The following is a 121,641-nucleotide window of genomic DNA, read 5'->3' as shown; positions in this document are numbered from 1 at the left end:
AAAAGTAAAAAGTACCCACATTTAAATCTACTCTTAAAAGTACAATTTTTCCCAAAAAATACTCAAGTAAATGTAACGAAGTAAATGTACTTCGTTACTACCCACCTCTGGTTATGAGAAATGGGACAAAAATACAAACATGCTGATACCTCTCTAAGGAAAATGATACCTTGAGCTAAACACATTGGCTTCAGAGAATGTAAGTGTAAACGAAACGCCCTGTGTGTGTATGTGTTTGTGTGTGTGTGTGTGTGAATGCCCAGGGAGGGGTGCATATGGAACTGATTGGATTGGTTGAGGGAGTGAATTCGACAATAGGAGGAGTCACATACGACGCTCGGGCGCTATTCTGTTCTTTGCTTTGCCGCTGAGATTCTAATGCAACGGAGCCCAATTACGCTCAGATTATGCCATCTCAACTCTTCCTTCCAGAGCACGCGGACCTGAGGACCACATAAACGGCATGGGCACAGACACAACGCCGCATCGTTCATACCCAAACCTCTTGTTGTAGGTAGGAATTGTATTTTCTTCAGTCACTTCAGATGGCAGATCTTGAGCAAGGAGGAGCAGCCTCTCCCCGAGCCCAGCAGCAGCTCATCTGAACGCGAGGGATCGGATCTGAGAAAGCGCAGGTGTGCCCGGGGTGCTTTCAGCTGCTTCTGTCTGAAGGGGAAAGTATCAGGATTTACCAGCCGATGTAACATTGAAGGACACTTCTGAGAGTAACTGGTGAGGAAGAAGGGGAAAAGCTGCAAACTGTGACAGTCGGGGGCTCGCGCGCAAGCTCAATATATCACTGGATTCTACATTTATACCTCAAGAAAAATGTCATCTCAGACGAGGATTAAGAAAGACAAGGAGATCATTGCGGAGTATGAAACGCAAGTGAAAGGTATGTAGGCTTGTCTTTTATGCATCGATCTGAGGAGTTCAGATGAACATTATTTTACATGGCCTGCAGAGATGTTTACTGATCTGATTCATAACCTGCTTCTCTAAATAAACAAAGATTAGGCTACTTTGTTTTGGCCGATTGTGTAAAAATCAAGCTGTTTTTTTTACATTGATCCATTAAAATTAGCAGCTATTTTTGTTACTAGTTACTAGTAGCCTAATCATCCATGTTTTCAATTTAGCCTATCTATTATAAACTATACTTAGATGCTGGTATTTATTCCAGTCCTCAATCTATTCTGTAAGTTATTAGTATTTTTTCCCCATTACATAAGCTAGGCTACTACTAATCATTTTTATTCTAGGCGTCACTAGTCAGATGTAACTAGTCCATTTGTTATTGGTAACACATTTGGATCTGTGGTTCTGATATCAACTATTCTCTTTCAACTAGTAGGCTACTGTTTTCAATAGTTGTGGTGCCTATTGCATTCGTGCTAGTAATTATTCTATAATTTAATGATTAATGTAGGCCTATTAGATATTTCCTGTTTATAACTTTCCCAATAGTTAGTAGTATCGACTTTACTAGTAGCCTACTTATTTAGTAGTTAATAGCACTTGTTAGACACCAAAATAAATTTGGGTTGTTGCTAGCAACAGTTATGATTTTCCTAGTAACTAAAGTAGCCATTCTGGCCAGACTGGTAAGGAGATAACTATTTAGATGAGAAATATTGCTAGTAGCAATTGTGATAAACACTCTTTTGTCTCGTAAATAGGACAGCAATGAAGTCCATGCAGTGGTTTGGCATTTTTTTTCATAAAGACTTGATTGTCATATTCTGGCTTTTTACTGCCAGATTTTACCCAAATGTTTGACTTGGTGTTTGTCTGGCTGAAGTTGGTGCTTTGTAGCCTTCTGTCCTTTCCTCATGTGAAAAATGTGTCCAATTATAACAGCATTAGTAACTTTGATTCTGTTGACATGGGGTTTTGTGCAACCACAGGAATGGTTTAATATATTCAAATGTGTTTTATTGCAGTGACACGTGCACTGTTGCACATAAATTCCTGCTATTAATGGTCTGCACATAAGTGTTTGTACATTGTTTTGGTGAAAACTTGAAGGTTGGGTGAGGGTTTTTGTTGCTCGCTGGGTAGAATGGTGTATTGTATTGTCACGCTCTCTGCACAGATGGGTGGAACTTCAAGGCGATCAGAGAGCTCAGTTAATTCTTCTCCTTTGTTTACAATTTACAGATCTAGTATTAAAGGAAAAGCAACAAAGACAATTAATACATAAATGTATAATCAATGTGAATGCAAAGCCTGTGTAGAGACAAGTATTGTAGGATGTTTAGATGGTGATCTGTTTTCGTGAACAAGATGCACAGATGTTATATTGTTCCCTCCTATTTACAAGAATCTTTCCGCCTCAATAGAGTCCAATGCCAGTTTGTGTTTGACTAAATGCATCCATTCACAAAGTATTTTATCAGCTCTAGTGTGTGTAGTGTGTATTTGTTGTTCGTCCGACTGAGCTTTTTTAGAAACTAACTAGGTTAGGTTTGAAAGGGCGTTCCAGAAGCAGTTCATTGATTGGCTACTCAACAATGACGGTGAAGGTTCAAAGGAACCTATCCATTAAAATGAAAAGGATGGATAATTTTTAAACTTCAGAAGAAAGGGTGGATAATCACGGAGATTAGTCATTAATTATTAATGGTTAATAGTATTTAAATAACACTTTACCAGTTAGCATCCATTTAAAATGAGTTTCCTAATGCAGCAGAGCAGGGTTTGGTCATTTTACTCAGATTGTTTTTTCAATATTCAACATTTAAAACTTGGTAAATTCCTGGGATTAAGTGTAATGTGATGCACACTGAATCTGCGGTGGGATTTACAAAAGTCTGTTTCTCTACTCAAGGATCCCTTCACACTAAACGCCTGCGATTCTCGCCTGAGTAGCTTTTGTTAAAAGAGAGTCTTGCCCCTCAGTGTTTGAGAAGGCCACATGGCTCTCAAGCATAGAGAGGCCCGTCCCATACTTTGGATTTACATAACTTGTGATCTATAATACTGGCACTCTCTTCCTGAACAAATGCCATTAACATTAAAATGTGGATCACCAGATCACCCCCCCTCGTCTGAAATGAAATGTTACCCAAGAATTTTGAAAATGACAGAATATTATATATGTATATATATGAATCCAGCTGGACTTGCTTACATTTTGTTGTAGTGATATATTTTTATTAATAGTAATGATAGTAAAAAATAATACAAACACAAATAGTTTTTATTATTATGAAATATATTTTTGATACTGTATTTGCTTTTGTAGCACATTTGGCGTGGTGATCTTCAAATTCAGAAGGTCACAGACCATAGTCAGTCTTTGTCAAAAGCAGATCTGGTGGTTACACAAGGGAGATGTAGTCTGGAATAGTAATGAGCTTTATCTTCAATCATTGGGAGTTTGAGCAGCAAGCTACGAATGACACAGATTGGCTTGTTAATGATAGATGGACCCCCATGACACAAGCCTATGTTGGGGCTATGTTAGCTGATGGAGACACTTTGATTTTCTGTAATTACAGCAAATTAACTATAGAAAAAGGATTGGATAAAAACACCAACAACAATATAATCTTGATGTGGTCAAAATCATGTAGCTCATTTGACACGTTTCTTTGTAACAATCAGTAAAGCGTTTGGTGAATGAGAGCCAAATGTACATTAACACAAACTGCCCTACTGTCTGGCACCTCTCTGTTGATGTAAACCCAAGAGAACGGTAGTGAAGTAAAACATGTGAAGTGAAGATCCAGAGACATGAGCTGGTGAAGGGCCGCATACATAATCATAATAGAACATTTCACCTACATTATGTACAAAAGGAGGTTGGGAACAGATAAGAAACTTAAAAAAAATATTATGAATAATTTAAGTCTCTATGAATTATGTAAGAATGAAGATTGAAAATATGAAGGGTAAAGAAAAGAAAGAAAGAGGTAGGGTGGAGAGATGAGAATGAGGGGTCATGATATGAGAAATCAAATTTGATCTTTTGACATATAAGAGGTCTTTGTACCATCAGAAAATCTTGCAAGTTTCATAGCTTAAAACATCCTCCCTATTATAAACAAAGCATCTATTTAATCAAGCTCCAAAAACGTCTCGTTTTGATATTGCAGGATCTGTCATAAGCATTTGCGTATGACTGCCTCCAGAGCAAGAAGAAATCATTTACTTACAGTTTGTGCTGTCAGATCCAATGCAGTTGGCTGCTTCATCTGTCAACAAAAGTTTATCTGCAAACTCTCCATTACATCGACGAATAGTTATACATCATTACACCATAGGCACCGCCCACTAGCAATCAGGTCCCTTATTGGCTTAAAGGATTCAAATGTTTGTTTTTACTTTTGGAATACTTAAAGGAATAGTTCACCACAAACATATAATTTTGTCATTATTTACTCACTCTCATTGTTTCAACACTGCAACATTTGAATTTGATCAATTTTAATAACAACTTCATTTTAGTCCTCCAACACAGATATCACTTGAGGGTGATTAAATGACGACAGAAACATATATTTTTGTTACTGTGCGTGTGCAACTTGTATAAACCCCGGGGCTAACGACTATACTAACTATACTAAATACTAACGACACGCTTCAGTGTTCTATCATGATGTCATGTAATGATATTTAGTCCAATTTTAGTCTTCATTAATGCATACAGTCAAATCACCATGTGAATAACAGAGCAGCATCACCTCATTGTCCTGATAAGTTCCATCTCTAGCGTATGAATCCAGCCAGGTAGCAATAACTCACACCATGACACAAGTGATTTAAATCTGCATTTCATTACGAGCTTCCTGAAACGGCCCTAAAGAGACCTAACCATCGCAAACCAATCACTGTGCAAAAAACTAGCATAATATGCATGCTGGTAAAATCCCCTGTTAGGGTGATAAACAATCCTTACGAGCAGCTGTGAGTAAATTAGCATAAACCCTCCCACTCCCTGCTCGTGCATGTTTTTCATGTGGAACCTTGCTTAATTAAACAGAAGCACCGTGCCCCTGACACATGCACATGCAAATTGCATAATTAATGTTTTGAAATTCACAGGAGCCTTTCAAGCTGTCAAGATGACTACAGAAGAGGGTCAAATGCAAATTCAATAAATGTACTATTTACTTGTATTCAACAATCAGATTATCACGCAGACAAAATGAGATTACACTATTGTGTGTCATCATTTCTTAATTTTTTCCCCATTATGCTATTTTAAAGGATTTTTTGGCGTATAGGTTTACATGCATCCAAGGTCAATTCCTGAGATCGCTAGTGCACAGACTCAAGTCCCAAGATGTCAGCGCCAAATCGGGACAGTGGCGACTTCAGTTCTCACTAATGGAAGAGAGCGAAGGGGCGTCGTCGTCCATCTTTTTTTTACAGTCGGGTTGCAACATGTCAGCGGGAAATTTACGGCTCATATATTATGCTCTCATTCAGTTACAGATGTAGCATTTTGACTGTACCACTTCTTCTTATAAGAGAGCACTGTCATAAATGTATTGGGCCAAGAAAAGGTGTGAGTTTGCGATATAATTCCTCCTCCCTTGCTGCAAAACGCTCTGCCTGGAATGCGCTTAAATCCACAGTAAGGACACGTTTCTGTCACATATCACATGCGCACTTCAATAAGCTGACAGAAAGCAGGTTAATGCGTTTACATGTGTTTAAATTGGCCTGAGGGACAAAAATCTATTCGGTTTATGCTTAAGCCGTTTATGACCTTACCCCGATGAAGGAAAACGGGTTAACGCGTTTACATGATCGCATGCATTGTCGGCTTATTAAGCATAGTCAGGTTAAGAACATGCATGTAAATGCACTCAGTGATACGAACAATGGTATCGGTTTATCAATTCCAGTGCGAGTCCTTATTCTTTTGAAATGCATGCTACAACTTCAGCTACAACCACAGTGCTTGGTAGCCTGGGAAAACCCAGACCACTCTCAGTTGTAACTGAGTTAGGGTCTGGCAAAGCTCCATAGACAATTCATTTCCACAGGGGCGTCACCAACGGATGTCGGATAGATCTAAAACCAATCAGAGCGATGAATGACATGACGTATGCAGAGCGACGGAGAAACATCTCGAGACTCTCAGCAATTCTCTGTTTGTGTTAACGAAAATTACCATTTTAAATCACTTGAAACAGACGCGATAGCTGATTCGAACGAATGATGTTGTGATGTTCCACGGCGGCATCCATCTTTGTAATGTACAAAATCTGCGTCACCGTCTCTGCTCTGTCGTCATCGTGTAAAGCCCGCCCCAACGTTTCTGATTGGTGCCGCGATTTCGACGGATTGGAAATGGGTTTCAATGGGCTCTTTGCCAGACCCACTTGCAGAGCAAATCTAAATTTGCCGGAAGTGGTCTGGGTTTTCCCAGGCTAAGTGCTTGGCATTATGCAAATTGGAATCGCCTACGACTAATTTCAGCAGTTCAAAATTGATTCTTTCTTTTAGGAGACAATACGCTTGTCATGCACTTTTATCTTTAAAACTTTGCAGACATTTTACATTCACAAACAGTTATAATAGTGCATTATCTACTGCATGAAAGTATAATATTCTAAAAAGCATAATAGGGGAACTTTAAAAGGTTTAAACTGCTAAAATTAGTATAAATTAAATGTATGTTTTTCCAACTTTTTTTTTCTTTTTTCTTTTTTCTGTGAAACACACAAGGAGATGATTGGCCAGAATGTCAGAGGTTCAAGCTGCTCTTGGAAAGTGGATGGTGATTTGCACTTCTAAGCCCCCCAAATAAGACAAAAAGCAGCATGAAAGCATCAGGAAGGTTGTCAACAGGAGACACACACTATAATTCTTCTGTAGCCATAAGAGAGCTTTCTCTTTGTTTAAAATCTTTCATCCTAAAATCACATTCGTGATCGCAGACATTGGTGCTTTGAGATGCTTCACTGCAGATTCAACATTTATGACAAATGCTGTTGGTTCTCATGTGTCTAGTGTCCACAAAGTCTCATTTTGCACAAGCTCCTTTTGGAGTTTAACAGCCTCTGGTCTGTATTGTTGTATGAAAAAAGAGCAGCTTGGACATCCTTCTAAACATTTACTTTTGTGATACACAGAAAATAAAATCATATACAGATTTGGAATGACTATTTTGTTCCTTTAAAATCAGTTAAAATATTTACTTTGGGTGATTCATGAACCAGAGATTTTATTGAAAGATTTTATTGAAAAATGTTCGAAAAATTGGAAATATTCAGTGTTTCAGTTTACAAATGCTGGTGCCAATCATTTTTTTTTTTTTTACCTTGTTGGATAGTATTGCAAGACACAAAACCATAATTTAATCAGGGAATTTAATGATGTAAGACAAAAGTATATTCCGAAATGTGATATAGCTAGTTTCATGTGAAGGCAGAAATACTTTACTACAAGTTCTACCAGTTTTTTGTTTAATGTTTAGTTCTTTGTCTGAGGTTTTCTCAGAATTCCTACCATAGAAATTCAAAACGTTTAAAGTTGAAAGCATGTACTAAAAAAACCAAACAGGTTTAGCTTGATAAAACGGGTTTAGTTTGACCCCAGTTACTTGTTACCCTCAATGTTAAGAGACAAATTGAACGATTTGTCTGTCAACTTTCCCATGTTATATTTCCTCAGGTCAGGTGTCAGATTCTTTCTAGATTGAAAAAATGCATGAGTGCATCATGGCGATGGATTGCTAGTTGACAGTTTGGTCTTAATGAGGCTAAGTATAATTGGCCCTGATCAAATGTTTTCAGGGGGCGTTTGCACTACATGAGATGCGTTATTGCTTTCAAAAATTGCTAGAGCAAGTGCAAGGGAATGGAACAGACAAACGAAACCGTTATGACAGGAGGCTCAAACATTGTGATATAACACAATGGCCAAAGATGTTTGAATGAATTCATATCAATGATGCTTTAAAAGGGATAATTGAAAGCTTTGTAAATACAAGAAAACTAGTAGACTAGTTTTGTATTGTAACACAACTGTTTAAACATATGTGCCTGAGTGTCTGTTTTTCTTTTCCTTTTGTTTGAACAACTTTTCATCATATGTGGCTTGTGAATTGGTCTACCTGCTCTAAATCTGGGTTGTAGACCCCGCTTGACCATACATCACACAGCAGGAATGTAAATGACAGGTTAATGTGATACAGGCCGAGTGGCCAGCAGTGATTCATGGTCCTACCACACACAAACACACTCACAGGCGAACACACCGCTCAATTTGTGCAGGGCTGCTTAGTGCCGCACAGTTATGTGATTCATAGAATGCCCTTCCCATTCACTCTCAATGGAAGCAGACAGTGACTATTGCCATAGCAACTAATATTCAATCAAAGCCTTGTGCAAGGATGTCCATTGGACCAAACCAACACTGACCAATATTTTTAAAAATGACTTTTTTGTAACCTAATCTTGGTAGTCTGATTCATATTCCTATTCAATTATTTTTAAATAATTATTTTGAGTATATTATATGTTGTTTTTATAGTTCTCTAAAATATGTTTTATTTATATTTTTATATTTAATAATAATAAATAATACAATAATAAAGTAATGAAAAATAATAATATAATGAATAAGAAATTTAAACAAATGAAAAAAAAAATGTTATGGTTACCTGACAAAAGTATATTCTTTTAAACTTTAATTGTATTTTTATTGTATTCAATTTATTCGTCACACTGCAGGACCAATTAAAACGAACTAGCCAAAAAGGCAATTAAAATGTTGAAATGTGAAATGGCGACCTTTTAGAGGACATAGTGTATGTTTTGCAAATTATAACCCAAACTCTTGATATTAGTTCAAGTAAAAGGGACACGTTATGCATCAGCTACTCACAATCTTGAATCCTGAGACCCTTGATTTCCTATCAGCTGGTTGCTTATTAATAAACATTTTTAAGACCCAGTGGATGAGCGCCAGGCCAAGGGCCCCAGAAGGACCAGGGGGCTGTGCACCTCACCTCCGTCCAAGCTGTTCAGCTGCCACACAGCTTTATTTGCATTTAAATAGAGAGGCTCTGAGTGGAGAAGTAGCTGGAGCTGTAGAATTGGACTATTTAGTCTTTCCCTTCACGCAGAGGAGCGAGGGATGGGGAGGGTGGATGAGGCTGTTTCCTGCTTGTCCTCTCTCCTTTTCAGGCTTGTCATAATCAGAGTGTCAGTACAGGGAGTGTGTTATGTAATGGGTCAGGATTTGGCAGCGAGGGTCTGCCAGCTTCCCATCGCCTCTTTCAGTAGCAAGGCAGGACGGTCCAAATGCCTCCTGTGTTACACCCCAAGATAGGACGTTATTAGTAGTGGTTTTATTTTGCATGTGAAATGTCTCATTGATTTTGAATTTGAATAGCAAGAACTATACTTTGTTTTCCTGGCGGTTTAGAACTATATACATGCGTGTTTACATTATATTGATATTCTCTGTCACAGTTTTGAGTACCGGTAGTCAGAGTTTTGGACTTGACTGAAAATAAACGGAACTAAACATTATTATTACTTTATTATTAATATCATCATTATTATTATATTATTAAGTGTCCCACTATCAGGAAGACCCCTGACAGTTACCTGGAGGTTTAGGCTACGTTTACACGTGGCCGGCTATTTTCATAAACTTTTCACCCCTCTCTGTTTTAAAAAATAACATTGTGCATACCTGTCAGTTTTCAGAAAAGTGTCGGTTTACACGAACCCGTGTATATGCCGTCAAGAGCATGCCAAACCTGTAGGTGGCAGTGTAACGTGAAGCTCAAGCCCACGTTAACTAATCAGAATCCTGAAAACAGTCACGTACTGTGACGTCGGCTGTGTAAAACTCAGTTTTTCTCAGTTTACATGCAAACGTGCAAACAAAGTTTTCCAAAATCTCCACTTTGGCCGGAGGCCCGGTGTTTTTGGAAAGAATCGTTTTCAGAGGCGAATTCTCCGTTTGCGTGTAAACGAATGGCATAAACGAAGGGAAATGTCTCAGTTTTTCAAAATAACCATGTACATGTAAACAGGGCCTGTACTGCATAATTTAGCTTCAATTAAACACACATGAAGCAGCTAATCAAGGACTTCAGGATTACTAGGCTGTTCGTAATCGCCCCCTATACCCTCATTCTCTATTCCCTACATTAGTAATATAGTATAATATAATATAATACTAATATAATCTACTTGAAGGAGTGAATAAAAACGAGTGAGTGAATTCAGACACTGAGCTTTTGCGTGGTTTTTGCTTGCTGTCTAAAAATGATTTGACCCTTACCAAACTGGCAGCTCCATTAGTTATGAAAATATTTATCTTGAACTTGTCTTGAAGACTATGTATAAACCTCTAACAATTTAATAATCAATTAAGGAAGGAATTTATACCTGTATGATATTACGCTGTACCCACATTGGACCAGCGGTTTGGAAAATAGATAGATGGTTCTCATCTTCTGGTGGGACGCGGGAATTCGTTCGGCGTGACCCTCACCGTGCATTGTGGGTATTTTCTACCCGTTGAGCGTACATCGGTTGTACACTCATTATTGCAGTGCATAATGGGATTGAATGAGTGCACGTGCACTCGATAACATCCACTATGGTTTCGGACACCACTGCAAATGGCTGTTCCCTCAAATGGTGCCCTGGGCCGATTTCGAACACAGCCCTAGAAACTTTCAGACAAATGTGTTTACTATAGGACTTTGGCATTCCAAAAGCTGGATTAGACACCCCATGGGCTATGGTTTATCTGAAATAGTTGATACTTCAATAATGGGGGTTATGCTCAACAAGCTTCCTTGTTGTGTAAAACAGGTTGCATCACTCTCAGTGTTTTGTATGTGCTCCGTTAAATATAGATATGTTTTACTCAAGAAAGATGCCTTCAAAGGGGTCCATTGCAAATGCACTAAAAGTTAACAGTTTAAAATAAAAAAAAATACTTTGATGTAGACTTTATCTTTAAAGATGTAGCTAACTTAGAAAACACAGTGTTCAATGTGAAAGTATGCATGTCTGGTTGTGGAAATTTGGTTTGCTTGCGAGTACCAACATAACATCTTATTTCAAAGATTTGCACATTGTGTTAACCTTGTAAACAACCCAACTCAAAAAAATGGCATAAAGCCAAAAACTGCAAGTTTTCAGACAGTTTTTGCCTTTTTTTGTGTCGGTATCACATCAGATGGTTGTGAACAGACTGTGGGTGGTCCGTGGGTGTGCTCTGCTGTCTGAGTCCGAGTCTGGCATGACCATATTCAGGCCTTCTCTTCATAATTGCATTGATAAAGCCCAAGACGCATGAGTCATGACAAGAAACTAATGCAAGTGTACATACTTCAGTACTTCTTTAAAGGGATAGTTCACTTTAAAATTTAAATTCTGTCATCATTTACTCACCCTCAAGTTGTTTCAAACCTGTATTCATTTATTTCTTTTGCTGAACACAAAGAAAGATATTTTGAAGAATGTCAGTAACCAAACAGTAGTCTGGGTACCATTGACTTCCATAGTAGGAAAAAAGAATACTATGGAAGTCAATGGGTACTGGCAAGTGTTTTGATCTGCACGGGTCCCACACTTGAAAAGGGATTCCTTACTCCTGAATTGAACACTGGGTTCTACTCATAAAAATGAGACTTAAGTTGCCTTTCTTTAATTTATTGCAGAATCTCAGTAGTCAGTAGGTGAAAAACCTTTAAAATCACACAGAAACCAGTGTAAATATTTACAGAAATGCACAATAAATAAACCACCACAATCTCACACTGTACATACATCAATTTACACAAGTTTAAGTTGGTAAGCATCAACTCAATACTATTTCTTTTTACTAATACCATTTTACACCAAATCAAATAAGTTTAAAAGAAGTAGCTTTTAATCACCAGACTTGCATTTTCAATAGAAGGAGATTTAACGAGGTTTACCATAAATACTCTAATTAATTAATTACACATTAAGACAGTGAATTTGACAGAATCAAAAATGAGCAAATTGACTATGAATCACTTCATAATAGACTCTTAAAATGACTGTTAACAATACTACACGCTTAGCTCAGCAATTTAAATACAAATCCAAATTCACAAATATCTATAACAACTATAAATAACTTAAGTGCATAACATGCATATTTACATAAAGCCACCAAACGCAGTTGTTAGTGCTTAGCGCACCGCAGACATTTCCTCTTACCGGCAGTCTCTTCAGAAATCAACATGATCCCGTGCAGTTTAAATAAAAGTCTTTGACCCAACGTTCCACTGCGTCCACGCTGCTCACAGTACACAATGAAATGAACGGTGCAAGCACCATTTCAAAGCCCAAGGTGCATGCCACGCTGATTGAGACCAGCTTCACCTGGCATTCATTCCCGCGTAACGAGGGGCGTGACAGCGGGCGTTTGCCGCAACACCTCCCACTCGAGCATTCCGTTTAACCACGGAAAGGTCGCCGAACTTCAAGGCAAACCTGATCAGATGGTCTGCTCCTCAACAGAAAGGAGAACAACGAGGCGTCTGATGTCTCTCCGCAGCACAGTGCTATTGGAGCTCCCCTTCTTGTCACGGGAAGGCATTAAGCTCAGGTCCACAGCCTTTGGACATCGGACTGGAACACAGTGGCCCGGAGTGACTAGGACGTCTACATCCCTTACAACACCCTTGGAGTCTGGAGCAACAGCGACAACTCTGCCGAGCCTGAACTGACCCCGCAGCGCATTCTGATCACAAAGCCAGACAACGTCTCCTACAGCCACGTTCCTCTCTGTAGTATGCCACTTGTTTCTGATGAAGAGATTTGGTCCGGCAAGCTGGCACCAGGCTCTCCAGAAGCTGTTGACTTGGACCTGGATTTCTCGAAGACGCTTGTATGGGTAGTTGGTAAAACTGAAGGTCTTAAAGTCTCCATCTTGAGACGCACGCCCAAGAAGAAGTGCATTTGGCGTCACATACTGGATGCGGTCCTCCCGACTCTGGATCCTTGCGTCGATCGGGCGCTCATTTGCCAAGTTTGCCGCCAACTGAAGCACTGTGAGGAACTCACTGAATGTAAGGCCAACTGACTTTCCCAGACTTTGAAGGGCTCTCTTCACAATCCGCACTGCAGCTTCAGCAGCTCCATTACGGTGCGGCGAATCGGCAGGGAGCACCTTCCAAACCCAGCATGTACCACTTTTTACTGCATACTCTTCCAGGCTTTCTGTCTCTTGGTCTTGCAGGAAGGCATACAGCTCATCCAACACGGGCCTTGCGCCAATAAAGTTGGTCCCAGGATCTGACCAAACTTTAAGGGGATGCCCCCTGATAGCGGCAAATCTCTGGTAGGCCATCAAGAAGCTTTCTGTAGATATACTGTTGGCCAGCTCCACATGTATGGCCCTGCTTGCCATACAGCAGAAAAGGACCCCCCAGACCTTCATGGACACCCTCCTTTTAACATCGTCTCTCACAAGGTATGGTCCAAACAGATCAACGGCAGTGAACTGGAACGGTGCAGCAGGCCTTGATCTTTCCACAGGTAGGTCACCCATCACTTGCCCACATACTCGAGCCCTTGCTTTCCTGCAGATAATGCACTGGTTGACAACTTTCTGAGCAAGTCGTCTCCCTCGCACAATCCAAACCTTGCGCCGCATCCTCAACAGGGTTCCAGCAACCCCTTCATGCCCCTCCTGATGACTCTTACGCGCCACCAAAGTGCCAAGCCAGGTATCAAAAGGCATCAATGGCACAGCCGTGTGATCCTTTCTGAAGTACTGAACTCTTCCCCCACACACCAGCAGCCCACTAGCTCCATCTCTGTATACAACAAGACGGTTCAATGTGGTGCTGTTAAAGGTTACCCCCTCTTGAGCCGCAAGGCAGAGATCTCGGAAAGCATCCTCTCTCTCTATCACTGTGATGACCCCGTTTGACTGGACTGCCTCCCACTTTGGTCTTCCGTCGGCCTTGACCCGAAGAAGCTTCTTTGCCGCTCTCCAGACTAGTGCTACCACCTTTGTAAGCTGTCTTAGGTTGCTGAACCGCTCGACATCGACAAGTATAGTAACCGCAGTGCCTGCGGGTGGTCTATGCAGGTCTGTTGGAGTTTGACTCTGGTCCTGCTTCGGCTCCTGCTTTGTGCCGGCCCGGGTAAGTGTAGCAACAAATGCTTTCTTCTGGATTCTTAGTATGTTCTCTCTGGCTGCAACAGCAACATCCTTAGCAGACTTCACCGGCCACTCACTCTCTGGGAGGCTTAAAAACTTGGGGCCCATCTGCCACTCAGAGCCTTCTTCCAAAGCCTTGGGGCTAGCCCCTCTTGAGATGATGTCTGCTATATTAAGTGGCCCGGGGATCCACCACCAGTCCTGGACATTTGTGCTCCCTTGAATCTCCCCAATTCTGTTGGCAAAGAACGTCTGATAGCCATAACTCTCCCGTTGAACTGCTCCCAGGACCGTTTGGCTGTCGACCAGGTGATACCACTTCTCCACACGGATCCGGCTGTGCCTCTGGAAATACTTTTTCAGCCGGGCCGCATAGACAGCTCCACAGACCTCTGCTTTAACAGCATCTCCCTTCTGGTCCAGTGGTGTCAGCTTGGCCTTGGATTCAACTAGCCTTATGGTAATGTCTTGTCTACAACGCCAACGCAGATATAATACAGCTCCATAAGAATGCTCACTGCCGTCAGAGAATGTGACGCCACAAGGTTCGCCACTTGGGTCTGGAGGTGTCAGGGACCTAGTAAACCTTAACTGGCTCAGGTTAGCATAATCTTCCAAGAGGCAGATAGCATCTTGCCGAAGTCCCTCGGACAAAGCGGTGTCCCAGGTATTTTCAGTTGGACTGTACTTTACTCTCGCTTCCTGAAATGCCCTCCTCACAAGAATGGCTCCCCTCTGCTTAACAGGAGTCACTAAACCGAGGGAATCATATAACCCAGAGACTTGACTTAATAGCTCTCTTCGGGTGAGCGGGTTGGGTGCCTGCTCTCTTACTTCCTCCCTCGGCAGATCTTTACCCAGCCTCATCTTCTTTTTCTTCTTAGAAAAGTTCACGGCCACCATCAAGTGGAGCTTGTCCTCCTCAGGGATATAGCCAAGGCCAAGTGCTTTATTTTCTTCCTCAGTAAGTTGATTTGGGAGAATCATAGTCGTAGGTACTCTCTTTTCTTGGCCCTTGGGTTCTTTCCTCCCACTTTGGCCAGAATAGACCCACGGCTTCATATGAAACCCACCGGCCTCAAGGATTTGCTCAACGTTAGATGTCATTTGTCTAAGTAGGCCCTGATCATTATGGGAGGTGAGAACATCATCCACGTATGTGTCTTCCTCCAGTATCCTACGCTCTTCCTTGAGGTGGCTAAACTTATGCAGATTTGCAGTCTCTCGCATAGCAACCTGAGCAATGCAACCAGCTGGTTTATCCCCGATATTTACTCTTGTGATTGCATATTCATCAATGTCGTCACCCTCAAAGTCTCTCCAGAGAAAGCGATGAAGATGCACCTCCCGGTCTTCGAGCCAAACTGAATTATACATCTTCTTGATGTCACCGAGTGCAGCGAAAACACCTTCTCTGAAGCGCAGGAGGACCGCCCGGATGTTGTTGAGGACATCTGGACCCTTGATGAGGAGGTCATTTAAACTCTGGCCCCTGAACTTTTGGCTACTATTCCAAACAAGGCGGACTGGAGTAGTAACAGAGTGGGGATTTGGTGCAATCAAATGGCTAATATACCACACTGGCCCAGTCCAGCCCTCCAATGCATCTATTGACAGCTTGATTGCGGCTTTCCTTTGAACCATCTCATGGACTTGCGTTCCATAGGCCACCTTCCATTCCGGTTCCTTGGCTAATTGTCTCTCAGTTCTTAGAAACGTCGCCTCAACAGCCCTCCTATTATTTGGTAAAGAGGCTGGATCCTCTGTCCAAGGGTACTTAGTGTGCCAGTGAGGCCCTTCACAGTGATGATCTCCAGCTACATAAGTCAGCCCACTTTTCACCTGCTCCAGTTCCCGCTCCTCTGAGAGAGTCATCTCCTTTCCCCCAGGCTGGCACTTTCCGCAACGGCAGCCACCACACTGAGGCTCACAGGCAGCACCGATGCTGTCCCATCTCCACCATTCCAGGAAGTCCCGACAGACAGCTGATGTGGAAGCCCGGATGGCTTGGGGCATATCAGTTTGGGTTTTGCAGGTGAGCTCTGTGTACCTCGTTGCTGCCGCCCGCATAGAGCGTGCGAAATGCGTCCTGGATGCATGGGCTGTGACAGTAACTTTTTCCAGAAGGTCCGGGTGCGAACCTGCCACCGTCTTGCCTAGAGGACCATCCCACAGGACAAGGTCCCCAATGGAGCGTACTTTCTGAGGTACAAGTTGGCCTTCCTTGTGACTGATGAGGAGCTGGATTTGTGAAGGTCTAACCAACTCTTGGAGGTGGACTTCAGGAAAGATTTTCTGCAGTTTCTTAGGTGACACATGACGATGGACCTCCGCAATACTATCAAGCCCATAGCACACAAGTTGATGAGATCTCAAGGTGCCTTTTGGTGTATTGACCCGGATCTTCAGGAGGTATCTCTTCGTTTTCACCGTAACTTGCATCCCTCCGACTCCATGAACAATCAACGTCACGTCTTCACTCCTCAGGTTTAACTCATCCGCTGCATCATGAGTGATGTAGTTAGTGTCCGATGCCAGATCTATCAATGTCCCGATTTTCTGCCCGGCATTTGCAGTGACCTCAAGGATCATCATTATGACAGGGAACTCTTGAAGACCACTCTCTGCCAACAAACCACACTCTGTTCCTGCCGAGTTGAGTGTCCTTGATACTGAATTGCAGAAGACATCTCGGCATTGTTGGGCTAACTCTGGGGGAAGCTTAATCAGGAAATCTTCCTGGGCATCGGTACCCTTTCTGCTTACTCGTCTTTCTGGACTAGACTTTGGCCTCCTCTGGGATGGGCCCTTATTTCCAGACCTGGGGCACAGGTAGTAATGATGACCTGGCCCTTTGTCTTTACAGCCCTCACCCCTGCACAGGTAAGTGGTCTTACACTCCTCCCCATTAGTGTGGACCTCAAGACATCTTCCACAGGCCCCAATCCTACTCGCTGCATCTTTCCTTTCTGTAGGGTTCAAAGTTTTAAACTTCTTGCAATAGTACAACTTCCTTCTATGGCCGCTCTCTCCACAGACAACGCAGCCCATTTGGGGACCCATGGACTTGGTGGCCTTCGTCCGGGCATGTTTTGGTGGGATCTTTAGCTCCCTCCTGTTGGGCTCATCATCCCTTAATTGCTCCAGTTGCTCATAAATCTCCTCCTGGCTTCTCAAAAATGTGAGGAGCTTGTCAAACCGATTTTTAGGTCCAGCCTCGTCCTTTCTTTCTGCTGCGTAAACCAGCCACTCCTTTTTCAAGACCTCTGGCAGCTTACTCTCCAGCGACTTCGTGACAAGGGGATTTTTTAGAGCGTCCGTATCTCCCAGCTCGCTCAGATCGTGTAAAGCCTTCTCGACCATCTGTATTAAATCCACAATTTTTCTGGGCTGATGGCTTTTTACCGGAAGTAACGACTGTAACTCCTCAATGATCTCCAGAGCTATTCTTGTTTTATTTCCGAAGCGGTTTTCTAGAATCTGGAAGATCTCTTCTGCTGTCCCATAGTTTGAGAGGCGAAGATCTGCAACCACTTTCTCCTCAAGACTGTCCAGCAGCTGAAACTTCCTGACCTCTTTGGAACCGGTAGGCTCTCCTTGCCTCTGGAGTGCCTCCCAATCCTTTCTCCAGCGGTGGAAGTTCCGCTTGTTTCCATCAAATTTTGGGAGCGCCGTCGGTCTCAATTTGATGCTAGCCACTTGGGGACAGTGGGTTGTGACAGGTTGCCTCTCTTGTTCGATCTTTGCCTGCATTAGGGCAGCCTTCCCTGATATTAATCTAGGCACACTGATCTCCAGCTCCCTCAGCCGACACTGCAAATCCTTCTGCTCTTCGGGTGGGGCCCACCGGATCCACTGGCAGCTAGCTTCTTTTGCAGCTTTAACTTGTCCTTCCAGGTGTCCAAGCATAAAGTCGTACACGTCTAGCTTTACTCCAGGCTGGACAGCTGAAATTCGCTCACATTCCTCTTCAGCCACTTCTAACGCCAGGGAAAGTTGAGGGTTACCAAACTTTTCCCAAAGGGCCTTGTAAATAATACCCTCCATCTCCTCCAGCTTCTGTTCACACTCTTTTGTTGTCTTTCTGATGTCTGCCCTTTGCTCCTCTGCTACAGTGGACTCTTCCTCTCCAACTCCCGCTTCAATGTAGGCAGCTTCCAACTCATCGTTTACTTCAATTACTTTGACTGACTCTAGTGTCAACTTACTCAGAGCCTCCCTGAGTTCATCCGCCGACATACTCTTACATGATCTAACAGTAGAGTTAGCCAGCCGAGAAAACAGTCTTTTAGCGGTCGTTCTCTCCGTTTTCAATTCCTGCAGAGTTCTTGACTCCGCCATGATTTCGTTGGGGCCTGGAGCGTGCGTTGCGTTGGGGCCTGGAGCGTGCGTTGCGTTGGGGCCTGGAGCGTGCGTTGCGTTGGGGCCTGGAGCGTGCGTTGCGTTGGGGCCTGGAGCGTGCGTTGCGTTGGGGCCTGGAGCGTGCGTTGCGTTGGGGCCTGGAGCGTGCGTTGCGTTGGGGCCTGGAGCGTGCGTTGCGTTGGGGCCTGGAGCGTGCGTTGCGTTGGGGCCTGGAGCGTGCGTTGCGTTGGGGCCTGGAGCGTGCGTTGCGTTGGGGCCTGGAGCGTGCGTTGCGTTGGGGCCTGGAGCGTGCGTTGCGTTGGGGCCTGGAGCGTGCGTTGCGTTGGGGCCTGGAGCGTGCGCTGCGTTGGGGCCTGGAGCGTGCGCTGCGTTGGGGCCTGGAGCGTGCGCTGCGTTGGGGCCTGGAGCGTGCGTTGCGTTGGGGCCTGGAGCGTGCGTTGCGTTGGGGCCTGGAGCGTGCGTTGCGTTGGGCCTGGAGCGTTCGTTGCGTTTGGGGCCTCGACGCGGTTTTTCACTGGCAAGTGTTTTGATCTGCACGGGTCCCACACTTGAAAAGGGATTCCTTACTCCTGAATTGAACACTGGGTTCCACTCATAAAAATGAGACTTAAGTTGCCTTTCTTTAATTTATTGCAGAATCTCAGTAGTCAGTAGGTGAAAAACCTTTAAAATCACACAGAAACCAGTGTAAATATTTACAGAAATGCACAATAAATAAACCACCACAATCTCACACTGTACATACATCAATTTACACAAGTTTAAGTTGGTAAGCATCAACTCAATACTATTTCTTTTTACTAATACCATTTTACACCAAATCAAATAAGTTTAAAAGAAGTAGCTTTTAATCACCAGACTTGCATTTTCAATAGAAGGAGATTTAACGAGGTTTACCATAAATACTCTAATTAATTAATTACACATTAAGACAGTGAATTTGACAGAATCAAAAATGAGCAAATTGACTATGAATCACTTCATAATAGACTCTTAAAATGACTGTTAACAATACTACACGCTTAGCTCAGCAATTTAAATACAAATCCAAATTCACAAATATCTATAACAACTATAAATAACTTAAGTGCATAACATGCATATTTACATAAAGCCACCAAACGCAGTTGTTAGTGCTTAGCGCACCGCAGACATTTCCTCTTACCGGCAGTCTCTTCAGAAATCAACATGATCCCGTGCAGTTTAAATAAAAGTCTTTGACCCAACGTTCCACTGCGTCCACGCTGCTCACAGTACACAATGAAATGAACGGTGCAAGCACCATTTCAAAGCCCAAGGTGCATGCCACGCTGATTGAGACCAGCTTCACCTGGCATTCATTCCCGCGTAACGAGGGGCGTGACAGCGGGCGTTTGCCGCAACAGGTACAGACTACTGTTTGGTTACTGACATTCTTCAAAATATCTTTCTTTGTGTTCAGCAGAAGAAATTCATTAATACAGGTTTGAAACAACTTGAGGGTGAGTAAATGATGACAGAATTTTAATTTTAAAGTGAACTATCCCTTTAAATCAAGTTTTGTGGTAATGTTTGTCGGTCATGTGATCTGAGCTTTGTTTTTAGGGCTTGAAGTTGATTTCTTTTTCTGTCATTTTCCATGAGTTTCCTCCTCTGTGATCTGAGTTAAGGGGAGAGCAGGTGGTTTGTGTTTTTGGCAGGAGTCCTTGACGCCAGGCAGGGTTTTAAAACCTCTGCAATGGCTGGGGTTCAGGATCCCCTTAATTCATATCGAGCGCTCACTAGAAAGATACATCCCCAAATGATGACTGATAAGCTCCACACAGCCTGAAGGTAGACGTAATGGTACTCAAATACTAATTGTGTATAATTGTTTATTGCTGACTAGCCTAGATAAGTTGGGGTTGCAAATAAACATACATGCATAGGCTAGCTTGTTAAGGTTTTTCTGTTGAGTTTTCTGTCATGGTTTGCTGGCTGCTAAGGAATGTATTTTCACACCTGTAAGCTTTAGTTTATGCTTTGTCGGTTTTCCATGTGTCAAAAAGGTCTTTAGCAAAATGGTCTTTTTCATCCACACATGATACGTTGGTTGATAACAACTGCAATAAAGCAATAGCCTAGTCAACAATTACTAACATAAGTGTAACATAACTAAATTTACTCATCTTCATTCATCTTAGATTAAGGAAAATAAAATCATCATATGTAACTCAAACAAAATGTGGATATTTAGTAGAATGCCCAGCCTGTGTTTTCAGACTGTGAATTCAGACTGTCAATGCAAAAAAATTCCTAAAGAAGTTCTTAATAACTTCAACGTATTGAGGAGTTTACAAGGCCAATACAAAAAAAGAAAGAAAATCTGATTTATGAAGAGCGGCACATATGCCTCATTAAATGGAGCTCAATAATGACAACTGAAGCAGAGTTGCATGTCATGGCACTTGACAAAAAAATAGCTGATGCCCAGCATGAGTGTTGGGGATACTCATTTTAATTACAGCTTGCCTCTTTCTCCTCAGTTACATTATTGACTGGACAGCTTTAGTTTTTAAATGTGAGTATCGACAATCATGGCAGCACATTTTAGTTTAAGTTAAAGTTCAATGCAGAATTTTCTGTCAAACCATTTTGTAAGGCAATTTGTGAATCGACTTCTTTGTTCCTCTTTGCAGAACTGTTGATAAGCCAGACTGATGCAGAAAGGAAGCTATTTTTACATGGCAGCTTTCTGGAATGAGGTAGTCAGTGTTCTGAAGAACATTAATCGTATCCTGAATTATTCCATTGTGGTGAATTGCCCCTCTGAGCTTGACTGCCTGTTAGCAGCATATGTCGTGCTACATATGAATTCTGTCCAAGTCCAAACCTTGCTGTAATGCAGTGTTCCTCATATCCAGTCCTGGAGGGCCACTGCCCTGCAGAGTTTAGCTCAAACCCTGATCAAACTCTCCTACCTGTGATTTTCTAGTGATCCTGAAGACCTCGATTAGCTTGCTCAGGTGTATTTGATCAGGGTTGGAGCTAAACTCTGCAGGGTATTGGCCCTCCGGGACCGGTTTTGAGGAACCCTGCTGTAGTGATTGTTTTAAACCAGAGCGTCTCAGCTGGGTTTGCTTAAAGGTGCTGTATGTATCTTTTTCACTCTACTAAAGCATCTGTCAATTACTACTAAAACAGACCTTGCTACTCTCCAGTTAAAAACCACTGTTTAAACCATTCAGTTACACTGGTACTGAAAGGAAAGAGGCATTTCAGGTCACTAGGGCCATAGTAAAATTCATATTTTCCTCATGCTATCTTTTCTCATCGTCCAGGCGTTGTTATTTGGCATCTACAAAAACAAATAAGAATGTGAATTTGATTGACGTGAGTGATAAATACCAGTATTTATAATGTGTCTTGGTTCCCCTCGAGAACGTTCACTTCATATTGCGTAGCTATACGCAGTGGGGAAACTCATTTCCTCTCATTTTTTTAAGCTTAAAATGTAAAACGCATTGCAGCTGCACAGAGAGTACAGAGAGACTGGCTCACTCATTGGCTGTGCCGCAGCAACTGCATCAATGGCGAAGGCGCCTCTAACGTATGCGCCAATCAGCTAACAGCGCGCCGACATACGTCAGAGACCGCCAAATAGGGCGAGGCAGAGCCTATAAATAAGCCCGAAATTCACCATTATAGCAGATTTTCTCAACTTCAGTGACAAACTCCGTCTCTGTGTCTTCTGGAAAAATTTTAAGCTATCGCCGTCGAAACAAGCCTTCTCTGCTAGAACGAGCCTTTGTACAGTAGACTCACTGCGCAGTGTTCTTTTTGAAGAACAGGGATGCGCTGGCCCATTCTTGGCCCAGTTGCCCCCTGTATGCATTTCCCCCCGTTTCCATGATCCCCCAGGTCATCAAACGGATGAGGGAGAGCGGATGCCCAGTCCTCCTAGTGGCCCATTCTCTGGAAAACCAGACCATGGTTCCCAGATCTGGTTCAGATGGTGGACAAAGTCCCATGGCCTGTCCCACTGAGGAAAGATCTCCTCACAAAGGCGAACGGGACGATCTGGCACCCCCGTCCCGACTTATGGGCCCTACACGTGTGGCTCCTCAACGGATACCCCGGGACCTCCATGAGAAGGTCCTGAACGAAACTTCTGAGGCTAGAGCCCCGTCAACCAGGCGCCTATATGCCTTAAAGTGGTCAGTTTTTTTTTTCTGTCTGGTGCTCGGATAGACACTTTGAACCCCAGTCATGCGAGGTATCAGTGATACTCTCCTTCCTACAGGAGCTGTTGGACGCGGGTAGTTCCCCGTCCACACTCAAAGTATATGTGGCAGCCATAGCAGCTCATCATGCTCCGGTGGCTGGCCAATCACTGGGAAGGAACATTTCATTTGTACAGAGAGTCTGGCCGCTTTCCATTGCATTGACAAGCGTTAAATTCCTTGAAGGTGGGTACTCTGTTGAAGTTTAAAACTATTGGATCTGCTCAGAGCCACTCTGGATCTGCTATAACCAATCACTAACGTTTGGTCGTGACGTATGACCACTCAAACTAGCGCACAACCTCAACGTTATCGTTCTCAGCCACTCCCTCTGTTCGCTGATTGGACCGGTAAAAAAAATTTACTGGAGAAAACCCAAGAATATACCACAATACCAAAATCCCAGAGGAGAAGGTCCTTTCTGTATGATTAAGACTCGACTAGTCTGGTCTTATCTGTATGATTAAGTCACTGTTCATAAGCACACTATCCCTTACTATGAACCAGCCTCTGGCTGTTTTCGGTCCCCGTATATATATCAGACCCGATGGTTCTGGTCTATTGGTATGTTATTGGGGGTATGAGCTTAGTGACATCACTCTATACCTGATTCAGACCCGACGGTGTCAGGTCTTATCAGTATATTTATGCATATACATATATTTGTATTTCGTGAACTCAGGGGTCCTGAGTTTCATGTTTGGCCAGTTACTTATGGTGCTGCGTTTTACATGGTGTCCCCACTGCGTATAGCTACGCAATACGACGTGACCGGTCTCGAAAGGGGAACTACTCGGTTACTATCGTAATCTCAGTTCCCTGAGAGTAGGGAACGAGTATTGCGTAGCCTGCCGCACTATAGTAACATGGCAAGTTTTGTCGCTTCAGTCGATTTAAACCTGCTATAATAGCGAATTTCGGGCTCATTTATAGGCTCTGCCTCACCCTATTTGGCAGTCTCTGACGTATGTCGGCGCGCTGTTAGCTGATTGGCGCATACGTTAGAGGCACCTTCGCCATTGGATGTGTAGTTGCTGCGGCACAGCCAATGAGTGAGCCAGTCTCTCACTGTGCTCGCTGTGCGGCTGCAATGCGCTTTACATTTTAAACTTCAATAAATCTGAGGAAATTAGTTTCCCCACTGTGTATAGCTACGCAATACTCGTTCCCTTCTCTCAGGGAACTGAGGTTACGATAGTAACCGAGTGCGGGTAGTTTACTGTTATCATTCTTTAAAATAATTTATTAGAGGAAGCACCTTATACCTGTTTATTAAAGTTTAACTGAATAATACATTTTCAGATTGTGTTGCTGCTTTATAGCTTAATCTTACATAAAAAGATCTGGATTTGTGTGGACCGCCAATGGTGTTAAAGATATTTGTCTTTACACAGATGCTCTTAACCAGCAACTGACATAATTGCAAATGAGCACTGCAATTTTGACATTTTGTACAGCCACACAAAAATGGTGCCACACAGGAGGTAGCCAGCAACAAAAGAGGTCAGATGATTGTCTTGTCATGTTGCCTTGTGTAAATGTGCACGTGTCAACATCTCGGCGCCCTCCATCTCTCCTCAGACCTTTTCCCGGGAGAATACCCGTGCGTTGCCGTAGAGACAGTGTACAGTCATTTTTCTCTGTGAGTGGGACTGGCATGGAGACAGCTGTGATTGAAGGCACGGCTCTAAAAGGGACATGTCTCGAATTCTCTAAAGACGCCAGATCATATAACATAGACACAGGATGCTGATGGTAATACTTCAGCTAGGGAGGAGAAATCAATGCGTTAAATAGATGGGAAGCTGGATGGTGGTGTTTCTGTGTGCGTACATGTATTTAGTGTGTGTGTTTTGGATTTGTCTGCTTGGAGAAAAGGACAGAATTGCATTATCTTCTTCCGGACAGTGATTGTATTGTCTTATGTACCCAATTTCAGTTAATTGAGGTCTCAGGCGTTCAGCCATGTAGTGCAGATGTTAAATAGACTTTCCATGTGGAGTTAGAAAGACATTTGCACAAGTTCATGTTGTGAATAGGCTAGGCAATCTAAAGATCGGCTATGATCAGGAATTATGTTGTTGGGTGAATGACTAAGTGTGTATGTGTGTTTATTTTGCTGAAGATGAAGATGAGGATGTTGCAATTTTTAAATAACCTGCAACACTGTTTTTACATTTAAATTGTTTTTGTCATCATCTATTGCTCACTTAAAGTTAATCTTTATAATGGCGTGATGCCTAATTTTACCTGTAGCAATATATATTTTTAAATATTGTTTTATTTATTTAAACAAAATAGTATAGAATTTTAACATCAGCCATTTATCGGTCATGAAAATTATTATTGGTAATATTAAAAATATTGATTTGATTTGATAATAAGAAGAAATGGTTTGTGAGCAACAAATCAGCTTAATGATTGATTTCTGAAGTAATGGATGCTTAAAATTCAGCTTTGCTATTACAATTTACTATTATTAAAATAGAAACACTTAATTTAAATTGTAATACCATTTCATAATATTAGAATTTTTACTGTGTTGATCTCATACATGCAGCCTTGTTGAGCATGGGACTTCTTTAAAAAAAAAAGAAAGTCTTACTGATCTTAGATTTTTTTGACCGGTAATGAATAAAAAGCAAATCGTAATAGGTTTTTGAATTGTAGTTGTGTTTCTGATTCTGTACTCCATGATAGCCGGATAGTTATGATCTAGCTGTCTGCCCTTATATAACCACACATCAAAGGTTGTTCGCTCTGAAGAATGATGCCACTTAATGATTTGAGGCATTATGGGGAAATGGCATCATATAAATGCCATCATGGCAGCTGAATAAAATGTATATCAGTCCATTATAAACATAAGCATAAATCTGTGGCCATTTAAAGTGACTCTAAGAGTTTTGTTGGGCTGATGATGGACTGCAAAGTCTGTTACATTTAGGAAGATATTTTAAAACTCAAATGTCACCTAGTTCTGTTCTCTGGAGTGCTGGACCTTTTACGCTAGAAAGGTCCATATCTCGCACCCTATGTCTGTTCTCACCTTTTCTTATATTGGGTAACTAATGGGCTCATAAGGTCAGATTTGCTGTCATTATGAATGGTCGTTAATAGAACCGATGGGGGGCTTTATCAGATTCAGTTTGAAGTTAATTGCCTGCGGCGTGTGTTATGTAACCTTCGGTGTGAACTCTGCAGAACTGCTGCAGTGGACTTGCTTTACAGATGGCTGAAGAAAAGCGATGCTGAAAGGTGGAGCGAGAGGGGAAAAACACTGTCAAAGATTTAAATATTGTCCAGCAATGACCCCTGCTTAACTCATGCCCACTCATTCATCTTGTGGTTGGACTCCTATTGCTAAGCAGGGAGCAGTGATTGGAAAAGATGCTGATTGAGCTACTATTTGCTAAAAGTTGTATGCATGCTGTGTGATGCATTGGTGTAGAATTGCTGAATAATATGGATTACACAGTTTTTCCAAGGTGTCTGGTTAAATTAATTATTTAAATAGACTGCCCCCTGTAAAGTGGTCAAAGGTTCTTGACGATATTATACTCAGTGAACACTTTTTAAGGACAAATGATGATGTGTGCTGGTACTGTGGATTTTTTGGTCATTCGGTATTGCTGTAGCCGTAATGCTATGCTATCCATGGTAATACTATGGCATTTAAGCGGTTATTCCAGATTGAGAGGCAGGCCCGGTTCTTGGTAGATGTAGAATGGTGGGCTGGCAGAGAGTGGGCATTTATCTCTTAATTTCACTTTAAATAAAATGTTACCCTTTTCACTTTTCTACTGTCCAGTGAAAATTCGGAAAGAAATTGCAAAGGAAGCCTAATTGTTGCTTGCTATAATAACGAGCAACTTTAACGTATAAGTGCCATTTCCCACAGAACACAGTTTTCCCATTCCACTATACAGTTCTTTTGTTTTTCAATGTAAACACGTCCTGTATTGGTTAGCATTAAAGGGTTAGTTCACCCCCCCCCCCCCCCCCAAAAAAAAATAATTCTGTAATTACCGTAATTACTCTCCATCATGTTGTTCCAAACCCGTAAAACTTTCGTTCATCTTCGGAACACAAATGAAGATATTTTTTATTAAATCTGAGCGATTTCTGTCCCTCCATTGATATCTACGCAACTACCTCTTTGACGCTTCAAAATGTTCACCGAGATCTTAAAACTAATCCATATGAATTGAGTGGTTTAGTCCAAATTTTCTGAAAAGAAGAAATTGCTTTACGCTGAACAGATTTAATTTAGGCTTTTATTCACATATAAACATGCATCAACACACATCAGTTGTGGTAAACGAAAGCACAAGCATGTTCGCTTGACATGCAAGAAAAAAATTTGGTTCATTCTTGCATGTTACGCAGCAGGTTTGAGCTTCAACAAAAACCAATGAGGTTCATTCTCATGTGTTATATGTAACACGTTTGAGCTTCAGATAGAATCAATGAGGTTAATTATCGTGTGTTATGCAATGAGTTAGAGCTTCAGCAAGAACCAATGAGGTTAATTCTTGTGTGTTATGCAACACGTTTGCGCTTCCGCAAGATCCAATGTGGTTTGTTCTCGCGCTGCACGCATCAAGCTGGTTCGGTTGAGCTTTTGTTCATGTTTTCTGATCAATGTTTATATATGAATGAATAAAAGCCTAAACTCAATCTATTCATCATAAAAAAGTGTTTGTGTCTCTTCAGAAACCACTCAATTCATATTGATTAGTTTTACGATCTCTTTATGAACTTTGTGTAGCTTCAAAGTGGTAAGTGTTTGTGTCTAATCCATATGAATTGAGTGGTTTCTGCAGAGTTTTATGATATTTTTATTAACTTTTTGAAGCTTCAACGTGTAGTTGCGTAGCTGTCAATGGAGGGAACAGAACTGGCTCAGATTTTAATAAAATTACTTAATTTGTATTCTGAAGGTGAACATGTATTAATGTAACATAATGCTGTAAAAGTGTACAAATGAATCATGCCTTCACATGGTATTTAGAATACGGTGACGAACAGACAATCACTAATAAACCTTTCTTATCTGCTACTGATATATTTCCTCTGATTATATTTCACTCCTCTCTTTGTCCAAGGCAAGTGTTTGCCCTTTTCCAGCACAGAGAGTGTCTCATTGACACAAAAGCATCAGAGTCACTGTGTATCTAAAGAGGATAATCACTGTGTTTAATGAGCGAGAGACTGAGAGATATATGGATGAGTAGCACCCACGATAAAAAGATAGACACTCTTTAATCGAATCTAATAATACACAAATCCACTAGTGGAATGATTTGGAGGCAGTGAGGGTTAGAAGGCGGAGAAGACTCAAAGACGGGCTTGTCTGAGAAAATAAATGCATTGTATGCAAAGACCACAGAACGGAGAGCTTTCAGCGTCATATAAAGACCACGTCACTGGTATTGTGTTGCAGTAAAACTCTAAGTGCTTATTACGTGGTGGAACCATTTGGTATTGATTTATTTTTCATGAAAAGGGCCTGAGTCTCCAATTCACCATTGTAAAAAGGTGAATTGAATGAACTCTTGTGCAAATGTCGCATGGAAGTATTTCCAACAAGAAGTACTTGTTGAGACTGCGAGGGTTTTGTGAGATGATGGTATAATTGAGAACGTTTCTTATTGTGTCACAAGCACAACAGGACTTGGCCTTTCTTGACTGTTTTGAGATTGTGCTGCTGCTGGACAAACATCATAGACTTACATTCTAGAAGGAATCTGAGCCATATTTAGGCACCAGAGTATCATAAGATGGTGGATGGACTCTTTTGATTTTAAGTGGTTTCTAGGGTCTTCTGGATGCTAGCGACCACCCATAATACCCTAGAAACTGCATAGCAATGTGCTAAAACCCTTCAGAATACTTAGCAACTGCATTGCAATGTCCTGGCAGCCATCCATAGCAGGGCTGTGTGATTAATCGAAAATCGTAATAAAATTGCGATGTGAGAGCATGATTTTTCCAGCAGCCCCCTAGTGTGCCATCTGAATGCAGGGTGCAAATCTAGAGCAAAACAGAGCGGTTTTACAATTACCACATGGAAGAAAGCACAGAAACAGGCAAGGTGAATTCAGGGCAGGATAAGGACTTGGCCAAAAAAAATCAACATCTGTGGTTTGGGATTATTGTGGATACAGGAGAGGTTATGCATCATAGAGACAGGTAATTTGCAAGATCTGTCAAATTATCGTTGGAGCAAAACAGAGTAGGGGCCATTCACACAGAATGCGTTTCTCCGGTTAAAAACAGGAGACGCAAGTCTAGAGACGAATCTTTAAAAAGTTGAACTTTTAGCTTGAGCGGCGCGTACAACGCCATGTCATGCACAAGATGCTGCAAAAGACACGAGACGTGAGTGCAACGGAAGACATCCATCTAGCGCGCTTACATAGAAAAACAATGGCTCATTCCAAATCAGGTGAACAAAAATCCAGAATGCAGGCATTTTCAAACTGCACAACATACGAAAAGTGTTCAAAAAGGCATAAAGAAATAACCGACGTCGTCATGTCACATTTATGCAAAGATATGGTGCCTGCAAAGCTGGCTTGTAAATAATTGTACAGACAAGAATGTGTGTAAGGAAGTATTATTTCAAAATTGTGATTAAAATCAAATTTGCAATATTTATGAAAAAAAATTTGATAGTATTTTGTTTTCCATATCGCACAGCCTTAATCCAGAGTTGGGACCCTTGTATTTGCATGAGAAAACACTTTCGCGTCACATTTTCTTCAGAAACTGTTAAAATATTGTTGTGCTATTTAGACAACTGAGGAACAAACTATTTTATTGTTCCCAGATGGAATCTGTAGACCTTTTTTAACATTTTCTGTGCCAATGTTTGGAGAAAAACTGCTGACTGGGTGGCAACACCGTAGGGTGTTTACCAATTTTAAGCATGGTAAATTGAGTTAAACAAAGCTGAGAATACTGAAAGCTGAAAGCATGATCAAATTAGACATGATATTTAATAAACGAACACACTGAACAAACTGTAAATGGTGGGTGTTTTATGAAAGATTGTGGATCACATAACTCCTCAAATCTGGGAGAAAATACAAACTACTTCTTCTAAACAATTATCTGCTATTTTAAGTGGTGTACTTAATTTTTCTAGACTGCTGTTTTTTGTTTTGTTTTTTATTTAACTAGATTGCTGACTGCTCTTCAGCTGAAACGTCAGACCAAATACTTATGTACAAATGAGACAATTAAAAAATGTTACCAGAAATTGTTAATCAGTTAATTAATTGAGTTGATTAATTAGCCAAGTTTGGTGCTTTTTTTCTCAACACTACCGTGTACTAAAGAAAACTTTTATTCAGCAATGATCCATTAAATGTATCAAAAGTGACAGTAAAGACATTTATAATATTACAAAACAATCCTGAAAAATGATCATGGTTTCCACAAAAATATTAAGCAGCACAACTGTTTTAAACATTGATAATAGTAAGAAATGGTTCTTGAGCACCAAATCACCATATTAGAACGATTTGAAGACTGAAGGAATGGCTGCTGAAAATTCAGCAATAAAAGAAAAGTAATTTTTTATTAGTTTTATAATTTTTTATATCAAATAAATACACCATTTCTGAGCATAATAGACTTGTACAGACCACCAGTGCTCCGCAGAACCACAGCTCCAGACCAACACCTACTGAGAGCACGTCTAGTGAGTTTTAATTACAAAGAACATTTCTTGAATCTCTAGAACCCCCCCCCCCCCCCCCCCATTTACAGGGAAGTAAATGACGCACAGTATATAGAATAATAGATAGTATCTTGATAGATAGTTACTGTTAGAAAACCTTTAAATTAAAGGTTAAGCTTGTTGCCTCTATACTTAGATGATCTTTTGTGTATTTTTGGCTCTTTACCCTACTTTTCATATACTCTATAATAGTGATCCATCATCTCTATTTATTCAGATGGCTTAGTCATCATGTTTTGCTAATATGAGAGACAGGCTATTTGTTTTCATTGAAATCAGATGGTCTCAACTCGTGTGTTTGTTTTGAAAGTGTAATTCAGGGGTACGTCGACCATTGTGTGACACAATCGTTCAGCTATTTGCAGGCAGAGGTTGTGACAAAGATCGGACTCCTTCTGTTAAGTAATTCCTTGCTTCTAATGTAACCAGTTCACAGTGTTATACAGGGGCCGAAGGGACGTCAGGCCAAAATTCACAGCATTCCTCTTATGAGAGCAGCTATGAGTTCCAGACATCAAGTGAAGCCACAGACTGATCGCAGTGCACTTAGAATCCTCTTTCTTGTGAATAATTCTGTGATGGCTTAGGGTCTCCGTGAGAAGCTCACTTACTATGTGACCTATTTTTCGTCTCTCGCACTGCTGCAGGTTTTTAAACCTGCTCCTTTTACAAGAGTATTTTTTCAAAAAAGTCCTGCCTGCCATTCATGCGAAACGGTGTCAGATGTTTCTGGGGCGTTCCTCTAGGCTCTCTTGTTTTGTTACATGAATACATGCTGAGAAAAGAGTTTGTGAAAAAGCAGAGAGAAAAGAATGAAAAACAGAAAAAGCTGAAGTTTTCAGGGAGTCTTGGTGAACGGTGTCAACCAATAGGGGTTCGTTAGCTTTCTTCTTCTTCAATAAGCGACCTCTAAATAGGGCCCACATGGGTTTTAACTGCAAATAGTGCCAGCAGGCAGTAGCCCTCATTTCTAAAGGAAAAGCCAGGTTCAGTGGTTAACCAAAAATTGTAATGCTACACTGCAGTTCGGTCAACCCAGCACAATATCACAGGAAATAAAGAACGCTCTCCCATTTCAACAAGTTTTTGCAGTTGAACGTAATTGTAAATTCTTCTCTTGTAGCTAGGGCTCCGTGATATAACAAAATACAATCAATATTGCGTACTATGACTTGTGAAAATCACAGTCTACGTGATTTAATGTAATTGTAAAGCATGTAAAGTGCCATGTTTCACTCTGAAACCGTCCGTATGTCGATTTGCCCGCAAACCGCCAAACTAAAAGCTCAATGGTTTAACGTTTGAAAATGAAGAAATTAAGACAGAAATATTAGTATTGTACAGTTGTACTATGAAATTAAAATTATTTTTGCTAAATAATGAATTTCTTATTTTACAATAGGGCCCAGGGCAAAAGGCGCACCGGGGTAAAAGGAGAATTTGATTTTTTTATCCTCTAAACAACTTAATGAAAAAAACTTTCCTAAACATCCGTTTCACGACGCATGCGGAAATGTGGCTGATCCTTGACACGAGCAGCAGCGCAAAGTTGATTCTTTGTTAATTTGATCTAAGTTTTTTCCAATAACTTAAGAATATGTAAAATAATGGTATTTGAGGTAAAAAAGCACCCATGCTGTTGGGGCTGAAGTCACAATAATGAACATGATGATAAATATCTGGCTATCATGCAACCATAATATTTGTAGCTCAGAAGTTTTGTTGTATATGCGAAAAAGCCCACAGAATGCAGTTATTTGACACTCTCGACAGCTTGACTGGGTTAGCTCTGAGATGTTGCTTCGTGTTAGCAGCAAATCAGAATTTTCGACCCGAGCAGCTTTACTCTAGTCGATCAATATCGCAGTGGATTTATTTTATTTCCAGTAAAGCTTATCTACCTTAAGTTGTGTTTGATTGCAAGCTTTCTTTTGTGTCAGGCTTGATTTACTTCATCAAGCTACTTTTTCTGTTGTCTAATTGTTCTGTTAACCTTAGTGCGGGGAACCGAAATAATGACATTTTCCTTCAAAGGAAGTCTTTGAAGGAATAGAGGCCTTTTTGAAATGGCACATGAAAGAAGCTTTGCTTTAACACTGTAGAAACTGGCTGCCTGAGGGACACGACTTGCTGTACAGCCTACATGTACTTCGCTGTTGTGTTAGTATAATTCTCTCGCTTTTCTCTCTCTCCGGACTGAGGGAACAGCTTGTCAGTTCAGTAACACACTGTTTGTGGCAGGAAACCTTTATTTTTTGCAATTAACTACAAGTTAGTGATTTTTCTGTGAAAACAGGCTCTTTTCTTAAATATTAGTTTCTCTAAATAGCAGCAAGTGCTACAACACAGAGAAGGCAAATTGCCATCCATCCACCCACCAACCCATCCACCCATCCACCCATCCACCCATCCACCCATCCACCCATCCATCCACCCATCCATCCATCCATCCATCCATCCATCCATACATCCATCCATCCACCCATCCATCCACCCATCCATCCATACATCCATCCACCCATCCACACATACATCCATCCATCCATCCACCCATCCACCCGTCCATCCGTCCACCCATCCACCCATCCATCCATACATCCATCCACCCATCCACACATACATCCATCCATCCATCCACCCATCCATCCGTCCATCCGTCCACCCATCCACCCATCCACCCATCCATCCACCCATCCACCCATCCATCCATCCATCCACCCATCCACCCATCCATCCACCCATCCACCCATCCATCCATCCATCCATCCATCCATCCATCCATCCATCCATCCATCCATCCATCCATCCATCCATCCATCCATCCATCCATCCATCCATCCATCCATCCATCCATCCATCCATCCATACATACATAACTCAAGTTAATCCAGTAAACCTCACTAATCAACAAGTGGATTGTGGTATTACTACTTCAAAATTTGTATCCTCACATGTGGATGTTTGATAAGGAACAGCTGTGGCCTAAAGCTTAGATCATGACTAAATAAGTGTGGATTTCAGTCTCATAAATTTTTTATTAAAGGACAAAGCACAGGTCTGACTTGGTGTACTGAATATATTTGAAATTTCCCTTTACCAATTCAATTTGCATACAAAATTCCTATTAAGTGGTAGGTTATTTTCCTTCATATCTATATTGGATGTGTATACATACCCTGGGATGATGTTATGTATTCGTATCCATATAATTCTTTGGTCAGTAGCTGAATGGAATAAATGGGTTCAGCCAGTTTGAGAAGAGAACATCTGAACCTAACTACTTTTGTATATGTACAGAAAGCGATTTGTGCTGATTCAAACTAATGTGTTTATGTGTACTCTGTTGCTCAGAGATCCGTAATCAGTTGGTGGAGCAGTTCAAGTGCCTGGAGCAGCAATCAGAGGCTCGGATCCAGCTGTTGCAGGACCTGCAGGAGTTTTTCCGGCGCAAGGCCGAGATTCAACTGGAGTATTCTCGCAGTCTAGAAAGACTGGCCGAAAGGTTCTCCTCAAAGATTCGTGGCCCGAGGTGAGGCTTATTTGATATGTGCAAGTGTGAATGGTTCAACCAAAAATGAAATTTATGCCATTATGTATTATTTTCCTTGGAACACAAATTACAAATGTCTGATACATCTTTTAGCTGCTCTTGCCAAAAAACACTACAAAAGTTATCAGTGAAAATTTACATATTTCATTTTATTACAAAAATACTTTAATTTGAAGACTTGATATAAAACAAACCAGTTTTACCAACATTTCAGTAGTCTGTACTAGGGCTGGGCAATATCACCACAATAAAATCTTCAGTAAGTATCATGAAACATGTCAAATCTGTATTTCTTTCCAGTTTAAAGGCAAATGTTTGCCCCTAAGTGAAAGTTGTAGAAACCAGACCGTTAATTGTGCTTTTAAACTAATCATTATTGTCAGAACATGACAAACACTTCACATTTTTTAATTCTTTACACTTCACGGTCATTTTCCAAAATAACAAAATAAATATCTTAATAGAAAAATGTTTTTTTTTTTTTTAGTTTCTGCATGTGCTAACGGCTGATTTCAAATTATGAAACACGTTTGTGTTGCCTGACTTTGATAGCACGTATCTTCACCACAGTTTGCAGTGCAGGCTGCATATTAATAATATTACAAGTTTTGTCTCTTAGAAATGCACATTTGACAGTAGCTTGAGTTGACATGGGTAGTAGCTTGAGTTAGGATGCAGATGTAAATTTATGTTCATTAACAAAAACCGTTATGTGTAACATTTTAACAACCTAATTTTTATATGGTAAAATTGAAATATTCACTGATTTTATGATGCATTTTTGGTCCTTGTTTGAGCTTGTAAGCCATGGTCTCTAACATAAACTGTTCTTGTATGAAAAAGAGCTGCATTAAAGTTTCTCTTAAAAAATCCTATTTAGTGCTTGATGGAAAACAAATGACACCATAAAAGTTTCAAACATCATGATTTTAGGTATGTGATGACATAACTTTAATTTTTTGGTGAACTGTTTCTTTAATTGTGCATGCCAGATTACGTCTCCTCTTCATTTCTCAGTCTGTTTCACCATTTGTCTCAGTGCTCCTTCAATCAGAGCAGAAATAGCTGCTGGGTTTTTTTAATCTCTCTCCTGCCGCTGGACATCATCGTCCTTCAGACAAGGGTTGCTACTCGTTCTCTACTTTCTGCAAAGTTTAAAGAAGTTGTTAAATGCCTGTAGCATTTTACGCATTAGGATGTTATCTTTGGTTGTTAATTTAAATTAAATACCCTTTTGAATTAAGTGTTTCCTCAAAAGAAAACATACTTTTGCTTCATGCTAATCCAAGATAGCCAGTTCTGTCCTCCAATTTCTAGACGAATTGACCCTTTTCTAACCCAACTTTAAAAATGTTGCTCCTGTTCTTATCAGACAAGTTTTTCTTCTTTCAACCAAACGCTTATTCCAAACCTGTATGACTGACATTCTTCTGTGCAACACAAAAGGTGATTGCAAAATATTGTTCAGAATATTTTCTTTTGTGATTCATAATGACAGAATTTCAATTATGGGGGAACTATCCCTTTAAGACTATGGGAAATTTAGTTTGAATATTTTTAAACAGCATTTTAAAGAATATAAATGTTATAATATGTTGATTCCGGTGACTATAATTGGCAAAAGTAACTTATTTAGAATATCATACTACATGTGTTATAGAAACGTTTCAGCAATGCAGTAAACAGCTACAGTTTTCATTAGGGTTGATTATTGGCTCATGTGGCATCAAGCCAACAATGGATTCTGAGTCTGCAGTAAAACTTCTGCTAACAAAACCTCAATTGGTCACTGTGGGATGTGAAAAATAAAGGATTCTGCCAATGCTAGCTCTGATATGGCTGTAGAAACACATTGTTACAGCTTGAGATAAATTTCATATTTTTCTGGGAATGATAGGTAAATGAACATATTGAGACAACAATTCTTTTATATGTTTAGTGTCGGAATTTGTACATATACTGGTTGTATAATGAATGTAGGTAGGAGTGTTTTGCAGCAGGATTGGCGGGTTTAATTAATAGCAGCTGGTGGAGGAGGGCCGTCTGCTGCTGGCTCCCGGGGCCAGTCTCACTGCACCATTGACTACATTACTGCAGACAACAATGAGGAACGGCAGCGCCAATGGCTGCTGCTCTCTTGGCCCTGCGTCTGGCCTTGTCATTCTCTAGTTATTTCTGTTTTTGTACTTCCTCTCCCCCCCCCCCCTTCCCCTTTTCTTTGATATTTTGTCAGCTTTTGGGTTCTAGTTTTGCTGATGCAAGCCTCAACACAAGCTGAGCTGACTCATGCTAAGAAACAAGCACTCGCAAATGGAGACACAAACAGATGCTTACATTGACAACAAACTTTTGTCTTTTTCAGTGGATAGATGGACTCGGAATCAGAATCAGTTTTATGGTCTCTTCACGAACAAAATGCAACAGTATGCAGGATCAAGGAACATGTCTTATTTCTCTTAATAACTTTTTTATACACTATACACATTCATGCATGTTTCTTTATCACTCTAAAGTGTCAATAACTTTAAGTAGTACTGTGCTACGTGTATATATTTACATATCGTCATATAAACAATATAGCAAAATCAATGCATTTTATACTGTCGCCACGATATATATCGTCATAGCTTCCAGCCATAGTATAATAATATACTAATATATATATATTATATATATATATATATATATATATATATATATATATACTAATATACACTAACATTCATAGGATATGCTGCATTTATTTGAACAAAAATACAGTAAAAACAGAAATATTGTGAAATGTTATTACAAATAATTTTTCCCATGATTGCAAAGCTGGATTTTCAGCAACTATTTCTCCAGTCTTCAGTGTCACAATAAATCATTATAATATGCTGATTTGGTATACAATTAACATTTCTTATTATCATCGCTGTTAAAACGTTTTTTTTTTTTTTTTTTTTTGAAAACTGTGACTGACGTATTTTCATGATTCTTTGATGAATAAAAATGTCAAAAGAACAACATTTATTTAAAATATAAATATTTTGTAACAATATCTCTTTACTGTCACTTTTGATAAATTTATTGCATCCTTACTGAATAAAAGTATTAATTTCTTTTTAAAAAATCCCAGCCTTTTGAATGGTAGTGTATGTTGTTTTATTTTATGAAAATAAATAGGAAAAGCAGAATCACTGGAAAGTCAACCATACTGTTTAGTGGTCATTATAATTTATTTTTATTTTTAAACTGAATTACAGTATTCCGTTCAGGAGCACTGTATAATAAAAAATAAACTTTATGCACAATTACTGTATATCTTCATCTTCTCTGCTTTGACTGCCCACAGCAGCCTACAGTATTTCCTTAAGTAATTTTCTACATTAACTTTCTGCACTGACAAGTAATATTTAACAGGTTTTGCAAGATTAAACACAACATTTTCATCTACAAATATGTAATACCAATTTGCTCATCTTTTTATTATGAGGGGTAAAATCCTTACATAAAAAAACTATGTATTTCTACACAGACCATGACATGTCTAGAGGAGATAAGAAGGTGTCTACAATAGTGTCAATAATGGCCGTTAGTGTGCGTGTGTGTGTGTCCGTGTGTGAGTCTCCCTATCACCACAAAGCAGACTTGTCATCCACGCTGGGCTTTACCAGTCAGAACACAAACTCTGCATGCTTGTGTGTGTTTATTTGCACACGTTTAGCTTTATTATTACCATATTTCCTGTTCTTATCTTGCCTCGTTCCCTGGCCTGCATGTGTTGTTATTGCAGTCTCTTTTGATGCGTATTGGTGATGAGACTTGCAACACACAGTACCTGAATACTAATCCAACCTCTGCAGTTCAGCTCTTTCTCTATGCATTAAACCAGGCATATATTACTTCCATCTAAAGTATACATGAATGAGGGTCGAGGCTTCTGCATTTATTTTGCAGGGTAGCTTGGCTGATGGAAATGAATGTAAACTAAATGACCTCTAGGTTGTTTTGCATGGCGGAAATGACAAAAAAGGCCATTGCCCACGCAGGTTTTTTAATGCAAAGATGAGAACGCATTGAGAGAATGCATTGAGGGCACTGATTATAAGGTGTGATGTTTGCATGCATTCACAAAGCTACTATTCATTTTTCCCCCATGTTTTTAATGACAAAACACATAGTGCTACTTGAAAATGCATTCTTCTGATTTAAAATATTCTCTTCCATTAGTCAGAAGGTCTATTTCTGCCAGATGTTTCAATGACTGAACACTTTTGTGCTGTTGCAGTGAGTTGATTTAAATATAATTTTAGTAATTCAGAATATTAATGTAATTAATGACCAGAGGACACATCTTAAGTACTTCCTGTAGACGAACATGAATCTATATTCCAGCATTCCAGCATGTAAACCAGAGTATAGGAACATTAAGTGCATGGTTAAGTATGTTCCCTTGATTATGTGACAGGCTTATTAAATCAGTGCTAATTTACATAGATCTCATTAAATGTTACTCACTATGGCAATTTTATTAATATATGCAACATATTAACCCAAGTCATTTACATTAAATATTTTATACATGCTGACTATAGCGATGTGGTGTTCATTAAGAATTAATTCATAATTTCATTAAAATATGAATTCATACATATGTGTTATAAGTTATGCTTATGCGGCAAAGTAGAGCCCACAGTTTGTCAATACTAATCATCACACATTGAATCCAGACCTTCAATGATGATGTCATTGTACTGTTTGAATATGTGTGTTTGGTCATTCTTACGTTTATTTAAAGCTGCCTTTACATAGCAAAAATGCATTATGTGAACTGAAGCAATCAATGTGAAAATTTGAAACCAGATTATGATTTTAGATGATTAGATATGTAGCCATCACCCTGACACTTGGGATTGTAAACAAAGTGCTGATGTTTTGGGCTAAGCTGCGGTTCTGGTGTAGATGTGGCAGCATGCAGACTGGTTTTGCTGCAGCCTATTGGATAAAAGCCTGAAATCAAACTGCCCTGCAGTACGTTCCTGCTGCATTCCACTCCTCGCACGGCAGCACCTGCCTTCCACCTCCGGCCTTCATTCACTCACTGCCAAGCCTCTCGGAGAGCATGCCAAGACCCTTGGGATCGTATGTGCTTGGAAAGTCAATCTCTCAGACTTAGACATTAAAGGGATTAGTTCATCCAAAAATGAAAAATCATTAACTCATTCTCATGGCATTCCAAACTCGTATGACTTTTCAAAATGATATATTTTAAATAATTTAATGGTCTTTTCCATGCAATTACTGGTGCTTTCAGGTTTCAAAAAGGATGCAAAAGCCCCATGAAGCACATTAAAAGTTGCTTATATTTCAGCCCTTCTCAAGTCATACAGTAGCTCTGGCCAACAGAGTGAAACTTAAGTTCTTATTCACGATATTTTCCCTCTCCTTTGGACCGTTTAAGTTGTGATGAATCTGAAGTAGTGACTTTTTCTTCTTCTTTATTGTGAAGTACATCCGATTGCAAAGGGTTATCGAAAAAGGAAAAAAATGTAGGTTGGGACTTGGTTGAATCTATCGGATATTAATTGTATTTTGAGGAATGGGTGTTCGGTGTTGCACTTTAAAATGAATGTGAACTTTTGGTTGATTGTGGAGGAGGGGTGGGCTTTAAGATGACTAAATGATTGGAGAAGTCCAGCATACATCACCAGAGAGAAGACATTATGAGGTAAAAAATTGGTTGAATCCCTCACAATAAGATCTACAGTATAACTTGTATTTACAAAACGTTGAATGAGCCATCACTACTTCTCTCATGAAAATGAGAAACAGAATGATATTTTTTTTCCATTAATAATTACTTAAATCTTGGTCTGTTTCTCACACAAAAAAGCTTTAATTTGACATTCGAAAGGAAATAAGTATATTTGTTGTTTTGGAGTTTGACAGACCCAGTTCTCATTCACTTAATTATTTAGAAAAGAAAAAAGTTTGAAAAGTGGCCAGAATATTCTTCCAAAAAAAAAAAAATCATATTTAGTGTTCTTGACAGAAGAGAGTCATACGGGTTTGGAATGACTTGAAGGTGAGTACATCATAACAGAATTCACTATTCCTTTAAAGCTCAGTGCAAATTAAACGTTCAGATCTTTTGGTTTTGGTTCCATGAATATGGCTAATAATGTAAGATTAATGAGGTCAGAATCGTCAGCAGTGAGCTTTTGAGCTAATCCTTGTCCTACCATTCACTGCTCTGAGGAAATTCTCTCGCTCTCTTTTCCAGCCCTCTCATGGGGCTACAGCTGGGAGCAATCATACATTGGTGGCCTCATTTTGCGTGTTTGTGGATTGGGGGGTGTTATTGGGGGTTGGTGGGCAGGCAAAAATCGTGCAATGTATTGAAGCTTACTTAAAAAGGCGGAAATACATTTGAACTGAGAAGCGTATGCCCCCCTTTCTCTTTCCACTACGGTTCCTGATTTGGCACTTGATTCCTTCCCCTGCTTTTCCGTCAGGAGATAAGCTTGAGCAAGCCACCCCAGACTGGATTAAAAGCTCTTTGATAAAGCAGTATCGAGCTTGGCTCATATAAAAAAAAAACAACACTTTCTTGAATGAATATTGTGGCAGGGTGCGATTGTATGATTATGTTTCATGGCTTGTGCAGCTATAATGAAGCTAAGTGTGAAGTGATTTTGAACCCCACTCATACTCTGTGTGGGTGTTTTTAAATACAAAACGGATAACCGCTTATCACTTCTTAGCATAGGATTAGAGATCTTTAGATCTCTTGCATAGCCTTAAAGGTTAGAAAAGACACAATAATTCAAAATCAAAAATGTATCACTCTTTTGTCTATGTACATATTACATATGCATATACTTGGATGCTTCTGCACATTTTAATTTGTAGTACTACACATATAAGCTTGCACTTCATACCCATGAATTATACACGCATATCCCTTACGAAAAGATACTGCAGGTACCATGATACACTGGTACTGCCACAGAAACCCTACTTACTCATTCACAATAATTTCTCTTTTTTTAATTCTTTCTGACTCAGCTTTGAAATACTGAGAGGGTTCGAGAGGGTTGTTTACAAGGATCCAATATGTGGAGATTAAGAACAACACTGCTCAGTTCTGACTGGAAACCTCTGAGGATCAGTCCGTTTTGTGGATCAATAGCACTCGATTGAAGCTGCTTATCATGTGTGTTTGTATTTATGTATGAGTTACTGCAATATACCTGGTAGAATTAGTGTCTAGAGTGATGTGAAATAATAAAAGCCTTATCTTTTATTTTTTAAAGGGTTTTTATCAAAAACAGTGAACTCGCTTTCATCTTGTTCCAAACCCATATGCATGTCTCTCTTCTGTAGAAAATGAGAGTGAGTAAATAATGTTAGAATAGTGAGAAACTCTTTTATTTGTTACATTTTTAGATGTACTGCAAATGTAAAAAATAGTTAAACAAATCTATATAACCTAACGAAAAAAATTATAAAACCGTGCACAATCAAACTCACAAACCAAAACCATGAATCTTCACTCAACTCAGATGTACTAAATTTAAGAAAATGCTCAAATTCCTACTTAAAAAAACAAAAAACAAAAAAAAAACCCTGGTGTTTTGAAGCAAACTGTTACTTTGCAGTTGTTATTGAAACATCACAGGCAAGTGTTTACAGCCAAGATATGATAAGAACTTTATTTAAATAGTGTTATTGTGCCAGAGGCTTTCTGGAGACTAAACTGGCCCACAAAAAGGATATCACCAAATTCCAGAAGCCCTTCTCTCCTGTCACAAACAATCACGGCACAACGTGTTGTGTAGCTCGCCCAAGGCGGCTGTCATGTGGTAAAACAGCTGACTATATATTTTCATAAGCTGTAAAAGGCTTTCCATTGGCAGATAAATATTTTAAGGTTACATAAGAAGAAAATCATATGTATGGTTTCTGTACAGATTTGTGTTTCTGTAGTTGTATAAGTGTTTGTGTTCACTGTAGGCATGAGATTCTATTTATGACTATTCTGAGGACATGACGAACGTAATGACTTGCAGTTAATTCAGTAAAACAGTTCAGCGGATCAAGCACCACTCTGTGAGATTCTGTGAGTTAGTCGCTAGACTTATTCAGACTGATAACTAATAAGCTGACTGATTTATGAGTCTATTTGACCCGTTCATTTTACCAGAACTGGCTCAGTAGCCTCTAAAATAATTGGTTTTGGTATTTACTTTTGTTTAAATGGAACAAGCAGATTTAGAAACAGTTTTTGATCTCCAGCCCTAGTCGAATGTGCACTACAAACGTCTAAAAAAACTTAAGTATGTCTTGGCATTGCACTCTTGTTTCAAAGGCTTTGAAATTAGATTAAGAGTTCTATGTGATCTTTGGCCCTTTGTATGGATTATAGACCATGAACATTGAAAAAAAGCAATTGGAGAAATGTGATTATGAATCATATGATCCTTTATTCAGGCCTTGATTGTAGAGCCGGAGCTGTGCTTTTGATCTTTTTTCTGAATATTGAAAAGAAAAAGTATAAATGCGGGCCAGAGAATGTCTTTCTGCATTTTTGGATGAAAAAAGGTGATTTCTAATCTCCAGATCTACCCTATGGCCTTGTGCTACAATTGGCAGTTTCAAAAGCAGGGGCAAAAAAAAAAAAAACATCTTCATAATAATTTTGCACAGTTTTTCGTTTTTCAGCTCAATCTGAAAGCACATTCTTATTTCCTTGCTGCGGCCGTGGTCTGTCACATTGCATTAAACTCCTTCCTCTTCCTCTTCCTCATTCTTGAAGTGCAAATCTTCTGCATATAAAGTTTATCTTTAAGATGAAGCTATGCATGAAGAGATAGCGCTGCTTATTGAGTGTGTCTGACAGTGTGAACTGGAATGCATTTGTGTTTTGCAAGTGACATGATATTCTCTCTTTCTTTTTTTTTTGCGGTGCGGCACAGTTATCTCCAAAGCAGCAAACTTTAATCTTGTGCATTGGTAATATCTGTGCCTGGGTAATACATTTTGTTTGTTTGTTTGTATGTATGTGTGCGATGGCAAAGCTGAATTTTCGGCAGCCATTATTTCAGTCTTCGGTCTCACATGATCCTTCAGAAATCAAACTAATATTCAGATTTAGTGGTCAAGAAAATTCAATTTCCCCTTGAAAATGTTCAATATTGAAAACAGTTGTTTTCTTTCAAAGGTAACCTGAAAATGTTTTGATAAAATGTGGTTGAAGTCAAATTAACTGCTTAATAATACATGTCAAAATATTACATAATGTCCATATCAACTTGACAGTAACAATATCAATAAAGTCATTTTAAAAATCAGATCTGGTACAAATAGCGCCTTAAAGATGAAGATTTTAAAAATAATGTCCGCTTTCAAACAGCTATTTACACTTTTGGAGGAACTTTAACTTCTTATAGATGTCTTTATATTTATATATATATATATATATATATATATATATATATATATATATATATATATAGGCTATATAAGCAGTGTTTGTTTTTGGTAAGCTTGTCATTACCCCAAAGATCAGCATTAATAAGGTGCTGGTTGGCATATGCTTCATTGTTTACTGTTTATCCTTATTTGAGGGCAGATTACAGGGCTAATAACGTTCGCCACATGCAGCAGGGAGATATACGTTCCTCATTAGTAGCGATTAGCATTTCACTAACTCTTGCAAGAGGCCACACTTTGATGTTCTCCCCCTAGTCCAAATACTCTCTGAAATAATTGACTTTGCTCCTTGTGTCGTTTATCCAAAGCCTCTTCCTGCTATCTCTCGGCTTTTCAATACTCTCCACTCAGTTATTTTTTTTTTTGCACTCTTGTTCTTGAGCTTGTTGATTGGTTAAGGAGATAGGACTAAGGAAAGAAGTGAAGGGTTAGCACAGAACACAAGCTTATGGTCCCCAAAGCTGATTAATTTCAAGCTAGGACGATTTCTGTCTCAGCGCCATTACTTTTAGCAGTGTTAAGGTATTAAGTGATCAGTGTACTGTCAGGTGTGTGTACTGTATGTGTGGTGTGAGGGACTGAATGGATATGAATGAAATAGTATGTTTAGAATGTAAATGTAAAAGTGTACTATTCGTTTTTGTGATCAGGCTTACTCAAAATCAGATTTTCAACGGGTGGACAATAAAACCCAATCATATATTAGGACCGAAATATGATCATTGGGTGTGGGCTCCTATAGTAATAACACCCTAGTAATGCCCTAGCACCAAACCAGAACACCCTAGCAACTGCATAGAAATGTGCTGACGAAGACTAGCAACCACCCACTATATCCTAGCATAATGGTGATGAGTTTTGTATGTTTTTGTTAATGTGAAAATTAAGAGAATCACATCATTTTAAATGTGTGTCTCCAACAGTGGACAATAGCAATGAGGTTGACTGGCTGCCAAAACACAATTTTTGCTGACAAAGTCACTAATAGTAATTTAATATGACTGCATTTGTTAGTTTTTTTCAGAAAATGATGGCTTTAAACAGAAGTTATGTGCTCAGCATAGGAGAATATTGTACAGGCATTGTGAATTTTGTCTGACAATCTGACAATTATGGGCAAACGAGATGTGATTTGGAGAACGAATCATTTCAGCTGGAAGGGAAGAAATGCAAAAAAGCAAGTAAACCAACCAATCAACTCTCAGCATTATTTAACATTATTATCCCTTTCTCTGCCCTTTTAGGAAAGAACAACACCTTCTCTCTTCAGTAAACTGCTGGTATCTGGTTTTGAACCAGACTCGAAGAGAAAGTAGAGATCACGCCACACTTAACGACATTTACATCAACAATGTCATCGTTCGCCTGGCTCAGATCAGCGAGGACGTCATCCGGCTCTTCAAAAAGGTCTGTATCTACGACACACTTCATCTTTTCTCACATCTGTTTAAAAACCATCATCTCATGTGCACTTTCAGCTAATAGAAGTCCCTGTTCTTTTTTTTTTTTTTGTCCGGCTCAGTGGTCTAATTAAATGAGTCATATGAATTGCATTGCTGGATTCAGTATTGCATCTATATTGCTTTGTTGTAGACTGCATTGGTTTTAATTGGATATACAGTACATTGGCAACACTTTATTTTGATATAGTCCACTTTAGACATTCTATGAGTCAATGACATTCTAACTATGAGTAACTTTACAACTAAATGTCAAATATCAGTCATTAGAGTAATAGCAGATGGTCTGCTAACACTTTATTTTGAAGCTCCACCAACAGACATTCTACTGATTATAAGTAACTTTGCAAGTACATGTCAACTTATTCCGCTTACCCTAACCTAACAGTTTACTAAGAGTACTACTTTAATGAGAGTTGGTTGACATGTAGTTGCTAATTGATGAGAGTTAGTTGACATAGTTGCAAAGCAACTTATAGTTAATAAAATGTCTAAAGGGACTATCAAAATAAAGTCTATGGGTTAATCATTCATGCAAACAAGATGAGTCATCTAATTTGTTGGGTCTGTTGTTGCTAAAAGTTTATTTTGTGGACTTTTAGGAATGCACTAGTATATAGAATTAAATAAACTAAATGCCATAAAACTCAATTTTTTTAACAAAGTTTTTCTAGCAAAAGGTCTACTGGTAACATAGAACTTTTCCAAACGTGGGAAGCCGTAACACCCTCCGCTGCTCCAAAATCATTATGTATTCTTTCACACACACAGGTGACTTCATACATTTGCATGCATTTTCTTGGCAGGCATTCTTCTAAGCACAGCAACGTTTACCTCCTACCTTCTTGCTTAGCTGTTGTAAATTTTAGGTTGTGGATTTTAAATGCCTGCGTACGTTGTATACGGATGGTATGCGACAAAATGAATGGGCATGTCTAAATGCATGCTGTCTCACAGTGTGACTACTGCCTATTTATGCACATCCTCTCAGAGTAAAAGTCATACTGTGGTGAGGAGTGCCGCCACTGGCTGTATTCTCCGTGGTGTGACTTCTAGGCTATATGAGTTGGAACGATGTCAACACATAGCCTGGATTCCTGTGGTGAAATCCAAACACTACTAGCATGTTTACACCTGGCTGCTTTTCCTGTAGGTGAGGCCCTGTGCTTCCAGCCACCATTCATAGGAGAGTGGTTCAGTGAGGTGACTGTGAACCAATAAAACACACTGAGAGCACCTTGGGAAAGTGTTAATTGCCTGCAGTGAGTGTACTCAAGGTCACATAAGATACCTTACTCTGTATGAATGTATGCTTGAATGATGCTGTGATGTGACAAGGCTCAATTCAGTTGTATTTATAAATAGAGCTGAGTATACATCATATTTTGTATCCAATTTGATTCTGATTCACAAGCTTTCAGTTCGATTCAGTTTTGATTTATTTGATTTATTTCAGTTATAATGCCCATTTTGCTTATTAAAAAATTAAGTCTCTCACAACGAATACTGTTAATAATACAGGGAACCTAAAAAAAATAAAATTATGATCACGATTCATTTGTAAGCAATATCAACATCAAATTGATATGTGGATATAAACTGAAGACACCTTTAAATTGCATGTCTAGTGAAAAAGTATTATACATATATGAATTATAAACTAAAATTTCACTTTAATTTTGTGAGTTTTGTGAGACAGAGTTGAGACTGTCTCTATAGAGTAATTTGTTCATAAATGGAACATCACTGGTTGTGTTGTACAGTATGTTTTTGATTTCACCGAAAGGAATAGATTTGAAAGAGTTAATCAGAAATTAGATTTTTTTTTTACAGTCACGTTTATAACACTGTGGCAATAAATACTCTGAGGTATTTCTGTTCAAATTCATCCATCACTTAGCTGAAGCTGACGAAACTATTTCGAAACCAGAACGAACGTTTTTCCTATTAACATTTTTGCATGTTGTTGAGACTGTGTAGTTCATGGTAATATTATTTAAATGCCATTCTGCGATTAAGGACATTTTTGTTTAGTTTTGGTACTGTTGCACAGTTGAATCACTCCTTGATGTCCAATGTAAAATATGGGTCCTGAGGTCTAGCAACATGAGTCTGCCATCTGGAATGATAATGAATAGCCTTCCTTACACCCTTAAGCTCTTATTTGAACCTTCTCTTTATGTGTTTGGGACATTCAATAGCAGTTAGTAGACACTAACAGCAGTTTTGTCCATGCCAAAGGTTTCCAGCACACATTGAGGAGAAACCTAGACCTGAGGTCAGCGAAACCTTTCACTGGTGAGGATGTATGAGCAGCAGAGACAGCTGGGAAACATGTACTGTAGCTTGACAGCATTTTTACGGTCTTACGTTAGCGTTACCAGTGGCAAGATACTGCAGTGTGTCAGTGGCTTTGGCTCTTTCATAATGTTGCATCAGAGGTATTCACCGAGAGCTCTTCCTATATATTCTATGCTCTTTAATGTATGCAATAATACTGTTTCTCAGTCTTGGGCTGATTTGGTTCAACAAAAGCATGAATTTTCAATTGGTTTTGTGGGGAAGATAAAGATAAAGGGAACACCTCATTATCTGACAAGATATAGGGCCAGATTTACCAAACAGGTCAAATAAGCGTGAGAGCACAATCCCATAATAGAGCCGATGGGAGTGGAAAGTTCTGCGTGTGATCTACTGATGACACACAAATGAAAGAACACAGACACAGCCGGATCATTTCCATAATGACCAACTAAATCAAGAGCAGCGCAAATTAGCGTCTGGTTTAAGACGTGCTTTTTGGGGGGCGGTAAATATTGGCACAAATACCAGTTAATTGACTAGCAAACCTTTGTAAATCACCTTGCATGATTCTTTTAAATACTCTCCTTACATACATTGTGTGTCTGAAAGGGAAACTCCTACAAATGCATATGCAATAAGGTCAGTCACAAAAGTAACTGTCCATGGCCTTTCAGCGTAAATTTTTCACTGCGTGTCTTTAGTAAATCCTGACAGTAGTTTTTTAACGCCAAAAGAGGGTTTGTGCTGACACAAGCTGTTAGTAATTCTGGCCCATAATGTCCTATCTTTTGATCATTTAAATTCTTTCTTTTTTTTCACTGAACCTATAAGCTAGGCATTTACCCGGAATATTTGATTTTTTTTAAAAGTTATATATTTTATATATTTTTTATTTGACATTTAGAGGATATTTGCTGTCACTCATATACATCTTCTCATGTAAATAAAAAACTTTGATAATAATAATTTTTTTTTTTTTAAACACTAATAAAATATTCTTAACTGTAATCTTTATCAATATTAAAATGAATATACATTTTTTAAACTATGTTTTAGTGTTGTAATGCCTAAATTCACCTGTAAAAAATCTTTGATTTTATTTATATTTTTATTTTTCAATTTACCTAGTCCTAGACCAATCATTGACTAAATTTATTGGTTTAATGCAATAACATGAAATACTTATTTTTACTGTAAGTGTTTAATTTTAATATTGTACAGTACATCCCTCAATTTGTACATTTCTCATCAAATTCTTTAAAAATACTCTAAGCTGTTCTATCCATATCCATATACAACAATTGTCTAATTTAAAAAAAATTAAGTTGATAATTTCATAAAACACAATTGACAGCTCAAATAAGTCTCCCGAGCAGTGAAAGAGCAACCTCTGGGGAACATTATTTCAGCAGTTTCACCTGTTGTTGTTGGTTGTGTGTTTATGATTTGCTTGACGACTTATTTTATTCAGCCATTTCATCTCTTTCATCAGATGCTATGCAATCTTGAATCTACATGTCACCTAAAGACAAAATCAATACATATGCATGCTTATCCCATTAGTGTGGATGACTAGATTTGTAAATTGGTTGCAGTGATAAGTGTGTATGTACACATTCATGTGTAGAGAGAGAGATTATTTTGGATCCCTAAGCACAGGCCTTGACTATACTCATGCTGTAGCCTTTATTGATCGCTGAGAATTATGGTCCATTATGCTTTGCGAACATAAAAGGGTTTCAGAGGGCTACTGGCGTAATTCATTCAAGTAGACTGGGATCATGCTCACTCGCTATGTGCATTTTCAAATATGACAGCCTGCATCAAAATGTTACAAAAATGTTATTTGTGCATGCAGGACAGATCGTTCCAGTAGTATTATTTATATACTATTATAGTATTCATTAATCTTTTGAGTTGGCTTTTATTTGTATGTTTATATTTTGTTATGTGCTTTTAGCCTAGCTAACGCCAGACCCAATTCTCGTTGAGACTTGGGTCTGGGAACCACATGTTCATTTTCTCGTATTTGAGGCGTGGTTTACGAATGCCCGGCGCCGTTTATTGGGTGCTAAGAATGTCTATCAAATGCGCCTGTACGTAGCTCATAGCCAATCGTTTCCATTATACCAGATGATGTATGTAGAGCGACAGAAATTAGACAAGGAAGAAGACGATGGGTAAGATATTTTTTTGTAAACAATGACGTTCAGCGATTATTGCCGGTTGTGCAAGATAAACATGAGGGTCGAAGATATTTATGGATATAAACAAACTGCTTAATTGTGTCGCATAGATGTCGTCATCGTCTTGCTGCTCCCTCCCCGTTCTGTGATTGGTTCCCTAGATGAGGCGAAAATCTGGTCCATGGTATCCAGACTGCCTTTCAGCGTGAATAAAATCGCGCTGCGCAAAGTCAGTATGGGGAAACCCAGGCTAATGTGCTTTTGTTTTTTATTAGCTTTTGTATATTTCTCTTGAGCTTTGATTTATTTTTATTTCAGTTTTAGGTACTCAAACTTTAGGTAGTTGCCAAGGTAACATTTCTAAACTTTTTTTTAAGTTTAAGTTTTTCCATCTAATATTTATAATTTTATACTCCATTTCAATTATCGGAAATTATTTTTAAATATTTTGTTTTAATTAACAGTAACAACACTGCTCTTGGACAGTTGATCTTGAACGGGTGTTTTACACACTATTTGATAACCTTTTTATGTTTTGTTTACTTTATGTACATTTTGTCATCTGAATTTTTTGAGGAAGCACTTCTTTTTATGAAAAAAAAGTGTGCTTGCAGTGAACAATTTCCAGCTTCCCTGGAGTTCTTGCCCTCTTGTTTCTGCCAGATTGTCTCACTTACTTTAGAGTAAATGCAGTATATTCTCTTTCAGGTGTGCGTGCGTGTGTTCATGTGTGTGTGTGTGTGCGTGTGTGCGTGTGTGTGTGTGTGTGTGTGTGTGTGTGCGTGCATGTAAGCAGGAGTAGCTTAGCTGTGTGGGAGGAGATACAGAATGTTTTCTTCCCCACCTAGAGTTGTCTTCTTTCCCGTTAACTTGTTTATAGCATTATTAAATTATTATTTCACCACAGGAATGCATAAGCAATTTTCAGTGTCACAGTCTTCATGTGTCTGAATCTGCCTGGTCCCTGTCTGAAGAACTGTTTACAAAAACGCAGGAAACAGTGCTGCAAAGATGAGTGATCAATTGAAAACATGAGCCTTTTTGGCATTTTGCGGCAATATAGTGCGGTCACCATACATTGAGAAACATGAAGCCACTAGCCTGATGCTGTTATTAGATTACTGCATACTACACCGTATGTAGGATATAGTATGCAGTATGCTTTATTTACTAAGTTAGTAGTAGGTATTTCATCAGAATTTCCCATGCATAAATTGTTACAGCTGGCAGTATACTGTATAGCAGAAATAATATTAGAGAGTAGTATAAAACCTATGCTATTCTGCACACATTCAAGCATAACCATAGAAAAATGTGAAATAATAAAATACTCTTTCAATAAGACTTTTTGCTATGTGTTTTTTTTACTTGCATTTTGGATGTTAGTCAAGTATGTTTGTGACTCTTGGCAGGTCGGGTAAAAAGAGCGGGTATTTGTGCCACATAAACCAGTCTATAAAATGGGAAAACATCTTTAATATGACACCATCATAAAACTTGCACGTTTTTAATGGAACTGAACGAGCTGAATGAGTAACTTTTTGTTGTTGTTTTAAAATCGGTTATTGAGTTTGACTAATTTGTGACCCGTTGTGTATTTGCAGAGTAAAGATATTGGCATTCAGATGCACGAGGAGCTGGTGAAAGTGACGAACGAGCTGTACACTGTGAGTATAATGTCTCTCAATCTCTCTCCCTTTATTTTTCCTTCTCTCTATTTTTCTCGCTCTCCCTCTGAATGGAGCTCTCACCCGCTGTGTCCTGCCATGCACCATGGAAACGCTGACTCTCCGGCCAAGAACAAAAACAGTTTGGCAGTGCGACAGTTTGAAGAAGAAAGAAACTGTTGCTTCACATAGTTTTCTATTAAAGGATGGGAAACCGAATCAAGGGATTTTTTTTAGTGAATAATGAAAGTGGTACTATTTGTGATTGTTGTAGCCATGGGAAAATAGTTGATTGGTAGAGACGCCTGTTCCACGCCTTTTTAAGCTTCATAGTAGTCACTTCTTCAAACGCTTCCACATTGCATTTTAATTTGCTTTTGAATCTGGGTCATTAGGAGCTGAAATCCTTCTTTGATTCCATTGCTTTAGTTTCTTTTACATCAACCAAAATTATTTTTTTTCATTCTGGATGAAACCCAAGTAACCTCTGCAGAGGAGCAGGCTGAGATTAATGTTGTCACCCATGACAAGACATCAGAGAAGATTCTTCTCCATCGCTCGACCTGTTCCAGATGTCCCTTCTGCATCTTTATGCAGGTGGCATAGTAATATGTCTCCCCTGTATCCCTGAATGGAACTAGCTACAGTATAGCTCTTATGGTCATTCTCCTGTTGTCTCATCTCTTGACTGCGGCTGTTCATTACAGTGTCAAACAAGTCTAAAATATGAATGTCCTCCACCTACCATAAGATCTAAAACTATAAATAACCATTCTGAAGCCATTGTTAAAATACTTAAGAGCACAAACATAATACTTATGAATCCGAGAGTGTTTCTTCCTTTAAAATGTTGAAACGTTCTAATATGCGGTATGGGATCTGCTGCTCTGACACTGATGTGTTTCAAGGTCACTGACAGGAGTGTAATGTATCGCTGGAGAAGACATGAGAGAGGATCATTATCCTTTCCCTGCCACTCTTCTCTTTCCTCTCTTTTCCTCAAATTGTCAGAATACCGAATCCCTGCAGAAAGATCTAAATAATTATGTTCTGCGTCATTGTTGTCACAAAATATTTAGTGTGTAATTTTTCTGCTAACTAGGCATAGAAATGTAACTTTTGGCTGTATTATTAGAATATACAACCCGATCTCACGGAAATTCGTACAAATTTTACGAGGTGGTTAATTTGTACCAATTCATGCGACCTCACTCGTACGAATTTGTGCGATTTTTGCTAAATCGTACATATTTTACGAGTTGCCAAATTCATATGAATTCGTACGAATGACCTACCCATCACGTGGGTTTAGACAAATCATACAAATTCGTACGAATTGGTCATGAGATAGCGTTGGAATATAGCCTATATATTTACAAAGTTCTGTCATAAAACTCTAGATGCTGATAGGTCCTTAACTTAATCAGCTTGTAATCACATCGTTATTTATAGGGCACAGCTGATTGGTTCCTGCTGTATCAGTAGCCAATGAGCTCGATCATCGTACAGATCTGCTACGGGTAATTCATGTATGCTAGTTTGTACAGCAGCAGCATTTCTTACTTGCTCTCAGCAGAGTGTCGTGTGTGTGTTGGCAGTAGTAAGTCTTGGTACTTGCTCTGCAGCAGCAGCAGCAGCACAACAGATCTATATCAGCAGAAAGATATCATATCAACACTTCAACATGACCATTACCATGCCAAACACTCAGAGAGTTGACATGACGGAAATATATTTATTCTACAGGGCTGTTGAAGCTTGATTTCTAATTGGTTGATGTATATTCTCAGGTGTGCAATAATTTTTTAGGAAATGCTCTGCAAAAGTAGTTCCAGTCACGCCTTGACCGCATTACAGTTTCATATCACTTCGCCAAATTATTTCAGCTATTTCAAAGGACCTTGCAGTCACTGGAGTCAAACGAACCAAGGAAATAAATATAAAGAACAATAGATTTTTTTTACAATTTGACCATATATCATTTCATATTTGGCGACTTTGAGATTATTGGCATACAGTATGCTAATAACATAATTCTATTGCCCTTGTGACAGCCCTGCCAATGTCAATAGATGCACATTTTCTGTTTTTAATATATTTAATAAAGAATTTTGAGGGAATATTGTATCAAATAAATGTTAAATTCAGAAATTGTGCTTTTTTTATTTTAAATATATTAACATTTTATATACACTTTAAATGCCAGTGTCTATGGGATTTAAATTCCCTTAGGTTGATCACTAACTTAAATTATTCAGTAGACTGAGTATTATGCTAAACCGTGTTATGAATGTTAAAATTCACACTTTGCCAACCTCTACTTTAAATTAGAGCATGCCTTGCTTATGATCAACTGTTCTTGATATACAGTTTGACAATAAAAAGTGAGTTTAGTTAAAGTGCACTAGATGCTTTAAGTATTGATCCTCCTGCCTCTCTTCTGTGGTTTGAGTTATGTGTTCTGAATGTAGAATAATAAATATGAACGTAAAACTTCTACAGTCCCAATGTGCAATGTGAAATTTCTGCATTGGTTGTGCAGTGTGTTTGTGTATTAGGGTGATCAATGGGTCTTCTTTTTCTTTCTCGGGCATCAAATGCACGATTTCTATGTATTCTGTCCATCAGACTGAATACCAAAATGATGCATTTATTTTTAAGCTTAAAGTTAAAGTATTGTTTGCTGTTTTTGTAATTTAAAGTACTGTGAATTCGCATTTCACGTTTGTGGAATGTACAGTATGTATTTTCAACAGCTTTTGCCAGGGAACAGGCCTGTAATAAATGAGAGCTGAAGTACATTGGAATATTGGTTGTGTACTGTATTTGAGAACAGCAATTATTTTGCCTAGATGATGGCATAACAGCTCATTATAAATTCTGTAGCTTTAAGGAAATTAGTCTATAGCGCAGTGCCCTTGCACAACTGCACTTGAAGCCCTATTAAACATGCATAGAATTTAAGTGTTGACTTTGGGAGACATGTGACTTCATTTCACGTGAAAGACAAGTTGGAATTTCATGCCTTCAAAACCCATGATGTAATAGGACATTGTTTCTCTTACATTTTCAGCAAGGTTGCAGCTCTTTCCTCTGTTATGGTGTGGTGCAAGGAGAAATCATAATATGTTGATTGCAGAAACTGAAGTCCTGCCTTTCCTTCCTATTCGGTTACATTCTGTACAAGATTGTCATTCATTCTCATGCATCAGGGTCTTAAAGGCATCAGCCTGCAGACAGTGAGGACCATCGATCTGAAATGATGAATGAGTCAGCGCTGCCCGTTTAGCCAGTTGAACCTCATTCTCCTCGTCGATCACAAGGTCTTACAAAAGACAGTCTGTCTTTGACCAGTTGACAGGGAAATAGTTTACTTGGAATTTCTCAATTTTCAGCAGTGCTTAAGAGGTTGAGATGGTAGCAGTTTGGGTGTGTACCACGGCACAAAAGCATGTAGACGTGCTCCAGGCAGTTTGTGTGGAAATGGAAGTTGTATATACATCATTGCATGTTAGTTTAAGGTCTCTGGCTAATGCTCAAATGCTGAGCTAATGCGGCTTAGCAAAGGATGAGACTATCCTTGCACAGCTCTCGGACAAACCTAAGTGGCCACAAAACCTCAAGGCAGTGGTGCTAGATGTGAGAATACATATTTGTTCATTTTTTCAACCTAAGAATGGGGAGAATGCACTTCATGTGGTAACAGCTAAAATATTACTTTTTAGAGATCAGTTTCCTTGGTGCTAAAATTATTGTATTCAATTTCATTAAAAACTGCAATATATATACAGCAAACATATTTAGTTTGTTGCAACCATGAGGAGGAGTTATCCATGAGGTTACATGTGGTTACTATGATCTTATTACAAAATACCTCAGTTAAATTGTGGTTATTTTGCAAGAACTGCAACAAATTTTCATCAGGGCTGTACCAGAACAGAGTTTGCAATCATATTAAGAGGATTGTGTATCAGAATAACACGTGTTTAAATATATCCCAGAGCTGTATCTAATGTCAGCTTTGCCCTAGTGTTGCTCTTTACAGCTTAGGTCATCTCACCTCAACATGCCTGTAAATACAATTTTAATGCTGGAGGATTGCCAGTCACGTCCATCAACCCTGCTTGTAAACATGTTCCTTTGCTGTGTTCTCTTTGAGGGGTATGGGCTGATGGGTGACAGCTTTGGGAGGAGCTGAGTGCTAACCTAGATTTTTTTTCCTGCACCGGAGTACAATGATCCTGTCAAATTTACTCACTAGCGTAGTATTTTTATTCACAATTTGCAGTTTCAAGAATGTCACTGTGAGTGTTGTGGTCTTACTGAGTTTGCAAAATAGGTTTTAGCCTGTTTTGTGTCATTTAAAAAAAAAATTAGATTTTTTTTTTTCATTCTGATGGATCAGTTCTAAGCTATTATTTGGACGTAATGGTACATCCGTGCTGATGTCGGCAAGGTTTCCGCATTCATTGTAACGTTCAAAGCATGCATGCTACAGCTTCTATCACCAGATCTTGCAACGGCTGCATCATTTGCACAACCACATGTGAAATGGCGTCTAAAGTACACGTCTAAAAATCGGTTAGCTTGAAGACACTTCAAACATCTGTGCATGTTTACTAGACCCTGTTTAAGGGGCTGGTGATCTGTCCTGGGGCCAGACACAGCTAGCACTACTCTGAGAAACATCCTTTGCATCCTTCCTAATGAGCTCGAGGAAACAGCTTTTTCCATCAGGGAATACTAGGGACATCGGGCCTGGATACTGAGTAACGGTTAATGACTGGAACATGTTATATTAGTTCGAAGAACAAGGCTAATGGTGTAGGTGTATTGAATTTAGAACATTTAACATGGCTTCACCATGGTCTGCATGTGTATGTCTACCTTTTGAAGTATCTGTGACTGAATAGTCTACAATTTGTGGTTGATATCATTCATAAAATTATAATTTTTGACAGTAAAAACATTAAAACAAATTTGACAGTAAAGACATTTACTTAAAGAAAGATATCACGGTTTCAACAAAAACATTTCGGAGCAAAAAATTTCAATATTGATAATAATATGAAATCGGCATACAATTATTTCTGAAGGATCATGTGACACTGAAGACTGGAGTAATGGTGCTGCAAATTCAGCTTTGCCATCACAGGAACAAGTTACATTGTTAAAATATATAAAAATAGAAAACATTTATTTTAAATTGTAATAAATGTTCTCAATATTACGGTTTTACTGTATTTTTGTTCAAATAAATGCAGCCTTTGATGACCAAAAGAGATCTTAATCATAAAACAAAATCATGAGACCAAGCCTTTGAATGGTAGTGTGTCATATTATTGAAAGATAATGTACATTTTTTAATAAAAAATATTTTCTTCTATCCCAGTTTAATGTTCAGAGTTAAGTAATTGGAGTGTAAATATTTACTCTGATGTTGTTTGATCATTTATTGAATTTTTTTCATTTGTCATGATTTGTTTGATTTATTTTTTTGGTCAAATCTGGTTTCATCTAACGTTTTTGATCATTATTGATTATATTACTCCATAAATCGTATGTTTTTGTAATAAATGTACATATGATTGGCATCATTATAATAATTGTAATCCGTTATTGAACTCAGTAAATTATATATTGAATTAAACTTTTTAGATAGCTTGCTACACTCCTAATAAGTCATTCGCAGGTTGACATGCTCCACGGAAAAAAATAAGTAACATTTTATTAATATAGCACTTTTAACGCAACAATGCACAAAGTGCTTTACACAATATAAAAACACAATCATTAAATATTTTAATGAAGAGCTACAGTATACACAGTACATAAAGAAACAAAAAAATCAAGACCCAAAATACACAGAAGACTTCACAAAAATATTAAAAGCGCATGTCTATACCTATATCTATACGTTTTCAGAAGACATTTGAAACAAACATACATTCAGATGATCTAATATCAACTGGCAAACTATTCCATAGTTTTGGAGCCCTCACTGCAAAAAGAAAATTGTACAATTACACAGTGTCTACACTGGACGTGAGCGGCACGATATGGCACAACAAAAGACAGCAGAAATCGACACAAACACGGTGTGTAAACACGGTGACTCTGTTGTGCTTTTAAAGCATTGTTGGTTTGAGGGGTTTTACAACTTCTGGCTTAACCAATCTGTACATTTTGAGACACTACTACTGTTTCATATTGTACCACTAGTAGCACAGACACATTTAATCTTTAAATAACAGAGGAAACAGCACTAAAAGCATGCATAGTGCCATCGTGCGGATGCACTTGATGACCTCCTCTGAAATGAGCTGATGATCTGTGCGTGTAAAGTTCGAGTGAAATAGCTGAGTGCATGTACATTAATGTCAGGGAGGGTCGCTGCAGATGAGCAGTCTGCGGACGCCTGCAGGCTGGCTGATTTAATAAGCATTTTATTGAAAACATCGTCTGACATGCATCTGCCGGCTATAGGAGAGGAATAAAGCAGGGCAATGGTGCCGAGAATGGTGCCCAAGCAGGATGTATAAAGCTCATACAGGGAGCTCTGTAGTCGGAGTCAGCAAAATGTACGGTTTTGTTTGAATCCGCTTTGTGTTTCATACACATTTCAGAATCTCATTGTCTTTAGATCGCCCCCTCCTTCAGCCTCTGTCATCCCGGGCTTGAGTGGAAGGCTTGGACTCGTGGTGGAAAGAGGCAGTATTATGGCTGGTATTTCTGCCAAGTCTATACTCTCATGCATATTCATGAGCTGGCCTGTTCTGTAGAGCTGACGGGAATACATCTGATCCTCCTCAACTGAGAACTGCACAGCTTCCCTAGTCTGGGGATCATTTCAAGGCAGTCTCAGGATTGAGTTGTTTTGTATCACCATTGAGAAGTATAATATTTTCGATGTTAGTTACTTTCTTCTATCTCAGTTTAATGTGCAGAGATGATATTAAAGAGATGATATTAAATGATTAGTTCACGCCAAAATTAGAATTCTGTCATTTACAGTACTCACCTTCATGTTGTTCAAACCTGCATGCCTTTCCTTGTTCGGAGCACAATATTTTGCAGTCTGTTCACACTGCATTTTTCTGTATAATCATGGTAAATGGTATTAAGGCCCTTGCACACCGAGTCCGAAATTCGCGTCCGAAATTTTTGCACGTTAAAAAATAAATACGACCTCACGTTATGTCAATCACGCTTACACACTGCCTCCGAAACTTTCGTCAAATTTTTTTCTTCCGAAATTTAAAAAATTCGAATCGGGTTAGATTCTTTTGCGTTTTTCGCATCCGTAGCAGGCAGTTTGAATGGTGTTTGAATTGTGTTTTGACAATTCTGAGCCACCGAATCACGAATACGAAAAAACGCATACGAAAATGCCGGACTCAGTGTGCAAGGACCTTTATTCTTATGCTCACCAAAAGCTGCATTTATCTGATTAAAAATACATTAAAACAGTGAAATTGTGAAAATTTTATATTTTTCTATATCGTAAAATTTTATTTATTCCTTTCATGGCAAAGCTGAATTTTCAGCATCATTACTCCAGTCTTCAGTGTCACATGATCCTTCAGAAATCATTCTAATATGCAGATTTGGTGCTTAAGAAACAATTATTTTTATGCTGAAATCAGTTTTCAGAAACTTCTTTGGATTCTTTGACGAATAGAAAGTAAAAAAAAAAAAAAAACAGTATTTGTTTAAAATGGAAATCATTTTTAGCATTATAAATGTCATACTGTCACTTTTGAACAATTGAATGCATCCTGCTGAATAAATAGTATAAATTTCTTTCAAAATAAATTTTTAAAATAACTTTTTTTTTTTCAAACCCAATTTGTGCTTCCAGTATTCCAACAGATTTTATGTTAATGATGCAAAACCCATTGTTGTAATTATTTGGAAATGTGAATGAAATGTGGCATTACAATGGAAGATTATCAGTGAATGACAATTTATAAAAATTGTTTATTAAAAAAAAACAATGAGATCTCAGAGTGCGCGGGGCTACCAAGTGGAACACAGCAGAAATTAAAAATATCTGCAAAATATCACTTGTCGTTTTCACAGCAAGATTTTATCACTAGTATGTTTGTACAGTATGTGTGATGCTGTTAGACTAGTCTTTATAGTATTTTTTATATCATCTTACAGGTGATGAAGACTTATCACATGTACCACACGGAGAGCATCAGTGCAGAGAGCAAGCTTAAGGAGGCTGAGAAACAAGAGGAGAAGCAATTTAGCAAATCTGGAGACCTTAACGTCAACCTCCTGCGCCACGAGGACCGACCCCAGCGGCGCAGCTCGGTCAGGAAGATTGAGAAGATGAAGGAGAAGGTGAGATTACTCTTGTGAGCCAACGGCCGAGCTCATAATGCTTGGCAGAGTGACTCATAATGCCAACCTGTTTTTATTAAACCACAGTGCCGTTGCAACCTAGAATCACATTCATTTCAGTACGCCTGATACTCTCAAGCAGGATTGCGACCCTTTAAGAGAAATGTTTATCTTATTTCAAGTGGTGTATATATTCTGTGCACAATGGAGGATAGTTAGCTGTTTGTCATTACTTGAGCCACTGTGGTAGGAAGTAAAAGCCCCTTTTTATATCGCATAATCTTACCCGATGTTCTAAATAGTCTTTTTTTTGTAATCCAAAGTGACTTTCAGTACACTTAATAGATAGACAGTCCCCCTGGAAGAACCTTAGGTTAAGTGCCCTTCTACTTAGTTAAGAGCTCAAGTGCACAACGGTGATGCCGCTTTGCAAGAATCAAACCAGAAACCTTCTGACAGTAAACCTTAAACTTCAATTTGAAGTCAATTGACCCTTCGCAGGGAGCTTGATTGACAGGTGATCTGACCAATCATACTTCGCCATCCGCCATTTTGTCCGACAAATGAACGCTCGCCAATTTGTTAGTATGAAAGAGCCAACAACGCATCAAAGACGCTTGCAGACGCCTCGCAGACGCGGTGCCGAGCCCAGAAAAATATCTAGCATGCTAGATATCCGGAGCTGTCGCACGACTCAACCACACGTGATGTCATGAGCTACAGCCAATCAGAGCAAGGCATGGGTGGTCACCGGGAAAATCTGCGTTTTTTTTTTTTCAGAGCAAATCATCGCGCAAACACTTTGCAGCACTAATTTCTATCTGACGTCCATATTCAAACAAAGACTCGCGTGTTGTGTACTTGTGTTCTTCTTCGCTGGGTAGTGGCGCGCGTGCTGTATTGCGTCATTTCCGGTTCGTTTTATCGCGTGATTTTTCGTGACAAAACGTGGTTTGTAGACAAGATATAATCGTTGGATGACAGAGTTGTTGTCAACTCTTGTAGTGAGTTACCTCCTGTTGCGGATCAATCACGTTGTGTCGTGTGGTGTGAACAGCTCAACAACTTTGAACACTCCTGATTTCACAGAGAGCAAGTCATGTAGTGTGAACCGCACAGTTCAGCCCGACGTTTTAAAATCCTGTAGTGTGAACTTGCCTTTAGTAGATTAACTTGGGAGGATTTGAACTTGAAAAACGGAGTATACTGACGCCTTTCCGCGGTTAAAACAACATTCCTTCTGTTTATTTGATGCTATAAATTAACTAGAAGGAAGAGATGATCGGTTCACCAGCAGCTTTAAGTGATGCTCTACAGCGATCTGTCAGACACATTAAAAAGCCACAAAACGGTATTTATTGTTTACATTTATTTTAAAAAATGATCAAATTTGAAAGGTGAGACTTTGTTTAGAGACAAAAGTAACCGAAAATTAACCTGGTCTGTCCTGACTGTCAGCGTGTTGTCAGTGTCCTCTCTGCTCCGCGATGTATTTTTCACTGCGTGAGAACATGGTGTAGAGTGAGAGCGCCGTAGCTTGTCGGACATAGCGACAGTAACTAAGTGGGGCGGGTCTTTGCCAGCGGTCAATCTTATGGGTATTTTTTTTTTTTAAATTGAGATTTATACATCATCTGAAAGCTGAATAAATAAGCTTTGTTAGGATGGGAAAATATTTAGCTGAGATACAACTATTTGAAAATCTGGAATCTGAGGGTGCAAAAAAATTCAAAATATTGAGAAAATCGCCTTTAAAATTGTCCATTTATGGTGTATCCATTCACAAAAATATATTATTTTTATGTAAGGTAGGAAATTTACAAAATATCTTAATGGATCATGATCTTTACTTAATATCCTAATGATTTTTGGCATAAAAGGAAAATCGATAATTTTGACCCATACAATGTTTTGTTGGCTATTGCCACAAATAAACCCGTGCAACTTATGACTGGTTTTGTGTCTCTTGCATCTCTGCAAATGCTTTGAATTTGAGAAGCTTATAGCATGCATAATTATTATTAATATTATTCTTTATAGATTTACTGTAGCTCAAACATCAGAACATGGCACTGGCAATGCCAAGGTTATAATGGGTTTGATTCCCAGGGAAGTGATAAAAATGTAAATATGTACCGTGAAGTAAGTTGCTTTGGATAAAAACGTATGCATAAATGTAAATATAATTATTACACTGATAAATCGTATTTTAAATCTGAATTGCAATTTTTATTTTGATAAATTGCAACTAGATTTGTTTCCCAAATCGTGCAGCCCTATCCTAAAATATTGCAAAATACATCTAGATGCAATCTCACCTTCTTCCTGGTTACCTTCTCATCGGCTCTTAAAAACAATGTACAGTAGTAACTAAGTTTTGATTGAACCTGCATGGGTTTATAAAAAAGAATGTGGGCTGAGCTTTATCTAAGAATGGACAATGAGGTCAGTGAGACTGTAGACAGCCTGGAGACTGATTGGCTGACTTCTCACACAAACCAGATTCAACATTTCAGGTCAGTGACTTCAGCTCATGCTAATTCATAGCTAGTGATACACACTCACAGGAAGCTAACTCATAACGACTGTGACACTATACAAAAATACAATTATAAATCAACTTTCAGGAATATTGTGCTTTTCACACGAGACGTTTTCCATGTGAATGAATTCTGTGTCTTTAGCTAGCCAGCTAGCTCTCTCTCACTGTCACTTTTGCTCTTTGTGCCGCTTTCTTTCTCCCTCTGCTGTTCTCTCTCTCTCTCTCTCTCCCTCCCTTCCTCCACTTTCAGGCTGCAATGCGTAGAGATGTTGGCATGAAAGCCACTCAGCCTCACACTATTTATAACCATGGTAGCCATGGATGCTCTGTGTTTCTCTCTGCAGCCTGACCTGATTCTGCAGGCTAGCCGACTCTGTCATGATCTTAGCACACCTGCAAACCTATATGGCCTCGATGGACTATCAGTTACTAATGTGTAGTTTGATCATGGAGAAATACATTTTGAATTGCACTGAATAATTGCAATTATAACGCAATTTTTTTTTCAACAATTGGAATTGGAGAATGATCAGAATTGTGCAGCCCTAGTTTTAGATAGTTAAAAAAAAGTGAATATTACAAAACGAAACAGCATACACTGCATCATTTATTCAGTTTATATGCTGGAAACATAAACACCACCATTATTTCAGGAAATCCAGGTAGTATTTAAACTTACATGAGATCACTATAATACACAATGATTAAAAGGCCTCGTTTGAACTATATGATCTCTGTTACCTTGTATAACTTATTTACACAACAGTGATTGTGTAATCACTGTCAACCGCAACTCATTTGATCAGTATTCAAGCATTTGTACTTGCATGTGTGCTAATCACTGGTGTTTGTTCTTCATTTAAGGATTTTGTTTTGTCAATACAACTATGTAGCAGTCAGCTGTTATTAATGGTACTAGAGCAGCTGTCTGCTATGAGTACTCAAGCTTTTTGATGAAAAATTCAGCAGGACCCAGCTGGAGCGCATAAGCAGATGAGACTCAGTCTGAATGTCCTGTTTCAATTCACTGCAGTGTTATTTTAGTATCATTCATATACTATTGTAGTTTTAATGTTTTGTTTGATTGTTAAATGTATATATATTTTTTTTTTATTATTATTATTTTTTTTTATTAAGTTTTCACTTTTAGTTAATGATAATAACCCCAATTCACTGAAAACTCATGTGATACACTGCATGATATTATTCATTCTCCAGAAAGTAGACTTTTTATATCTATTTGTTGTTCAATGTTTTTTACAAATGTTGTTGGCTGCTCATTCACTGCTTTGAACTACACTTTATACTTTATTTTAAAGGTTTTGTTCAAGGTTATTGTGAGTTATGTTATCTGTAACTTTGTGTCTTTGAGTAATGAATATTTTCGATGTAGTGGAGACTGGAGCAGGTTTCCTCAATGGAAAGTTGTCACAAGGGCTATATCTGTAGCTCAAACAGTATAACATGGCACAAGATCATTGGTTCAATAACCTGGTAAAGCAACACATGATAAAATGTGTACCTTGAATGAAACGTAAGTCACTTGGGATACAAATGTCTGCCACATACTAAATGTGAAATTAAATTTTGAGTCAAAGGTTTTGTCTTGATTTTCGAACACAATAATGTGTTTTCGCAAATTCTATCCTACAAATGAAAAAATTCATAATATTTTTTTATAATAGCCCCTGCGTAAACAAGGAAAGACCACTCATTCAGGGAAGAGTCCTTGTGAAGGTAAATGTAACACAAGAAGTTGCAATGTGTTCTAGTAAAAAAATTTTTTTCATAAGGGCACATTGTCATATTAATATTGGGGCAAGTAACATGTATTTGTGGTTTGTTTTAAATTTTATTGTTCATTTAATTCATTTATTCATGTATATTCCTTCATAAATAATGTTTTTAATTGGTTGTATATTGATATTTTAGCTGAAAAGCTGAAAACACATAAAATAGTCTGTAAAACATTTAGAATATACTGTAGATATGTTGTTGTTTTTTACCTCATTCATATATTTCAAGCAACGATATTCCTCTTAAATCAGTTTATATTGTAACGACTTAGTGCCACAACAAGCCACGATCACCACCTTACTGAAAACAACCAGTGTTGGGGAAAGTTACTTTTTAAAGTAATAGTTTAGTTTAGTCTAGTTTAGTTTAGTTTAGTTTAGTTTAAAAAAAACTAAACAAATATTTAAATATGATGTTTAGCTAAAGTCTTTTTCATCGGATCATAAAAGGTCAGCTGCAAAGACATTGTAAATAAAGTGAGATTAAATGCATAAAGTATATTTGTGTTATTTAACATAATTATTGCATTGTTCATTCATTGTTTGAAAAAGCAACTTAAACATTTTGTTATAAATTTAAAAGTAATGCATTACTTTACCAGTTGAAAAAGGTAATCTGATTGCGTAACACTGAAAAACGATTTGTTATATTAACTGATTTCTTCTCCGTTTTGTTTCCTTCTTCCAGAGGCAAGCCAAGTACTCGGAGAACAAGCTGAAATGCACAAAAGCCCGCAACGACTATTTATTGAACCTGGCAGCCACCAACGCCGTCGTGGCAAAATATTACATCCATGATGTTTCGGATATGATTGATGTGAGTATGCACAATGAGGCATGGGTTTGTTTATGTGTGTATCAGCTGGGATTTAAACAGTTTTACTGATGAGGGCTCTGCTCCATCTGTTTCTTTTTGCATTGTGGGTGAAGTGTCTGCTTGTTAATATGGTTTGTCTCATTTCTTTTCTCTAAATGTTTGTTTTGCATCATTCTTATTGAATTGGATTTGTGTACTGATTTTATTCCTCACTCTCTCTGGTATTTGTGTTTTTATTGAAATATTAATCACCATTGCTGTAACCTTCTAATCTGTTTTGCAGCTTTATTCGGCTACACAAAGGACGATTAAAACTATTATTCTGCCAAACCAGAATGATTTTTTTTTTGTCAGATCTATAACAAGAAAATTAAATTACCAGCTTAATTGCACATAAACCTATTTTCTGGATTTAATTCACAAAATATTGTTGCATATACAACAACATGCTTTCAGTGGCACTGGTATCATCCTATCAAAAATATGCTGAGACTGGATTGTTGATGTGAAGTATACTGAAACATTTCCCCTCCTGGCTCGTCTCTGCTGTTTCTGTCATGTTAGCATTAGTACTCATACTGTAGATAAACCAAATCTCTGTGATTTTTTTGCTGAGAGATGCAAAGAGTGTCACATTGCTGTCCATCAATACGCCCTGATATCCTGAAGCAATTTACAAAAATACAAACCCACACACGCAGTTGTAAATCTGATAACAGCAAAAAGGCGAAGAGGAAACATAAGCTATTATAGATAACTTTTGAGCCAAGATATTTTTCTCTATGCAAATTAGCAGGCACATACTGTATGCATATCTTTGTAGTAACTGTTTTGTTAGGGAATGTTGTATTGGACAATAAACCTGTAGACTTGTTCTATACTTTTTGAATGAATTTGAAATAGAAACCAATGTTAATCTCTAAAACAGTTGACAGGTTGAAGTTGTAAGAGCTCTGTAAGGACTCTCAGTTAGGTTGTTGACATAGGTTTACCTTTAAAACCACTAATTGGTAGAAACCACTGAACCAAAACTCACAAACTCCCCCACCCACCACTGGGTATAGAAATTCATGTGGTACTTGTGGCCTGTCGTGGAGAATTAGGATGCCATGTTACCTTGAACTTTTCCAGGTTACCTTATACCAGAAATGTAATATTTGCTAGCCGGTCCAAGACCTTTGAATGACCACAACCCATAGTACTGGTGCTTCAAAGAAACCAGGGGGGCTTTACATACCCTCTGTTAAAGGGATAGTTTACACAAAAATTAGTTCTGTCATCATTTATTCTCATTTACCCTGTCATAATTTGGTTTCTCTGTTGAACACAAAATAATATATTTTGAAGAACTGTATATTTTGAAGACCCCTCTGACTTTTATTGTATGGACTATACAATCCTATACAGTTAAAAATTATTTTAGATAAGACAAACCTTTATTTTAAAGAGTGCATGGTCAGAAGTAGGGCAGGTCTGTCATGCTCAATAGTTTTCAGAGAGACTGACAGTGAACCGAACTTAAACATATTTTTTCATACATATTCATCATGGCAAAACTTGCTAACTTCAATACACAGTAGACATTTAGTGGTTTTCTGCTTTAGACTGAAATATGTTTGCCTCAGGGAAAATAGTGGTTTCAGCATTACTGATGGACACAATAAATACCTTTGAAATGTCTGGATTTACTTGTTTATATGATTATTTGCAAATACTGAGAATTAGCACCATTGCTGTTATTAGACCAAGAACGTGTAAGTACAGATCTAAACTTGGCGATATTACTATCTTTTTACAAATGTACACCTACATCTCCTGTAGCTTTGTAATGCTAAATAGAGTATGCCACAGGCTATGACCGTGTAGTGTTTGCACTCAAACACTTTAGAGCATAATACATGGATTTACAGTACAATAGAGCAGAAACTGCCTCATCGCAATGACTCACAGAGGTTTAAAGTTTCCCTCAAGCCATTTTAAACTTGCTCCACGTTGCTAAAAGAGGTTAGTTGCACATTTGTTGCACGTTTACACTAATTAGCTAAGATATCCCACTGCGCTTGTTCTTCTAATTATAGATACTGACGATCTCCAATCTCCGCAGGATGAAATTCACTCATTTACATCACGCCATTTTAATGACACTACTATCCACGGAGACACAGGAGATGCTACCTGTCTTTGTCTTGCCAGAGTGACATGTCAAATCTCAAGACTGCTAAAAATAGACATCGCCATGGAAACATTTTGCCAAATAAAATGTCATTTATACTGTCTTCATAGGAAGAAAGAACGGGTTTGTGTTCATCTAAATGTCACGCAGGCTCGCTGTGAGATATTTTACCTCTTTCTTTCATTTTTCTTCTTCTTTCCACAGTGCTGTGACCTCGGATATCATGCCAGCTTGGCGCGCACATTAAGGACATATCTTTCTGCTGAGTATAACCTGGAGACCTCTCGCCATGAGGGTCTGGACATCATTGAGAATGCTGTAGACAACCTGGACCCTCGCAGTGACAAGCACAAGATCATGGACATGTACAATCAGGTCTTTTGCCCACCCATGCGCTTTGAGTTTCTGCCGCACATGGGAGATGAGGTATCCATCCTTCAACTTACTCAATAGTATGTTATTAATGGAACAGGTCACCCAAAAATTTAATTCCTGTCATTATTTACTCACCCTCATGTCGTTCCAAACTGTATGACTTTCTTACAGTTGAGTTCTTAAAGATCATCCTGGCCACCTCATTTCAATATAATGAAATATTTTTTTTAAATACCATAAAACAATCCTTTCACTTCTTGTGCAGTAGAGTGCAAGATGTATTAGATTTGCGTAAAATAGACAACATTTGAGTAATTTTTTGGTTTAGAACTAAAGAGAGTAAGCGATGACAGAATATTCATTTTTCGCTGAACTATTCCTTTGAGAATAATGAAATACTAAATGTTTAGTAAAGATCTAAGCCATGTCAGGACAAATGTATTACGGTGATAAACTTCTGTGCATTTCAGGTGTGCCAGGTGAGTGCGCAGCAGCCCGTGCAGACAGAACTTCTGATGCGTTTCCACCAACTGCAGTCCCGCTTGGCCACACTCAAGATTGAAAACGAGGAGGTAAGAATCATCACAGTTACTACATTCAACATTTTATCATGGACATTATCCTGCCATTCACCTCTCTCTATAATAATCATTTAGGCTCAGCCTCAGATGTTACGCCCACAAGACCGTTCACTGACGGTAATGCATATCGCATACTAACATAACAAGGTTTTACAAAATTGATAGCTCTAATGTGATTGACTGGTTTTATCTAATTTCCAAAAAGGCAGGGTGTGCAGGTCTTTATCAGTCTGCTGGGAAACAAAGCTACGGTACGGTAACTTTACCGATACCGTGCAAAGCAGCTACACTGAATGCTTCAGTAGAAGATCTAGTCAATTTATTTTTGTGGATTTTATAGTTCAAGGCATTGAATCTTGAGAGATATTCAGAGTTTGTTGGAGCACAACCGTATATTCCACTTTGTTCTCAAAGTTTTTTGAGATTTCAGATTTAAGCCCACCTCCAAACATAAAATAAAAAATAAAAAAACTGGTTGGTTGGTTGATTTAGCTTGTCAATCAGAGATGACCCTGTCTAAGTGGGGTTATGTCAGAACAAGCTACAAAGTGGACCCATACATGGAACCCATAAGATGAAACCTATGAAACATGAAAATCATAATATACCCTTGATCTTGTTCAGGTCATTGTGATTCATCAGTTCACATTAAGACATTTCACGGTCAAAAAATCCAGTGTCTACTGTCAATAGTGTAGAGATGTATGAAGCATAGCTCACACAGAAGTCACTTTCAAAGAAAATAGCCCTCTGTTAGTCATTGTGGCAAAACCACGAAATCTATTGCCCATACTCAGAATTTCTGATCATGTGGATTCCTATTGAGATTAATGGAGTTTCTTTGCGATCGTTCAAGGAACAACGGTAAACGTGACTGCACCTTTATTCCGAAGATAAAAAATGTGTTAATCTTTAAAGGAAACAAATTTCCTCTTATAATTTTCAATCCCTCCACTTCAAGCACCTGACGTCACATTATAGCAGTAAAATAGTTTGCGAACTCCAGTTCCTGTTGACTTTAACACCTGCTGGTGCAACCAAATACTTTGGAAACTGTTCAGTTTTATTTACACCTGCTCACTAGAAAGATTCATCAGCTTCTTTAGTATGAGTCATAATTCTGCAGAAAGCCCAACTGCCTCTCTCACACTAGTCTTTAGCACTCAAAGAGCCCTCAGCTTTACTCACATAAATTTTTTCTGCCGTTTTAAAGCACTTGAGAGAATACTTCAGCCTAGCAATCAAACTCATTGCAATTTAGTCCATCTTTCCTGGGAACTGTGAGTGTATTTTTAGTGTACTCATCTGTTAATGGTGTTTCTTTTGGGAAGGAACGGTTATCTCCTTGTTTGGTCTTCTGTGAGGGTAATTCTTTGTCTTGGGAGAACGAATACAACTCAGGCGCATTACCAACCAACTAAGTGTATGCAGGTGCTAATGAACTTTATAATAGCTCCCGTCTGTGTGTATTGATGACTTCATCTTGCCCTTATCACTTTGTGTCTCATAACCAGCTAGAAATTTATGATTTTGTGACATGTAGGAAATGTGCCACATTAATCTGTGAGGGCCTGGGGCCAATTTACACACCGGCCACTATGATCTTTGGTCCTGGGGTCGAATGGAATCCAAATCTTGAATAAATCAATGGGATCTCTTGAGGGCGTAGAGGTTTAGGACGTTTTCAAGCTGTATACATGCTCAAAGGTCACTTGTGGTTTGGCTGTTGACGTTAAGGATGGGGATCAAATTTGGTTCCGATATGTGAGCCAGCATATAGTCTGGGCCGTTGCTCAGTTTTGAGGTTTTAAAAGTTTTACATAGATGCTATTGCAGACATAAGGTTGAAGCTCATTGTACACTTTTTGTTTTTCTCTCTGTGATTTGTTTTCTCAACCAGTGTACACATATTTTGAGTCTTTCAATATTCTTAAGCTCATATTGTGGGTTTGAATATATCACAGTGCCACGTACCTGTTATTGCAAACCTGTTATTGCAAAACAATAAGCATTTTTTTCAACTACAATGGGCACAGAAAACGTCTCAGGTTACGTATGTAACCATAGTTCCCTGAGAAAGGGAACGAGACGATGCGTCGATGACGCTTTGGGAACGCGTACAGCGTGAACGTGTCTGAAGCAGCTGTGTCAACTTAGTCCAAAGGAATGAATGAATGAGCGCCACGTGCGGGTGACGTCATGACCAGGATACAAAAGCGCACCCGGTGAAACCGGCACTTCAGCATAAAATTGCCGAAGCAAGACAATCCCAGGAATGCAGGAAGTATGGCAGGGCGACGCATCGTCTCGTTCCCTTTCTCAGGGAACTATGGTTACATACGTAACCTGAGACGTTCCCTTTCGAGGGAACTCGCGATGCGTCGATGACGCTTTGGGAACGAGAATACCCAAACCGCCATAGTTCCAAATGCCTGAGTGTAATACTGTCATCCAGAAAACACTAAGCACTAAGATCATGGGACCCTGGGGCAGCATCCAGGTCCAGGCTATAAAATCTGACGAATGTAAGCGGGGAGGAAAGCCCGCCGCATCACAAACGTCTTGGAGAGAAACTCCAGAAATTAAGGCTTTAGAGGCCGCCATACTTCTAGTAGAATGAGCCCTGACCAACAAGGGGCACTGAAGATCTCCGACTCTCTTAAGGGACGACATGGCTAGGTGGAAAATAGTCTTAAAGTAAGAAATTTTTCTGAGACCGAATCTAGAGGCTCAACGGAGCCCCAGATAGGCCTTCTAACCAAAGCCAAATCCCAAGCCGGCATCCTAGTGCAAGTTGCAGGCCTTAGCCTCAGGGTGCCACGAAGGAAATAAATAATCAGGGGGTCTCGACCCAAAGATGTACCACCCACCAGGGTGTGGAAAGCCGCAAAAGCCGCCACAAAACCTACAAGGTGGACGGACATAAACCTGACGCAAAGCGCTCCTGCAGGAACTACAGTACTGTGTTTACTGAACAGGAAACCGGATCCCACTGACGCTGGTGACACCAAGAAGTGAAAAATCTCCACTTAAAAGTGTACATAATTCCTTGTAGCGGGAGCTCTGGAGCTTAGAATGGTCTCAACAACCTCGGTTGAGAGACCACTCTCTACGAATTGGGCCCCCTCAGAGGCCAAACCCATAGTTTCCAAATCTCTGGTCGGGGGTGACATATTGTGCCCCCGGCCTGAGACAGAAGGTCTCTCCTGAAGGATCTCCAAGGGAGAACCGTCTAGGAGATGAATCAGGTCCGCAAACCAGATTCCTCCAGAACTCCTGGGAGCAGAGCAACAGGGGGAAAGGCGTACAGCCGTAGCCTCAGCCACATCTGTACCATAGCATCCAGCCACAGGGGGGCTGGGTGAGTAAGGGAGAACCAAAGTGGACAGTGCGTCGTGTGTTTTTATGAGACGCAAACAGGTCCACTTGAGCCTGGCCATAAAACTCCCATATCTTCTCCACCGCCTCAGGGTGGAGACTTAAATCCCCTGGCCTCAGCTCCTGCCTCGACAGGACGTCTGCTCCGATATTATGTACCCCCGGAATATACACTGCCCTCAGAGAGCGTAATTCCGGCAAGCACAAGGTCCTCAGGTCTGGGAGGAAGTGCCTCAACGCATTGAAAACGGCCATCATCCCCAGGCAATTTATGTGCCAAGAGAGATGATGACTCCTCCACAGACCCTGAGCTGAGCGGCCTTCCATTACCGCTCCCCAGCCAGTGAGGGAAGCATCTGTCGAGATACAACTCGATGACAAAGAGCTCCCAACACCGACCCCGGGACAGGAACCAATGTTTCCTCCACATAACCAAGGCGCGGAGAACCGCCGCGTGATCTTGATTACCCGAAGTGGGTTTCCCCTCGGGGAGAACCCTCTGGTCCTGGGCCACCACTGCAAAAGGTCTCATGTACAGCAGGCCAAAGGGTATCACATTGGACGCCGCTGCCATGAGGCCCAACAGTCCTCGAACTGTTTTACAGTGCGTGACTGGCCTAGCTTTAGCTCTTTCGTGGCTGTAAGGATAGCAGCTACACAAGCGGGCGATAGAACAGCCCGCATCGTGACTGAATCCCATACCACACCAAGAAAAGTGGTCCTCTGAAATGGAGACAGCACACTCTTCTTGGCGTTTGAGCCCCAACCCCACCACATATAAGCGAGAACAACACCTCGGTGCCGAACCGCTAACTGCTCTGATTCCGCTAGAATCAGCCAGTCGTCTATGTAGTTCAGAATACGTACCCTGCAGCCTGGCGAGGCCAGAGCTGCATCTACGCATTTCGTGAACTTGCGGGATGATAGTGCTAGACCGAACGGAAGTACCCGATAATGGTATTCTTTGCCCCCGAAAGAAAACCTCAGGAACTTCCTGTGCTGAGGGAGGATGGAGATATGGAAGTAAGCGTCTTTCAGATCTATTGTAACAAACCAGTCCTCGGATCTGATTTGAGTCACAAATCTAAAAATGGGACGCAACCCCCCATCCTTTTCGGAACAATGAAATAGCGGCTGTAAAAACCCGATTCCCTGTCGGGTGGATACACCTGCTCTATAGCCTCCCTGGCTAACAGAGCTTTCACCTCTTGCTCCATCACCAGAGCCTGCTCGGGACGCACTAACGTGAGCAACACCCCGTTGTAGCGAGAAGGACGAGAACCGAATTCACTGAATTCTATATCCTTTCTCTACTATATGCAGGACCCATTGAGAAATATTTGGCAGGATCTTTCACTCTGACAGAAATTCTACTAAGGGAACCAGCCCCTCGGGGCTGGTCTCTGGTGTAACTGAGACACTCAACTCGGGGACCTGAAACATACCGGCAGGAACTACCCGAACTGACTTTATTTTTTTTTTTTTTTATTTTTTTTTTTTTTACCCCCCTCAGAAGGTTCATGTCCGACGCAATGTCGGGTCGACATTGAGCCAGACATTCGCTGGGAACCACTGCGCCCCGAAGCACCAAGGGTGGCGGGGTTGGCAGACTGGTCCCCTGAGGACACCGAGGTGGAACGGACACCGTATACCGAGGTGTGACCCGCTGCACCCCCGGGTGGGGCTGCCCTCACTGGTCTGACGCCATTGGCATCAAGACCCTTTCTTTTGAGCCTTCTTAGCCTGAAGAACGGTCCTCAGATCCGGTTTCGGCTTCGAAGACTTCGACTGAGAGTGTTGCGTCTGCTTCCAGTATTTTTGCGGAGGTGCACGAGACGCAACACTCTCCTTTTGCTGACCTCTATATGAGGAGCCTGACGGCTGGGACTGCTCACGCACAGCAGCCCCAGGGGGTTGGACTCGGCGAGGGAGAAATTTTTTAAACGCCTCTGACTGCTTCTTAGCCTCCTGGAATCTATCGACGACCGAATTGACGGAGTCGCCGAAGAGACCAGAAGGCTCGACAGGAGCATCAAGCAGAAAAGCACGGTCTTTGTCTTTTAAATCTGCCAGATTCAGCCAGAGGTGCCTCTCAGTGGCTACAAGGGCTGCCATAGACCGCCCAATTGCTCTGGCGGTCTCCTTAGTAGCCCTGAGAGATAAATCTGTGGCCCGACGAAGTTCTCGAACCTCCTCGGGACCAACTCCCTCACTTTTATCCAAATCCCCCAGCAGATCAGCCTGATATGCCTGGAGCAGTGCCATAGTGTGCGGACACGCTCCAGCCTGACCTGCTGCCGTATATGCTTTGCCCACTAATGTAGATGTCGTTTTTAATGGCTTAGTGGGCAAAGCCGAGGTCTCCAGAGACGATGCTGAACCGGGTGACAGATAACTCGCGAGCGTCTGTTCAGCCCGAGGCATCGACTCGTAACCATGCTCTCTCAGCCCTCTAATCCCCGAATAAATATGAACTTGAGGACTAAAGAGCCGAGAAGAATACGGTTTATCCCAAGATCTAGACAGCTCACTGTGAAGATCAGGAAAAAATGGAAGACCTCGTGGTGGAAGCGAAATATTAGAAGATAAGAAACGCTCGTCTAATTTGCTTTTCGGACGAGCGCCCCTTTTCTCGGCTGGCCATGCAATATGTAATTTATCCACAGCACGAGTTATCACTTCCACCAGCTCCTCATATGCTGGAGAAGAGGATGGCGAGTCCCCTTCTCCAGTGATTGTGTCACTGCCAATGCTTAGTACATCTACCTCCACGGAGCTAGAGCACTGAAGCATGGGGCTCTCTACCCGGGCAGAAGAAGCCGCAGAGCGGGCTTCCGACACCAGAGAGAGAGCGCTGGATCTCCCAGGACAGGAAGGAGATAAGGTCCTCGGACCCGTCTCCAACCCTTCTGAGAGATCCTTTTGCGATCCCCAGGAATGCATTCTCCGTGCTGCCTCGGCAACAGCGGGTCCTGCACCCTGAGGATCGCGAGCCTGACCACTCTCCTCGAAGAGTGACAGACGGGAGCGGAGCATGCGAAGCGGAAGCATCTCACAATGCTGGCAATCAGCCCCCTCGAAGGCTGACACCGCATGCTCCACTCCCAAACACATTACACACAGCTCGTGTGTGTCCCCACCCGTTAAATAACGCGGGCAGGGAGAAGCACACAGCCTGTATAATTGTTTCGCCATATTCCTAAGATATATATATATATATAAATCACAGACAACAGTAAATAGACAGACAGTCAGTACACAGATTGTTTGCTGAGGCAAAAAAGCTGAAGTGCCGGTTTCACCGGGTGCGCTTTTGTATCCTGGTCATGACGTCACCCGCACGTGGCGCTCATTCATTCATTCCTTTGGACTAAGTTGACACAGCTGCTTCAGACACGTTCACGCTGTACGCGTTCCCAAAGCGTCATCGACGCATCGCGAGTTCCCTCGAAAGGGAACGTTATTATAGAAGTTCCCACAATAAAGTTTTTTTCTCCTGATGGCTTGATCGGGACAGTATTTTATTGTTTTTTTCTTGCCCTGCCAGCATTATATGACAACAACATGATAAATAACAATTTAACCAACATTTTTTAGATGTCAGAACATATGTTTTATAGCATAATAATATTTTTCATTAAAATTTTTCTTTTTTTAAAGAAACTGACTGTGGAAGCCTCTTTCTGCCTCATAAAAAATTTAAAAGGAATTTATGTATTTTCAGATTTTTTTCTTATTTTCAAACTTATTATTTTTTGCTTTGAGACAGAAACAAGCTACATGATTGCTATAAATACATAAACAGACTTTTGCTGGAAAACCATGGAATATGGTGTGAAACATTACTGATTTAGGTATAATTTTAAACCTATTCTAAATGGATGCTTCCAAGATTAAAAAATGTCATTCCATTTTATTTACGTCACTGTCAGGCGTCCAGAAATATACACTACCATTCAAAAGTTTGTGGTCAGTAAGATTTTATGTAAGTCCCTTACGCCCACCAAGGCTTCATTTATTTGCTTAAAATTACAGTAAAGCAGTAATATTGTGAAATTATTATAAATTGAAAATATCTGTTTTCTATACTTGAATATTTTTTAAAGTGTAATTTATTCATGTGACAGTTTTCAGCATCATCACTCCAGTCTTCAGTGTCACATCCTTCAGAAATCATTCTAATATGCTGATTTCGTGCTTAAGAAACATTTCTTATCAATGTTGAAATCTCTTGTAACTTATATTCTAAAAGTCCATACTCATTTTTTCTTCACCTCACTGAGTCTCACCCTGCTATGCTTTAATTAGGTACGCAAGACCTTGGATGCCACCATGCAGACCTTACAAGACATGCTGACAGTTGAGGACTTTGATGTGTCAGACGCCTTCCAGCACAGCCGATCCACAGAGTCCATTAAATCCGTGGCTTCCGAGAGTTACATGAGCAAGTTAAACATTGCTAAGAGACGAGCCAATCAGCAGGAGACAGAAGTCTTTTATTTCACTGTGAGTTTTCTCAGACCATAAGCATTGGGCCCACCAGTACGCTTTTTATTTTTAGGCCATTTTTATATGACGTATATAGTAATATATGATTTAAGTTATTGACATATGTAATTCATTCAATTTTTATTCGCTTGGCAATCCTAAGTATTAGTTATTTCAGTCATAAGAGGGCAAAACCCGATATCTTCCATTTCTAAGATGAAGTCTTGGTCCTCAAGATCTCTGGACTATCAGTAGATCTTTTAATACATGGTTCTCGTCAGAATTGTCTCTGCAAACACTGATATGAAAGTCTACTCAGACTGTCCTATCTATCCAAACTCAGTCATCACACATGAATCTGCAAAACATTCGTGACAAGGCATATGCCTCACCAATGAGACGGAAATTAAACCCTCCTATCGGAACAGATTGAATTTGCAGCGTGCAAAGTTCAGCGAAATCTGTTCTTTGTTGCCCACAGCACACATCACTCCCAGTTTTAGTCACATCCCATTAAAATCATTAGCTCACTGACGCCTTCATCTGTGTCGCAGAAATTCAAGGAGTACCTGAACGGCAGTAACCTCATCATTAAGCTGCAGGCCAAGCATGACCTTCTGAAACAGACTCTGGGGGAAGGTGAGTTGTCTGTTTATTAAATAAGTTTCTCTGTGCTCTCTGGAAATGCTGAGTGTCAGCTAAGCCTCTGGCAGTTAATTGCAAATTTGGTCACTGTTGGGTACAAAATTGAAAGTTGTAGCTGCACAGCGAGTTCAAGAAGTTTTTATCTAATGAATGGTTCTCGGATAATTGGACAAGATATACAGAAGTGATATCTAAAAGTTTAAGACCAGACTACTAGTGAAAATTCTTTTTGCATCTACTTTTCGACCTAATGTTTACAGTACGTTTCACACCCATATCCCACAGTGTATCGCCGTAGTCAATTTAGACCTACATGTAGTTTGTTAATAAAAATTGGAGAAACAATTAAAACAAGCATTGTATTGACACACTAAAACTGGAGGGGGAGGGGGGACAGATAAAACACTGTTGTAGATTTTGTTAATTTATTAGATACCAATGCAATTCAGGCAATTAATAATGTTTCAGTCAAAGACCGTTTTGAAGCAAATGCCTCAAGAAAATCTTTGACTGAAATGTTGTTATCTAATAATCAGTGTTTTGAAGAATCCATTTAAGTGATTTAACAAAAAAAGCTAAACTGTCTTTGTGCTTGTATTGGTGTAAACGTGCTTCCTATTTGTTTTTACGAACTGATAAGTATTTTAATTTAGTTAAAAATTACCTTGAATATTCCTTTAAGTCTGAGCCCTTTTGTTGTCAGATGATTATAGAGACCCTTCTTTCATGGCCAGATTTCCCATAAGGCTTCTTGTCACTTCTGTTACGGGCAGTTTACGCCCAATCAATCAGCTAGTGGCACCAGGGGGGGAATTTCAGCAGCTGCCTGTGCGGCAGCTCATAATCTAATGACGGCACACTGTGGGACGCCCCAGCTGAGTCCAGCCATCTATGTATATGATAGCTGACCAGTCCTGGCCTTTTCCCCTCACCAGACTGTGTGCTCAATTACACTTCACCTCTTCGTCTGAGTAAAAACCAGACACTCGAGGCTAGCCAAGATGTGTGCGTTAGTTAGTGCGTATGCTGCATATACATGAGTTTATCACATTTGGTTGCAGCAGGTACCGCCCTTGTTTTTAAATTATTCACCTAATTGACCCTCAATCCATTAAGCCAATTAGCTTGGCACATCTAATTCTCTCCATTAATGTTATCAAGGGTTGCCATGGCGCCAGCCACCTGGCTTAAATGCTCACGCTTATCATTTGAATGAGTGATGTAGAAGAATAAACTGTCTCTGTTTGTGACTGTCCTGTAGGTAAACCAGATCCTCCCTAACCGCTATCCAGAAACGTGTTTGGAAAGGATTGAGATTCTTTTTTTAACCTCTCAGCTGGCAAGACAAAAAGCCTTTCAGTTTTTGAAATGATTTTAAAGGGCAAAGCAAATGCACATGGGAACCACTCCATTTGATATGCAGATTTAGTGAAATGAAATGATTTGAGGGGCCACTTCAGATCACTACAGGACCCATGTAAAAACATTAGTGGTTCCACCTCATTACATGGCGTTTCAGAATTGAAAAAAACTTGATCTGCGTTAAAGGCAGGTGCTCTTGAGATTAGGGATGGCCCGATACCGATACCAGTATCGGGTATCGGCCCGATACTGAGCTCATGTACTCATACTCGTACTCGTAAAAGCGCCCCGATACCAACAACCGATACCAGGCAGCGTGTGTACAGTGTTTGTGTCCAGACAAAGAAGCACTGACAACAGAAAGTATAATGGGGATAAAAAATAAGGCTGTCTATGAAGTAAATGTATCATATTAGTGAAATATTAAACAAAATAGTAACGCCTATATAGCTGTGGTGCGCGAGCTGATAAGAGAAAAACGCGCCGTGGATTGAGCGCGCCGCGGCACCGAAGCGCGAGCTGGTCGAGCGCATCAGACGTCAGTGGAAAGTTTGTAGTTCACTTCAGTCGGATGTCAATGGCAAAGAAAGTAAAACGAGACATGTAGCTTATTATTAACATTAACTGACCAGAGAGAGAGAGAGAGAGAGAGAGAGAGCGCGCACTTCTGTTGAATGCTGGATTGCTGATCGTTCATTTGGCACGTATATTTGGATTAAAACTAAATCGTATATGTAAGTAAAACATGAACTGTTACCTTATTTATGTTTAACGACATTATTACAGGACATTTGCAGGTCAAGAAGTTACATGAACTTCAAACATCCAAAGCGCGCGCCCCGAAAACCATCGCCTCAGACAGCGCGCGAACACTGAGTGGAATTCTTTCACTATTGCGCTTGTACGGATGAATTCACACAAAACTATGTAAAAACGCCCGTCTTGGCGAGTATCCTAGTAAACAAAGTATATTATATGTCAAGTGAACGTAGACAGTATAATTCAAATGGGGTCCGTGCGTTCGGTCTTAAAGGGGCAGGAGTTGAATTAATCTGCTGCTGTGTTTTAATGTTAACCAGACAAAGGATTATCTCTTGACTAAATAGGCTACCTTTTTTTGTAACTTCACAAAAAGATCCATCTATATTTAATTTATACAGTAATGAATATGCAGTGCATTAAATATATTTGATGAACAAATTAAGTTTACATTTAATAAACAAATATGATTTGACATTCTTTTGGTTTCTCTACCAATACATTTAAAAATGACAAATGCATGAATTAAATTAATTGAAAATAAAAATACAGGTATCGGTTACGGTATCGGTATCGACGAGTACCAAAAATGAAAGTATCGGTATCGGACTCGGCCTGGAAAAAGTGGTATCGGGCCATCCCTACTTGAGATGTGTAATTTGGGGCATTTTTTACAAATTTTTCACCAAACTGACATTTAGGATTTAACATTCTTGCATAATCTTGGATTTTTGTGACATTCCTGTGTGTTTTGGTTTGTGGGCGTGTATATTTTTCATTGTTTGTATCGTTGCGATACCAGGGAACCCTTTTGGGCGCACTGAATATCGGGACAAAGAACTTAGTGAGCTGACACAGCTTTCGCTCAGTGTCACCAGTGTGAAATGAATCCCTTGATGCACACCCACTCTTTACATACCCTCATACACACAAATACAAACACACACTCATTTAGCCTCTTTTAGTTCCCTTATGTGACCGTCTGACACCCCGCAGGGCCCTTCCGAGGTTTCTACGGTGACCAGTGCTCCTCTTTGTCTCAAGCGCAGTGTGGCTGCTAACCCATTCATCTTGCCTTCAATAGTGTTGGCCAGTCTCACGATAGCCCTCACTACACTCTGACCGCGCTTTAGAACCCAGTGCATGAGATCATACTAATAATGACATTTCTGACTCCTCCCTCTTTTATCTCTCATTTTCAGGAGAAAGAGCCGAATGTGGAACTACAAGGTAAGAGTTTTTATGATGATGAAATTCCCACTTTTCAGAAACAAAATAAAGGTTCTTAATTGGCATCTGTGGAATCTCCCTTTTGGAATCTTAATTTTTTAGATTGCATTGCTGTGAAGAACCCCTTTTGGAACCTTCGCTTTTAAGATCGAAGATATTCTCTTAGCTTGCTTTTGCTACAATATCCAAAGATTTATGTCTAATTAAAACTTGTCAAGCCATGGGGTCATTAAAGAATTCATGGGGTCATGAAGATTCAGTAATTATACAGTACTTCTCATCCATATTCATTATCAATATCCATTATTATTGTTTTAAATGAAAAAAAAAAAAAAGTTATTTGATCACAATCACAAATCTTTTTATGGTATTTTTTTAGACTAAAAAGAGAAAAAACACATTATTTGTCAGGGTCATCTGATAAAACAGACTCTCAATCACATAACAAGCTCTAGTAAAAGCAAGAGAGGAAAAATAAAACTTTTTTTGATATTTCTCAGCGGTCAAAAGGGGACTTGTCCTCAAGCTGTCACTGGCAGGGGCTCAACTCATGCTGGGTTATCCAGAATGTCCTCTGACAGTCTGAGAATGCTGAGAATAGAGCCTTCCTGGTAAACAGATGCAGACCTGTTCTGACCTCTCAGTTGGATGACATCTAGCAGTGTTGCCATTGATAATCATATGCCCTTTACTCATATTTTAAAATGAGACCTATGCTATTACGCAATTATGTAGCTGCGAATGCTTGGCTGGCACATATGTTGTTGCGGCAACATATAAAATTGTACTTGCGTAGCTAGTAGCATATGTATCCACATACTTGAATACACTGTTTCAGACCTAAACAATAAAGTGAAGTGGTATTTGGTCACAATGTCTATACTTAAGCATGCATAGATTCTCTATGGACTCTAATTCCGTTGAAAACATCCAACTCGCCCTTCTCTGTTAATGATTAATCACGCAAGTAAATATAAACAACAGCTTGCGCTATGCCCTCAGGTTTACAGCCAAAGTACAGAGCCATGTCATGTTTGACTTTGATTGCATTTATTTACCAATCTGTCACAACAGCAATTGTTTCAATAAGGGCCCGATTCAGTGCTCCTACAGGGAATAGAAAACTCCCTGCAGTTGTTATCGGTTAATTTGAGGTCAAAAGCATTAGGATGTAATTACGATCTTTTAAAGAACAACAATTAATGCCTGTTGCTTATTTAAACCCTTCATTATCGGCTGTTTCCTCCACTGAGACATATGCAAGAGTTAATGGCACGATTGTGTAGACAGGAAAGGGTTGCGCTATATAGATTTAAGGTCTTTGATATACGTATGTGATTCAGAGGGAATTTTCCTTGTGTTTTTGTTCCATCTAACCATCTCCATTCCTCAGACCCCCAACCCTTCCCCCGAAACCACAGAAATTGCGGAAACCAAGGCCTCGTTCCATCTATAACCATAAGCTGTTTAATGGCAATATGGAGAGTTTCATTAAGGTACCCACTGACTTTGGTGCTAACAGTGCCCTCTGGTGGGCTGGAGGGATGGCTGAACCTCTGTCTATCTTTTCTGACTGACTCATGCTCTCACACCCTCTATTTGCTTCTGTAAATTTCCGTCTTTTGCCAGGTGGCGATGATGCAGATGATAAGGGTGGTGGCTGATGCTCTCCTGCCTAAATAGAGACTCAGCAGGGCCCATTAGTTGTTAAGCAACTGCCTTGGTGCATAATTTACGCAATTAAGTGGTCGATTACCCATTAAACTTTTAAACTATTTTGTTTAAAAATACATTTTAAATAGCAGAGAAAATGAACTGAAGGGCATCACGTTCTCCACATGTCTCCCTTTACTGCATCTCAAGCCATTCCAGCAGCCGTCCTAATGCTATTCCACCCAGTCACCACAACGACACTGTCGTCTCCATGGCAATTCTGTCGTCCCTTCCTCTCTAACTGTGATTTTTCTCACCTCTTTCACTCCTCTGCTCTGCTCTACGCTGCTTTGTGTCCTAGGGGAAGACGGAATGCTCGTACCCGCAATCAGGTACTGTAGAATAGGGCCAGCCATGGACGGTCTTTACCTTTCAGATAAGGCTGCTGTAATACATTTGCTTAGACAAATGGCTTGTCTTTGTTTCTTTCCACAAGAGTTCAAAGAGAAATTCTAATGAGCTTTCTGTAGCAACCTTGGATGAGTTTCTACCAGCAGCCTTGGCTGAACTTTTAATAATTTTTTTCTATTGTGTAAAGCTCTCGAGGACAGACATGCTTAATGCTTTGCTTTTTTCTGTACTAAAACAACCAAAAAAAACTACCTTTTTTATTTTGTGGATATATTACTTGTTTTTGAAGCATTTCAAAAACTGTTACTTTCTTAAAGGTGCACCAAGCAGTTTTTGCCAAGTTCTGCACATATTGATACACAAATATATTAATTTAAATATATTATATTAATTCACGATTAGTGCTGTCAAATCAATTAATCGTGATTAATCGCATCTAACATAAAGTTATATATTAAATAAAGTAAATATATGATATGTGTGTGTATAAATGTATATACCCACACACACACACAAACTTTTATGTTAGATGTGATTATTCGCAATTAATCGAAATGACAGCACTATACACAATGAAATTTAAATAATGTACACTCACATGAGATACAAAAAATCATAGCATTGGCCTTGAAAAAGCGGTTTTAATTCTATATTCATATTCCACAAGAAAGTATGTCCAATAATATGAATTACAGAGTAATGGTATAGTAATGGCCCAATGATGTGACTGGCTCCATGTAAAATACAACATTATCATGATTGTATGTGATATTAATCATAATTTTAGCTACTATTATTAATACTTTTCTTTTAAATGAGGGGGAAATGTGCAGGTGCACCTTTAATGGGATAGTTCACCTAAAATAAAGTTCACTTTTGTCATCATTTACTGACAATGTTTGACTTTCTTTCTTCTGCAGAGCACGAAAAAAATAAAATAATTGGCCATAAAATGAAAGTTAATTGGGTCAATTATTTGACGTGCATTTTATGTACAGAAAAAATAATATTTAAAATATTATATTTTGTTTTTCCTGAAAGAGAAAAGTTTACAGGTTTGGGATGACATGAGAGAGTAAATAATGACAGAATTGTCATATTTTGGTGAACTATCCCTTTAAATCTCAGCCGCTGCTTTACAACTGGTGCCATTTTGTAATGATTGTTGTCTTTCAGGATTCAGGTCAACCCATTCCTCTGGTGGTGGAGAGCTGTATTCGATACATTAATCTATATGGTAAGCGGTTCAAGGAAAGGTCACTAATTGATTGCAGATAAACATGCTGACTCAGGAGCTACTGGAAACCATTAGAGAGCTCTCCAAAAACAACACAGCCCCTTATCATTCAGAGAGCGATCGACACTCTGAACCACAGAGAGACACAGATTCAAATGTGAATAAGGACTCATCTGTTGTAAGTTTTAGTGATCCCGTGATGCTTTCGAAAAAGTTCCATATAAAGTCCATCTGTCAGGGTGAAGCTAAAGTCAGAGAATTTAGAGAATGACATCGGTTTGGCTGCTAAATATGCTGTGGATAGATGATTTATTATTCTGCTAGAGACAATAAATGTTTATGGATGTCAGGGCAGAAAATAATAATGCTATAAACTCTCAAATCGCTGTACTGCCTCAAAGATTGCTAACAGGAGCCTAATCTACTCTTTCTGTGAGATTATTGCTTTAAGATATCAGGCTTTCCCTCAGGATCTAGTGAAATCTTAGAAAATGACTGGAACGTCTTTAACAAAACTCATATGTGCCAAAAATAAAGGATCCCTTAGAGGGAAATGTTGCAATTTCTTCTGTGCTCATCTTGTTTTGAATTAAGATAATGCAATATCATGCCTTGACAAGTTTGCGACTCATGTTTCTATTTATTTTCCTGTGCCAGGGCTGCAACAACAAGGCATATTCCGAGTTCCTGGATCTCAGGTGGAAGTCAATGATATTAAAAATTCATTTGAAAGAGGTTAGTCCCCCTAAAGATGAACTGTATTAATTTCCGGTTCTTTTTTTGTACTTTCTGAATTGTGAATGTTGTTTTATGAGTAGAGGGTGAAAATAACATCATACAATTCAATTTGAAAGCAGGTTTCAATTTACCAAAGCTTTACTGTTCAACAAATTGATTCTACATTTAGCTCATGTTTGCAGATACAGACAATCATGTGCCTGGTTTTGAGATTCACATATGGTGTCAGAAGCCGCATTTCCATTACCCTTCAAATTGCGCAAATTGAGATTGTGAATTAAAAATACACCCAATGGAAAGATGTAAATGTATCGCAAAAAAAGTTTTTACGCTCGCATGAGGTGGTTTTTCAGGCAATTCGAAAAAGAAATATTTCGCTAAACTGCAATGGAAACAGTTTTTGCGCATTTACAGTCACCTGACGTAGATGACGCGGTGTATTTGGACAGAATACAAGACAGAGTTCTTTATTAAATTCATAAAAGACAAAAGAATTACAAGAATACTGGATTCTAAACCTCAAAGATATGCCACAATCAAGACCTTGAAGCAGATATGAGGGCGAAACACCCAGAAACGCCAACCGCTCCAAGTATAAGGGTCTTTCCTTAAAATTAATGCTTGGATAACTTCTCCTTCGATTAATAATAATGGCCAGCGCAGTGGCTGGGATATACGTAAACCTACCAACATCCGTCGCCATGATTTTTGGAATGACTTATCGCGAGAGGAAAAAATTAAGTTTTAGTCGCATAAAATCGGTTAATGGAAACAGAGTCATTTCTCAATCGTTTTTTTGTCTACATTTAGAAAAAAAATCTCAAAAGTTTTGCGGAAATCTGTAATGGAAACGCTGCCTAGCGTGTCATTTCTTGGGCTTTACCATCATCGAAATCGTTCCATTGCACTGAAACATTCACTGCCTAGAATTTCCCAGAATGCAGAGTGTGGGTTGTTTGCTATATTTTCCCTTTTTTCTAATTAAGTAAATTGTAAGAACACGTACAAGATAGTACAATAGCAGGAAAATCTATTTTTTTTTTTACAATATTCCCCTTCCCACATAAAGGTCTAAATCGGATTGTAACATTAGAAAAGGAAAAAAAAGACTAAATCATTGCAAGAAAATAAATGTAAAAAAAGGAATAATTAGTCAGATATGGAGGACGACCGCATATTTAATCTACAAGTGAGATGCAGTGTAAACAAATGGTACCAGAAGAATATCACTCATACAAATTGTACAGTGATCTTGTTGATAAATCGCTATGTTTTAACAGGTAATTGAATCATCAGCATCCTAATATTAAGTGGATCAAGGTGTCTGCTAGTGCCCACATTTGTGTTCATGTTCAACTGATTCATATCATAGGGAATTTAGGAGTGGAATTAGATTCTTTTTTGTAGACCCTCTCTTAATAAATTGCATATATTCATTAACTGACTTATTTAATTTAATTATTTTTTCAGGTGAGGACCCACTGGTTGATGATCAGAGCGATCAGGACATCAACTCAGTGGCAGGTGTTCTTAAGCTGTATTTCAGAGGGCTGGAAAACCCTTTGTTCCCTAAGGAGCGTTTCCTGGATATGATCTCCACCATCAGTGAGTGTTGCATTCAGCTGCAGGAACGCTCGATTCAATCTGAAATTACTCCATAGATTCCTGTTATTTGTTGTATGCTCTTATTGGAACTTGGCTTTATCTTTCCAACTTGTCAAAGCAATTAGTCAGTTTTATATATATATATATATATATATATATATATATATATATATATATATATATATATATAATTTTTTATTTTATTTTTTAATGTCTGTCAAGAGAATGTTAAATTAAACACAGGTTGTTGTGACTTGTGATTGTTTTTTTTAAATACTTTTTTTATTAATCAAGAATGCATTCAATTGTTCAAAAGTGACATTAAAGATATTTATATTGTTTGAAAATATTTATATTTCCAATAAATGCTGTCAGTATTTTTGATTTAAAAATGCAGCCTTAGTGAGCATAAAAGTCTTCTTTCAAAAACATTTTTAAAAAATCATACCGACCCCAAAGCTTAAAGCAGTTTGTAAATTTTGAATGTGGAGCTGTGAGGCATTTTATTTGAATGTTGGTTTGTCGGTTGCTTGTTTCAGAGCTTGAGTCATCCGCTGAAAGAGCCCACCACATCCAGCAGATCATCGTCACCCTTCCTCGCACCATCATCATTGTCTTGAGATACCTGTTTGCTTTTCTCAATCAGTAAGTGGCCGTTTCGTGTACCACACTTTGAACCAGCCGATCCACAACCACACTCGCCCATACATTCTCAAAAGCGGGAGGCTAATCTATAATGTTACCGCACTGTCTTCACAGCTTCTCTGTCTTTACACTGTAAATCTCCTAGTAAATCACCATTTATATGAATAGCAGCAGTCTCAAGCAAAGACATTCATTATATTTACAAAGAGCTATTCAACAGCCCCCACTGTTCTTGTCTAATTTATGACCATGTCTGTCAAGGAGTGCTTTAGAGGATATTTACGCCAGGAAAAAAAAGCCATCAGTCTGTACTGTACTATACCTGTCCTCTTCTCCTGGCGTTTTATTGATGCCTCCTGTCCTCACCCTCCCCCAGACCAAACAGAGAATTTGATTTCACGTCATGAGTTTTCCTTCTGACTTCTCCCCCCTTTCATTTGCTGTCGGTGCCCGCAGCTCTTGCAGCTGTGAACTTCACTTCTTCTTCAGTCGCGAGCTCCCAATGAGAGATGAGCTCTCCTCTGTTGAAAGATAATGCACTGCACATCAAGATGAATTCTCTGGAATAAAGTTATGAATGAATGAATTGAAATAGACAGCAGGAATAAGAGAGGAAGTTTTTTGTAAAAGTTACTCCTGCAGTGTTACGTCATGTAATTTAAATATTTTTCTCTCTGTCTCTTCATCTTTCTAGTCTGTCCCAGTACAGTGATGAGAACATGATGGACCCATATAACCTTGCCATCTGTTTTGGACCCACTCTGATGCCCATCCCGGACGGTCAGGACCCTGTGGCCTGCCAGGCTCATGTTAATGAGGTCATTAAAACCATCATCATGCACAATGAAGTCATCTTCCCCAGTCTGCGAGAGCTGGACGGCCCTGTCTATGAGAAATGCATGACTGGAGGAGAGGAGTACTGGTGAGCTCGGAGATTTTAGCTGGATTTTGTTGTTACTGAGGAATGTCATAATTTCTCCATTAGATCCAGCTGTGGCTTAAACCGAGCTCTACTCCAAATGAATGGGGAGTTTAGCACTCAGGTCATATGAAGATGAATACCTTTGGATGACTTTTGGAAGCTATTGCTAAGAGCAATATTTTAACTTATAAAACAGATGGTTATAAAATCTGATTGAACCCTTACAAAAATGATTGTAGCGTTACAGTGGTGGTTGGTATCAGATGGAAATATAATATGGTTCTTTGATATATACTATTGTTCTAATAGATTAGCAGATTAATATACCATGGCTTTCACGTGATATTCTGGGGTACTTAATGGAAGTGGTTTGCTTTGATTATATTTAGTAATAAATGTAAATAAGTAAAAAAAAATCTAAATGTGACTCTTGTGGCTTTTAGTCCTCTCTAAACCATTTCATGGAGTTGATACTAACAGGATTGATAACTAATGGCGTGACATTGCAAAACTAATTGCAAAGGTTTTTCATATGCTGGCATTATCACATGTGCAGCTACTGTGTTTACTGTGCTCTTAAACGTCTCCCTCTCTTTGTGTTTGTATATTCACACAGTGACAGCCCTCACAGTGAACCAGGCACCATTGATGAAGCAGACAACTGCACCGAACCACACACAAGCGATGATGGTACAGGCATTTTTGCATTCATTCATTGCTTTATACTCTTATTATTGTCTCTTATGGAAGGATGTTGTATTCATTTCTATTGCTTAAAGGGGGGGTACAATGGTGTTTCATGTATTCAGAGTTGTTTACAGTGTTAAAGAGATGGATTCTCATGCTAATAATGGCCAAAGTTTGAAAAGTTATTTTGAACGAATAACAGAGAATTTCTGTGCTGAAAATCATACTTCCGGATTGCAACACGTTTCGGCTGGTTTTTTTCTATCGTAGATCTAATGACGTAGACCAGAGTGGAACTCCTTATATGAGCATTGCTCTCGGAAAAGCGCGTTCACGCACACGTCGACCAGAGGAGAGAAAGACCGCGCTCATCGGCGCATAGACATCATATATCTCTATATAATATCTATGCATCGACGCGCTACTACCGGAAATCATCATCAGCAGCGCTAAATAGGAATGGTTGATGTCAAGAATGTCTCCAAAAAAGTGTGTTTTGGGATGTGAGGGAAAGTTTACCTTGTTCAGCTTCCCAAAGAACCCAGTGTTACTGGAACAGTGGATGCAGTTTGTATTTCCGGGACAGCAAAGGAGTTCGGCAAGTGCGGTTTTGTGTTCTGGTCATTTCAGTGACGAATGTTTTATTAACAAGGCCGAGGTCGTCGCTGGATTTGCAAACCAAATACTATATATATATATAGTAATATGGCCTACCGCACCACGATCGATAATAAGCAAACCTTCCCGGGCGCTCCCGCTTGACTCTATAGCTCCGCCCACGCCCAGAATCAAGGACCTCGGCTTTTTCCGGTTAGAATCGGAAAGCTGTATTTTTATTTTATAAATATGATGAAACTAAAGACTTTTTGGAGATATGAAGGACGCACTATTACTCTATAGGTACTCAAGATTAACATGAGATTGACTGAAACTAAGTATTTTACCCCCCCCCTTTAAGAGACCACAAATAATCAGAAGCAGAAATCGGCATTTGAGGTTTTTTAGCTTAGTCAATAGAAGTACAGTCAGATTTTTATGCTAGCCTTTGGAGTGAACAGAATCAAAATGAAAACATATTGCTTCTTAAAAAAATTAAAAATTGCTTTGCCTTGTGTAATTTTGAAGATGATGTGCTGATTAGCATTGCTGTGTTGTGCACTGGCTGACCTTTCTCTCTCTGTGTGTGTGTGTGTGTGTGTGTGTGTGTGTGTGTGTGTGTGTGTGTGTGTGTGTGTGTGTGTGTGTGTGTGTGTGTGTGTGTGCACATGCATGTCAAACACCTAATTGACATCAGATGTCAAAGCTGGCATTGAAACATCTGGGCCATATTCAGGTTGATCTAAAAAAAACAAAACAAAAAAAAAACAGATTTAGACATTTTGAGGGGGGGAAAATGAGCGCAGTCAAAGTCTCATATTGGCTGTGGTTGTATGAATAATATATATATATATATATTATTCATATAACCACCACAGCCGATATGAGACTTTGACTGCGCTAATTTTTTTTCCTAAAAACTTTTAAATCTGTATTTGTGTCGTGTTTTCCAGTAAAACATCTAACCGTCCTAAAATTAAATGCATTTACTTGAGCAGCAAGAATATCTCAGATGTTACATGCTTTCAGTGACTATAGTAGTCAGTAGTCAAATTAAATAGATTTTTCTTCCCCCTTTGGTAAATAGTTTGTTCTTGTTTTTAGTATTAATAATAAATTGCCAGTGGGGCAAAAATAAAATAAAATAATATATATATATATTTATGACATATTCTCTGAAACCAAGCCATATTGTCATTTTTGTTTTTGTGTGTACAATTTTGCTTTAATTATTATTATTTTTTTTTTGGGAAAAAACAACAACAAAATATTGTTGTAAAATAAAATATTGTCATAAAACAACAAAAATACTGATTAAGAAGAAATAAATAATAAAGAAATTATTCATGCAAACCAGGTTGTGGTGTTTGGTGAATATTATGATTGACATCTAGTTCAGCCAATCAGAGGTGTGCCCTTTAAGCAGTGTGCATCCTTATTGGCTGGTGGGCTATGAGGAGATAAGAAAGATGAAAACTGGCAGCACAGATTCATAAAGGGTTATGTGAGATTCCGGGTCTTAAAAAAAAGCCATTCTCTCTGCTTTTTTTCCTCTCCCCCGCCTCACCCTCTTCATTTCTCACATATAAATGATAACATTGTCTAGCAACGTTTCCGTTGCTATATTAAATGAAGAAGCAGACGGAAATATCTCTTTCGGCCCAGTTTCAGCAATCTTTGCGCTTCATCTCTCTCTTTCAGCCCTTGGTTTTCTCTGCTTAATTGCCTCCTCCTTTGGCTTTTATCAGTTTGTTTTCCTTCTCTCCCTCTCTCTTGCACACTCTTTGTTCAGGGTGAGTAAACAGGTCTCACGGGGCTTCCTGCGCCTGCTCCCTTCATTTACTGATTGATGGAGCTGCACTCCCTTGCTAACCCAAAACACCAGCCACATTGCTGATACCATCTCACACATACAGCATGCTACTCATTAAAGAAGTCATACCAATTTTTTTTCAGTTTCTCTAAAAGGGTTCACTCTTTAACTAATCAATTAAGATTTGGTATTTTTTATCACACAAAAATAGAGCATTGATTGTTTTTCTATTTAAAGGTGCACTTTGTTCCACTTTAAGGTGCAGTAAGCAATTTCTGAGTAACACTCTTAATAAACACACCCCTCGCTTCATTGCTCCACCCCCAAAATGAACGAACACGCAATGCAAGAGTAGCCTGGCACCGCCCTCCTGCGTACTTCCGCTCGATTTCATTTCTCTTCAGTACTTAGTCTGGCCTCTCTCAAGAGAGAAACGTTAACTTCCTGGTAGGCGGGTACTCTTTTGAAGTTCAAAACTATTGGATCTGCCCTGAGTCACTCTGGATCTGTCACAACCAATCGCTAGCGTGGTCGTGACGTATGGCATGCGACGGAACTGGCCGGAAACAAGAACGAAGTTTTCAAACACCAACCGGGAAGACATTTCACTTCATTCCCTAACTTCAACAGAAACATTCTGTCCAAGGTCAACTTTAAGGACTTATGGCAATGGATGCGTGCCCGGCTGAAAGACTGGAGAGCTGTAGCACTTTAACTACTTCCTTGCATATTTTGTAACTTTGAACGTTGATGTACATGTTTAATTATTTATGTACAAAGAGTAAATATTTAAACAATGTCTATACACTAAGTGTCCCTGTATATAATGTTACTTTATCGATTATAATTAGCAATCAATAATCTTACTCTGTGTGCAGGTGTATAATAAACGGCACTTTTTCTTATTACGTCTTATTTCTTATTTATAAAAAGGAGTTTGCACAGTTTTATTTGACATTTATAGTTTATTAAAACACAATTTTTAAACATTTACAACATGTAAAACTGACAGAACAACCAGGTTCCTACAAAAGTACACAAGGAAATCAAAGCCATTTGTTGTTTAGCAGCCAGGACTCGGGGCTTCCGAACACCAGGCTAAAGTTTCCGTCCAAAATGTCACGGTCATCGTGAACGCCGAGCTGAGCAGCACGAACTCCTTACTTTTCTGCCTCTTTCACTTGGTCCTCTTTTACGCGCGTAACGCGTCTTTGCATTGACTTAACATTGAAATCACTCGCGCCGGACGCGCTATTCGCGTCCGGTGTGAACGCACCATTAGCCAACTCATTCACCACTAGCGGAGTGAGCTGGAAAATCAAACTTTTCCCGAACCCCGTGGGGAGGAGGGCCACAACATCATGGCCACCAACAAAACTCAGCAAACACTGTTCTTGCTCCGGTTTTAACTTCTGGATATTCTGCAGTGTTGCAACAACAGACCTAATGGCTTCGCTCGCATCTATCTCCGCAGCCATTACTGAACTACGACTCAAACTGGCGCTCTACATCAACGTCATCGTTCTCAGCCACTCCCTCTGTTCGTTGATTGGCCCGAACAAAAAACAACTTCTGGAAACCTTAGAATATACAGCGAGACCAGACTAAGTACTGAAGAGAAATGAAATCGAGCGGAAGTACGTAGGAGGGCGGTGCCAGGCTAATGCAAGAGTGGATGTCTCTTTATCATAGCTGAAGCAAAGCAAAAAAATTATTTGTGAAAAATAAAGTGACGATGACGATCAAGCGACAAGGACAAAAAATGTATATGAGGAGCTCTTTTCCAAAACGCTATAAATCCATTTCAATAGTTTTCAGGAAAATGACATTTTTTACCTAGACCCACACATTTTGTGAATATTCAATTTATCCTGTTAAAATGGTTGTCTGGCTCAGTCTGAACATGTTGAACAATGATTATTAAATCAAACAACAATATTGTTGATGATAAATTCAAAGTTTATTTATTTATTTTTCAAAACGCTATAAATCCATTCTTTTTTTTTTTCAAAACGCTATAAATCCATCAATTGTTTCCAAAAAAATTATGGTTTGTCTTTAATACTTTAAATTAATTTAAATTAAACAAGTGCAAATGCATGAAATAAATAAAAGCCAACTATAATAAATAGTTAAATAAAATAAATAGTACAAATAAAAGAAATAATTCCAATGACACATTTTAATATTGTCCAGCACATAACACTCATACAAATACCAGTCCTTAAATACAACAATGTTAAAAATACATTTAAATAATTTAGTAATTTAGGCTAATTGTAATTTGGTGCCAAACCTGAAAAAAGTAATGATGATAACAATATTCAACAAGTTATTTAGTAATACATTCATAGTCATTTTTAGTAGTGTCAAACCTGTAACAAATAGGACCAATTTGTCCACTACATATGCATGAAAAAACGAATTATTAAATAATGATAACGATATTCAATAGGCAAGTCAGTCAGTAATAAATCAAGATAATAAATAAAAATCAGATCGTCCGGTGACAGCCTCTCGGCCTTTGTTGCCATCCCACTGTTGGTATTAACGCGCCTCCCGCGAATCTTCTTTTGTTGTTGTTTTTTGTGATTATCTTTGTCCAGTCTGCGTTTTGTAAAAAGCACTCATTTTGAGGAATTAATGAAATAAACGTCTGTTCAGATCGCCGCCTATTTTGATTGCTTAGAACGCGCCCGAATTCTGATTGGTCGAGAGGATGTATCACGTTTAGGCTAAAAATAGGTTCGACGCTTATCGCGTTTTGGAAAGAAACTGCATCTTGCAGTACATTTTAAACCAGGAAATATCGCGATTTTGGCATGACACGTTGATGGAGCAGTGAATAGGTTCAGTACACAGCAAAATTACGTTTAAATGGCGTTTATCGCGTTTTGGAAAAGAGCTCTTCATATACAGTACACTAAAGTATATACAAGCAAGAGTTTGTTGTTAGTCGCCAGCTGCACACCAGCTCAAGACAAACAATCACACTCAAAACTGTCCTGTTACAATAGCTAACATTTAAAACAACAGCATATCTTGGTTCTGTAAAAGAGCAAACCAATATTACTCCTGTATGGAGCAGAAACAATGCAATCTGTTTTCAGGCCCTCCCGCTTAGGTCTCTCTAGTGCTGAAAAAGCTTGTCTAATATTAATACGGGTCGTATAATCCTTCTTTTTCCAGTGATATTCCTCTGACCTTTTCTTTTTTTGTAATGTCTCTCAGCCATCTCTCTTTCTACAGTCTTTCTTCAAATCTCCCTCTTGCTCACTCTCTCTTCTCACTCATCATGAGTGGACACGTCCCCACCTCTGATTGGCTACAGATGTGTTGTGGTGTTCAGTCCGATCCACTTTCAGCAGCGTTTCTCAGAAATCGCTTACTGCACCTTTAAAGTTTTACACATAAAGAAATTATTGCTGCAGTTCTTTTTACAAATGTTTAGAGTCGGCATGAAAGGGAAGTTACGATAGTCTTCTCTTCCTTATTGTGAAATATATGGAGTGAAACAACTTCTTGAACACGAAAAAATGTAGGGCGGAACAGAAAAAGAAATTAGGGGGCGAGACTTGATTTTGGGAATTGATTGGATTGTTGTGGTTTGCTATTGCTGTGATCTCATGCGAGTGACAGGTTGTCCTGCCCTCACGCCGAAAAACACGTCAACAGAGATGTTGTTGACAGGAAGCTATTTTTATTAAAGATTACGTTGGCACATGAATAAAAAAAAATAATGATGTGCATGGATAAATCATTTATAATAAATATTGCAATATTACATAAAAAAAGCAAGAAATGATCATTCAGATAATATAAGTGACCTAGCGGGCTATCTATTTTTAGTTAAAATGTGGAAGGCTTCCTGTACAAAAACAGTCTGTTATTCTGCTTGCAAATTGGTTTTTGTTATCCTATTATTTTAATGTATTGTCGTAATCATAAAAAGACTGGTTTGTAGCTCAAATAGTTTCACTGTTTTCACAGTAGTTTTACTACTTCTCATTCTTATAGTGATTTACCTATAGCACCTAATTAATCGGAAATCCAGCACCTTCACAGGAAATAGCTTACTTATGCATTGAAAAATAAGGTGGATTTATAAAAGACAAATTGTGATTGAATGACCAGCCATGTCTTGCGATTTTGAATTAAACGCATACTTCAGGATAAATGACCCTTCCCTCTGGAGCTCATCAGCTAAAGTCCGCCTCCTGCATGACTTCAGGACTGTTTGAAGTCACATGCTTTAGCTCCAAACCAGCGTTATCTCAACTTTCCCTGTAACCCTCGACACATGCTGAGAAACCGCAATCAGATTCTGAGCCTTCAATCCAGCCAATCAGGTGCAGTCACAATGGAAACAATCAGACGAAATACAGAATAGCAAAGGCTGATTTTCTCTCTCTCTCCATTTCCATTCTTCCTCTATCCTTCCACTTCTGTGCCATGCATGGATTTAATTTCACCCCTGGGTGGAGACCCTAATGAAACTGATTGTTTTTTTGTTAGTTGACTTGGAGATTTCTGCCAAGCGCTGATTTGCTCTGTATATCTCCTTAACCCTGAATGACCCCACTGTCTGTTTGCCCCTGGCAGCGTCTGGGGTGGGGGGGTGAAGCGTGAACTGATCTGTGGTCATATGATGGCAGTGGTCACGTTAAATGGAAGCTGGGTGGCAGATTTGATAGGATTTAGATAAAGTCCAGTTTGCATTTTTAGTAGCCCATCTGTATTAGAACTGTGCCTGTTTCTTTCCTCTAGTTGTTGTCTTTTGTTTTGTTTTTTTGTTTGTTTTTGGTTTCGAATCCTGCAGTCATGCTCAGTAGCCCACCCAATGTCAAAAGTCATTGACATAACTGTGCTTTAAAATAAATAAATAAATGAATATTATTCCGTGTGTGTGTGTGTGTGTGTGTGTGTGTGTGTGTGTGTGTGTGTGTGTGTGTGTGTGTGTGTGTGTGTGTGTGTGTGTGTGTGTGTGTGTGTGTGTGTGTGTGTGTGTGTGTGTGTGTGTGTGTGTGTGACAGATTTGAGTCTGTTGCAGTGCTTTGAAGCTCTTTGAAAATTTGTTGACATAATTCTCTGTGCAAACATGCTAATGAGCTCTAGTTTCACCGTTCCTCTCTCTCATACACACACAGAGGTGGAGCAGATTGAAGCCATCGCAAAGTTTGACTACATGGGTCGGACTCCTCGAGAGTTGTCCTTCAAAAAAGGTGCATCCCTTTTGCTGTATCATCGTGCATCTGAGGACTGGTGGGAGGGCAGACACAACGGGGTCGACGGCCTCATACCCCACCAGTACATAGTAGTACAAGACCTGTAAGTATCTATACTAAATAATTACTTTTTTAATCTAATTCATTTTAGTTATTTTATTATTTGGTGCGTAACACAAATGTCTTTTGCTACGGACATGAGTGGTACCCCACTGCAGCTTGTTGGGGAAAGGTCCTGTAATTACTTTTTTTGAGTAAGACTTTGATGTTTCCATCAAAAGTGATACTTTCTATCTTAAGTCTTAAGTTAAGATCTGACAAGTTAATTTAGGATTTTTCGCAAATTTGTATTACAGAAGCAAATCTTATGGTGATTTTGGATTCTTATCCTATTTTACAAAATCTCATCTTATCTGTAGTTAGGAAATCTTAAACCCCTCCATCGAGTTCGGTAATCAACGATAAAAGTCTGTTACCAATCGACCAATACGTGCAAACAGCTGCTGTGAAGTAACACGTAAAAATCAGATAATAGAAATAACTGAGATTAAAATGGAGAAACAAAATAAGTGGAGCTTTTCATTAAGTAAAGTTTTGATAAGCTTTGTAGAAAAGGCAAAGCCTAATCCTTTTATTTCATAGGAGTTTGTAATTATTTGTCAGAGTTTTGTTGCCAAAGTGCAGCACATAATTTGGGTGTTCAAAGTCTTTCCACCATTTTTATAACATTAATAAATGTGACGTCATTCTCAGAGAGGGCTATTATTATGTGATTTTTATAGTTGGCTTTCAAATAGTTTTGAAGTTAGGGCACCAGTGGGGTTGTCCTAAAGTTAAGACAGTCTTTATTATTTTTTTGTGGTGTTAGGATGCTTCTGTAAGACCATTTTCCCATCTGTAGATTAGATAAGATTATGCACTTAAGAAATGTCATTTTGTAATAGCTTTTGTCCTAAATGAGGTCCTTACTGAAATTGCCATGGTTACCAAACAGATAAGATAGGATTCTAAAGTTAGGGTCTTTCTGTAATGCGCCCCCAGAATATCATTGAGACTGTGGACGTGTACCAGTAAAAGGCTGGAAAACACTACATGAGCGTTGCATTTGTATTGAGATCCTGCGGGTTCTGCGGGACCCAACGCAAATCTTGCGGAAGCGGGTGGTTTTACCTTTGCTGTTCATTTACTTTTGTATTTTTATTGTATTATATTGCATGTTTTGATAACAGGTTTTGATATCCTCCAAGTGCATGGAATCATAAGCTAAAAAATCTGAGTCTGAGGCTATCACACACTAGCCTACGTGTTTTTCTGTGAAATCTGTCAACTCTGACTGACCAAAATCTGCAGACTGGCACAGACTCTTGGCATCTATGAACTTATCCAGACTGCAAATCAGGGCAAAAATCTGAGCAAAGGTCATATAGTGTATTCCAGCCTTAAGTAACCACAGCAACATGCTAAAACTAATCAGAACACCATAGCAACTTAGCAGTTGCACCAACCACATTTTTGAGGGAATACTATATGCATGGGAGCCTTGGCACTAGTTACAGGACAGTTCAATGCATGTTGCCTTGCGAAAGTGTTGCCCTCTGGGTAATATATGACTAATCAACCAGGCCATCTGGCCAGAGTTCATACCTTAATAGCTCAAGTGAGAATGAAAGAGTTCCCGCCATTAACACTTTACACTTTAATTAAACTTTAACATCACTGAGTGTCAGTTGAAGAATGCTCTGAAGTCTTTGGCAAGGGCCTTTACACTATATAAGCCTAATTGTGTTTCTGAAGTACCACGCATTAGCGGCACCATAATGTGCTAGGCATGCATTTATGTCAAAGCCGGTTGTGTGCAGTGGGACATGCTTCACTAAGGTTAAAGTGAGCTGAAAGAAAGACAATCTTCTCTCTTACTTTTTATAAGGTCTTGAGATGACATGAAATTGCTGTGTCCTTGAGTTGGTCATATTTATATCAACGGCTGATATTAACTGTCCTACCGCTGTTTCAGTAATTACTAAAATGATGACATGCTCATTATCTCTTTGTATGGTTTAACTGATGTCAGTTTGATGAATGAGTTTATTAAAAGGGTCAGTCCATGCCCCGTTCCTAATATTGCAAGATTTGACAGCAGCAAATAAGGAAAATTGAGGTTGCTAAAATGAAAAGAGGATGGAGACAACCGGCTGCCAGTAGTGGTGGGCGGAATAACCTAAATCTTTTATCACAATAGTTGCTGTAAATTCAACCCCAAAAATTTTTAAACACGACATAGCCATATGATGTTTATTTTCAGTAATCTAGTGACTTAAAGGGATAGTTCACCCAAAAATTTAAATGATCCCATAATTTACTCCCACTCAAGCCATCCTAGGTGTATATGACTTCCTTCCTTCCGCACAATCGGAGTTATGTTAAAAAAATATCCTGGCTCTTCCAAGCTTTATAATGGGATTGAATAGCAAGATTTTGAAGCCCCAAAAAAGTGCATCCATCCATCATAAAAGTGTTTCATACGATTCTAAAGCGAAGCGATGCATTTTTGTAAATATAAAATATATCCAATGGAAAAATAGTCCTATTTGTAATTTTATAAACTGGCTTCTGGTAACAGCCGTACGTGAGTCCAGGTCTGGCGGACCTAAACTATCCCTTCAAATGCTTAAAAAATGAAAGGTACACAAAGTTTGAGATTAAATATTTTGCAAACTGCGAGCCAGTAAATCGCTGAATACATGTTCATCAAACATCTAGTGAAAAGTCATACCAGAAGAATGGACGCTGTGTGAGTGGGTCAGTTTCCTGTTAATGGCAGTGGTTTTGAAATTAAGTGTTCAACAAGCATGTACTTCAATCCATGTAGTGTGTTTAAAAGGCAAGCTGTAAACAGGACTGCTGAAAGATTGCATAATGAAACACTTGGGCTGTTGACTTTTTCTGAGATTTTTTTTTCCCCATGAATGTGACGTTCAACAGCTTCAGATTACCAAACACCTTCTGCTGTCGTCTCCCAAGAGAACTGTAAAAGCAGGCCGAGAACATGCTGTGAAACTGTGATCAGTGGATGTTTGCTCGCTGTGGGCTGAATGAGACATGAAGTGAGAGGGATGTTGGGGCTGCTGGGACTGAAAAATAAGAAACCAGAGGCTTGTTTCATTGCCAGCTTTATGTGCATTTTGTGTGTGTGTGTGTGTGTGTGTGTGTAACAGTTTAGCTGGTGAACATTATGATGTACTCAACCGTTCAAAAGTTGACTGTCTTCATGATGTCTTCATGAAAATTCAGCTTTGCCATCACAGGAATAAATTCATTTAAAATATATATATAAAAAATGGAAAACTGTTATTTAATTTTTACAATTATTATTATTTATTTTTTTACAATATTTCACAATATTACTATTTTTACTGGAAGATGAACTAGCATGTTTTAATTAAAGTGACACCACCAAACAATTACAGTTTTAAGTAGTGTACTTAGTTTATATATCCTACATTTTAAAATGACTTTACTTATATAATCCATAAATGTGCCTGTGGTTTTGTTTTCAAATCATTGATATAATAAATAAGTGTTTTATTATTTTGAATTTGAATTATTTAAGTCTATTTGTTTGCCAATCAAATTGCACTGCTCTGAATCCTTCGTGAACCATCAGTGGTCTGCAGAGAATCAGAAAGGTTTTTTGTCTCTTTCTCTTCAGGGACGATGCGTTCTCTGATAGTCTGAGTCAGAAGGCTGACAGCGAGGCCAGCAGTGGACCTTTACTGGACGATAAAGCCTCATCCAAAAACGATCTGCAGTCCCCGTGTGAACCTTCGCATGATTACAACTTTGGCGGGGTCATGGGCCGGTCAGTGGCTGATTACACACAATTCTGCTTGTATTTATTCCACATATTTTCAGTCTCAGAAAAAAAGAATGATCTGAATTATCCTGTTTCTCCTCGCAGCTTACTTACTCATCTCTTGAGGCTTGTTTGTGACACGAATATTTAACAAAAATCTTTAGACTGTACAGTATTTGCAGTCAGCTTTGAGCTAAAACAGTGTATTATTTAAGCTTGTTACAATCTCATTGTGTATTTGTGCAGGGTTAGGTTGCGTTCGGATGGGTCTGCCGTTCCTCGACGCCGCAGTGGCACTGACTCTCACAGTCCTCCCCGAGACACACCACCACGGGCCGCCGCCTGCCCCAGCAGCCCACACAAAGTGGCGGTCACCAGGGGCCACATAGAGAGTCCCGAGAAGAGACGTTTGGGAACCTTTGGCAGTGCAGGAAGCATTAACTACCCTGAGAGGAAGATCTATCCTGAAGGTCACCCGCTCAGGCCTGTTCCAGGAGCAACGAGACACAGCAGCCTTGGGGACCACAAGTCCTTGGAGGCTGAGGCTTTAGCAGAGGTGAGCGAGAGCATATTTTTTTAGATTCTCATTCAAATTCACAGTATTGTAGAGCAAGACAGTCTTATTTTAGTATCACTGAGAGACTATTATCGTTCTTATTAATATTTTGAATTAGATTTTATCTTTATGCTTTCCATTTTTACTTACCGATAATACAGTACTTTCCTAGTTTTTAGTTTAAGTTTTTAAGGTCGTAAAGTTACACTGAATGAAAATGGGAAATATAGCAAATCCAGCTGAAATATTTTTTTTTACATTTTTGCATATTTTATTTTATTTCAGTAACAGTTATACTATGTTATTTCAAGTAATGAAAATGTGTTACGCCTTATTTTAGAGTCCTTTTTACACGCTAAATGTAGTTACCGTCATAATTTTTTTAAGTATTATAAAAGTGTGTGTGGGTTTGTTTGAGGTAACTATTTGAGGTATCATTCAAGTCAAGGCTTACACTGTTTTGGACAGAAAACTAATAAACAAGCACCACTAATTATTCACAAAAGTTATTAAATTAATAAAGATACATTTTCTGTTAGTTCTGCCAAATCAATGAATCGCTTCTAAGATAAAAGTTTGTGTTTAGTGTTTATATAATTGATGTGTATTTTTATATTTATTTATAGATATAAATATATGTATGTATGCGGAGATATATAAATATATATATGTGTGTGTACACACACACACACATGTATGTATACACATACACATATATGTATGTATACACATACACATGTATTATATAAACAAACTTTTATATAATACAGATGCAATTAATCGATTTGACAGCACTATTTTCTATACAATCTTATTTACATTTCTCTGATTTAAATACATGATTTTTAAACATACATTTCTATTGCTATAAGATCAAACATTCAAATATTTTCCCTAAGTGTACCATAAATCCTCTTATATTTTGTACCCTTATAAATCAAAGCTCAAAAGGATTCAAAAATACTTTTAAGTTGTAGACATGAAAGCTTTTTGGTCTTTCTCTTTTAGCCTTGCAATTAGCCTAGAATTCTGTGCCTGAAGAAGCTGGCAAGATTGAGTCCAGCCGAAACAAAGAGCTGGCACTTAAGACAGAGACCAGCATGAACGGGATAGGCTGGCACTGATCCATCTTTTTCATTTGCACACGATTAAATAATGAAGTCTGTGGCACATGGAACAGTTAATGATCTTTTGTAATGGCCCCTTTGTGTCTACGCTCACCCAATGAAAAGAAAACGGCTTATGTGAATACAGACATCAAAATGAAGGCATGATGGATATTGTTGGAGAGAAATGTGTTGTTTTGTGAATTGATAATGCATTATAAGCACAGACTACATGATCTAAATAACATTACTGCTTGATGTTCAGTTTGGGGTGTGTGTGTAAATGTGTTTAGGGGTGTGTGTGTGGGGTTATTGATGACGTCTGCTCGGTAATAAGACCTTGCAAGGTACTTTTTTTGTGCGTGAGCATGTGTCTTCATGAGCCTTTTATCTTCCGAGCATTAAACTTTTATGGCATGCTCAGCTGCAAGACAGAACGGAGATGGTCGGTCTTGAAAGAGGAATGGAAAGCAGTGAGTTTATAGTCTATCAGGACGGCAGCGACGCTGCGTGTATATCAAACATAATCTGCCTCCGTGATATACTAGACCCCTCCGGAGAGAAAGTAAGATGAATCCCCAGGAAAGATGAGAGATTTCTAAGGCCATATAGCTCCATAAATACTTGCTGTGCAGAAAAACAACAAATTGAAGTTATCGATCATTTTCTTACAGCATGGTTCTTATTAGTGGTGCTGGAGGATTTAAACAAATCCTTAATGCTTTACTTTGCTATATTAAAATAGCTTGACAAGTTAATCTAGTTAATGAAGTACCATTAGGAAAGCTATTTTCAATATAATGCCTAAAAAAATATATGAATAATTGTTCAGTGTTAATCTCACTCACTGTAGTCACAATCACAGACAAAAATGGTTGGTTAACAAAGTTCTATGTTGCCTTGGCTTTTGGCTTGCTTAGTTGGAGACATTTCATATTCAACAAAATCTGCCTTACTTATGTTTGATAATCACTCGGTGAGTTGCACAGTTTTGAAAAATAATGTTAAAGGTTGTTTTAATGACATTTTCGGACATGCCCATTGACTCCAATGTTAAATGGGTCCATGGCCAATTCTTTTATAGTCAAAAACTCGAGAGAGGAACCATTGTCAAAAAAATGTTGTCCACCACTCTTGTTCATCCAAAACAAACTACAATATAGACTCAAGGTGTTAAATACCGGAATTATCCTTTAAGGTGGACGTGTTGAATGTCGATGATGAAATGTTCTCCTAGAAACAAACTTTTTTGTATTATTTTCATGTTATTATCACTGTGAAGCTGCTTTGATACAATCTGTATTGTAAAAAGTGCTATATAAATAAAGGTGACTTGACTATTTTTTTTTTTTTACATTATCTTTTATTTTTGTTCATTTAAATTTATAATGAGATTAAAAATATTCATCATGTCACAATTTTTAGAAAAAAAAAACTAGGTTATGAATAAAATGCTTGAAAATAATCTTTAAAATGAAACCAAATGTGAATTAGCTAAACATTACTTTTGTTTAACTCAAAACATACTTTTGAAAAAAAAAAACTTAAGCTAGGTTTTTTATTTTTATATATAGGCTACAGTATATATATATATATATTTTTTTTTTTATATATATTTTATATATTAGGCATTATGTTAAAAATAGTTTTACTAATGGTACTTGATTAAATTGTCAGCTTAAAAACTGAACAATATGTTTGTTACAGGACATTGAGAAGACGATGAACACTGCCCTTCATGAGCTCCGTGAATTGGAACGGCAGAACACAGCCAAACAAGCTCCCGACGTAGTTCTGGATACGTTAGAACCGCTCAAGAACCCAGTGAGCTCAGAGCCACCGAGCCCCTTACACACCATCATGATCCGGGACCCGGACGCGGCCCTGAGGCGCAGCAGCAGCTCCACCTCCGAGATGATGACCACCTTTAAACCGGCGCTGTCCGCCAGATTGGCCGGAGCCCAGCTCAGACCTCCACCTATGAGACCCATGCGCCCCCCTCCCACGCAGCACCGCTCCAGCAGCTCCAGCTCCTCTGGGGTGGGAAGCCCTGCCGTGACCCCCACAGAGAAGATCTTTCCAAACAACGCAAGCAGTGCTGCAGCTTCATCCGCCAACTCGGGCGAGAAACCTGGAACCATGTAGCCCGCGGTGCGGAGCAGCTACCTGTGCTGGTGAGGGCGAACTGGGGCATGATGCTCCAGCGAGGAAGTTCAGGAGTGCTTTTCTTTTCATTTGCTAATGTATTTTTTTGAGCCTAGAAGATTTCGAAACTGAAGCCTAGTGGTCGGCACGCGTGCTCTGACGCGTTGAGCCTGGCTGTGGAGGATGTGAGTTGAGTCTGGCTCAGGTGATCTCCCACATTCCATTCTGTTCTTCCCATTATTTTCTGTCCTCTGTGAAAGAGACCAAAAAAAAGCCTAAAATACAAGAAAAAAAAAGACTTTTATAGGGTAAATTTAATGCAACTGAGCTGCATTATACAAAGTATGATAAAAAAAAATCCTCTTGTTTTTATATTATTATTAATTTTACCTCAGAATTAATATTAAGTTGTCCTTTTTGGCCTTCTTATTCTTATGTGAACTTTATTTAGAGCAAGATTCTCTGCACTGGTTGGCCAGAAGAGTTCTGTTATTCATCGGAGGACTGTTCTAAGATAAGCGATAAGTCCCTCCTTCTAGAACTGGACTGTACATATAATAGAACCAAACGGTCACTCAAAGACTGTCTAACATGGCCACCTTTGAGCTGTTGTAAATAGAGATATACTGTACTTGAACTTGTAATGCCTTTCGTTTGTAGAATAAGCGATATACATCTAAGTAACAACATAGCCAAGCTGTATACATATATGAGATGCAGAAAACCAATATACCAACTAATTTTAAGAAACCTGTGGTAAAATGTAGTTTTACTTGTATATAAAGTTTGGGTAGATTCTTTTTTGTACAGCCGAAGACATGACCAGGCAGGGAGACTAGAAAGGCAAACGCTTTTACAACCAATAAGCAAACAAATAATGAATCAATAGTCAGTCTGAGTCATTAATATTATTATTAGTTTGGGTAGTGTTCTACTTTTCCCCTCATTTTTGGATCACATCAGCAGTTTCCTAATACAAAAAGCAGTTCATGCTGAATTTACGCATTTAATGCTTCATTCTCTAAAGTTACGTGGTTTTAGGGTATTCCCATGAGCTCCCTCCATATTATTGCAAGCATCTATCAATTACATATTTGTATCCCATAACATATACTCTGTCAACTGATTATATGAATATTAATACTTACTAAAATAACCAGATGTTACACAAGTGGCCAGTGTTTTTGTGACCTCAAAAGGGTGAATCAAACAATGCGTCCATGTCATAATATAAATCTAGGGAGGCACCGATCTGAAAATTTTAGCCGATACCGATAACCGATAATTCTTTATATTTTACTACATAATTTTTGAGAGCCTGGTTACAAAAACAAAAGTCTCACCATTAAAAACAATGTCCCAAGCACACAATTATAATGTTCTCATTATAATTTTATGTAGCTTATATGACAGACTTGTGTTGCACATGTTGCACTTAACTGTATTTTCCTTTATTGAAGTAATTCCAATAATATTTCAAGCAATTGAAAACCGTCATGGCGAACAGTGCGCACCTCTAGAGTCTAATCTGAAAGAAATAATCCATTATTTATCGGCTTTAATATATCGGCCAAATTTTCGTATCGGGCAGATTAAACAATAAAAATTAACATATATCGGCCAATACCGATATGGTGGCCGATATATTGTGCATCCCTATATAAATCCTCAAAATAGGTCTAATTTTCGAAATATCTTTTCATATTTTTTCTTTTGGTTTTGGGATTATCCGGACAAGTGAGCTTCCCCCAAAAAGGTGTTTTTTTTGTATATCAAATACGAAGTAAAGCATATTTCCAAGTGTAACTAATGCTACATTTATAAATCCATACCACACTGCACACGATTTCAAATATTCAACAGCCCATACAAATAACTCCTAAAAATAGGCCTCATTTTCTTATTCAAAATATATTTTTATAATTTTTTTGTCTTGGCTTTGGGATAATCCTGACATCTTGTTGTGAGATTCACCCAAAAACAGTCTTGTTTATGTCAGATATATGGTGCAAAGCACTGCGCATTTCCCAGTGTAATGAATGATACATTTGTAAATACATACCGCTCTCTCCCTCCCAATCTACATTTTCAATAGCCTAGAGAAACCAGCTCCAACAAGAGAAGCTTCACTGCCCCCAATCTGTCATATCATCTCTGGTTCATCCTCAGCGTTACCCCTCCTCCCGGAGCTGGGCTTGAAGAGGGAATACCCAGTCGTGAACAAAATTTGCCCGACTGACCTAGATATCCACTTAAATACACTGAACCCAAAGCTTTAATCTCATCTTCACTGATTTTACTTTTACAGTTTGCCTTAGGATTTGCCACTTCACGCAGTCCGAATCAGAGTGACCGTATGCGAGAGCTTGTGTAGCTTTGAACAAAATAGAAATTACATATAAAAAACAGCACTGTTACTACGCACAATAACTATTTCGATTTGCGTTTAAAGTCATGCTTGATTTGTTACATCTCGTGTCTTAGTCTTACATTTCTCGCTGTTGCCATGCTGATTTGCTCTTGCGTTAGGAGCATAAAAAAAATGTAAAATTACTTCCAAGACTCCATGCCCTGTTGCTGCCATCTTGAATTTCTTTTAACAAATGATTTGGCAAAGACTGGTAATTAGCTTCTGTCTGAATTCCTCAGCTTTGTAGTAGCATGAGCCTGTTGTCCGCATGTGAGGGAGATCGACGAGCACGTGCTTCTCTTTACCAATAAGCAACACTGCTCACAGAATAATAGTGCTGCCTTTTCCTAGATACAACACACTATGTCCCAAATACATTAGCTTTCAGCCAGGAACTGGGTCTGTAGCTGCAAGGATTAGGCTCATCTCAGGAAGGGATTCTAATTTTGTTCTAATATCGCTTCCCAGTAGGCGCCATTTAAACATACGACATGCATAAGGACTATTATTTACGATTATAGGGCACACGTCTATATCACTTCTGCATAATTACAATTTGGATGAGGGCTTAATTCTATTTACAGTAAGAAAGCATGAAGAATATTGCAATGCATTATTCATAATCATCATAGTCATCCTTCTGTGATTTGAAGTACAGGGTTCCCATTGAAAACCCGGAATTCTTCAATTCCAGACCTTCGAAAATCATTTACATGAAAGTCGGTAAAAAAATGTTCCTGTTATTCTCAGCCCGATAATAATAAATTGGCTAGAAATAAAATGTTATTTAAAAAATGGCTTAATTATATTTGCAGTGAAGAAAAAAGAATATTGCAGTGCAGAATTCATAGTTTCAATGTATAAAAGAGACTTAAAGGGTCATCCTTTTGTAATTTGCAGTACAAGGTTTCCATGGTCATAGAAAACCGGGAAATATCAGGGAATTAAAGAATTACGATTTTCAGGCCTCAAAATTACAGGTATGCAATTAATAGTTCATACAGGTATGCATGTGTCTTGTTCTCATCAGGAACATAATTAATTGGCTAGAAATAAAATTCTATGGAAATGTATAAAAATTATTACTAATAGCCTATTACTACTAATATAACCTCGTCCAGTAATCATAAAAAATAAAAAATAAAAACGTGTGGGAACCCTTGCCTCCGGTTTTACAGACAAGTCTTAAGCCTAGTCTAGACTAAAATGCATGTTTTAACTGAAAGCAACTTGCTCTGATAAATCTTAAAATATGTCGGTGCCATTGTTTTGTCTCAAGATGCACATCAGTAATGATTTTTTCAAAGGCACACTTATAAAATCTACTTAAATATCCTAATTGAACTAACAAATCCTGGCTAAATATAAGCCCTGTCTGTGAAACCAGGCCCTACAATACCAGTTGAGTCTTGTTTAGTGTGGATTTACCAGATAAACCTTTCTTTACATATAAGGGCTAAGACAAATACTGCCCTCTGGTGGCCATATTTGGCCTGTCCCTTCTCACAGTCTCCCTCTGGTGGCCTTATTTGGCCTAACCCTTCTCATAGTCTCCCTCTGGTGGTCAGTGCTGGTATTGCTCATTCATTGACTGCGCAGGAAAAAATAAAAATTGTTGGCAGAACTTGAAGCTTTTTGGTACAAATGTGAAATTGCTACCACATTTCTGAAAGTGTTTCATACGTTCTGCCGCATATCTTGTCTTACTGTCATTGTAGGCATTCCTAACTTTAGCTTGCACTAGCAGCCATGCACCAAAGGTTCACATAAATCAGTGTATGTTGAGAAAATTCACACCCTTGGATTTTCATACACTGTCTTGACTCATGCTGTAATCATGCCTTTGAGTGTTATGAATTGAAATACTTGAGAATCAGACTTCTGCTTGAAAATCAGTGCATTACATTCTCACATATCTGTTGTACAGCTCTCCTCTACATACTGTATAGCGCTTATGTTTGATAATAAATGATATAGAGTTTACAGAAACTGCCATCCGTAACATGCTCAAATAGTCATGGCCTTTCAATCCATGTTGTGTCATTCATCTCTGTTTATCTCTCCTCTGCCAGTGAACTCGAGGCTGTGCTGTGAAAAGCGTATACTTTTGCTGTTAAGTTAAATCTTCTACCCAACCTAATGCATTGCAGTATTTAAGACCGTGTTGGTCTGATAATAGGATGTTGTATGGTACTTGCACGATTTCTAAGGCACTTGGTGCATCCCTGTACTAAATAGACTGTATGTGATGTTACTGGAAGTATGTTTTGGGAATGTATGCAACATTGGGAGTGTATTGTACGTATGCCACAGTGGATCTATATTGTATGTACGCTAAGATAACAGGAAAAAAAAATGGCTCTCTCCTTCTCTGGACACAATGTTCAACAGGACAAAAGTGCCGTCTGTCTGTAGTAGTGGGTTGTGAAAAAGTTTGTGTCGTTTTTTTTCTTCTTTTCTCTCCTCTAAACACTTTTTGTCTAGTGATGCTGTTCTTAAATGAGTGTTTGAATGGTTGGATTACCCTTCTGTGATGTTATCCTACACCATCCCACTGTTTGGATGTCAACCATTCTTAAGTCCAAATAAATACTTTTTTTTTAACCTTATATTAAATTGTCTCTCTTTTTTTTTCATTTTAGTTGAAATTGATTGACTGAAGCCCATGTCGTATAATGTTTTTATTCATAATGCAATAATGCAACACATAATATGAATCACACTTGCTTGTTTCTGTTTGAAAACTTACAATATCCAGATTTTTCAGCCCAAAGAGCAACAATTTTAATGTTTTATAAAGACATTATTACTATACTCCTAAGTGAATATAATTATAACATTTTAACATATATATATATATATATATATATATATATATATATATATATATATATATATATATGTGTGTGTGTGTGTGTGTGTGTGTGTGTGTGTGTGTATATAATTATTACAGTGTTTGTTACATTTTACATTTTCAATCAAGTTTTACACTTAGTTATGTGTGCTGAATTGACACAAGTAGCCTACCTGTAGTGTCAATCACAAATTTCAAGAAATGAATGACATCATTTTCTTTGTGCAAATTATAATTTATTATTAATAATAATAATGCAAATTATTTTGTTTTAAATGTTTTTTTGTTTTGTAACTTACGGCATTTGTTTACAATAGTAAACTAAATTAGTTAACGAACTTATGAAAAATAGCCTACTTCTAAAGCATTTATTACTTTTAGTTAATTTTATTTTCAAAATGTACCATGTACCACGTACATTATTAAACCCAAAAGCTGCATCTGTTAAAATTATTTAATGGACCTGAGCTGACATGAACTACAATGAACAGTTGCATTTTTACTAACTAATGTTAACAAAGATCAATACATACTGTAACAAATATAATGCTCAATGTTAGGTAATGAAAGTTAATGAGTTAGCTAATGTTATCTAATGGGACCTTATTGTGAAGTGCCACCATGTTTTCGTGAGATTTACTGGAATGTAGTGCGCTTGCTGCACCTTCTTGCAGTGCTGAGTCCGGCCACTAGATGGCAAGAGAACGATGGGCTCTAGATGGTAGTCGAACGAATAAAGTCTTTGAAAAATAGAAAATGTTTGTATGGGTTATTATTTGTGACACCAAATGTGGTCAAAACTGTGACAATAAATGGAAACCATTAAGCCCGCAGTAAGTCTGGTGTCTTTCAAAGTGCATTTTGATTTTCTCTGAGTGCAATAGCGAGATAGCCTACTGGCCAATCAATTATTCATTTGTCATAATGCTACACAATATAGACAGCCAATCAGGCATGGTGTGTAGATAAACAAAATCCCATTTGTTACACCTGAGGGACTCTTAGTAAACTTACGTAAACATGAACAATATAACTCTCTCTCTCCTTTCAGTCACTTCATTTATTACTTAATCTCAACATGCTTCCCTCTTCCCTGTTTTGAAGACATTGTGAGGACAATTCACCCCTTACAAACATTAAACATGGTTTTATTATAGTAAAAATGTAAATATCCATCTTTTTTGGCTTGTTGATTTCCATTTGTACATAGTTAAACTATGGTTAGTGTAGCAAAACCATGCATGGATAATTTGTGGTTACACCATAGTATACATATAACCATGTTTTTTTGTGGTTAATGTTTGTAAGGCACACTTTTCTATTGCATGCTGTTAAAAACGTTTTGGTGAATTTTACACTGTTAAATAGTTAAAATGTCACATAGAATATTAAATGTAGGCTATTGTAGACATTTATAACATGTTCATTAATATAGTGTAGTGGGATAACTATTTTATTAACACTGTCAAAGAGCATATATAGCCTACAATAGCCTGCCTTTGTAATGTTTTTTTTTTTATGACATCATGAATAATGCAAGGTTTATGGGCTGTTTCTCTGATGTTTATGAATAGGTAACACACTTTTATCTTCTATGATATATGTTTAGGTTTTCCTCAAATTGCTGCCTTGCACTCGATCCTTTTCTAAAAAATAAAAGCGTTTCCTCTCTGTTGTTGTAATTGTGAAGTATGAAGTGTTATGACAGCAGGGCTTGGTAGGCTAGATAATGTTCAAGAACCCTTCAAAACAACGTGAAACTGACATTCAAGATCAACACACGGCACCAGGGAAGAATAGTACAACCGCCTTATGTATAATGCATTCCAGTCTGAAAATGCAACAGCTCTAATTTCAGAATGATCAAAACAACTCCAAACTAGATTGATTTTTACGAAGCAGGGAATGAAAAGAACCAATTAAATTTTAATGGGATAAGTATGGCTGCAAAGGTTCGAGTTCTTTCTATACGTTTAAGGTTTGAATTGGCTTAATTTTCCTCTACGTTCATAATGCCGTATATTCAATCGCTGGAGGGGACGTGGCTAGATAGAAGAGGCTGGACGAGACTCCTTCCTGAATCTCATTAACGATTTAATTGACAGTTTCGTAGACCTTATGCGTCAGAGAAACAACCGGAAACAACAAGCGCGCCGCGCAGCCATCTTTAGAATAATGTCTTTGAACTTCCGTTTTTGCGGTCGATACCCAAGGGGGTAATCCATCCGCCGGAAACTGAAGCCTCCCCGGGCGCCGCCATTGTAGCAGAACTTCACCTGCTGTTAACATTCCACTGACTCCCATTCATTTTGGCGTCATTTTGACAGCGAATAACTTTACATCTGAGGCGTCCAAAGACTCCATTTGTCCATTATTTATTTCTAAAGAAACACGACAATGTATAAAAGGCTCCATTACCTTGTACCATACGTTATGGCCCCGTAGAAGCCGTTTTTGTAAAAATAGGCTAACGATTGCGTCATAAACCACGCGACTCTCTGTCGCACTGTAGAGAAATTACCGTATAGACCGGAAGAGAAGCTCGCAAGCAATCGGGGGGACGTGGAGACATAAAGTCCGATAAAGTCAAGACAGAAGCCCATAGAGAGTCATAAAGTTGATCCTGCTTCTAGCTCATGGACAGCTAATACTCACGCTCTCCGTCTCTGCGAGATTCGGAAGGGAATGATTCAGATTTCTCTCGGCATAGCTACTAGAAGACCTACAGCTGTCAGACAGGTTGCTCACGTCACATCTACGTCGTCAAGCTCAGTTTGAGCCTGCGCAGTTCGCGCAGCCATCAGGAATTGAGTGCTTCTAATTGACTTCATTTTTCTCCGTTGAAACCTATGGGGTCGCTGTGTCCAGTTTATATACTGTCTATGGTCGCTACATAAGGTCTCTAAGCTATTCATTTCTGATTATAATAAATTTCCACCAGAAGATACAAAAATACTAGCCTACTTTTATGAAAAGTTTTAGTTTTGATTTACAAATTAATTAGCCATTCTGTATCATCTATGCATTGATACATAGGATTGTGTGTGTACGTGTGTGTATGTGTTCTTGTATGGTTTATGAGGACACAAATGTGTATAATGACGGGTGATACAATGTAAACATGCTTTAGATTCTAAAGTTTAGAAGAACACATAGCTAAACTGTTTTTTTTTTTATTAAAAAAATGCCTAAAGTGTTCGGTGATGGGTAGGTTTAGGGGTATGGTTAGTGTAAGGGGATAAAATATAATTTTATACAGTATTAAAACCTATTAAAAATACCAGTATTAAAAAAGGGATATCAGGTGTGGGGGTGTTGATGTTGTAGGCCTACAACATAGTTGTATACAACTATCTTTGTAGGACTGGTTTGAGTTTTAGCCCATCGGAGTGAGGACATAGACCGTAAAGTGAGGACATTTTGGCCGATCCTCACTTTCTGAGACCCCTTTTAAAGGTCTGTTTGGTGGTCAATACTTTGTTTTAAGGATAAGGTTATAATTAGGTTAAAGGTAATGGTTTGGGTTAGGCAGAAGTTGTGATGGATGGGGTTAGGGTAAGGAGCTAAAGCCTCTTAGCATTGTTTCAATGAATGTCCTCAAAAAGAGGTACAAAAATGTGTGTGTGTGTGTGTGTGTGTGTGTGTGTGTGTGTGTGTGTGTGTGTGAGTGTGTGTGTGTGTGTGTGTGTGTGTGTGTGTGTGTGTGTGTGTGTGTGTGTGTGTGTGTGTGTGTGTGTGTGTGTGTGTGTGTGTGTGTGTGTGTGTGTGTGTGTGTGTGTGTGTGTGTGTGTGTGTGTGTGTGTGTGTGTGTGTGTGTGTGTGTTCAGTCCATAGGGGTGCTAATACGATGGCTGCCTCTTAGGCAACAACTCGAAATTCTGAGCAGCTTTCTGTAAACACTTTGACTAGATCCGTGCTCTGTAAAATAAACCAGCATTTAGATTGCTGAGCATCATGCCAGGGCAAATGAACAGAGCCAATTTTTTATTATTTGAATGAAACAAGTAAAGCGAATGTTTGTTTATTATTATTGTGGGCCGAATGATGCAGTTATTTTGGCTAAATTAAATGTCTCATACTGAGCTTTAAGTGGACAATCAATGTGAGTTTTTTTCTGAATAAACAATGTATACATCCTTTTCCAGGGTTGTGGTGTCTGCAATTGTAGAGATGAGCCTATGTGAATGATTGTCATTATTTACCAATAGATGAATCTCTGGGACCCCCAACGTTTGTTTTTTATTTTTGTCACAGGCTTGGCTTTTCTAGTAAACTTACAAATTCACATACAAATTCATCTGGTCACAACAAAGTTCAAAGTTCTCTTCTCTCTGTCTACATCCTCAATGTACGCACAATTTGTATTTTCTAAATTTTCAAAATTTTAGTTCTAACTTATAGTTTTGTCAAATTTGTAGTTGTCAAATTTTGTCATGTCTTAAGTAAATGTCTTGTTTTTAAATAAAAGTCTTCTTTTTTTAAAATCTCATCAATCAGTCTAATTCATGTGAATTCATCGGATCTCATTCGTTCATTTTTGTAAAATCTGTTTAGATTCCAGTGATGGGTATGTTTGGGGGTGGACCTTCATGATACCTTTTTCTTTCGTTTTTGTTCGGTTCACATAGTTTTTTAGTCAGATCGACCTTATGACAGTGTCTTTCCTCAAGATTTGACCAGTTTCACACCGCAAGGGTTGGCGCGCAGAAAAACGTTTGAAAGCACGCTGTAAATGTATCAAAACTGCAATAAAACAATTGAGTGAACTATTAAACTTTTTTTTATTTTTTATAAGTAGGCTACGTTGTGTGGTTCATGTAAACCCCATGTAGCCACACAAACAGCACTTTACTGTGCTAGAATGAATCCACATACAGTAATTTAAGTAATTTAGCGGGATATGGGTTCAATGTAGATCAACTTGAATTATTTAATGCTATTTTCCATCAATAATCCATCGGCTATAATAAAATGGCCTGGTTTAATCAACATTGTTAATCTGTGTACAACTGCTACAGAGAGAAGAATCACAAGAGGATGATTGTGAAAGTTTCTCTAATTTGTCTTTTTCTCTGCGATGTTAAGCAAGCAAATGAGCACATCACTGTAATTAAAACTAATTGTTAGTGTTTATGTCAGAACATGTCTGACATAAACACTATATGTATGCCTTACTGCCTGTCATTTTTACTTTATTGGGGCAAATGAACAGCTGGCAGTTAGTGTGCCAATATAAAACCCATGAGGAAAATTGCCATCAGAATTGCATAATTTAAAAGGATGGTGAAATCCAAAGACTGTAAAATCGCTGTATGCTGGACAGTGTGTTTTGTGTGTTTGAGAGAAAAATAATCAGTGCCTATATTTTCTCCAGATGCTTAATTATCAGTCAGGAATAACAGTATTAGTTTTGACATAATAAATGCATAACGTATATTTCCTGTATTCATGTTTAAAGATTGTGTGATCGTTGGGACTGTACAGAAAACAATTTCATGAATATCACATGTTCCCTCAAGCTAGGAGATCACATATTCTACTCAGCCATAGTCCAGAGAAAAAGATGATTTAGACATCTCTTCATCTTTGTCTATTGATATATGTTCTGTCATGTTTATGGGATCTGGCTACATCTTCAGATTCCAAGTTCACAGAAGGGCAAGATACACAAAAGAGAAGAATAAAAAAGTGGAATGCAAAAGGAATTTAGACACCATTGTAACATTCATTTTGTACTAATGTGTTGATTGATTGTGTAGGCCGGCTGGTGATATACTTTAAGGTGAAAATGTGTTAACTATAACTCACTTGAGTCGAGACAAAACAAACCACTCTGAAAGTTTATTGGCAGGGTTTAAAAAATAGCATGTAAAAAAGTTTGTGTTGTTGTTGTTGGCAAAGGTGGAGCCGAGTTAACAGAAATGATATATTGTCATTGTAATGCATGTGAACTCAAAGTGGGAAAGTGTGAGTAGAGTAGTACATTTATTTATTTTTCCACATTACTCAGTGAGAGTTACATGTCTTCATGACTCTTTTTTTTTTAAGAGACAGTTATAATCACACAATGAAACAAAGTCTCTTGGTTCAGTGTCTTCACTATCTGCTCTCTGGAGAGACGTTGACTATTGCTTCTCTGTTTATCTTTACTGAGGCAACTAAAAAAAACTAAATGTAATTGACACATTTAAGTGTATCAAAATGCATGGAAAATGGAATTTCAAATGTCCCATTGTTCTCAGACCTTACATGAAGCTTTCACAAAGATGTCATTTCTGTTGTGGAGTACAGTAAGTTACAGGGATAGTTCACCCAAAAATGAAAATTTGCAGTTAATTTCTTCACCCTCAGGCCATCGAAGATGTTTTTTTTTTAATTCAGTCGACAGTAAAGAAGATTTTTAGCCAAAACCGTGATCCTTGGTAATTCATATAAAGCAAGTCGATGGAAAAGAACATAACCAAGCAAGACAAAATTAATAACCATGGCTCCTGATGATTCATTGAGGTCTTATGAAGCGAAACGTATTACTGAAGAAAAAACAAAAAGACATCTACTTCTTGGATGGCAAGAGGGTGAATAAATAAACAGCTAATTTTCTTTTTTTGTGGAAACTATCCTTTAAGTTACATTATAAACTTCAACCTTTTATCAGTTGGTAAGGCAAGATTGTCTGTGAATAATGACGTATCGGGTGAAATATGCGTGAAAGAAAAAGTCACAACATTTTGAACAACATTAGGTGAGTAAATGGTGACAGAAGTTAAATTTTTTGGGAAATATTAGGCCTACCTTAAATTGTCTTATTCATCACATTTCGTTAGTTCTCACCAACACATTTGCCTGTCATTTCAGCATCCCTAATTCAAACCCTTATAAGGACCCGTGATGCTGGAAGTTGTGATGCAGGAAGTTGTGATGCTGTCACAATGCTGCTACCATGGTAACGGTATTGCTTGTGCATTGTGCTAATGCTGGTGCAATCAGTCTGAATTAGTGCAGTTTGGCAGATGGCTCACTGCGATGTATTTCACATGCACTCAATGGATCGATACAGGACCTCATTACAGAGCCCAAAGCAAGAGACAGATCACACACCAGATAAAGGGAGCGGATTCCAGGGAGGGCTTATATAAATGATGATCAAATACTTTTAGAGGTGGTTTGACTTCAGCCAGTGGACAGCTTATTGAAAGAACTTTCTTGTCCATATTTGAAGCTAAACTGTGGTAAGCTTGCACCAGTCACTTTGGTAAGAAAAAGTGTGCCAAGAACAGCAGTAGTTACTTGAGTTCTTCTTCATCATATACACATTTGTTTGAAATAAATACTTCATCTTACTCAGTTGGTTTTCCAAGAATAAGAAAACAATCTCTTTAGACCATAATTTAATTTAAACAATATATTTTGCAAATCATCACAACTTAAATCTAACAAAGCCTCACGACTGTATAACATATATGTGACCCTGGACCACAAAACCAGTCACATGGGTTATTTTTTTAGAGTTATACGTCACATAAAAGCTGAATAAACAAGCTTTACATTGATGTATGGTTTGTTAGTATAGGACAATATTTGGTCGAGATACAACTATTTGAAAATCTGGAATCTGAGGGTGCAAAAAAATCAAAACATTGAGAAAATTGCCTTTAAAGTTGTCCATTTATGTTCGCGATTGTCCTGCACCCACTCACAAAAATAAACGTTTTATATATTTATGGTAGAAAATTTACAAAATATCTTCATGGAACATGATCTTTACTTAATATCCTAATGATTTTTGGCATTAAAGAAAAATAGATCATTTTGACCCATACAATGTTTTGTTGGCTTTTGACACAAACATACCCGTACGACTTGTGACTGATTTTGTGATCCAGGGTCAATATATATAAGAGGGAATAATAAGAGGGAAGTTTAAGTTGTCCAAAAATTATATAGGCTAACGAACGTCTACATTTATAGATTTATTTGATTTAAAGTTTGGACCCTTACAAGGTGTCTGCATCATTTTAATGAGAAAATCTTCCATCTCAGTCTATAAAAGTAAATATTTGATCCTAAATGTGGGAAAAAAATACTTTCAAGTATGTTGTTGCCTAGAGATTTTGCTGTTTAAATACATTTATAACACAGTCAGTGCCTAACGATTTTTCTGTCCTTTTTACACCCCTGAACTGTGGTAAATAACGTAAACCTGAAAGGCAAATTAGCACAGTACTCGTCTTGCCAGCATTATAAGTGACTCCTGAGGGGTTTAATTGCAGTGTATTTTAAACCATAAAAAGAAACACTGTGTCTGTACTTTGCACCCTTTCAGAACAGTGCATTTATACCATGAGCAAAATTTCATAGCAGATGCTAGCAATTCCCCCTTCTGCAAAACTGAAGAAGAACATTTGTCTTTAAAATCCATGCTGTTCTGAAGGGACCATCGAGTTGTCAAAAACAGTCTGCCTGTATGCTGGTAAGGTCCAGAGACAGCAAGACTTTAATTCTGTAAACGTCTCTCTAAGGGAGAACACAGTCAGCCGTAGACTGCCTCTCTGAGTGGGCATCAGGGGCTACAGGGACGTGCTCCGGGTGCAGAGAGAGCACTTTGGACCATACCCATAATCCAGCAGTAATCTGTTCCTAAATGCTAGGCTCTGGCTAAAGGTGATGAGGAGTGATAGAGCGCAGTTGCAGAGCAATAAACAGGAATGGGGATTTGGAAAAATTTGACGACTATTGAGCTTCAGAAAGAAGCCTTTTGTTTTGCTGATTGAATACTAGGATCATGCAGTTAACACACAAATCATATGAAGGAATGCATGAAGTTAATGCTGAAATATTCCTCTTTTACAAAGCATTTGTCAAATGTTGTCAGGATCAGTCAACATCAAAAAAGAATTTACCCACTTCTAAATAAATTTCTTCATGTAATCGTTTTCTCCATGATGTCACCAATACCTCTTTCCTTCAACTCTTCCCCTCCAGCAATACTTGTTATATAGATACCACTTTTTGCAATCCCTTCAATTCTGATAGATAAAATCCTTCTACTGTATATTTTTTCTTGTTACATACCCAATTTCACTCAAAAATACTTAACATTGAGAAGTAAATGGGCCACAAGCATCATTTCGTGTTAACTTTTTTCCTTCTTTTTGGAAAAGCAAAACCCAAAATACATTGCGGCTATTTTTTGCCAATATTTGTGTTTCGTGCTTTTTAGAGTTGTTCTTTGGAACAGAGATACAGTTTTCAGTTTTTTTTTTGGTTTTTTTTAAGAAGACAAAGGCAGATATGAATATGCATTATGCATATGCATGAATCACAACTGAAATATGTTTTTTTTTTTGTCCAGTTAAAAACAATTATATTTTCTGTGCAGTCCTAAAATGTTGCAGGCCAAGAATGTTTGCCAGCCGCATTGGTGATGCTGCCCATGTTTACAAATAAGTACCAGAGGACATTGGATCTTAGCTATTGCGAATTGTAAGCGGCTCCAGGGAGCCAAATTACACACGGTTGGGGCTAATAAAAATGCATAGAAGAGCACACTGTGAGGCCGAATGAGGGAAACAAACCGTATTTGGGATATTTAATAAATATCATCCTTGTGTTTTTTTTTTTCTTTGCATCCTTGATGTGAAATGTTGCATGTTAACATATACCTTATCTGAGTTAAAGAAAATGGAGGGTGTCCTTGTGTACCACTGGATGAAATGGACAAGAGAGTGAAAGCAAGCAAGAGTAAAAGATTGTGTTTGCATTTAGCCCTGCTAATAGCCTTCAATCATTGTAGAAACCCTGGAAGAGTTGTAATTTATGACTCACCTAATGGTTTGTCATATTAAGCTGATCTCTGTGTAGGAGACATTAAAAAGCAAGATTACAGACAAACGCTGTATTACGTGCTCATTGACCTGACATTTAAGAATTTTACAAGTGAGCCTCAAAAGTCTTCATTTAATCATAAGGAGCTGACAGGCATATGAGTTCAAATAAACGCCACTGAAATTTGTCCCCATTTACTTAGTTTGAACTATCTAGTTCATGATGTGACACAACAAACAGGACTTGGATCATATACAATTACTTTGATATTCAAATACAGTCATTTCAATTACTTGAATGTGCTTATTGGCTTTTCATACTGGAATCAGTCTTGAACCTGATTGCGGTACAAATATACAAAACTGTTATGGTCTTAATTCTCCAATAGGACGTTCTACACCAGAAGACAATAAAGATGAATTCTGGGGTGAAATTCTGGGTTATTGTTGTCTGCCAATACAAATACATCTTTGACAAACGTTACTGCTTTCTAAGAATACCAATTGGTTACCGGATTAATGACTCTATTATTCTACAATTAATTAGTGAAATAAATGTGGAGGTAAGGTTAAGCAATAGTCTAATTGCTCACTTAATGTCCAATTGCATACTTAAAAGTCTGTGTCTTAGAGGTTAAGAGCTCATGGAGAAGCCAGAGATGACTTTGTGCTCTGTTTGCATGAATGGACAAGAGACGAGCTATAGAACAATAAAGGACAAACCATCTTCCAAAAACACGTATGATTTGTTTTTACAAGAGACTTTCTATATTATACGCTTTTTCTTTTTTTTTTTTAAATAAAGTCTCATTTTCATTCTTCCAAGCATTCAAAGGGTAATGAAAAATTAATATTATTTGACAATTTGACAGTTTTTTTATATTGCTTTTCTTCATTTTGTTGTCATAGTGACTTGATGTTGACTCCTTTTGCATGTCATTCCAGGAAGTCTGTAAACTGAAAGAAAAAGAGAAAGCAACCTGTTAACATCCCCATTCATCTCAATGCACTTGCACCTGGACCCCTCAAAATGCACGATTTGAAATCTACCATCTTTGGTCATAAATTCCTGTGACTAATCTGGAACTGCAGGCAAACGACGTGACATTTTTAAGTTTAGCCAAAACATATTTGAAATAATCAAGTTCCATGAAAACTGCCACAAATACCTATTTTTTTTTTCAAATGCACCATTACACATTTGTTTTATTTCATTCTCCATATTTGGAAATAATCCGCTTGTATTTCTTTGCAGAAAGTGTTTGTATGATTTGGTTTTATTATTTCTGTTGTCTGTTACGGTAGCAGCTGCATTTCTGTATACAGAGCGCCTAAAAGCAGGTGTCGGTAAGCGCTCACATTTCTTATGTTTCTCTGAACTGACAGGCAGTCTGAGAGCGTCTCTTAAATAATCTGCTCACATCCTCAGATCTGCACATTTGAATTCTGAACAGTTTCTGGGAGGAGATGTTTATATGTTAATGGTAGTGCTGGAGGGGAAATTTGAGAAAATGATAACTTATTTTCGGTTGTTGACAGTGGTTCTCAACTTGTGGGTCATGACCCAAAAATGTTCTATTCTGACAGCAGGGAAAACAATGCTACTAACACTGCAAATAACAGAATGCAACCTAGCAAATAATCGTACAAAAACGCCCCAAAAAACCCATGCTTATCAACTTTTAAAAGGGAGTTAAAATGCTTCCCACACCTTTTGTTGTTGGCGTCAAGGCCGTGTGACCAATCAGCGCCAATACAGCAAGCCAAATCAGACAGATGGTAACATGGCATGTTTTTTTTCTTCATAAACTATGAACAAAATATCGAAGGTAAAAGAAAGGATGACTCAGACTTGGGTCACATCCAGCAAGGACAAACATGAGTCACCACTCCAGTGTAAAATCTGTGTTCTGAAGTACAACATTCTGTCTATCTATGATAAAAGTATTATGAATTTATTATCTGTATTATATGTCTACATTGGATTATGTAGCAAATTCAAAATCCCTATCACTGTTCTGCAATTAATATCGCCTGAGATGTGCTGTTTTTATTTGCAATGTAATTAATTGTTTTAATGTGACCAGCTACTGTGTTATAATTTGCATTATTGGAATAAAACTTATAATAATGCATTTTAGTGTCAGGGTGTATTCAGCAAAATATGTTTTGTATATCTGCATTTAGGTCATTTTCATTCTAGTAGGCAGTGCTTTGCTGTAACAGAATATTTGGCTGCCTTTTGATTGAAACCCAAGCTATAGCAGCCACATGGACAAGATTGCGGTGTGATTTAGTAATTGAACGTCATCCTGTTCCAAACTCGATTGCTGCTTGCAGTGGAACAGCTCTGAATAGTTTAATATCACCTTCTGAGCCCAAGGCAATGAATGTCTGGTTGACAAAGAATCTGGTTACCTTCTACATCAAGCGTTTCTGTGTAATGTGAAATAGAAAGCATTTTTGTATGCAAATAATTGCTTTTGCAGGTAACAACCTGTTTTTGTGATCTAATGCCTTTCAGAACCTGAGAAATTTCATATGCCTATTTGTTTGTGCCCATATGTCTCTGTCAATTGTTCTTATTTGTTTGATCCGGATCCAAAAGTAGTTAATTAACGAAACCCAGGTGTTTCTAATTCTTCTAAAACAAGGAAAACAAATGAAAACTCTCACAGAAACAGGAGCTAAGTGAGCAAAGAATGATCTTGCCTTCGAAATGCTATTAAAGAGATTGAGCACTGAAGATGTATTGGTTTATCCTCAGGTATTTAATCAGTCAGACTAATGAAATGAATTGAGCCAGAGTGAACTGATTGCCTGTGACATTTACAAGTCCCCCGAGAGCATGTGCATGTGTTTGTGAATTGACCTCCATAATTATTCTTCAACAATCAGAGGACAAGAAATAAAACTGAAGCTTTTGCTATTTACGTAAATCATCTGTGATTCAAAGATTCTGATATCTATTGTGTAAAAGTTTTCTCAAAAAGGATAATTCTGGCTTCATTTTCTTTAAACCCCAATGATTTTTCTTCCCCGTGGACTGCAAAATAGATGTACGGAAAGAGGCTCTTTTTTAAAGTGAATGGTGACCATGGTCTGTCAAGCTAAAAAAAAAAAAAAGACTAAAAAGCATAATTTAAGTTTCACAAAAGTCTTGTGAATTGTTTAATAAAAACAAACTTTTGTGCTTAAATTTTGCCAATTTGTATTGTCATTTTCCTCACTTCAATTGAGTTTCAGGGTCTTGCCATGATTGGTAGGGTTTCTGCTATTCCAGATGCTCCACGACCAAAATTTTAAATCATTTATAGATTTAAGGAAACAATAAAGCCTTCTGTCAACATGCCTTCATATTTAAGAGACAGAACCATATAGGGGAAGAGATGGACAGTATGTCACCTCAGTCAAATGCATTAACATAGCTCTCTATATCAACACTTGCATTCCTGTAAATGAACAAATCATTATTTTATCCAATATACCAGAATCAGATAGACATGTATGTAAGTATTTTATCTCCTGTAGTGAGCTTAAAACTGGACTAATGGCAGAAGAAATGGTTCATCAGATAAAATAATAATTTTCAGTTTTGTATACGTCCTCGTGTATGCTTTACATTAACAGACCTTTAATTATTATCCTGTCTGGTTTGATCAGACCAGTGAAAGGTATGTTTTCCACCCTCAATATTAAATTATAATTGCTCTATAATTATATTGAATT

General features: G+C 38.6%; 1 protein-coding gene across 4 annotated transcripts; it reads left to right on the top strand.

Annotated features, from left to right (window-relative positions):
- Positions 1-353: 353 nt before the first annotated feature.
- Positions 354-107,843, top strand: srgap3 (SLIT-ROBO Rho GTPase activating protein 3). Of its 4 annotated transcripts, XM_079629021.1 has the most exons (23): positions 354-895; positions 33,841-34,018; positions 44,761-44,923; positions 51,071-51,133; positions 59,300-59,485; positions 64,512-64,640; positions 67,018-67,239; positions 67,659-67,760; positions 75,456-75,653; positions 76,190-76,274; positions 79,604-79,631; positions 81,025-81,127; positions 82,872-82,932; positions 83,590-83,667; positions 85,141-85,275; positions 85,815-85,920; positions 86,615-86,842; positions 87,459-87,532; positions 88,824-88,862; positions 95,087-95,267; positions 98,874-99,023; positions 99,264-99,573; positions 102,387-107,843. In XM_079629021.1, exons 1-23 carry the CDS (start codon positions 829-831, stop codon positions 102,822-102,824), a joined length of 3,324 nt encoding a protein of 1,107 aa, XP_079485147.1. In that variant the 5' UTR covers positions 354-828; the 3' UTR covers positions 102,825-107,843. The 4 variants fall into 4 exon arrangements, with proteins under 4 accessions (XP_079485147.1, XP_079485149.1, XP_079485148.1 ...); XM_079629023.1 differs by lacking the exons at positions 81,025-81,127; positions 88,824-88,862 and adding an exon at positions 81,646-81,676; XM_079629022.1 differs by lacking the exon at positions 88,824-88,862.
- Positions 107,844-121,641: the final 13,798 nt, after the last annotated feature.

The sequence above is a fragment of the Phoxinus phoxinus genome, assembly GCF_949152265.1.
Source record: "Phoxinus phoxinus genome assembly, chromosome: 11".
In the NCBI taxonomy this organism is placed as follows: Eukaryota; Metazoa; Chordata; class Actinopteri; order Cypriniformes; family Leuciscidae; genus Phoxinus; species Phoxinus phoxinus.
The sequence above is the reverse complement of the archived record's forward strand: the minus strand, read 5'-3'. Positions and strand labels throughout refer to the sequence as shown.

Coding starts and splice junctions, on each gene's coding strand:
- srgap3 (XM_079629021.1), top strand. CDS start 829: ATGTCATCTCAGACGAGGATTAAGAAAGACAAGGAGATCATTGCGGAG. Junction 896..33,840: donor GTATGAAACGCAAGTGAAAG/GTATGTAGGCTT, acceptor TCTGTTGCTCAG/AGATCCGTAATCAGTTGGTG. Junction 85,276..85,814: donor GGATATGATCTCCACCATCA/GTGAGTGTTGCA, acceptor TGCTTGTTTCAG/AGCTTGAGTCATCCGCTGAA.